General features: G+C 39.3%; 3 protein-coding genes and 1 pseudogene across 11 annotated transcripts; 3 read left to right on the top strand and 1 right to left on the bottom strand.

Annotated features, from left to right (window-relative positions):
- The first annotated feature begins 6,640 nt into the window (after positions 1-6,640).
- Positions 6,641-25,902, top strand: LOC101120999 (C-type lectin domain family 2 member B). Its single transcript, XM_042247558.2, has 5 exons — positions 6,641-6,809; positions 15,159-15,322; positions 18,477-18,580; positions 20,358-20,499; positions 21,637-25,902. The coding sequence occupies exons 1-4, from the start codon at positions 6,755-6,757 to the stop codon at positions 20,464-20,466; spliced, it is 432 nt and encodes a 143-aa protein (XP_042103492.1). The 5' UTR covers positions 6,641-6,754; the 3' UTR covers positions 20,467-20,499; positions 21,637-25,902.
- A 162-nt stretch (positions 25,903-26,064) lies between these two features.
- Positions 26,065-50,109, top strand: LOC101102973 (C-type lectin domain family 2 member D11-like). Of its 4 annotated transcripts, XM_060413431.1 has the most exons (7): positions 26,065-26,171; positions 35,334-35,924; positions 36,453-36,534; positions 41,015-41,176; positions 44,821-44,996; positions 45,567-45,673; positions 47,137-50,109. In XM_060413431.1, the coding sequence occupies exons 2-7, from the start codon at positions 35,922-35,924 to the stop codon at positions 47,255-47,257; spliced, it is 651 nt and encodes a 216-aa protein (XP_060269414.1). In that variant the 5' UTR covers positions 26,065-26,171; positions 35,334-35,921; the 3' UTR covers positions 47,258-50,109. The 4 variants fall into 4 exon arrangements, with proteins under 4 accessions (XP_060269414.1, XP_060269413.1, XP_027823684.2 ...); XM_060413430.1 differs by having other exon boundaries at positions 35,334-36,534; XM_027967883.3 differs by lacking the exon at positions 35,334-35,924 and having other exon boundaries at positions 36,359-36,534.
- A 31,631-nt stretch (positions 50,110-81,740) lies between these two features.
- On the top strand, positions 81,741-120,382 carry LOC101103227 (C-type lectin domain family 2 member H-like). 6 transcript variants are annotated; one of them, XM_060413433.1, is made up of 9 exons: positions 81,741-81,871; positions 90,396-91,152; positions 96,108-97,793; positions 97,930-98,040; positions 103,578-103,707; positions 112,422-112,550; positions 115,538-115,713; positions 116,306-116,412; positions 117,886-120,382. In XM_060413433.1, the coding sequence occupies exons 5-9, from the start codon at positions 103,656-103,658 to the stop codon at positions 118,016-118,018; spliced, it is 597 nt and encodes a 198-aa protein (XP_060269416.1). In that variant the 5' UTR covers positions 81,741-81,871; positions 90,396-91,152; positions 96,108-97,793; positions 97,930-98,040; positions 103,578-103,655; the 3' UTR covers positions 118,019-120,382. The 6 variants fall into 6 exon arrangements, with proteins under 6 accessions (XP_060269416.1, XP_060269417.1, XP_060269418.1 ...); XM_060413434.1 differs by lacking the exon at positions 97,930-98,040; XM_060413435.1 differs by lacking the exon at positions 96,108-97,793.
- LOC105614390 (casein kinase II subunit alpha'-like) lies at positions 100,562-101,754 on the bottom strand (annotated as a pseudogene).
- Positions 120,383-139,284: the final 18,902 nt, after the last annotated feature.

Here is a 139,284-nt window from a genome sequence, read left to right on the forward strand (position 1 = left end):
GGCCAAAAGTGTGGCCAGACAATCATTCCATAAAGAAACTATACATAATTTTAATTAGCCGTATCATCAGCTCACTAGGGGTTGCAGTGGTAGAGAATCTGCCTGCCAACGCAAGAGATGTGGGTTCGATCCTGGGTGGGTAGATCCCCTGGAGTAGGAAATATCAACCTGCCGCAACATTCTTGCCTGGGAAATTCCATGGACAGAGGAGACTTGTTGGGCTAGAGCCCCTGGGATCGAAAAGAGTCGAACACAACTGAATGACTGAGCATACACAAACACACATCACCATCATCAGAAGCCATGAATATACCAACAGAGACGTTGCAAGTTTGGAATAAATAGGACAGAGGTAAGCTAACATAAGGATGGTTTTCAGACTTCTGGAAATATCCAGCTGTGAACATGCCTTATCCTTCAAGAAGGATGGTCCTGAAGACCATTTGGGGATCATCAAGGTTACTACTCCCACCATAAACCTAGAGCATGCAGAAACAAATAGGGGTGAGGAATGGTGACAAGACTATTTCCTCCTGGATTTCTGAATGTGGGGCCACCTCCTCAGCTTCAGCAGGGACAAGGCCATCACATCACTCAGATCAGAGGAGGTAGGGCCTCCACCTAAGACCCTGGAGATGACACTGCTGCTCCAGTAGACCCAGAAAGCAGAAAATCCAGTCAAAGAGAATATTTCTTGAAACCTCAGGGCCAATGGAATTTGCCTCTCCAGGGTTTGGATTGGCATGGAACCCATGACTACTTTATTCTTTCTGATTTCTCCCTTTTGGAGAGGGAGTGTTTGCCTTGAGCCTGCCTGATCCTGTATTACAGAAGCACATAACTTGGATGGTTTCACAGCTCCAGAGGCATTTTGCCTTGGGATGAATCACACCTGGAGTCTCACCATCTCTAATTTAGATGAGACTGTGCACTTGGAATTGATGGATGGGTTGAGACTCTTGAGACTGTTAGGTTGAATGTATTTAACATGTGAGAAAGACATGCCTTAAGGGAGCCAGAAGATGGAAAATTATGGGCTAAGTTTTGTCCCTCAAAGTTCAGACATTGATGCCCTAACTTCAAATGTGACTGTATTTGGAAACAGGGCCTTGATCAAGATAATTAAGGTTGAGTGAAGACACTGGGTGGCGCCCTAATCTGATAAGATTGGTGCCCCAATTAAAAGGGATGAGACTCCAGAGAGTGCTCTCTCTTCTTCACACAGAAAAAAAAAAAAAAAAGGTAACATGAGGACACAGTGAAAAGACAGCCATCTGTAAACCAGGAAGAAAGATCTCAGGAGCCATCTACCTTCTGGCACCTTGATCTTGGATTTTCAGTCTCCAGAACTGTGAGAAAATAAATTTCTATTGTTTAAGCCACCACATATATATATATATGTGGTGGCTTAAACTATATATATATATATATATATATATATATATATATATATATATATATATATATATTTTATGGTGGCCTGAGAAGTTGCTATAACAAAAGTCACTTTGAGTGTGGACTCGGCATTTATTAAGATTTATACTAGTCATGGTATTGAAGAGATCTTCCTTCTGAGGACCTGCTTTCTCTTTCAGTAATTGAAGTCCAATCACTAAATATAATCATTATTGAAAATTACATTCTCTAAACTAAAATAACTCATATTAAATGCAAAGTATATACACTACTATGTGTAGAATAAATAACTAATGAGAACCTACTGTATAGCCCAGGGAACCCTACTCAGTGTTCTGTGGTGACCTAAATGGAAAGGAAATCCATAAAAGAGGGGTTATGTGTATATGTATAGCTGACTCACTTTGGTTTACAACAGGAATTAGCACAAAGTCGGAAACTAACTATACTCCAATAAGCTTTAAAAAAAAAAAAAGGTAATTAAAAACACACAAAAATTCAAAGCTGTGGTTTTTCTAGCAGTCATGTATGGATGTGAGATTTGGACCATGAAGAAAGCTGAGCACCAAAGAATTGATGCTTTAGAACTGTGGTGTTGGAGAAGACTCTTGAGAGTCCCTTGGACTGCAAGGAGATCAAACCTGTCAAGCATATAGGAAATCAGTCCTGAAGATTCTTTGGAAGGACTGATGCTGAAGCTGAAGCTCCAAATTTTGGCCACCTAATGCAAAGAACTGACTCACTGGAAAAGATCCTGATGCTGGGAAAGATTGAAGGCAGGAGGAGAAGGGGAAGGCAGAGGATGAGATGGTTGGATGGTATCATTGATTCAAAGGACATGAGTTTGAGCAAGCTCCAGGAGTTGGTGATTTACAGGGAAGCCTGGCAAGCTATAGTCCATGGGGTTGCAAACAGTCAGACACAACTGAGCGACTGAACTGAACTGAATAAAAAAAGCTAATTTATATCTATCATATCTATATAATAGAATTACTGTACATTTATACACAGATCTGCTTCTGCACATCTCTATTAAGTTCTGGTATTCAGTAATGTCACAAAGGTAGCTTGCAATCAGCCACACTGGGCATAATTGCATCATAGAAACCACTGAATTATTACAATAAAAAGACTGACCATATCAAAAGTTGCCATTGGTATGAAATCACTTGAACCATTCTACATTAATGATGGGCATAGTACAATTTCTTTGGAAAATGTTATATTTTATAAGCTGTTTTAAATATATTTTCATTATATTCAATATATTTCAATATATTTCAGGAAAATAGCTTGAGATAAAATTTATAACCAAAAGTTTTGTATTTAATGCATGCAATCTGAAGAGTGTGGACATAAGCCAATGAGAACTTCTGCACAACTGAGATGGTAAACATACCCATCACCTTCCAGATCACAACTGGAGTGTTCTTATCACAAAAGAGAGGGAAAAGACAAAAATACATATTTTGTATCTGACCTAGCATTTCTACTCCCAAGTATTTCCTCAAAAGATAAGAAAATAAATGTCCACAGCAAGACTTTAACAGAAATATTGATGCTAGTTTTATATACAGTAGCAAAAAGTCAGAAACAATTCAATGGGCTAATGATAAGCAAAACTTTATAAATCTATACAATCAAATACCATGTAGCAATAATAAAGAATGGACCATTTGTCTATGCAACCATATGGATGAAACTCAAAAGACTTATGCTGAGCAAAAGACACTAGACTTACAAAGAATGCATACTGCGTGTTTCCATTTATACAAAATTCTAAAATCAGCAAAATTTATCTCCATTAATAAGAGGTGAGTGGCTGCCTGCTTCCACAGGGTAGGGAAATGAATTGCAAACATACATCAGGGAACATTTTGAAGAAATGAAAATGTTTTATATTTTGAGTCAAATTTTATATCTTGACCTTCCTTTGGAACAAGTAGATTTCACTCAACCATGATATTGTGGTTTTGGTTTCAGACCGCCACAATAAAGTTAAGATTGTCATAAAGTAAGTCACACAAATGTTTTGGTTTTCCAGTGCATATAAACTTTATATTTATTTGATATTATAGCCTACTAAGTATGAAATATTTATGTTTAAAAAATACACATAGCTTAATTTTTAAATATTTTATTGCTGAAAAATGCTCACCATCTCTGACACACAGGGTTGGTACAAACCTTCAACCTGTAAAAAATGCAGTATTCGAAAAGCACAAAAATACAAAGTATGTCTGTATTTTCCTGTATGTGTTCCTATTAGTCATATGGATAGAATGCTTTGGTGATGGCATAAGTAGAATATGTTCATCTTCCCTCAAACTTAATGTCTTCTTTCTGTCCCCAAATGGAAACTGTGGAATCCTATACCAAGGTCACAAGTAAGAGGCCTTGTACTAAGGCCACAGACAAGGAGCCCAGCACCACGGTCATCTCCAGAACTCACTGAGCCCCATAGCAACTGTTGCCATAACCCCTCCCCCCTCTCCCCCCTCCCCCCTCTCCTCCCTTCCCCTCTCCCCTTCCCCCTCTCCCCTCCCCCTCTCCCCCCTCCCCTCCCCTCCCCCTCTCCCCCCCTCCCCTCCCCCTCCCCCCTCCCCCTCCCCCTCCCCCTCTCCCCCTCCCCCTCCCCCCTCCCCTCCCCCTCCCCCTCCCCTCCCCCTCCCCCTCCCCCTCCCCTCCCCTCCCCTCCCCCTCCCCTCCCCCTCTCCCCCTCCCCTCCCCTCCCCCTCTCCCCCCTCCCCCTCTCCCCCCCCCCAATCTAAACTGGCCAGCTCCTAGGTAAAAGTACTAACCAGTCACCTAACAACATCCTTCCACAGGAATTTTCTTTGTCTTGAGGCTATAAAAATTGGCTACTAGCGCAGGAGAGTGTCAGCTCTCCCTTGAGCCGGCCCTCTGTTCCAAGAGTGTCTACCATTCTAAAAAACTCTATTCTCCTCTCATTCTGTCTCGTGTCTGGAAATTTTTTTCCAACCCATGCAAAGAGCAGGGCAGAAACAGGTTTATCTGTCCTTCCTTCTGCATTTTACCTTGCATAATTTCACTTCAGATGGTGACAGAACTGACAAGCAGAATATCTTTGAGACCACCTGGAAGAGTTTAAGCTTTCACTTCTTATTTTCATCACGCTTTTTTACTCTACTTTCCTCTCTGTTCTAATTTCCTTCCCCTGCCTCGGTGTCCCTGTCTGACAAATGTAGTGTTGATCGCAAAGCAGTCACTGGGACACCAGCTGCTTTTTTTAGTTTTCTGCTTCCTCTTTAATTTTTTAATACATTGTATTTATTTATTTTGGTTGTGCTGTGTCTTTGTAGCTGTGCCGGCTTTTCTCTAGTTACAGCGAGAGGGGGCCTCTCTCTAGTTTCTGTGTGCGGGCTTTTCATTGTGGTGGCTTCTCTTGTTGCAGGGTATGAGTTCTAGGGCACTCAGGCTTATGTATTATGGATCCCGGGCTCTAGAGCACAGGCTCAACAATTGTGGTGCTCGGGCTTAGTTGCTCCCCTGTATGTGGGATCTTCCCAGATCAGGGATCAAACTATGTCTCCCGCATTGGCTGCTGCTGCTTAGTCGCTTCAATCGTGTCCAACCTTGTGCGACCCTAGGGACTAAGCCTGCCAGGCTCCTCTGTCCAGGGATTCTCCAGGCAAGAATACTTGAGTGGGTTGTCCTGCCTTCCTCCAGGAGATCTTCCCAATCCAGGGATCTAACCCAGGTCTCTTTCAGGCAGATTCTTTACCAGTGAGCCACCAGGGAAGCCCTAGTTTTCTTCTTAATTTAAATACATTTGATCCTTCATATTAGCAGCTTTTACACTCGGGAGTCAATCATGGATGGGGAACTCAGGGTACCCAGGGCATGTGGGAGAGCAGACTCAGGTAAGGAACCTGAGTGTGGTCAGATTCTGGTATCCGTGGCATCCATAGCAGGGGGGGTGAGGATCTGGACCAAATTCCCCAAATACCAAGAGTCGACTCTATTTAGATATATTGAGGGGAAACAGGAAATCACTTCAAAATTCTGAAGTGATTCAGAATTTTCTGGGGAAAGACATGAAAAGGAAACAAGAGTCCTGATAATATTGCAGCAAAAATAGAAGTGAGCCTTTTCTTAAACAAAAATAAGACTTTTCTGATAAGAAAAATAAGGAAACAATGAACAGGTGGGGAAATGACAGAAACAAGCCTGAGAGAGTTAAAGCAATCTTGATTACTCTTTAGCTGTTACTACTAACAAACACTTGTAGCTGTACTTGTCCTTCCCAAACCTAAACAAAGTGAATTACTCTCTGACTCTGTATGAATTATACTCTGCATCTGGCATTCTTTTCCTCTTGTAACATTTTTTATTTCAGAAAGAAGGCCACAGGCGATAACTTCAGAAAAGACCAGCCCCAGATATCCAGTTACCTGATGCCAGCTGTGGCTGTTTTGAAATTTTGCAAAAGAAAAAAAAAGGAAGACCTTCCTTAGGATACAAAACCTCTCCCTATTTCCTAGAGGCAGGGCACGGTTCCTGAGGTGCTAGCCTCCTGAGTTTAGCATTTTGCCTGCCAAAGAATAAAGCTCTTTTCTGTTTCTCCAAAACTCTGTCTCTGTAATTTTTTGGATATCAGTATACAGAGAGTCAAGATTTTTGGCTCTAATAACACTAGCATAATAACATTATCATCTTGAATATTCATGTAACATTCTGAGTACTTTTTAAACTTTCTTTTTCTCTTTTTCTGTATGTGTGAGTGTGCACGCATGCAAATATGCACATACATGCTTCTGCACACTTCTGCTCAGGATGTTTTGTTTGAAACAGAAAATGCTTTTTATTTCGGTTTCAATGCTTTTTATTTCAGTAGCCGCCTTAAAGCATAGCTCTCTCCTCTTTAATTTCATCCCCTTTGAGATGGCCTTCTTAACACTTGATAATGAAACCATAATGTCCTAAAGCATGCCTTTTAATGAATCAAAGCAAGTCTTGTGTGACTAGTCATGTGTCACTTTTGTGAGAATTTAAGTGCCACTTAAAGGTTTTTTTCTTTGTGGGTCAGATGATGATTCTTTGTTGAATGAAGAAGAACATGTGCTTTTCTCTACACTATTTAGCGTAACTCCCCTCCTTTCCTGTAATTGTTTTGTGTTTGTTTCCCAGGGAGCAAACTATATAGATGATAGTATGACTCAATCTTCATCACATGATTTCTTTCCTTTTGCGAGATCTGATTAAATACGCTGTGTTTTACTTCAGAGTAGCTTAACTCTAGTTTGGAGCTGTACACGTAAAACTTTTTTTTTTTTTTTTACAGTAAAATTAAAACTGAAGAGAGGAATCGTCAAGTATGCAGTCAGATCACAAAGATGCGAGCAAAGAAGAAGCTGATGAAAAGAAGCGAGGTAAGAACATTTTCAGTTGTTCAGAATGAAAGCTATTTATTGAAATTATGAATCATAACTTCATAACAAAAGTTTTGAAAGTCCTGAATAGGGTTTTGTAGTTTTTTTCCATCAAGGCAAAAAAAAAAAAAAATCCCTTTTTTATGTTAAATTAAAATTGGTAATTGATTATTTTTGTCCTTGTGATTCAGATTCACTTTATCTTAATTGATAATGAAGGAAGTTTATCCATACTGTAAACCTGTTCAAGATTAGGTTTCACTTTCACTAAATATTCAATCAAATCTGTACTTCAAGAGAGGTTAAATATGAACCATAGCCATTCAATGTCTAGAATACATATGTGATATGAAATAATTGGCAAATATTTGTAATATTTTAAAAGATTGTTTATGGGCCATGAGTAGAGTCAAGATAAACTACTCTTTAGTGGTACTTAATAGCAGAGTGGTTATCTGCCTCTTCTATTCTTATCTAAGCAATTGCTGGTTCCCTAATACTCTTGAGATGTCTCTGGCAATTTTTAAATGGAGAAGGAAAGAAAATGTACTCAAACGACAATAACAACAACACAAAACTTAGAAGACAAGTTGGTAGCATTGGCTGTTTTAAACAGAAAGTTCAGAGTAGGTAAGATCCAAATTCCAAATCTATTAGTAACAGGACAATTTTTCAAAGTTTTTTGAACAGGGGTCCTTAAATAGGTAGAAATAGAGTTCAGGAAATGAAGCTAAAGTGCATTAAAGAAAGCAATCTGTGATTTAGTGATGGTGGTGAGTTTTAAAATTTGCCATTTAATTTTGTTTTAGTCTACCAGTGTTATGGGCTTCCCAGAGGGTGCAGTGGTAAAGAATCTGCCTGCCGGTGCAGGAGATGCGAGAGACTTGGGTTCGATTTCTGGGTCAGCCAGATCCCGTGGAGGAGGAAATGGCAACCCACTCCAATATTTTTGGCTGGAAAATTCCACGAGCCTGGAGGGCTACAGTCCAGGAGCTCACAAAGAGTCAGACACAGCTGAACACAAAAACATGTACACAAGCATTATGCAACAGTCAAAAATATTGTTGCAGTTCATATTAGCATGTATAAATGCTTTGTTTCTCATTTTTTTCACAATTTAATAATTCTAAGGTTAGATCAAACAACAATGGGATCAAATATTAGATAACATGAAAATATCTAAAATAAAGTTTTAAGAGTATTTTCTACCCACTCATAAGACCAGTGTTAGTTTTTGCCTTATATATCAATAAACAGTATAAATTTATATATTTTATGTATAAATTTATATGTAACACATAAATTATAAATTAAATTTTATGTGGTATATATAATGTCATGTATATGTATTTGACATTTTAAACACCACTGAAATAGTAATAACTTAGTGTCATGTAATTCATTTCTAAACTTAATATTTTTAGACATTTTATTTTCTCTTATTCTTTCCACATATTGGTATTTTGTGATTTTTTTCTATAGCTGTGAACTCTGAAAAAGGGGATTTTATCTGGTTTTAAATTCATTGGTCACCCTGGATCTTTTCTCTTACCTCCTTGGAGAAGATCAGAGTCAGAAACAGAGAAATTAGTTGTCAGTGAAGCTTCCCTATGGGAAAAATAATTGGAACATTTAGCTATTTATATTATAACAGGGATGAATGTAGAACTATTTTAGTTACATTGTTAATTAAATATATTTTTATTAAGCTACCCTGGGATTTTTTTTTTTTTAATTATTCCTCCATTGTACACACTGGGCTTCCCCAATGGCTTTTTTTTTTAATTTTATTCATTTATTTGTTGGCTGTGCTGGATCTTCGTTGTTGCATGTAAGTTTTCTCTAGTTGCAGTGAGCAGGAGCTACTCTCTAGTTGCAGTGTGGGAGCTTCTTATTGTGGTGGCTTCTCTTCTGGCAAAGTACAGGCTCAGTTGTTGTGGTACACAGGCTTACTTGCCTCGAGGCATGTGAAATCTTCCTGGGTCAGGGATCAAACCCATGTTCCCTGCATTGGCAGGTGGATTCTTAACCACTGAATCACCAGGGAAGTCTCATTTTAGCTATTCCGATGAGTGTGTGTTGGTACGTTTGTTGGTACCTATTGCAACTTTAATTGACATTCTCTCTCTCTTTCTCTTTTTTTTAATCGACATTCTCTTGATGACCAATACTGTTAAGCTCCTTTTCACATTTTGTTTCTCAGTCACTCGGTTGTGTCCAATTCTTTGTGACCCCATGGACTACAGCATGCCAGGCTTCCTTGTCCTTTATCATCTCCCGGAGCTTGCTGAAACTCATCTCCATTGAGTCAGTGATGCCATCCAACCATCTTCATCCTCTGTTGTCCCCATCTCCTCCTGCCTTCAACCTTTCCCTGCATCAGGGTCATTTCCAATGAGTCAGCTCTTTGCATCAAGTGGCCAAAGTATTGGCTCTTCAGCCACAGCGTCAGTCCCTCCAGTGAATACTCAGGATTGTTTTCCTTTAGGAAATCCTTTTCACAGTTACTGCTTTTCACATTTACTGCTCATTTAACTGCAATATTTTGTGAAGGGGTATCCTTACCCTGATTCTAGAGGAAAAACCTCCAATTTTTCAACTATTAAATAAGAAATTAGCTGTAGGTTTTTTTTTTTGTTTGTTTGTTTGTTTGTTTGGTACATGGTCTATCAGGTTGGCATAGCTCCCCTCTATTCCTAGTTTACTGAGAATTTTTGCTGTGAATGAGTGTTAAATTTTTCAGATGCTCATATTGATATGATCATGTGATTTTTCTTTTATACCCTGTTGATAAGATGATTATATTAATGGATTTTCAAATGTTGAATCATCCTTGCAGACCTGGGATAAATCCTACTTTTTCATAGTGTATAATTCTCTTTGTACACTGTTAGATTTGTCTTTCTAGTATTTTGATAAGAATTTTTGGACCTATGCCAATGAGAGATATTGGTCTGTAATTTTCTCTTTTTTTTGAATGTCTTTGGTTTTGTGGTTAAGATAATGCTGGCCTAATGTAATGAGTTAAGATGCATTCCCTCTGATTTTATACTTTAAAAGAGGTTGTTGACAATTGCTGTTTTATTCCTCAGTTGTTTGGTAGTGAACACATCTGAGCCTGTTGGTTTCTATGTTTTAGGACATTCAGTTCAGTTCAGTCGCTCAGTTGTGTCCGACTCTTTGTGACCCCATGAATAGCAGCATGCCAGGCCTCCCTGTCCATCACCAACTCCTGGAGTTCACTTAGACTCACGTCCATCGAGTCAGTGATGCCATCCAACCATCTCATCCTCTGTTGTCCCCTTCTTCTCCTGACCCCAACCCCTCCCAGCATCAGTCTTTTCCAATGAGCCAACTCTTTGCGTGAGGTGGCCAAAGTACTGGAGTTTCAGCTTCAGCATCATTCCCTCCAAAGAAATCCCAGGGGTGATCTCCTTCAGAATGGACTGGTTGGATCTCCTTGCAGTCCAAGGGACTCCCAAGAGTCTTCTCCAACACCACAGTTCAAAAGCATCAATTCTTCGGCATTCACCTTTCTTCACATCCATACATGACCACTGGAAAAACCATAGCCTAGACTAGACGGACCTTAGTCGGCAAAGTAATGTCTCTGTTTTTCAATATACTGTGTAGGTTGGTCATAACTTTTCTTCCAAGGAGTAAGTGTCTTTTAATTTCATGGCTGCAATCACCATCTGCAGTGATTTCGAAGCCCCCCAAAATAAAATCTGACACTGTCTCCACTGTTTCCCCATCTATTTCCCATGAAGTGATGGGACCAGATGCCATGATCTTCATTTTCTGAATGTTGAGCTTTAAGTCAACTTTTTCACTCTCTTCTTTCACTTTCATCAAGAGACTTTTCAGTTCCTCTTCACTTTCTGCCATAAGGGTGGTGTCATCTGCATATCTGAGGTTATTGATATTTCTCCCAGCAATCTTGATTCCAGCTTGTGCTTCTTCCAGCCCAGCGTTTCTCATGATGTACTCTGCATATAAGTTAAATAAGCAGGGTGACAATATACAGCCTTGTCGTACTCCTTTTCCTTTTTGTAACCAGTCTGTTGTTCCATGTCCAGTTCTAACTGTTGCTTCCTGACCTGCATATAGGTTTCTCAAGAGGCAGGTCAGGTCGTCTGGTATTCCCATCTCTTTCAGAATTTTCCACAGTTGATTGTGATCCACATAGTCAAAGGGTTTGGCATAGTCAATAAAGCAGAAATAGATATTTTTCTGGAACTCTTGCTTTTTCCATGATCCAGTGGATGTTGGCAATTTGATCTCCGGTTCCTCTGACTTTATTTCTTCTTTTGTGAGTTTTGGAAGATTGCATCTTTCAAGGAATTGGTCCATTTTACATAAGTCATTAAGTCATTAAGTTTGTGGGTATTAACTTGTTCATAGTATTCCTTTATTATCTTTTGTGGCATGTGTAGTGATGTTGTCTCTTCTATTTCTGATATGATTAATTTATCTCTCCTGTATTTTCTAAGTTAACTTGGCTAGAGGCTTACTGATTTTATTGTTCTTTGCAAAGAAAGGGCTTTTTTGCTTTTGTTAACTTTCTCTATTAATTTCCTGTTTTCAGTTTAATTGTTTTTTGCTCTGTGATTCTTATTATTTTTTCTCTGTTTTTCTTGGGTTTAATTTTCACTTATTTTCCTAGTTGCCTAAGAAAGGAATGTAGATTGATTTTAAAACTTTCTTGTTTTCTAATATATGAATTCAGTGCTATTTTTTTTTTTTTTCTAAGAACTGGTTTTGCTTCTTCCCATCAATTTTGATGAGTTGTGTTTTCCTGTTTGTTTAATTAAAATTGCTTTTAAAATTCTCTAGATTTCTTTTTTGACCCATGTGTTATTTAATAGTGTATTCTTTCACCTCTACATATTTTAGGGATTTCCAATTATCTCTCTGGTCTTTATTTCTATTTTGATTTTACTGTTATCAGAAAACATAATTAATTTTTCTTTTGATTTTTTTAGTGTTAATAGTTATGTTAACTATTAATTTTAATATTTTATCTTCATTTTATTTGTATGTTTATGTAAGCATTCAGATTATCTGCAAATAATAGTGATTTTATTTATTCTATTGAAATCTATATATCTTTTTATATATTTATATTGCCTCGTTTCACCGGCTAATACTTCCAGTAAAAGGTTGAGAACTAGTGAGAACTTGCATCTTTACCTCATTCTTAATATACATAAAAAGTTTTAAATATTTCTCTACTAAGAATGATTATTTATGGATATTATTAATCAAATAAAGATTATTTGATTATTCTTAATTAAATAATTCCTAGATAGCCAAAGAGTTTTATTTTAAAAGGACATAGAATGTTATCAAGTACTACTGAGAAATGCTTAGTTTGTCTCTTATTTCTGTTAATGTGTTGAATTACACAGAGTTTTACAAAATGTTAAAGTAAACCTTCCTATCTGGAGTAAACTCAATTTGATCATAAAATATTAGCCTTTGTAACATTCTTGAATTAACCTGGCTAATATTTTGTTTATTATAATATGTACATATGCTCATGCAAGGCTGGACTATAATTTCCCATTTTGATAATAGTGTTGTCAGCAATACTGAAATTATGTGAAAGTGTTAGGTGCTCAATCATGTCAGATTCTTTCCAACCTCATGGACTGTAGCGCACCAGGCTACTCTGTCCTTGGGCTTCTCCAGGCCAGAATACTGGAGTGGGTTGCCATTCCCTTCTCCGGGGGATCTTCCCAACACAGGGATCAAATTCAGGTCTCCCACGTTGCAGGCAGATTCTTTACTATCTGAGCCACCAAGATTATGCTAGCCTCTCAAACTGAGCTGTTTTTACAGGAATCTTTTGATTTCTTCCTACTCTGTTTTCTGAAAAAGATTGGGTAGCATTGCTACATCTTACCTAAATGATGAGATGTGTTCACACCTGAAGCCAGCTGGACTGGGAGATTTCTTTGTGTGGAATTTTTTTCATTAAAAGTTTAATTTCTTCACTACACAGAGTATTTATTCACATTTACCTTTCCCTTGTCAGTTTTGCTGTGTTGTTTAGAAATTTCTCTTTTATTCCTAGTATTGCTAATTTGTCTACTTCCCTTTAAAAAGGTGTTTTTCTTTTTTCAGCTAATGTTCTATCTGCTTTAGATTATTCAAATAGCCAACAATGAGTTTCTTGACTCTTTTGCTTTATATTAGTTTCTATTCAATTGTTTTCTGGTCTTATTTTTTTAATGGAGTCTTTCTGCTTTTTACTTTTAATTTATCACTCTAATTGTTCGAGATAGCTAATTTTAAAAAAACATAAATTTAAACCAATAAATTTTCCTCTAGGATTAAAGGAAATGTACTGTGTGGTTCAGTGGTTAGGATGCCTTGCTTTCTTTGCTGAGAGTCTGGGTTCTATCCCTTGTCAGGGAACTAAGCTCCCACAAGCCACATGGCATGGCCAAAAATAAAAGAGAAAGACCCACAAGCTTAGTTATATTCATAATTTTTAATATGATATATATCACATATATAAAAAGATAAGTAATTACCTTTCATTTAAAACACATCTTATTTCTCAAGATTTCTTCTTTTTTTTTTTTCCTTTGATTCATGAACTATTTAGCATTGTTTCTTAGTCTACAGCCTTTGATGATTAAAAAAAATTTTATTGGTATATGGCTCAATTCTACTACAGTCAGGTGGCATACTGTTACTGTTTTCAACCTTTTAAAATCTGTTGTTAAAACTTTATTGTCCCACATTTTAGTAAATGTTTTGAGTGCTTTTTTGAGAATGTATATTCTGTAGTTGCTACTTTTAGCTCTTGGTGTATGTCAACTCAATTTTGTTACTTATGGTGTTCAAATGTTATTATTCTTAGATATTTAGACATGGGCTTCCCTGATAGCTCAGTTGATTAAGAATCCGCCTGCAATCCAAGAGGCCCTGGTTCAATTCCTGGATCAGGAAGATCCACTGGGGAAGGGAAAAGCTAACCACTGTAGAATTCTTGGTCTTCCCTTGTGGCTCAGATGGTTAAAAATCTGCCCGCAATGCAGGAGACCTGGGTTTGATCCGTGGGTTGGGAAGATTCCCCTGGAGAAGGGAATGGCGACCCACTCCAGTATTCTGGCCTAGAGAAATCCATGGCCTGTATCGTCCATGGGGTCGCAAAGAGTCAGACACAACTGAGTGACTTTCACTTTCACTTAGACGTTTGGACCGTTGTTTTATCAGTATTTAAGAGAAGGGTGCTAAAATGTTTACCATCTATAGGCACTTGGCATGAGGTGTTTAGGAGTGATAATTTAACTAATAGGTTTACCTTTATGCACCATAGACCACCAGCATCCCATTTACAACTGGTGACTGGGTCAATGCCTTTAATGCAGATCACTTTGGAAAACCAATAGCATATCTCATCCTTAAGGTTCTGTTCCCTTAGAACCACTTTTGATACCAAAAACTGACTCAGTCTGGGAGTGTTCAGAAAAATTGATGGCACAAATATTACAAGAATACAACTTTATTTTATTTTATTTCTACTATTTCTATATATTTCAAAATGATCACCACGATAAAACTAGTTTCCGTAGAAAAGATTTTAATATAAGAACTATGCATGACACAACTGGAAGGAACTGTGAAGAGATGATGTGGAAGGCTAAAGAGGAAATAGTTGCTAAAGATTTTGGCTTAAAGCACTAGTATGTTTAGAGAACCCCCAGGTGAGGAAAGTCTATAAACATCTAACTGCGGCGACTACAAAAGGAAACTCATGAAAAGGCTTGTGAACTTACTATGCACAGTGCCTCCAACAATAATGAATTCTGCTTTATTTTCACCTTCTAAATTTCACATGAGTTCTTTCTGTTGATTAACCTGGAACCACACAACGATGGTGGTATCTAGTTACAACTGGAAACCAAGTACATGTCTTGTTAGTTATATAGTGTTTTATTATTTTCATTGCTTTCTTAGAGATTAAAATCTGTCCTAGATTTGTAAGTCTAAAATAAATCAATATTTTTAGTACTACCTGATTTCGTTACATTTTATTTAGCTGGAAATGACAAAAGTGACTTAACATGTGTGAAATCACATTGACTGCTCTAGGAAGGCCTATGAATCACTGAATTTGGAATTGAAAGCAAAATGAGTGTCCTGTCACATTCTGGACTGTTCTCATTTAACCTAACATGAAGTCGGTTTTCAACTTGTTATGGGATAGACATGCAATTCTGGCCATGAGCGTCACCTTTTTTTGTCACAATCCCGTCCTTTTTCAATGGTCTCAAAACACAGTGGCATATTATTTCATCTGATTCTTAAAATATGTATTTGTCTCCACTCTAGTTAAAGAAGATAGGATTGCTCAGTATTTCTGCCCAGATAATTGGATCGGTTTCCAAGATAAATGCTATTATTTTTCTGAAGAAGAAGAAGATTGGAATTCAAGTAGATACAACTGTTTGTCTCAAAATGCTAGCCTAGTTATGATTGCCACAACAAAAGAAAAAGTAAGTAATATCCATTCCTTATCAATTGCATTAATTAAAGATACTGGAAGTATTCAAATTTCACTATGGTCTTTAAAGCATTTCAAACATGCCTGCTTATATATGCAAAATGTCACAGAAGTTTAGAACATGTCATAGAAGATAAACTTGAAAAAGCTAGTGATATTTTGTTTGGATAGTTTAACATTCTGATCAAATTGTAGACTTGAGAGCTAGCTTCTCCATTTTAAGGAATATGAATAGAAGAGCTTAACACTATTTGGAAAACTTTTAAAACCCTTGAACAGGAAGGATGGAATTCTCCTTTTCACTTCCTTGGTGGAAATTTCCTCTGGCTACTCAATCTTGCTTCCCTGTCTTTCTCTGAGATATCATGGCAGCCTCTGTCAGAGTGCTCATTATCAACAATGCAATAGGTGTAATTGAAAGTTTCCCTCTAGGCTGAAGTCATGAGTTTCCAGTGGCCAGATTGCCACCATATTTTATCTGAAATTATATCCATTGCTGTAGCATATAGGCAGGTACAAATTAAAAGGCTAATGAATCTTTGTTCACATTGATGGAAAAATGCAATAAATAAAGAGAATCTCCAAGAGCTTTAACAAGCATGAGACCCTGTACGTCTGCACTTATGAAATCTGTTCTTTCCCTGGGTGACTTACATGGTAAGTATATTTTTTACTTTTGTTTCATTTCTTTAAAAGTAAAGGGTCAATTTAAAAGGTAATTAACTTCATTAAAATTTGTGTGTGTTCTTCCCAGATGACTCAGTGGTAAAGAATCCGCCTGCCAATGTGGGAGAAGGAGAGGCGGGTTCCATCCCTGAGTCAGAACAATCCCCTGGAGAAGGAAATGGCAACCCACTTCAGTATTCTTGCCTGGGAAATTCCACAGATGGAGGAGCCTGGCGGGGCTGCAGTCCATGGTGCTGCAAAGACACGATTGAGCGATTAAAGCAGTGATAACAAGATTGTTTAAATGTACAGCAGCCCAGTGGTCAACATTGTTAAAAGAACTGTGTATCACTTTCAGGGTAAACAGTGTATAGTTATGCAATCTGCCTGATTGGTTCAAATTTAAATAGATACAGACTAGGCTGGGGCAATTTATAGATCAGCGTAAGGAAACTAAACCATTTTGGAAGCAAGAAAAGACAGAGAAACCTGAATAAAATGTGAAAAACTAGATATGTTAAGAGTAGACATACCAAGTCAAAAAGTAAGATGCAGGCTTAATTTAATACAAAGAACTTCTGTAGCCAATGGTTTCACTGCTGAATTTAACAAGACTCTTGATATGAACACTCTGAGAAATCCTTAAACAGTCCTTACAGTTCCTTTTGGGGAAAAAAGTCTAACTTAGCAGCAAGATTAAAAAAAAAAATTACAAGTGACGAACAGAATGAGGTTGTTACTACATATTGCATATACAATATTGCATATTGTATCTGTGAAGAAGTAATGAAAGTAACATATAAAAGAACTTTATACATCTGTGTCTCTTTTAGCCATACAACATTGTAAAGTAATTAACCTCCAATTAAAATAAATAAATTTATATTTAAAAAAACAAAACCAGAAAACAACAAAAAAGAATTTTAAAAGGCTATTTTTAAATAGTTTAATTAAAATATTACAAATGTTTATTTAGACTGCAAAGTATTTTCTTAGTTAAAATGAGATAAAGCTTCCTTCATGAAAATTTTCCCCTATTTATTTGCACCTATTTAGAATTACCTTGTCTTTTTAAAAAGCAGCTCCATGAGCTACTCTTTATTAAGCAAGTAATGTTCGATATTTTTCATATGACATTTCCTTGTACCTTGTCACTTCCCAGTTCCCAGTCATCAAAAGTGCAGCTCCACATCTTCATCCAATTTTTCCAGCGATTCAGTACAATATATCCTGTTGATTTCCAATACATACATCCTGTCTTGCTTTTCTGCCTTAAAACAAGCTCTTTCCTAAGTGTAGAAAATGAATTGTCCTTTTCTCCCTGGATTCTGTATTTGTTATGGAATCTTTTACTCTTTCCAGATACGCCTCTTACACTACATCCTATGTGATGGTCTCCTGTAAAGACTGGGACGCTTCTTCTATACACTAAAATTTCACTCTGTATTTATTATACTCATAATCTTCTCATTTAGTAGAATGTTTTCTAACTCTAAGTTTGCATGGATTTGCTCACTCTACAGGAAATTCTGTGAATTCAGGGACACTGTTTTCTTAATACATTCCTTTGTAAACCCATAGCTTGGCTCAGCAAATTGGATTTTTTTTTTTTCAAATAAATTCATGAAATGCTATAGAAAATGGTATATTAAAATGCCAAGGTTGTTGGCATCACTGTTACCAGGTAGGAATGGACCACATTGTTGTGATATGTCATAATTCCTTTGTATTTATATAAAACTGAAACGTGGAGTGATACAAAGTCAAGTTTATGGTTTTGCAACTATTTTGGGGCAGGCAGACTCAGTGACTTTCTGTGAACAACATAATTTTATGGCGTGAAAGGCTCTAAGGTAGGAAACATTTTCAACATCAAATGAATAAGGAGAAATATCAGAAAAAATAAAAATTGCCCCCCCCCAAATGATGTCTTTAGAAATGTAAATATTTGGTAAAAAAAAAAAATTTGAAATTTGGGAATTAACTTCTAAAGGAACTGGATACATGAAAGATGTGTATGTATGGGTGTGCAAACATATGATAATTGGAAGAAATGCTGAAGTAAAATATTACATTAAATTCAATGTACTAGTATTTACTGGAAAGTGAAAAAAACATTATAATACATATCTGATGATTAGGACGTCTGTGTAAGAACTCAGTTGAAAAGTCTAGCTTTCTAGGAGTTCACAGACTAAAAATCTTGGAGGAATAGAGTTTCATACTGAATGTTTATCAATTTGGAATCAAAAATGTCTTAAAGAAAATTTCTCTGATAAATTTCTCTCTTTGTTTCATAAATGAGAAAATTGAGAGTCAGAAGGTAAAATACTTTTTCACAATCACATAGCTATTTTCCAGTGAAACTAGGATTTGAAGTTTTGTCACCTTTTTCCTCACAACCTGCAAAGCAAGAGGGACACAATAAGTTGTAGTGGAAAATGACAAATAAAATTATGAATTTTATTTTATCTCTAAAGCGTTTTCTTATGCGATTCAAGTGCACTTCTGATCACTGGATTTGGCAAGACATGACAGAAAATCTAACAGGACAATGGGTGGATGAAAACATACATAACAAAGGGTGAGTGTCTTTTTTCTGGGATTATTTAAGTTTAGGTAGTTCAGCTTTCTGGGCTTCTCTGGTAGCTCAGGTGGTAAAGAATTCACCTGCAATGCAGGTAACCCAGGTTCAATTCCTGGGTTGGAAAGTTACCCTGGAGAAGGGATAAGCTACCCACTCCAGTGTTCTTGGGCTTCCCTGGCGGCTCAGTTGGTAAAGAATTCGCCTGCAATGCAGGAGACCTGGGTTTGATCCTTGGGTTGGGAAGATTGCCTGGAAGAGGGAATGGCAACCCAATCCAGTATTCTTGCCTGGAGAATTCCCATGGACGGAGGAGCCTAGGGGGCTACAGTCCATGGGGTCGCAGAGTCGGACGCGACTGAGTGACTAAGTGCACACACACGGTACAGCCATCTAGAATCTGTACATGAGGATATTTCTATACAGTCCTTGATTTGTCTGCATGTTGGAAAAGTGGACTAAGGATTAGTGTATCATGTATTAACACAGGTTTCAAGAGTCAACCAGAGAGGCTGGAAATCAAGATATAAGAGAAAAACAAATATTGTATGTTAACACATATATATGGAATCTAGATAAATGGTCCTGATGAATCTATCAGCAGGGCAGGAACAGAGACACAGATGTAGACAATGGACTTGTGAACATAGCAGTGGAAGAAAAGGGGGAGACAAATTGAGAGAGTGGCATTACGCTTTACCCTCTGAACCACAGTGGGCCTATATATACACTACCATGTGTGAAATAGCTAGCTAGTGGGAAACTGCTGTATAACATAGAGAGCTTAGCTCAGTCCTCTGTGATGACCTCGGTGGATAGAATAGGAGGTGGGAGGGTGGCTGAAGAGGGAGGGAATATATGTATACATATAGTTGATTCGTGATGCTGTAAAGTAAAAAATAACAGCTTTGCAAAGCAATTATATTTCAATTTAAAAATGAAAAAAAAAGATATAGGGGAAAAGACTTCTTAGTTGGTTACTTTGAAAGTAAAGACCTGAGATTCACATACAGTAAAAGTAGACTTTTTCATGATTTTACCCTATTTTCTGTAATCTTATATCTCTTTCACAAGCTTCATGCTATCTGTTTGCTGACAAGTTTCACAGTTCAAGGTAAATTTGTTTATTTTAAATGCTTTTATTTGCACTGATATTTGCAATTTAACCTGGGCTTCATACCTTCTATTTTACAACATGGAGTATTGGACCTAAAAAATAGAGTTCACTGCATATATGACCCATTATAATCACCCCAAATTGTGACTGCCAGCCACTTAGGCATTTAGTCTATGCTAGAATTTCTCAATAGCAGAAAAAATGGACCTTTTGGACCACATCGTTCTTTCCTATGTGGAGGGAGCACTTTCTTGTGCACAATAGGATGTTGGCAACATCTCTGGCCTCTACTCATGAGACAGTAGCAATTCCCCCTGCCCCACTCCTCTTGAGGCAACCAAAAATGTCTTTAGATATTTCCAAGTGTCCCTTGCAAGGGCTGGTGGAAGGCAAACTCACCCCAGGGTTAAGAACCATTGGTTTCTACAAATTGACGACTCTACCTATAACATGTAACTTAGTTTAACAAACACAGATTCTTGGAAGGGAGACTCCTTTTGTCCAATTTGGTACAGGCATCTTAACCCTAGCAAGAAAAGTCAGTGTAGCAGCATACTTTTCCAGAGCTCTAGACAGATAATATTTTTTAAAAAGGTGTCATTGACCAAGAGAGAAGTCATAGGACTCCCTAATGCATAGTGTTTGATTCCTTTATTGTAGGATTAATATGACAGAGAATGAAATATGTTTTTACCTTAATGAAGATGGTGTTGCAACAGCTAGATGCTACACAGAGAGGAAATGGATTTGCAGGAAAAAAGTGCACTAAATCAGTTTCTGACAGAGGACTTAACATCCAAGAGTAAGATGGTTTTAATATTTATCAACTTTTCCCCTTTCCTTTTGTTGAAAATTCAGCATTTCACTGCTTTAATATTATAGCCTGATGACACAGCCGGATGATTGTGAAAGCAATTTTCGTATTAGTTTTCTACTTTTTAAATGGTCTGGATCTTTGTTTATCTGTATCAATTTTAAAAGAATCATGCAATTTCACAGAATCTCTAGGTTAATTTGGGGAGTGTTGTATTTATATATTATTTCTTATTCATTTACAATATATGTCTTGTATTGATTTTTGTCTTATATAGCATAATTTTTCTAAACATTTATTACATAGTATTTATTATATGTGTCTCTTTTATGTATCTATTGCTTTTGCAATTATATACTTTTATTATCTTTTAAAATAGTTATTTTTCTTAGCAAGGTAACTTTTTTTAGGTATTCTTGTTCTGTTCAACATACTTTCTGACAATTCATAATTTTCTAATAATTTGTGGATTCATTTTAATACTGGAAAACACAGCATCTAGTAGTAAGAATTTTATTTTTCCTATGTTGTAAAAATTAGTTATTTCTTGTGTAATTAAAATGGGTGTAATTTCCAGGACAATATTGATGGTAAAAATTGTTCAACATTTTAAAGAAAACGTTTCTGATATAACATGAGTCATGTTGTATCTAGTTTTTTATATCTTTTTCTTAAAAGTTAGGTTGGTTCTTTTCTATTTCTATTTGCTAAGAGATTTGTTTTGTAAGAAGAGACTTCATTTTCTTGTTTGCTTTTGTTTGCTGCATCTGTTACGATGTTGTCATGGTTTCTATTCCTTAATCTTTTAATGTAGTGAATGACATTTTAAATTTTCTAATGTTAAGAGACTGTTTTACATTCCTAGATAAAATTCAATTTGGTCATGACATGATATCCTATTTATTTTAGGTATATTCATTTTGATATTTATTTTTTAACACTGCTTAGTGTAATTACCCTAAAATTTTCCTTAGGAAATCAGGGATTATAGTTTGAATAATTCAGTGATGACATGGTTGAAAAATGTGCTGCTTTACAATTATGCTATAAAATTATGAATGATAAATTTCATATGGCTTGAAAATTCATTCCTGATCACATTTTCTGCATATATATCTTTTTTAGATATGCACTTATGATTTTCAATGAAGAGCAGCAGCAGCCTTTGAGAGAGCTGCTAGAAAAGAGTACTCATGGACATCATGACATAATGATGTCACCAACGTTGAATGCTGGAGTCAGAGAGCTGCAGCCTCTAGAAGATTTCTATTGTTTCAACTAAAAAAAATCTCATTTTCTCCTGATATGAGAAACAAAATCAGAAAAGACACATTTGACAGTAACGAAGTCTGATATTATCCCTGGCTCTCAATAGGAAAGGGGCTTCCTAGGCGGCTCAGTGGAAAAAGAATCCACCTGACAATCCAAGATTTGCAGGAGACACAGGTTCAAACCCTGGGTCGGAATGATCCTCTGGAGAAGGAAATAGCAACTCACTCCTGTATTCTCTTTTTTTCTTTTGTTTATTTTATACAGTATTTTATTTTTTTTAATTTTTATTTAAATTTATTTATTTTAATTAGAGGCTAATTACAATATTTTTGTCATTTTTATCTTTATTATTTTATTTTGTAAATATACTATTAAACATTTACATAATATTCTATCATGTGGATGTGCTATAAATTACATTCCAATTTTACTGGCTATCTTTAGGTTTTCTCTTCCACCATTTTTCTCCATTATGAATGATGTCTGAGCGACCATCTCTATGTAAGCATTTCCTTTGTTTCAAATTCTTATATGAGTTAATAGAGAAATACCTTTGCAAGAGCACACTGGTCCTTTAATTTACCCAGATAATTTGTTATTAGGTTTCTTTCTTTTTTTTTAATGAGAAGATAATACCAGCAATAATTTATTAGGGGATCACTATTTATCAACATTGTGCCATTTTACATATATTATCTCATTTATTCTCCAAATATCCCAAAGGTTAGATATTATTATTCCCAATTTTTTTTTTCACTTTTGCCATACATTGGCGTGAATCTGCCATGTGTGTACCTGAGTTCCCAATCCTGAAGCCCCCTCCCACCACCCTCCCCATCTCATCTCTCTGGGTCATCCCAGTGCACCAGCCCAAAGCATCCTGTATCCTCTATTGAACCTAGCCTGGCAATTCGTTTCTTACATGATAGTATACATGTTTCAATGCCATTTTCACAAATCATCTTACCCTCTCCCTCTCCCACAAGGTCCAAAAGTCTGTTCTATACATCTGTGTCTCTTTTGCTGTCTCACATACAGGGTTATCATTACCATCTTTCTAAATTCCATATATATGTGTTAGTATACTGTATTGGTGTTTTCTTTCTGCCTTACTTTACTCTGTATAATCGGCTCTAGTTTCATCCACTTCATTAGAACTGATTTAAATGTATTCTTTTTAATGGCTGAGTAATATTCCATTGTATATATGTACTACAGCTTTCTTATCCATTCATCTGCTGATGGACATCTAGGTTGTTTCCATGTCCTGGCTATTATAAACAGTGCTGCAATGAACATTGGGGTACATGTGTCTCTTTCAATTCTGGTTTCCTTAGTATGTATACCCAGCAGTGGGATTGCTGGGTCATAAGGCAATTCTATTTCCAGTATTTTAAGGAATCTCCACACTGTTTACTTTACAATATTGTATTGGTTTTGCCATACTGGAGAATCCCATGGACAGAGGAACTTGGTGTGCTTCAGTCCACAGGGTTGCAAAGAGTCGGACATAACTGAGCAACTGAACACACGTGCCCTGAACAGGAAGAAATAACATCTGAACACTGTAAACAATCTGAATGCACCCTCACTGGATAAGCCAGTGCATAACCAATTCCCTTTTCCCACTATTCTGAAGATTTTTTGCTAAATAATAATGCTCTTCATGAGCTCATGAGTTCTGTGATGCGCAGAACTTTACACAAAGTGTTTGTTGAAAGAAAGACCCTACCATACATGTTTGCCCTGGATCTCAGACCCAGGGGGAACCTTTATAAGACCAAATAACCAGTAATCAATAATTACACAGGGTCTTTGCAGTTGAGGGTAACTTAATTTATGTAATATCTATGAATATTTAATATGAAAAACTGCACAATCTATCCCATGGGATAGAATTAATTTTGTAAACTTCTGAGAAGTGAAAATAAAGTCCTTCAGTTGTGTCTGACTCTTTGTGACCCCATGGACTATAGCCTACCAGGCTCATCGGTCCATGGGATTTTCAAGGCAAGAATACTGGAGTGCGTTGCCATTTCCTTCTCCAGGGGGTCTTCCTGACCCAGGGGTCAAATCCGGGTCTCCCACATTGCAGGCAGATGCTTTACCATCGGAGTTATGTATATTGTGTGTAGGCTCAAGAAATTTCCTCTTCGTGTATCTTATGAGGTTGAACTAGGAGCCTAAAATGTTGTGTTGACATTCTAATGCTCAGGACCTCAGACTGTGACCTTATTTGGAAATTAGGGCTGTGCTGAATGTAATAGTAAAGACGTCACTACCATAGGCCTCAAGATCTTTAGCACAAGTGGTGTTATAAGAAGAGGAAATTTGGAGTCGGACAAAACTCTTAACAAAGCGAAGACAACGTGAAGACAAAGGGAAAAGACAACCATGTGACTGAAGTGATGTACCTATAAGTCAAAGAGTGCTAGGTATGGCCAGCCGTTAGCAGAAGCAGGAAGAGGCCAGAAAGGACTGTCTCCTAGAGCAGTCTGAGAGAGCATGACCCAGAAGACATATTGATGTTGGGTCTTCCAGGCTGTAGTACTGTGAGACCGTCAGTTCCTGGTGATTTAAATCATGCAGTGCATGGGACTTTGTTATGGCAGCAGTAGCATTAGTACAATTCATTTCTGAAACTGTACAAACTCCTGGGTCCTTGTTTTTAAAGTAAAAGACTGACTCGAGAATCAATGATTGATTTTTTGTCGGTTGTTTCATGAGGGCTGTCTTTCCACCTTGCTTATAGTTTCCTTTGTTGTGCCAAAGCTTTTGAGTTTAATTAGGTCCCATTTGTTTATTTTTTGTTTTTATTTCCATTATTCTGGGAGGTGGGTCATAGAAGATCTTGCTGTGATTTATGTTGAAGAATGTTCTACCCATGTTTTCCTCTAAGAGTTTAATAGTTTTTTTGTCTTACATTTAGGTCTTTCATCCATTTTGAGTTTTTTTTGTGTGTGCAGTTAGAAAGTGTTCTAATTTCACTCTTTTACATGTAGTTGACCAGTTTTCCCAGCACCCCTAGTTGAGAGAAATGTGAAGATGTAGAAATAAAGACTAGCTATTGAGCTGGGGAACTGGTAACACTTTAGATTAGAATTCAACCACATAGCGGAATCACTGAACTCCTATTTCTCTGAGATATATTAAAGCATGACACTCATTGCTAAGTTATTTTTATAAGAAGCAGACCCGCTCCAAATGAAAACTGCTGATCATATTGCATAGACTCTAGACTGATTGAAACTGGAAAATTGATGATGCTTGAAACTTGACCTTGATGCCAACCAATCCAAGAATTGTCCATGAGTTGGTCACACATTGCTCCTTGAACACTGTAAAACTGCTCACTAGCCCACTCCCGGGTGGGTCACACAGTCTTGAGTGCATTAGCCCTCTGTGGCCCCCTTTTGCCTGGCAGCACAATAAAAGTTACTCTTTTCTACTTCTCCCAAAACCTGTCTCTATGTTTCTATATGGCACCAGAGAACACAGGCAGAGTTTTGGCACCATTATCAATACCAGCTTCTTCTCATTTCTATGTTTCATCTTTTTCAGATACAAGCATAACCTAGAATGTCCACTGCTTCTTTCAGGAAATGTATTTTAAGGAAAATACATTCTCTCAGCATTTCAGTCCAGTCGAGTCTAGTTTTCTCTATCACTCGACAAAAGTGAGTAAAAGCAGCCCTCACCATGTCACTCTTGTCTTTATTGCTGTATCCAGTGAGCTTGCTTCAGTAAATAACTCCCATGTCCTCTTGAGGACCATTTCCTTTTCTTCCTTACTAAAGAATAGTAGATTTACAAAATTAACTTCAAATGTTCAATATAGCAGTTCAACATTTTTATACTATGTATATATAGTTATAGATGCAAAGAACAAATATGTGTTTGCCAGGAAGGAGTGGGGGGAGCAGAGAGAAAGAAAGAGGAAGAGGGAGAAACCAAAACCTCCAGTTACAAAATAAATGAGTTGTAAGTATGAAACGTACAGTGCAGGGAATATGGTCAATAACTGTGTAATATATTTGCAAGCTGACATGTCGTAACTGGACTTATCATGGTGATTGGTTTGAAATCCATTATCTTGCAATTAAAGTATTATTCGTGAAATAGCTTCCTTGTCTTTTTAAACATTCATACAAAGCCCAATCATCTGTGTGTGTTTGTGGCAAGTGGCCTTCTGACTAAAAATGTATGGTTCATTGTGTGACTATTTCACTACCCAAATTAGCTTAGCTTGACTTTTTCAGTTACTCAGGAAGTTCCGACCTCAAACGGTTGCCTCTGGTCTTAGTTCTCTAATAAGAGCTGGAGGTAAAATGCATGATATAAATATGGTAGAGAAAGATGCTTTCCAACTGTGTGGACTGCGAAAAGAGGTAAGAATTTGGGCTGTAAGGAATGAGAGTGAGGACTGAGGTAATAAAATAATGCTACTGATAAGACTCTAGTATCTACACAGGGAAAGTGGTTCACAGGTACAGGTTTCAAGGATGAGAGACCTTGAAAGAGTGCTATAATTTATAAAATTTTAAATGTGTTTATAATTTGTATAAAAATAAGCAGATATGGAAATTCTTGTTCTCATAGGTAATGGAAAGGAAATATTAAGAGAAAGAGACGAGAATGGAAAAGGTAAAGCTTATGACTGACAATAGAATGATTAATTTCACTGGGAAAAATACATACTGTAAAGTGTTACACAGATGCAGCATATTATTATTATGAAATAAAGTATAAAACTTATCAGGGAGGCTCACAGGAGAGAAAATATTAAAAGGCAAGTAAAAAAAAATTACCAATTTAAAAAAGTGAACAATTCCAGATGAAAATTTAAGAGAACATTCAAATAAAATATCTTCCATTAGACGCCGTATAAAAAGAAAAATGTGTTTATATATATATGTGTGTGTATGTGAACATATACATATACATACATATATATGAGATTAAAATTAAAAATCATGTATTAAGATTTTGTTTGATAACTTATTAAGTGAAAAAAGTGACTTTTACCTGTTGGAGAAAATTGGGGTGTTATAATTTAGGATGGAAAATTTTCCTTATCCTTGATAAAAGTAGCAGTCAATTTAGAAGGCAATTCAGAGGAGGAAAAAGATGATTTCTAATTCCTGTTAAATGACTTCATTTATTTCTTCATTCCTTTGGTATATTGGGTATCTTTATAATAGCTGCTTGAAATATTTTCTAGGTAATTCCAACATCTGTGTCACGTCAGCACAGCTTCTGTTGATTGCCTTTCCCCATGCAAGTCCAAATTCTCATGGCTACTAATATGCTGAACAGTTTTGGATTGTCTTCTGGACATTTTTAATAAATATTGTGTTAGGAGACTCTTTGTTTAAATGTCTTGAATATATCCAAATTTTTGGTTTGAGCAGACAATCACTTTGGCTAGGTTCAGGCCTTCTGTTGGCTCTGGTTCCAGCTCAGTCTTCAGAGCCCTTGTAGTGTTATTTGGATATTTCTTGCAAGTGAATCAACCAAAGGCCAGTGTGGAATGTGGGCAATGTTCTGCTATGAAGAGTTTAGGTCTCAGTGTCTTTGGTACATTAGAGTCGGGTGTAGGCAGCACAGCTCATGTGTCTATGGACAGGGGAGGTGCAGGAATTTGCTACCCTCTAATCATATGGTGGCGGTTTCTCTGGTGGCCAGACACTCCCTTGAAACTATATAGAACCTTCACAATGAGTGATCACTAGCATAACAAAGTTATTTCTTCTATGACTTAAGAAATGGAAAAAATTATAATGATTTTTGAAGCTCTTTGCCAGGAATCAGAGGTTAAGATCAAATATATTTTTTATAACACAGTTTTCAGTCACCCAGGTGGTGCTAGTGGTAAAGAATCCCCCTGCCAGTGCAGGAGATGCAAAAGATGCAGGTTCAATCCCTGGGTGGGGAAGATCCCCTGAGGTAGGCAATGGCACCCTGCTCCAGTATTCTTGCCTGAAAACTTCTATGGGTACAGGAGCCTTGTAGGCTATAGCCCATGGCACTGTCATACATGATTAAGCACAGGAAACAAAAACAAAAAGTTAAGCACAGTTTGAAAAGTATCAGAGCTTAGATATGGCAGAAATACTGTAATCATCACACTGGAAACTTTTTTAAAACTATGACTGACATGCTAAGGACTCCAATGCAAAATATGGACACCATGAAGAATAAATCGGTAGTGTAAGGAGAACATAGAAATTATAAGAAAGGAAAAATAAACGTCATAGAATCAAAAACACTTACAAAGGTAAGGAGTGTCTGATGGTCTCATTAAAAGATGAGACTAAGGAGAGACTCTCTGAGTTTAGGAAAGAGAAACAGAAACATCCAAAACTGAAAAGTTAAAAGAAAACAACTGAAAAGAAAGAAAACCCAAAACAATCTCCAAGAATTGTGGGGTAACTACAAAAAGTACAACATATAATGGGGACACCAAAAGGAGAAGAAAGAAGTAGAAGCAATATTTTAAGAAACAGTGACTGAGAATTTACCCCAAATTAATATCAGACACTAAAGCACAGATCTAGGAAGCTCGGAGAAAACCAAGCAGCATAAATCTGTGCGCACACACACACACACACACACACACACACACACACCTCCATCAAATACATCTGGGTATATCATAGTCAAATTTCAGAAAGTCAAACAAAAATTGAGAAAAAGTTTGAAAAGAAGCAAGAAGAAAAAAAGTTACCTTGCCACCTTTTGTTATCTAAGAAGCCAGGTAAACAAGCAGAGTGTATTGAAATGTTCAAATTGTTGAGAGAGAAAAAAATTACCTAGAATTCTATATTCTCTGAAATCCCCTTCAAAGTGAAGGGGAAATAAAGATTTTTTCCAGAATAAAAACCTTCAGGGAATTTGTAGCCAGGAGACCTTCCTTGTAAGAATGTTAAAATAAGGAAAGAATAGGAAGAGGTAAGGAAAGTGATACAAGTCAGAAACTAGGATCTACTTTGAGGAATAAATGAGAAAATTTAAAATGTATCTTTCCTATTCTTAATTGATCACACTGGTAACAGCTTGTTCAAAATAATGACTGATTAGGTTCTTGTAGTTTATGCTTAAGTGGAATGAATGGCAGTAACGATGTAATGGACAAGAGTATAACTAGGATTATTTTGATATTGTAAAATATTGCACTACTCGTTTGAGGTTTACAGTATTAATTGAAAACATATTTGAGCTAGTTGTAATTTTGTGTTACAAGCATCAGGGCAATCACTAAAAATATTTTTTTTAAAGAAAGAAGTGCAATGGATACAAGATAGGAGAGAAAATGCAATAATCTAAGCTGCCCAGCTAAAACTACATAAGGCTGAAGAAGTAGAAGAGAAATGGAAACAAAGAACAATAGCAACAAATAGAAAACATTTACATACATGTCAGACATTAATTCATCTTTTTAAATAACCATCTGCATGTCAATGGTTTAAATATACCAGCTAAAAGAAATCGTCAGAGTGAAACGAAAACAAGATGCAATTTTGTATTTTCTGCAAAAAATCCACTTTAAAGATGAAGATATATGTAGAAAAAAAAAGGAAATGGATGGAGAAAGATATTCCTTGTGAATACTAATCAAAAGAAAGCTGGAGTAGCTACACTATATTAATTTCACACAGAGCAACTTCTAAACAAGAAAACTTATCAGAGAGAAAGAAGGACATTACATAACCATAAAACAATTAATTCTCCAAGAAGACAGTTCTTTTGTATATGAACCTAACAACAGTGTCAAGATGTAAGGTAGAACCTGATAGAACTGCTAGGAGAGACAGGTGAATTCACTATTATAGCTGAAGACTTCTGTAACCCTCTGTCAGAATTGGGCAGACCCATCTAGCAGAAAATCACAACACAGTTGTACTAACAGCACCATCAACCAACTGTATATAAAACAATTGACATGTATAAGCTACTTTATTTAATGACAGCAGAATATACATTTGTCTTGACGTTATGTTGAATATTTGCCATGTTAGACCACATTCAGAAAAATTATAGCTTAAAAAATGAAAAGAATAGAAATCAGATAATGTATGTGCTCAGGCCATAGTGGAATTAAACTAGAATCAGATGGCTACATAGAAATATAACTAGAAAATCCTAAATACAGGAGATTCAACAACATTTCTAAATGATATATGAGTCAAAGGGGACATTTCAAGAAACTTTTGAAAATATTTTTAACTAAATGAAAATATAACTTCAGAATTTGTGACATAGAGTAAAATAAGTGTTTAGAGGAAAGTTTACTACATTGAATGCATATATTCAAAAAGAATAAATATCTAAAAACAAATATTTAAGCTTTAACCATAGTAAACCAGAAAAAGAAGGGAAATGCAAAGTGAAAAGAAATGAAATTGAACAGTAGATGTCAATAGAGACGATCAATGAAATCGAAAGGTGGCTCCTTGAAAAAGATCAATAAAGTAGATAAGCCTCTATAAAGCAAAGCTGATACTTCAGAATAAATAAATAAAATTGATAAACCTCAAGTGAACTGAGGAAAACAGAGAGAAGACACAAATCAATAATATTAGAAATAAAAAAGGAGAAATACTACAGAATCTTTGGATATCAAAGATAGTGAAAGAAAATTCTGAAAATTCCTAATCCTACAAAGTCATTGTACAGTCTTGCTTCACTTGGATCTTAACAGTCTGTGGGACTGCAGAGTTGTCAGGACTGAGCGACTAACACACACACACACACACAGTACTACAGAGTCTTTGGACATCAAAAGATGGTGAAAGAAAACTATGAAAAATATTAATCCCACAGATTCATTGCACAGTCTTTCTTCACGTGGATCTTAACGTCTATACATTTCACAAGCACACATACTGAAGGCGGCTAATGTTTCTAATTACTATAAAATGTATTGAGCTATATATGGTTCATTGTTTAAAAGAAATTTAGCTGGAGTTCCTTTTGCTCAACATCTGGAAGAAAACTATTATTTTTATTCTAGGTCAGTAATCTGAATCAACTTTCTACAGTGGTGGAAATATTCCACATCAGTGCAGCCACAACTGTAGCCACTAGCCACCTGGAGCTGGTGAGCACCTGAAATATGGCTAGATTTTAAATTTTTATTTAATTATAATTGATTTAAATTTTAATACTCAAATGTGATTAATGACTATACTATTGCACAGCAGTTCTAAAGGCTTCCCTTGTGGCTCAGCTGCTAAAGAATCCGCCTGCAATGCAGGAGACCTGGATTGAATCCCTGGGTTGGGAAGAGCCCTGTAGACGGGAAAGCCAACCCACTACAGTATTCTGGCCTAGAGAATTCCATGGACTATATAGTCCATGGGGCCGCGAAGAGTAGGACATGATAGAGTGACTTTCACTTCACTCAGTGCAGGCGGTGGTGGCACACTCAGTGCAGCCGAGAGCCACCCCATGTTCGAGGTCAGAGACAGCGGCCTAGAGTGCCAGGCTGCAATGGCGCAGGAATGGCCGAGAGGAGATATCCTGCATCCAAGGTCAGGGGCGACAGCCGGGAGGAGATACCCTGCGCCCGAGGCCAGGGACGGCGGCTGGGAGGAACCACCCCACGTCCGAGGTCAGGGGCGACGGCCGAGAGGATCCACCCCGCATCCAAGGCCAGGGGTGGCCCCCGAGGCCAGAGCAGTGACCGGGAGGAGCAATCCCATGCCCAAGACCAGGGGCGGGGGCTGGGAGGAACAAACAACCCCGTGGCTGCCAGGCGCAGGAGGGCCTAGAGAAGCCATCCCATGATGAAGGTCAGGAAGGGCGTCGGGAGGAGATACCCCTCATCCAAGGTAAGGAGCAGCGGCTGTGCTTTGCTGGAGCAGCTGTGAAGAGATACCCCACACCCAAGGTAAGAGAAACCCAAGTAAGATGGTAGGTGTTGCAAGAGGGCATCAGAAGGCAGACACACTGAAGCCATACTCACAGAAATTAGATCTAGTCAATCTAGTCACACTAGGACGACAGCCTTGTCTAACTCAATGAAACTAAGCCATGCCCACGGGGCAACCCAAGATGGGTGGGTCAAGGTAGAGAGGTCTGACAGAATGTGGTGCACTGGAGAAGGGAATGGCAAGCCACTTCAGTATTCTTGCCTTGAGAACCCCGTGAACAGTATGAAAAGGCAAAATGAAAGGATACTGAAAGAAGTACACCCCAGGTCAGTAGGTGCCCAATATGCTACTGGAGGTCAGTGGAGAAATAACTCCAGAAAGAATGAAGAGATGGAGCCAGAGCAAAAACAATACCCCCTGTGGATGGGACTGGTGATAGAAGCAAGGTCCAATGCTGTAAAGAGCAATATTGCATGGCAACCTGGAATGTCAGGTCCATGAATCAAGGCAAATTGGAAGTGGTCAAACAGGAGATGACAAGAGTGAACATCGACATTCTAGGAATCAACAAACTAAAATGGACTGGAATGGGTGAATGTAACTCAGATGACCATTATATCTACTACAGGGGGCAGGAATCCCTCTGAAGAAATGGAGTAGCCATAATGGTCAACAAAAGAGTCTGAAATGCAGTACTTGGATGCAATCTCAAAAATGACAGAATGATCTCTGTTCATCTCCAAGGCAAACCATTCAATATCACAGTTATCCAAGTCTATGCCCCAACCAGTAAGGCTGAAGAAGCTGAAGTTGAACAGCTCTATGAAGACCTACAAGACCTTTTAGAACTAACACCCCAAAAAGATGTCCTTTTCATTATAGAGGACTGGAATGCAAAAGTAGGAAGTCAAGAAACACCTGGAGTAACAGGCAAATTTGGCCTTGGAATGCAGAATGAAGCAGGGCAAAGACTATTAGAGTTTTGCCAAGGTAATGCACTGGTCATAGCAAACACCTCTTCCAACAACACAAGAGAAGACTCTACACATGGACATCACCATATGGTCAACACCGAAATCAGATTGATTATATTCTCTGCAGCAAAAATGGAGAAGCTCTATACAGTCAGCAAAAACAAGACCAGGACCTGACTGTGGCTCAGATCATGAACTCCTTATTACCAAATTCAGACTGAAATTAAAGGAAGAAGGGAAAACTGCTAGACCATTCAGGTATGACCTAAATCAAATCCCTTATGATTATACAGTGGAAGTGAGAAATAGATTTAAGGGCCTAGATCTGATATATAGAGTGCCTGATGAACTATGGACTGAGGTTTGTGACATTGTACAGGAGACAGGGATGAAGACTATCCCCATGGAAAAGAAATGCAAAAAAGCAAAATGGCTGTCTGGGAAAGCCTTACAAATAGCTGTGAAAAGAAGAGAAATGAAAAGCCAAGGAGAAAAGGAAAGATATAAGCATCAGAAAGCAGTTCCAAAGACTCTCAAGAAGAGATAAGAAAGCCTTCTTCAATGACCAATGCAAAGAAATAGAGGAAAAGAACAGAATGGGAAAGACTAGAGATCTCTTCAAGAAAATTAGAGATATCAAGGGAGCATTTCATGCAAAGATGGGCTCCATAAGGACAGAAATGGTATGGACCTAACAGAAGCAGAAGAAATTAAGAAGAGATGGCCAGAATACACAGAAGAACTGTACAAAAAGGATCTTCATGACCCGGATAATCACAATGGTGTGATCACTCATCTAGAGCCAGACATCTTGGAATGTGAAGTCAAGTGGGCCTTAGAAAGCATCACTATGAACAAAGCTAGTGGAGCTGATGGAATTCCAGTAGAGCTATTTAAAATCCTGAAAGATGATGCTGTGAAAGTGCTGCACTCAATATGTCAGCAAATGTGGAAAACTCAGCAGTGGCCACAGGACAGGAAAAGTTCAGTTTTCATTCCAATCCCAAAGAAAGGCAATGACAAAGAATGCTCAAACTACCGCACAATTGCACTCATCTCACACGTTAGTAAAGTAATGTTCAAAATTCTCCAAGCTAGGCTTCAGCAATATGTGAACCGTGGACTTCCGATGTTCAAGCTGGTTTTAGAAAAGGCAGAGGAACCAGAGATCAAATTGCAAACATCCGCTGGATCATCAAAAAAGCAAGAGAGTTCCAGAAAAACATCTATTTCTGCTTTATTGACTATGCCAAAGCCTTTGACTGTGTGGATCACAATAAACTGTGGGAAATTTTGAGAAAGATGGGAATACCAGACCACCTGACCTGCCTCTTGAGAAACCTCTATGCAGGTCAGGAAGCAACAGTTAGAAGTGGACATGGAACAACAGACTGGTTCCAAATAGGAAAAGGAGTATGTCAAGGCTGTATATTGTCACCCTGCTTATTTAACTTCTATGAAGAGTACATCATGAGAAACGCTTGGCTGGAAGAAGCACAAGCTGGAATCAAGATTGCCAGGAGAAATATCAATAACCTCAGATATGCAGATGACACCACCCTTATGGCAGAAAGTGAAGAGGACCTAAAAAGCCTCTTGATGAAAGTGAAAGAGGAGAGTGAAAAAGTTGACTTAAAGCTCAACATTCAGAAAATGAAGATCATGGCATCTGGTCCCATCACTTCATGGGAAATAGATGGGGAAACAGTGTCAGACTTTATTTTAGGGGACTCCAAAATCATTACAGATGGTGATTGCAGCCATGAAACTAAAAGATGCTTACTCCTTGGAAGGAAAGTTGTGACCAACCTAGACAGCATATTGAAAAGCAGAGACATTACTTTGCCAACAAAGGTCCATCTAGCCAAGGCTATGGTTTTTCCAGTAGTCATGTAAGGATGTGAGAGTTGGACTGTGAAGAAAGCTGAGTGCCAAAGAATTGATGCTTTTGAACTGTCGTGTTGGAGAAGACTCTTGAGAGTCCCTTGGACTGCAAGGAGATCCAACCAGTCCATTCTGAAGGAGATCAGCCCTGCGATTTCTTTGGAAGGAATGATGCTAAAGCTGAAATCCAGTACTTTGGCCACCTCATGCGAAGAGGTGACTCATAGGAAAAGACTCTGATGCTGGGAGGGATTGGGGGCAGGAGAAGAAGGGGACGACAGAGGATAAGATGGTTGGATAGCATCACCAACTCGATATACGTGAGTCTGAGTGAACTCCGGGAGTTGGTGATGGGCAGGGAGGCCTGGCGTGGTGCAATTCATGGAGTCGCAAAGCGTTGGGCATGACTGAGTGACTGAACTGAACTGAACTGAGGATATAATGACTTGGACAACATATACACTATATACGTTAAATTTCATATAAGTAACTTATTGTGTGTCTTAAGCATAAAATTATACAGATTCAAAGAGATGTAAATATTAAAAAAAAGAGCATCCTTGGTATGCAGGAAAAATTACTTTGCTAGTAAACAAGTAAATAGATCTTCAGTATTTCCAAATGCATAAGAATGGAAATATGTAACTATTTATTTACAGGTGCCTGTGAATATAAGTTTATACCACTGGGAGGCAGTATAACTTTAGGTTAAAAAGGCCTGTAGCACAGAAACAAATTTGTGTACAAATCTCAGCTATTTTATTCAGTGATTCTGTGAACTCAACCAGATACTATAACCTTTTTTTTTTTTTTCCAGATATGGTAACCTTTTTAAAGCTCAACATTCAGATCATGGCATCCAGTCTCATCACTTCATGGCAAATAGATGGGAAAACAGTGGAAACAGTAGCTGACTTTATTTGGGGGGGGGGGGCGCTCCAAAATCACTGCAGATGGGGATTGCAGCCATGAAATTAAAAGACAGTTACTCCTTGGAAGGAAAGTTTTGACCAACCTAGACAGCATATTAAAAAGCAGAAACATTACTTTGTCAATAAAGGTCCATCTAGTCAAGGCTATGGTTTTTCCAGTGGTCATATATGGATGTGAGAGTTGGACTGTGAAGAAAGCTGAGCACTGAAGAATTGATGCTCTGAATTGAGCACTGAATTGATGCTTTTGAACTGTGGTGTTGGAGAAGACTCTTGAGAGTCCCTTGGACTACAAGGAGATCCAACCAGTGCATCCTAAAGGAGATCAGTCCTGGATGTTCATTGGAAGGACTGATGTTAAAGCTGAAACTCCAATATTTTGGCCACCTGATGTGAAGAACTGACTGTTTTGAAAAGACCCTGATGTTGGGAAAGATGGAAGGCAGGAGGAGAAGGGGACGACAGAGGATGAGATGGTTAGATGGCATCACCTACTCAATGGACATGAGTTTGGGTAAACTCTGGGAGTTAGTGATGACAGGGAGGCCTGGTGTGCTGGAGTTCATGGGGTCACAAACAGTCAGACATGACTAAGCATCTGAACTAACAAATCTGAACTAACTAAGCATCTGAGTGACTAACAAATCTATGTCTGTGAAGTAAACCGAAGCAACTGCAGTTCTCACCAAAGGATCACTACCTTTCATTTATTGGTACCCAGTGATAGAAAGGAATTTTTTCTGCACATTTTATTTAATCTTTTTAGTTGATTCAGGCAGGAAAATAAATCTGCTCCGTGTTATTCCATTTTGACAGGGAAAAGAAATTTGTGGAGTAGATTTTTTAAGTTAAAAGCACTTTGCATTTTATAAATCTAAAGCTCTTGTGAACTTGACTTATCTTGTTGCAGCTCACTTACTGGATGGGAGTTTACTGCTTTCACTTCTGACTTTCTATTTTTGCAACTACTTATGAAACAGTGTGATATGCTCTTGATTAAACAGAAACATTACTGTGATGGCGACAGAGAGAAAATGTTTCAGAGAGACCCTACCTCCGGAGAAAACGTGGAAGAGGGGCGATCTGGTAAGTGAAAATTGATAAACTTTGACAAAGTAAAATGGGGGCTGGGGAGGGAAATAATACTTATTCCACTGACTACTGACAAGATAGAAATTGCACTTCAGGAGTATCAGTACTTCACAATTCACTCTGTAGAAGGAGAGATGGTTTGAAGGTCTAGAAGTGGCTGAGAGGGCAGGTAAGTGTTATCTCAATTATTATGCTACTGTTTATGTTATTTAAATATTTCACATCAATTACGTTACAGGAGGTTAATAGAAAAATGCTCTTTGGGTTTATTTTATTAGTCTTTATATTTTCCCCAGGTTGCTGGCAATTTGCACTCTGGCAAGTCACATTACAATATTAAATAACCGATGATTATATCTCAGAGTAATGGTAAACAAACACCAACATTTGGTAATACATATACTAGTTGTAAAAGTTGCCCAAAACTACTGTATAGCACAGGGAGCTGTGTTCAATATTATGTAACAATCTAAATGAAAAAAGAATTTTTAAAAGAATAAATACATATATATGCTTTAAAAAATTAACCATGACACCTATGCTGTAGTGTGATTGAATCTAGTAATCACATGTTTAGAGCCTGTTATTTGTTAGGCATAGAGCTACAAAGACAAACTACATTTAGACCCTGATTTCAGGGCTTCATCATCTCAGGGACAGACAAATGAGTTACTATAACTTGATGTGATTAGTGTGAGAAGATATTTAGTGAAACTTAGGGAGTTGGTGGCCCACTCCAGTGTTCTTGCCTGGAGAATCCCAGGGACAGGGAAGCCTGGTGGGCTGCCATCTCTGGGGTCTCACAGAGACGGACACGACTGAAGTGACTTAGCAGCAGCAGCAGCAGCAGCAGCAGCAGCAGGGAGTTGGTGATGGCATTATTGTGAAGTTACTTTTCATCTGGGCCTTGAATGATACTGTCACTTTTTCTGAAAGAAATAGGAATAAAAGTCAATTTTATTCAAAAAAATTCCAAGTAAATACAAAAGTGTACTTTCCTTCCCTTGGTGGCAAAAATGCCCTGCAAAGTTTCCTTTTGGGGTAAAGGGTAAATGTGATTTTTCAGTGAGATCATTAAATGTTTCAGCTAAAATCTATTGAGGCCCATTTTGTGTCCAGATAATTTTCTCTTGTCTCTCCCTCTCTGTCTCTCTTCCCCTTTATGTCTCGGGGTCTGCTATACTTCTGTGTTTTCTCTCTCTCTCTTTCTCTATTTCTTTGATTCCAGTGGATCTTTATGGCCAAGCTTTATGTCATCCTGTTTAGAGTACGATACCAAAGTAGTTTATGCAATGTGTCTTACCAGAGATTTTCAGTAGTGAACATAAAATATATGAGCATCTTTTACACTTAACCATTTTAGTCAAACAATTTTTAAAAATTTATTTATTTTTCAAAGGATAATTGCTTTAAAATATTGTGTTGATTTCTGCCAAAAATCAACATGAATCAGCCATAAGTATAACAGTTTTGATTTAGTGAGAGCATCAGTAGTAATACAACATAGTGATTGATTATTAAAAGCATTTGTTGAAATATAATATTTATATGGTTAATGTTGTTATTATCAACATCCCTGCATTACAAAAAATAATTATAACCTCCTTCTACTCTCCCCAGTTAATATTAGCTGAGAATTAATTTCTTGCTGCTGCTGCTGCTGCTAAGTCACTTCAGTTGTGTCCAAACCTATGCGACCCCATAGACGGCAGCCCACCAGGCTCCCCCTTCCCTGGGATTCTCCAGGCAAGAACACTGGAGTGGGTTGCCATTTCCTTCTCCTGTTCCCTAAATAGACTTTTGTTTAATAAAACCATGAATAATTATTGACTAAAAAAAGCATTGCCCCCAAACTGGGAATATTGATATAAATATCCTACTTTATAATTTAGAAAACAAATGTGTGGGTTTGGAAATAGGATGCTAAAGCCATCCACCAGAAAATCCTTTAACATTTTTAGTTTATAAGAAATTTGATGAGAAAGAGAAAGAGTATAGCTCATGCATGTTTGTACTTCAGCCCAGCAGAAAGAATACCTTTTACTGAACATCTATTTCCTGGTAAAAACGTGCATTTCCATCTTTCTTTCCTTCTCCCTTTCTCTGAATTTTTTTTTTTAAATCAAGGACAAGATGATATTGAATTTCCTAAAACACAGGATTCATGCTTAATCAAAAAGAAAGTTCTTGAAGAGATTTAATGTTTACTAGCTAAGCCAAGGGCTTATGTAGCTGAAACTATTTGAGCAGTGCAAGTGTAAAAGCCATTTTTTTTTTAAATTTAAACTGTTCTTGTAAGTTAACTAGGTTTTCTAGAACATAAAACTAAAGTTAAAACCAATAGACCAGTATTATGATTCATTTCTCTGTTCTTCTGTGAGATAATCCCTAACACTATTTTTCAAATTAATAAATTGGTGGGTTTTTTTTTTTTTTTTCTTTTGGAGTATAATATAAGGCATTTAAATTTAGAGGGAGACAAGAAGAGACAAACCATAGGAGAGTGAGAAGAAATTTTCCTTTGCTTTTCTGGTTGGCTTAAGAATTCAATTGATTTGACATAGATAACAGGAGAAAATAAAAGAAAAGTTGGCTAACAAACATACACGGGATAGATTCAGGAAATCTGAGTAACTGATCAAAATGGCCAAAAACCTCACATGAAATACCGTCTCCAGCTAAAGACAAAAGATGTTGGGGGTGGTGGCTTGGGTTGCAGAGGGGCAGAATGTCATTGACACGGACATGAAAAAAGGGGAAGTTGGGTGAATAAACATTTGCAGGGCAATAAAGAGAAGGTAGACACAAAGCAAAGTCTGAGAGTCTGATCTCCAGGGCCTGCCCACTGTTCTACACCACATTCAGGGCCATATTCTTTGCCAGAAGTCCTTGGGGTGAAAGGAGGCCTGGGTTCCCAGGAGCCTGCCAGGAGCCTGGTGTCTCTTGGGTCATTGGAGCTGGCAAGCACTGCGGTGAGGGGTCCTGGGTTTGTGGGAGCCTGCAGGGAGTTACGTAAGGCTGCAGAGTCAAGCCTAATGTGATGCTGGGGAAAGCAGATCTGGGATGTGTAGTGAAGTCAGGTGCTGTTTTACCCTCCCCCTCCCTTTTCCCAAGAGGAATGGCTCTCTCTCTTTTCTGGACTGCCTAGTCCTGAGGGAAGGGTTTTGGGAGCCTGGTCCTAAAGAGTTCATCAGGAGCCAAGTGTCACAGGAGCCCCACCTGGAACTGCTGGAGTTGGCAGGTGCAGGGGGGAGACAGGCGCCTGGACTCCTAGGAGCCCACAGGAAGCCCTCGGTGGAAGCTCTCTGAGGCTGCATTATCTGCCTGGAATTGCTGGAGTACAAGGAGCTGGGATGAGGCAGGGAGTAGGTGTGCCTGGAATCCTTGGCTCTGGGGAAGGTATTTTTATGTGCCGATAATTTTCAAATTGATATTTCTACTTGGAGGTGAGTGGATGTGACTTCTAGAAACACTTTGACTTCTTTCTAATCTTTATGCCTTTTATTTACTTTTCTTGCCTCATTAGCACTAATAGAGTTCAGTTCAGTTCAGTCGCTCAGTCGTGTCCTACTCTTTGCGACCCCATGAATCGCAGCATGCCAGGCATCCTTGTCCATCACCATCTCCCGGAGTTCACTCAGACTCACGTCCATCGAGTCCGTGATGCCATCTAGCCATCTCATCCTCTGTCGTCCCCTTCTTCTCCTGCCCCCAATCCCTCCCAGCATCAGAGTCTTTTTCAATGAGTCAACACTTCGCATGAGGTGGCCAAAGTACTGGAGCTTCAGCTTTAGCATCATTCCTTCCAAAGAAATCCCAGGGTTGATCTCCTTCAGAATGGACTGGTTGGAACCTCTAGTAAAATGTTAAATTGGATTGGTGAGAGCAGACATCCTTTCCTTGTTCGTGACCTTTGGTGGAAGAGGTTCACTTTTTCACCATTAAATATCATATTAGCTGTACTATTTCTGCAAATGACAAGTATCGGTTTATGTCCTTCAATTCCTAATTTGTTGGGATTTGTTATCTTGGATGAATATTATGTTTTTCACATATTTTGTCTATACTTATTGAGATGATCATATCCTTTCTCTTCTCTTATTCTGTTAATATGATGAATTACATTGATTAATTTTCTAATGCTCTTCTCAGAACTTCTAACCAGATTTCTCATTTGAGGAGGTAAATCTGGATTTTTTTTCATCCTGATTTCTACTCTTTTTGTTTCTTGCTATTTCCCTAGCTCTTCTTCCAATTACTGGAAGATTCTCTAGGGGAAAAAACTCAGTTTCTCTTACCCTGGTCCCCTTTGGGTCATGGCCATCATTTGTGGACTTTGATCTCTTGTGAAGACAGTTGGCAATAGGAGAGGTGAGGTACAGCTGACTTTACAGGTTGATTCTTTGTTAAATCAAGTCAAGTTTTTCTTCCTAATATGTCCATGAGATTGAGATTCTGACATTTGCATTTACAGGTAAATTACTCCAAATTCTTTATCTGCTGAGCCAATCGGGACGAATACTCCAAAGGATATGCCTAGCAATTATATCTTTTGTAACTTCTGCCAAGTTTTATCGTTTCATCTTCATTGCATCTCTAGCTGCAAATCTAATGCTATTTTATCCTCTTTTCCCAGGTAAGTTGTGTGTTCTCTAAACTTTACAATGTTCTTTGCACTTTTATATAGTCAATAAATGTTTATTGAGCTCCATTATGAACCAGGCACTGTGTGAAGTGCTTGACGTATGGTATACCATGAACAAAACATGCACAAACACACACACACACAAATCCCCATGCCAGTGAACTCCTATTCTATCAGGAAGACACAGATACTATAATAAAAAGTAACAGGGTGAGGAGTACAAGGGGCTTTCCTGGAAGCTTAGGTGGTGAAGAATCCACCTGCAATGCAGGAGACCCCAGTTCAATTCCTGGGTCGGGAAGATCTGCTGGAAAAGGGAAAGGCTACCCACTCCAGTATTCTTGGGCTTCCCTGTGGCTCAGCTGGTAAAGAATCCGCCTTCAGGGTGGGAGACCTGGGTTTGATCCCTGGGTTGGGAAGATCGCCTGGAGAAGAGAACTGCTACCCTCTCCAGTATTCTGACCTGGAGAATTCCATGGACTGTATAGTTCTTGGGGTCGCAAAGAGTCGGACATAACTGAGCAACTTTCACTCATTCATTCAAGGAGTACAAGTGTCTAGGGCAAGCCTTCTTGAGAGGATGACTTTTCAGCAAACTATTGAAGGAGATGAAGGAGCCATTGGCTATGTGAGGAAAGCATTCCAGATGGTGGGGACAAGTAGAATGAAAGGAGGAATCTCCTGATAGGTTTGACGAACAGCAAGGAGGCTTCTTCAGCTGAAGCAAGGTGAGGAGGAAGAAGAGTAATGGGCTGGGGGGTCACAGCATTATGAGTCAGTTAAAGATTTTGGATTTTGTTCTGAGTGCAATGGGGAGGAACTAGAAAAGAAAACTTGTAGGAGAGGAATGTCATGATCTGAATTTCATTGTAGAATAATCATTTTGACTATTACATTGAGAACAGATTGTTAGAAGAAAATTTAGACATAGGAACAGCTACTAGGACAAAGCTGTTGAAATCCACACTGCCGGGGTCCAGCCCTGGTGGATCCAGGGAATTCGAAGATGGGGACGGAGTCGGCGTCCTTAGAAATAACTTATTTAATTACAGATAGAGAGGGATTAGAAAATTAGCAGAGAAAAAGAGCCTGAATAACTTGGTTCACATGGAATACCAATCTCCCCTTAAGATCTATTTAATCTTAAGATAGTGATAAAGTTACATTTTTACATAGCAAGGACACAATGATTTATAACAAAGTACAGCGATCTATCACAAAAGAGAAAATTCATTAACTCAAAAAGTCTAGTATTGCTAACCTTAAAAACTACTATATTTCCTTTTCTATATTCCAAATACATTGATTAATATATTCCCAGGTACCTAAGGATATGGAGGCCTGGCGGCAATCATTGACCCAACAATGAGAAAAGCCCTATGCTAATTAAGACTCTCAAAATACTCCAAAACTCTCTGTGCTGTTTATGGTTGAGAGGTAGTAAACAATCATGTGCGTAGTGGCAGGAATATGGATAATCCTGTCACACAAGCTAGTCTGTCAGCAGAGAGGTTTGACCTGAGACACCCTTGTCACGCCCAGGGCAGGGAATTAGCAGTAATTATTGGTACAACAAATGAAAAACCCTTCACCAATGTAATTCTTAACCAACCCACTATACTGACAATTTCCCCAAAGAATTTGCCTTTAGTAAGTCTAAAACATCTCGTGCCTCTCAGATTGGGAGGCTGTAAACAATCACATGTGGCCAGACGAACCTATACAGGTGAGCTAGATAACCTTCAGAGGAGTCCGTAAGCTGAAACACTCTTGTCTGCCCAGAATTTTTATTAACTTGGAGCTGCATGTTTACTCCTTCTCCAAGAGAACTGGTGGGAAACAGCCCCCTATAAAGACAGAGATGTAGGCGAGAGCATGAAACAGTACAGTAGATAGACTCTGGTTTTGGGGGTAGATGCTCAGGAACAGGGGGTTCCTGAGGCCTTTGCGTATGCCAAGCCTCCTTCCTCATGACCTTTGCCATGGGTGAAGTTCCTCACGCTGGCCTCTAGCACCACACCAGATAGGACAGTGGCTTGGCCCTGGTGATAACAGTGGAGGTGGGACAGGGTATCAGAATCTGTTTATTCTGAAAGTTGAGTCAACAGTATTTCCTATTAGGTTGGCTAAGGGAGGAAAAGCGAGATTATGAACCAAAAACATCTTGCTGGTTACAGAGTATCTAATCAGGGCCCATATATTTTTACATATATTTGACAGAAATTCACATGAAACAAAAAACTTCTGGAAACCCTATATCATATTTTTGGTACTAGAATCAGTATTTGAACTATGCTATATTTTGTCAACTAGAAGGTTTTATACCCTTAAGAAATGTAGCATAGTAAAATCTAGGAAAGGTAAGGAATTTACCTTTCTTTTGTCAAGAGTAAGAGGGACTGATATAAAGAGGCTGCGGGGAAAGGGAAATCCGTATGATGCTTGGAAAGAGTACTACAGAAATTAAATGCTACAGAAATTGATTTCTTTATAACAATTAGTGGCCATGGACCCCTGGGAAGTGAGGTACACAGATTCTCTTCTTGAAGATCAACTTTTGTACCTGAGATAAGACTATTTTTTTGTACTGATGGCTTTTGTACCTGAAATAAGACTGTTAGTGATGACTCCAGGAGGCAACAATTGAATGTACAATACATACTTCAAGACTGACCTTGGGTAAAAGTTCACCATATAAAATATATATGCATTTATTCATATATTAGTTTCTGTAGTACATTTTGTTCCAAGGCAATTCTCAATCTAATAAAATCATTTAGGGAAAGCAACTACTGCTAGCTTGCACTCAGCAAATGATCACATATCTCAATATTGCATTCTCCAAGAAACCAAAAGAAGAAAATGATCTTAGAAAAGACTGTTGTTTGGGGAAGCAGTGAAATGCAAACAAATTTCCAAATATTGACTAGCAGTTAGTGCTTTATAAATCATTATGGCTAGTAGCATCCTAAGAGGCATTAGTAATACTAGTTGGCAATGCATTATAGCTCAGCAGTTCTGCAAATAACCGAGAATTGGGCAGCATCCATAGAGGGTATTTATTACATAGCCAGGCATTTGAGAATGTCTTTCTGGAAGGAAAATATGATGATGAGGGAAATTATGTAATAAATGCTACTAAAATACATATAATGGAAAGCTATTTATTGGGAAAAGCAAACACATTTGGGCATGGAAGGCATTTCTAAAAATCTGTCTACCAATTGAAAATAGTTCCTGTTTGGATGTGAAGAAAAACAAAATGCTATTTCCAAAAATCATAAAAGCACAAGAGTCTAGTTGATATTAGATCATGTTTTTCTTCAAACCCCTCATTTTGGAATTTCCCTGGTGGCTCAGACGGTAAAGAATCTGCCTGCAGTGCAGCAGACCTGGCTTCTATCCCTGGGTTGGGAAGATCCAATGGCCTGGAGAATTCCATGGACTGCATATTCAGACATGACTGAGTGACTTTCACACATATATGCTGTACAACATATATGCATATGTGTGTATATATGTGTGTATACATACATATGTAAAGAGAAAAAGACTGACCTCGGGATGGAAAGTGGAAAAATAGAGGAAAGGGATGAGAAAATTTGTTATATTCACTGTGTTTGTCCAACTTCTAGTGAGAAGGAGAGAGCTGGACTCACATGTTCTGCATGTCCCCTGCTTAAAAGGATGGATAGGATTTGGAAGTAAATGTTTTTATTTTTCGGAAGACACAAGGAACTGGACATTCAGTCAGACATTCTGTACTTCATTGGAAGCTGTCCTTGCTCAGTTTGAAACTAAGGATGAGCTGGTAAGAAATATTTGGGGATCATGTTCTTTGTTAAATATTTAGCCTCTGAGAAGTCTATAGGCTGCATAGGGTGACAGCTGAAAGAAGAGGAAGGATCCCATTCCAGGCAGACTTGGGGATCTGGAGTGCATATTAGTGCCTGATATTTCTTGAGTATGTTCTCTGTCTGGAATGCTGTGAGACAATTTGGACACATTCTCTCTTGTATCCTCATAGTTAACCTTTAGATAAAAGTATTGTTCCCATTGTACAAAGAAATATGGTAACATGTAATTTATCATCCAAATCAGGACATTTGGGGGAGTGAAAATGACAATATTAATAATATGTTGGTGCCGCAGTTATAACCTGGAACTTTCTCAGTCAAGCTGGGATGTGTGGTCACTTTAATGTAATTTAGGATCAGAGATATTTGAGTGACTTAAGCTGAGAACTGGAGACTAGTCTCCCACCAGATTCTAAACTTATCAATTATTTAGGCTGCCATTTAAATAGAGAAGGTCAAGGGGAAGAGAACTCAAGGGTAAAATGAAGGAGACATATGTTTTCACTTTCTGTGTTTTATAATAGAACTTCCTGATAAGATACAAAGGCCCTTTTGACCATTGGATTGGCCTTCATAGAGAATCATCACATCATGTTTGGCAATGGACAGACAACTCTAAATATAATGCCTCGTAAGTTTATAGACTTTCTTCTATTGTATTTATGTGTGATTTTGGGTATGAATTGTGTTTATGAGAAAATAAATTTAATATCATAAAGGTTATGAATTAAAAAATAGAAATCCTTTGTATGCTCTTCCATTTATTAGTTGCACCTTTGGAAAAACTAATATGATTTCAGTTGAAACCTTTATCATGACGATAACTTTGGATGTAGTCCTTCCACTTTTACCCACTGACTTAAACTGTGCTAATTCCCTACTTAAAAGGCAGAGAGAAAAGCTGAGGCACACGAGGGTCCTACAGTCTTGGAAAGCCACTAAGGATTGATATCCATAGAGCCTCAGTCCACTCTTTCATTTGCTAAGTTCATTCTTAAAAGGAAGGTTGTCAGGGAACCAGTGGAAATCCTCCCTAAATGATCTCTGGGAGGAACTTAGTAACATTCCTTGGATTGTGAGCGCTTCAGTGGGGATGTTTTGAATGTAATCATTACATTGGAGCAGATAGAATATAAGGGCACAGTCACTTCCCTTAATCAAAACTAAACCCTTTTAAGATTTTACTAGTAAGTAAACACTTTATTTTCACACATGTATGAAACAGGTCAGGAGAGCACTGAAAATATTCTTCACTCAAGGCCACTGGAAATGAAAATAATCAATAATAGATCAATAAATGATCAATAATAATAATAGAAAATGTTTTTTCAACCAAGTTGAGGACTAAACTAGACCATTTCCTAGATTACTCAGAGAAACTGCTCCAGAGAAACAGGGTTTCTAGCCCAGTTTTACATCTTGTCAGAACAGAGAACATTAAACAAGTCGGGGTTACATTTCTTTGAGGTTTCCCCTAGGAAAAAAAAAAAAAAAAAGAATAGACCAGCACATACACAGTGGATCAGTATGGCCCTAGCTCCTGGGAAGGGAGTCTTAGCACCAAAGGAGACCAGCACTGATGTCTCAAGAAGAGGGACATTTAATCTTTATTTCCAACATGGACATTTTTACTTCTGGTCAATGTATCCTTTTCTTTAATAATTAAAGCAGAAGTATAACATATGCTTGATAGGCCACAAACAGGTTGTTTTAAATAGCATTAAATTGATATATAAACCAGAATGACATCCCTATATCTCAATATGTGAAATTTTTGTCTATCACCATCCATGGCAACAGTTCACTTGGCTACCACAGCAAGCACTAGTTAAATACCTAGTCAACAACATAGCTGGATTTGGGATGGATGGTGATAATCTTCTGATACTCCAGCAGAGACTTTGAGAATACAAAAGGAACTAAATACAGAAATGGTATATATTTACTCAGAAGACTTATGAACAACAGATTTTCACTTTTCTCTTGTTCACATTAACAGTAACTGAAGTGGGGGTGCTGAAGCATACAGAGGAGGAATGAATGTAGATGTCCAGCCTATGCTTTTTTTTTTAACATTTTTGTGCTTGGTTTTAGGTTTGCCATCACAGGAGATGCAACCTGTGGCTATCTGAATGACCTTGGAGTTAGCAGTGCCAGAAGTTATACAGATAGAAAATGGATTTGCAGCAAACAAATAATGTCTCCATGTCCTTAAATTCTTCAAGTCCTTTTTAGGGAATTTCACACACCATCTCCAAGAGATGCATTATAAATTATGAACAGTTGCTGCTCTATTGCTTGCTCTTCCAAAAATATCACCAACATTCATTTATAGTGTTGTTAACAGCAAGGAGACAAGCTATAATTGAATGATACAGGGATTTGGAAAAGCATGGTTCTAAATTAAATAGGTGTTATATAATATGAGTTGATATTTATGTTTTGAAGCCAGTCAATATGAATAAACGCCTCTTTTTATATACAGACAGTGCTTTCTTTGCACACATGGGACTATAAAAATAACTATAACTGAAGCCAGGCAAAGTCATTTTAATCACTGATGTTATTAATTGGTTAACATAGTTGAAATTCTCTTGGATCAGTTACAAATGTATGGGGAAAATTGTTTTGGACTTCCCTGGTGGCACGGTGGATAAGCATCTGCCTGCAAATTCAAGGAACATGGGTTCGATCACTGGTCCAGGAAGATTTCACATGCCACAGAACAGCTAAGCCCATGTGCCACAATACTGAGCCTGGATTCTAGAGTCCATGAGCTGCAACTATCGTAGCCCAAGTGTCCAAGAATCTGTCCTCTGCAACATGAGAAGGCACTGCAATGAGAAGCCACTGCAATGAGAAGACTATGCATTGCAGTGAAGAGTAGCCCTCACTCTCTGCAATTAGAGAAAGTGCAAAACAAGGAAGACCCAGTGCAGCCCTAAATTAACTAATTCATTAAATTAAAAAAAAAAAAGACACATACATAGAGTAATTTTTAAAACTCCCAAGACTAGGGACTTACCTGGTTGTCCAGTGGCTAAGACTCTGCTCCCAATGCAGGAGGCCTGGGTTCGATCCCTGATCAGGGAGCTGGATCCTGCATGCTTAAACTATAAGATTCCCCAGGCTTGTCTCAGCCAAAAGTTCCCACTTGCAGCAACTAAAAATTCCACATGCTCTATAACAAAGTGAATCAGCTGTACAGCATGTAGAATCTTTGGTTGATGCATGTGAGATTTTACTCCAATTAAAAAAAAAAAAATCTTACCACAAAAAGCAGGAAAGAAGAAAGAAAGACATCACAGAAACTGGCAAGGAAAAAAAAAAAAACAACAACAACAACAGGATTCCACATACCACAACCCATATAGATTCCTCATGCTGCCAGTAAGATCCAAGCAACCCCTCCCCCCCAAAATTAACTAAGAATAATATTTATTATAGACTCTATATTTTAAAACATTAGAAACACTGAAAAAATGCTTCGTACACTTCAATTCTCGGTGTTTATGTTATAAGTTAGAGTGTGCTAATTAAATGTTATCCCTATAAACCAATATTTTGGTTTTGGTATTTTATATACCAATCTTTTACCCTTTATTGGATTTTAAAATCCTGCTTCCCCTCTAATTAAATCACAAATAGTTAGTTACTTCTACCCATTAGCCATGTGATACCCAATCTCAGAATATATGATTGAGTTTGATAAACAAAATGTTTTAAATTTTTACAGCATTAACTACACTGTACTCATGAGTCTACAAAAGTAGAAAATACTAACTTATAACATATCCTGTCTATGTACTTCCATTTCTCCTGACTCCTTACACCCTGGTTTTAACTTGTTTTCGATATCTGTGACACTATTTCTGTTTTAAAAGTTCATTTGTAGCCTTTTTTTTAGATTTTACATGTAAGTGATATCATGATAAGTGATATCATATGATATTTGTCTTCCTTGTTAGTTTCTTAGTGTAATTTTATGCAATCTTGTATTATTAATTTTCCATATATGTATAAATATTATATGTTTATATGTTTAGGGGCTTCCCTGATGGCTCAGCAGTAAAGAGGTGCCTGTAATGTAGGAGAGATGAGTTGCATTTCTGGGCTGGGACGATCCCCTGAAGAAGGAAATGGCTACCCCTTCCAGTATTCTTGCCTGTGAAATCTCATGGACAGAAGAGACTGGCAGGCTACAGTCCATGGGGTCTCAAAGAGTCATTTACAACATAGTGGCTAAACAACAACATAATCAAATGAACCAATTCTTCAAAGTAAATCTTCCACACATTCTATTAGTTCTGTTTTCCTGGAGAACCCTGACTGTCATAAGAAATTAATTCCTTACAAAGCAAACTGACTTAAGGGGACAGGGGACAGGAAGAATGCAAAATGCATTCTATTTCCTTTGCTTCCTTGGCTGGACAATTTGGAATCACAGGTGTTTGACAGGCTCACAGGAGGCATCAAAAAGAATGAACAGTCTGCTCAGCTTTGTCTAAAGATGTAACATTAAACACCTTAACCTTTTAAAATGTATTTATTTATATACTTATTCATTTATTTATAAGATTTATTCATATTCACTAAAGATGTAAATTTATAGAGTTTATAACTACAAAAAACATAATATAAATCAATAGAAGTGCTGCTAAGCAAAATTGATATGACCATAAAGTGAAATAGTATGCAATAATAAAGTAAAACTATAATAGTGTGTGGAAGGAGCTATAAGATGTTGAGGAATTTGCTTGGTCATATGATAGTTCTATTTTAAATTTTTTCAGGAAATTCCATAATGTTTTCCATAGTGGCTTACCAATTTAAATCTTTACCAGCACTGCACAAGTGTTCCCTTTTCTACACATTCCTCCCAAAACTTGTCTCTTGTCTTTTTGATAATGTCCAATCTAACATTGTAGCTTTGATTTTTGTCTCTGATGATTAGTGATGTAGAACATCTTTTCATGTTCCTGCTTGCTGTCTGTATATCTTCTTTATAAAAATGTCTATTCATTTCCTCTCCTCATGTTTTAATTAAATTAGATGGTTTTTGTTGTTGTTCTTGCTGTCAGATTTTGGGACTGTGGGCTGGGACTCTAGTTCTGTTGTTGGTCAAGGCTTCTCTGGACCAGTACTTAACCCACACATACACTCAATCAACGTGTGTAGGGATGACACAGATGGGTTTATGGGAAGAAAGCAGGACTGAGAATTTGTGAGCTTTCCCAAGAAGATAGAAGTTAAGACTCTGAGTTTTGTCACTTCTCCCAATGTGGCTTTAGCAAGGTAGGGGGCCTACTAAGCTGAGACCCATCGTCCTGCCCAGAGTTCTACCAGGGCTTGGTATCATCATCCACCTTTGGTGGGAGAGGAGGTCTTTTCTGTGTTCAGAGGGAGCTATGGTAAAGAATCAGCTTGCAATGCAGGAGAGTAGGGCTCAATTCTTGGGTTGAAAGATCCCCCAGAGAAGGGAATACCAACCCACTCCAGAATTCTCACCTGGAGACTTCCATGGACAGAGGAGATTGGCAGGCTGCAGTCCATGGGGTTGCAATGAGTTGGCCATGACTGAGAGACTAACACTTATTTTTTTGCTGCTGAAAAGTGGAACGTTTTCATAACAAAAAATATGTAATTATTGATAGACACCAATTCATTAAATGCATTTTAATCTCATTGAAACAGGCTTATTTTGGTATTTATTCAGGTATTTGCATTTTCTCAACACATTCTTTTTTGTTTTGTTTGGCATCAACTTTCTGGTCACAAGATAAGGTGACCAGGTTACCTAGGTTACCTAATTTTTTTTTTTTTCCAGAGCAATCACTTATATCAAACATGGTCAAAGCAATCTAATTTTCCTATAGTCCCAGGGTAACAGTTCCTCAACATATTCTCTTTGTAAAAATATGTTTTTTTTCTTGAGCTCTGATGTTTCATACTCATGAGTCAACATTATCTTATTTTAACAAAGTTCTATTTTAGCTCTATTCTATTTGTAGGAAACTAATAAAAGAAGTACGTTCATTTTCGGTATCAGATCCTGGCCTCCTGAAGACGTTTTGAAATGTTTCTGATATGGTGGTCAGTTATACAACTGATGGACACAGATTGCTTTCACTTTCTACTTGTGTATACTCTACTCAACAAAATGGAGAGTGGCTGTCTCCAGTTCTTTCCAGGATGCCTCAGGTTACAGGAAACACCTATTTTCACCGATGATTTTAAGATGTGATGGAGTTTCAGTTCTTAAAGAAGCCAAATAAGTGTTTACATTAGTCTACAATTTACAGTTTTAGTTGAATGGTAGAGATCTATCAAGAAATCACACCACAGATGGGAGCCTAGAAGCCAAAGTCAAGCATCAGGAAGTGTGCTGGCCCCTAACTGAGCCTGTTCCATGGCAAAGACTCAGGCCATCCTGAAATTGCTTCTCCAGGAGGCCATCACATTCCAGGAAATGAGTTCATAGTCCAATATCACCAAATGTATAAGGAAGACCAACAACAGAAAATAAAACCTACAGTATCCATCAACAAAATAATTTTCACCTAAGAAAATAGAATTAGCAGAACAATTTATAAAAAATATGTAAATAAAAGAGCACGTATAAAACATGCAACTCACCACTGAGTTGAGGTGACAAGGAAGTCTAAATATCCTTAATCTTTTAGCTCATAATTAAAATTTATCCTCAGAGAGGCCTTCTTTCTGATGGAAGGCAGTCATTTTCAGCTTGTGCCAGCTATCAGTTTACCGTGTTTTATCTACAATCTTTGCTTTAATTGCTTGATCTGTATTAGTGGGCTGGACTCTAAGCTATTTACCCTGCAGTGAGCTGGTGGTAAACTTGTGACAAGAAGACATTGGAGGGATATTGAGGAGGAAGGGTCTTCTTTTCCTGATTCTGATATTTCTGTTCAGCTTTCTCTTTTTGCTCTTGCTACGCTATGGCATGAAACTGACATTAAAAATGGTGCTAAACCATCAATAAACCTGTGGTGATAAGAGGACAAATGAAAAATTATTATGAAGTTTGGATATTACTTAGCCATAACAAAGGCTGCAACATGGATGACCCTTAAAAATATTGTGCTAAGTGAAAGAAACCTGTCATCAAAGTTCACAGTCATATGATTCTATGTGTATAAACTATCCAGAATAGGCTAACCTGTAGACATAGACACAGACGGGGTTTTGATGGTGATTGGGTGTGCTGGTGTGTAATGGGAAAAATGAAATGAAGTGTTAGTTGCTCAGTTGTGTCCAACATTTTGTGATCCCATGGACTTTAACCCGCCAGGCTCCTCTGTCCATGGGATTTCCCAGGCAAGAATACCGGAATGGGTTGCTATTCCCTACTCCAGGGGGTCTTCCCGACCCAGAGGTAAAATTCTGGTCTCTCACACTGCAGCAGACTTTTTATCATACCATCTAAGCCACCAGGGAAGCCCAAAGCAACTACTTAATGGGTATGGGGTTTCTTCTTGGGCTGATTAAAATGTTGTGAATGTACTTAGTACCACTGAATTATTTATTTTAAAAGAGTTAAGTTTACAGGACAGGAACTCCCCTACACACAAGCCTTGAAGTTGCAAACTTTCAAAGATGTGAACACATGTTGAAGGCCTGATGGAATTGGAGGCCCAGAGAAAGGATGATGAGAGACAAGAAGAAGTAACTAAAACACTAAAGAGATTCACAACACAAAAAAATGGCACAGAGATTTTATTTCAAGAGGCACTGTTAGTTTTTGAGGCACAGGACCCGAACATAGAACAGGACACAAAGGTTGCACAGCCATTCAGAACTCAATCCAGTGTTACCTCATCAGCTATGATGAGGAAAAAAAGAGCCAGAACCCAGACATCACTGGATTGTTTTTTAAAGAGGGGAGGTAGAATTGAATCCAGCAAGGAACCAGAACCTGAGCCATCAACATCAGTTGTGAGTGAAGCTGCAGTTTGCCTTCGATCTCCTATTGCTGACAATCCTTCAGCTCTACCATCTTCCACCTCCTCTCCCTCCTCCAGTCAATAGCTCTTCTTGTCTGTTCACTAGATGCCAGCCCCTGTATGCCAGCTGTTGCACTGGACATCTGAACTTTACAAGGTAATGTGCTATAAGGTTACAATTATGTTCTCTACTTACTGTGTTTGTTTTTTGAATATTATTTCTCTGGAAAGTATTTTAAACCTATTGCTGCCAGTACAGTAATACATCGCCAATAGTGTTAGTTGGGCACCTAGGCTAACTTTGTTGGGGTTACAAACAAATTGGCCTTATGAACACACTCACAGAACAGAACTTGTTTGTAGGTACTGGATATATTGTATTTTATTTCAATATAAAAAAAAAAAAACTACTCTGCAATAACACTACTACAATGTGGAAAAAACATCACATTTAAGGGGATTTCACAATTTAAAAAAATGGGAGTGTCAAATGAAGGAAAAAATGGAGGATTAGAAACAGAAAAAGCCAATGTTATGTAATTAATGACCCCTCCCCCCAAATAATCTGAAACAGTGTATTATAAAATAAATGAAACAAAAGCAAAACTTTTTTTTTTTTTTTCCCAGCAAGGGGAATGCTTAGAATTTATTGCTGAACTAGCCTCTATCTTGCTGTGAGATCTTTAGCATCACTTTTTTAAAATAATTAAGTAGAACTTTTAGAATTGAACAATTTGTTAAATTTTTAATGAATCAAAGAAATAGCTGATTAAATTAGTGGGTAATTTATGGCTGGCTTTATTTTTGGGGGCTCCAAAATCACTGCAGATGGTGATTGCAACCATGAAATTAAAAGACACTTACTCCTTGGAAGGAAAGTTATAACAAACCTAGATAGCATATTCAAAAGCAGAGACATTACTTTGCCAAAAAATGTCCATCTAGTCAAGGCTATGGTTTTTCTGGTAGTCATGTATGGATGTGAGAGTTGGACTGTGAAGAAACCTGAGCACCAAAGAATTGATGCTTTTGAACTGTGGTGCTGGAGAAGACTCTTGAGAGTCCCTTGGACTGCAAGAAGATCCAACCAGTCCATTCTAAAGGAGATCAGCCCTTGGAAGGAATGATGCTAAAGCTGAAATGCCAGTACTTTGGCCACCTCTTGCAAAGAGTCGACTCATTGGAAAAGACCCTGATGCTGGGAGGGATTGGGGGCAGGAGGAAAAGGGGACAGCAGAATATGAGATGTCTGGATGGCATAACCAACTCGATGGACGTGAGTTTGAGTGAACTGCGGGAGATGGTGATGGACAGGGAGGGCCTGGCATGCTGCAATTCATGGGGTCGCAAAGAGTCAGACACGACTGAGCGACTGAACTGAACTGAACTGTTGTGTGTAACTTAAACCTGAGGAAAATAAAGAGATTAAAAGCTGTGAGAAGTTTGAAAATCTTGGATAATAGAATGATGACAGAAAATATTTAATAAGAACTCTAGAGAAATAAATGAAATAAAAAGATAAGAGAGGGGCAATATTTGAGGAGTCAATTACAAATAATTTTCCAGAACTCTTATTATTGGATAATGAAAATATAAATAGTTATAATTCCTTTTAAGAAACATTTGTCAGTATCTACTAAACCTTAAGAATGTCCATTTTCTATAAGCTTACAGTTTTGGGGAAACAGTGGAAACAGTGTCAGATTTTATTTTTGGGGGCTCCAAAATCACTGCAGATGGTGATTGCAGCCATGAAATTAAAAGACGCTTACTCCTTGGAAGAAAAGTTATGAGCAACCTAGATAGCATATTCAAAAGCAGAGACATTACTTTGCCAACTAAGGTCCATCTAGTCAAGGCTATGGTTATTCCAGTAGTCATGTATGGATGTGAGAGTTGGGCTGTGAAGAAAGCTGAGCACTGAAGAATTGATGCTTTTGAGCTGTGGTGTTGGAAAACACTCTTGAGAGTCCCTTGGACTGCAAGGAGATCCAACCAGTCCATTCTGAAGGAGATCAACCCTGGGATTTCTTTGGAAGGAATGATGCTAAAGCTGCAACTCCAGTCCTTTGGCCACCTCATGCGAAGAGTTGAGTCACTGGAGAAGACTTTGATGCTGGGAGGGATTGGGGGCAGGAGGAGAAGGGGACGACCGAGGATGAGATGGCTGGATGGCGTCACTGACTCGATGGACGCAACTCTGAGTGAACTCTGGAAGTTGGTGATGGGCAGGGAGGCCTGGCATGCTGCGATTCATGGGATAGCAAAGAGTCGGACATGACTGAGTGACTGAACTGAACTGAACTGTAGTTTTCTACTAGAGAGAAACTCTCAGAATAAGTACCTGTGCTGTAATACTTCGCAGCACTATTTTAATAAGGAAATAACAGAATCAAATTAGCTGAGTCTTTCACAGGGCAAGTCTCTTAAGATACTCTGTTTTCATATATTAGGAAATTTGCCTTTCACCATGGGGACAGAGTACTACTCAAAAATTAAGCATTATACAAGTTAAATTTAACTGAGGAAAAACTCATTAACAGAGTTTAAAATAAAATATATAAACAATACATAAGTTCACAAAGAGCTTACTAATTTTATGAAGATCTGATGAAATATCATGCTCAGAATAAAGCTAATGAGTACTATGCAGAAGCATGTCTCATTCTGACCCTGGTTCAAAATCAGTTGTGGAGTTACATTATGCACAATTCTGATGGGTTTGATTGTTTGAATAGTTCACACACTATACATAGCAGATTAAAAGTAAAGGATGAAAATATACCTAGAGGAGAGCATTAGGTTACACAGCAGAGAATGACAGCTGGAAGAAAAAGCAAATACTGAAGATGTATTTAACAAAAAGCTTGTCATTTTGTGCCCCTTAGTTTGGAGGTGTATACTAGTATTTCTACATATTCTAGACAAACAGTTATTTCTATTTATCTTTAGGTCTTCATTATATTACAATATAGTTTACAGTGGATTATTTGATTTTTTTCTTTTTCTTTCTTTCTTTTTTTTTTTTTTTTGGTCACAGAAAGGAACACCATAAAAATATAGCTGTGAAGAAAATTCCCTTTCCAATCAGTTAAACGAAAATCTTGAATTCAGCTTCTCACCATCTGGATCATGACCAAAGCAGTCTGTTTTGTCTGTTTGTTTGAACAGATTTTTCTGCTTTTTAGTCATGTTTCATTGTTCTTTGAAAATTCTTAGCATGTCTCTTGAGAAGGCTTCGTCTCTGGAAGACAAAGCTGACTCCAGAGACCTCTGGTTGTTCTTGTTCAATCGTTCAATCCCCATGGATTGCAGCATGCCAGGCTTCCCTCCCCTTCACTATCTCTCTGAACTTGCTCAAACTCAGGTCCATTAAGTCGATGACGCCATCCAACCATCTCATCTTCTGTCACCCCCGTCTCCTCCTGCTTTCAATCGTCCCCAGCATCAGGGTCTTTTCCAATGAATCAGCTCTTCACATCATATGGCCAAAGTACTGAAGCTTCAGCTTCAGCAACAGTCCTTCCAGTGAATATTCAGGATTTATTTCCTTTAGGGTTGACTGGTTTGATCCCCTTGCAGCCGAAGGGACTCGAGAATTTTCTCCAACACCACGGTTCAAAAGCATCAATTTTTTTTATGTTCAGCCTTCTTTATGGTCCAATTCTCATCCATCCATGACTACTAGAAAAACCATAGCTTTGACTATGCTAACCTTTGTCGGCAAAGTGAGGTCTGCTTTTTAACATGCTGTCTAGGTTTGTTATAGCTTTTCTTCCAGGGAGCAAGCGTCTTTTAATTCTGTGCCTGCAGTCATCGTCTGCCTTGATTTTGAAACCCAAGAAAATAAAATCTGTCACTGTTTCACTTTTTCTCCATCTATTTGCCATGACATGATGGGACTGGATGCCACGATCTTCATTTTTTTAATGTTGAGTTTTAAGCCAGCTTTCACTCTCCTCTTTCACCTTCATCAAGAGGCTTTTAGTTCCTCTTCACTTTGTGCCATTAAAGTGGTATCATCTGCCTATTTGAGGTTGTTGATATTTCTCCCAACAATCTTGATTCCAGCTTGTGAGTCATACAGTCCAGCATTTCACATGATGTACTCTGAGTATAAGTTAAGTAAGCATAGTGACAATATACAGCCTTGACATACTCATTTCCCAACCTTGAACCAGTCCATTGTTCCATGTCTGGTTCTAATGATTGCTTCTTGTCCTGCATGCAAGCTTCTCAGGATGCAGGTAAGGTGATCTGGTATTCCCAACTCGTTAAGAATTTTCCAGTTTGTTGTGATCCACACAGTCAAAGGCTTTAGTGTAGTCAATGAAGGAGAAGTAGATTTCTTTCGAATCCCTTTGCTTTTTCTATGTTGACACTTTGATCCCTTGTTCCTCTGCCTTTTCTAAATCCAGACTGTACATCTGGAAATTCTCAGTTCACGTACGGCTGAAGCCTAGTTTGAAGGATTTATCATACAGTATAGTTTTACTATGCTTCCCAGGTGGCGGTAGTGATTAAGAACCTGCCTGACAATGCAGGAGACATAAGAGACAGGGGTTAGATCCCTAGTCAGGAAGATCCCCTGGAGAAGGAAATTGCAACCCAGTATTCTTGCCTGGAGAATTCTATGGACAAAGGAGCCTGGAGGGTTACAGTCCATGGGGTTGCAAAGAGTCAGGACACAACTGAAGCAGTTTAGCACATAGTTTTACTGCTTTAATAATCCCCTGGGCTCTACCAGTTCATCCCTTCCAACTTCTCCACCTTGGTCCTTCAGACAGATCTTTTAACCATCTGCATGATTTTGCCTTTTCCTGAATATCAAATTGTTGGAATTTTACAGTATGTTGCCTTTCAGATTGCCTTCTTTCACTTCATAACCTACATTAAAAGTTATTTTATGTCTTTTCTTGACCTGAGAACTTTTTAAAGTCCTGGAATATTATGTCATTGCCTGGAAAGTCTAGAGTGTGTTTCGCCATTTATTTATTGACAGGAATCTTGGTTACTTCCAAGTCTTGGCAGTCATGAATGCAACACACCTGTGCAGGTTTGGCATAAGCATAAATTTTCAATTCATTTGTGTAAATGCCAAAAATGAGATTTTTGGAGCATATGATCAGTATATTATTATTATTATTATTATTTTTAAAACTGCCAAACTGTCTTCTAAATAATCATCTCCTCTTTATTATCAACAATTGGTGAAACTTCTAAATCATTTCAGGGATTAAAAGAATCCACTAGAAAAAACAATTTGTTGCTCAAAGATTGATTTCTGCAGTTGCTGTCTTGTTTTAAGAATATGTTCATAAACTCTGTTTCAGCTGGACCAATCACTGTGGGGCAGATCCTCGTCTTTGAAATCTGATCACCTCATGAAAGCCCAAGTAAGGGTGATGGAGACATGTGATGATATATTTAAGATCATTTAAAAATCAAAATGGAGTAGCTATGGTTCATATATCCAAAATGGAGCCAGGTAGCCGTCTGTGGATGTGGTTTTAGAAGCATTCTTGCATCACTGTGAACTTGAACTTTCTGGATTGCATCAAACTCAAGAACACCTCCAGTCTTTTTTGGGGGATGTGCCACAAAGCATGCTGATAGAATCTGTGCCCCTGCCCTGGAAATTCCAAGTCTTAACCATTGAACCAGAATGACAGGGAAGTCCCCAGCCTTTTCCTAAACAACATCTGCAAGCTACTGTCAACTGCAGACATTGTTACAAAGTGCACGCTTCCCCAACCTGGAACTTTATAACCATTTTGAACCCCTAACCATTCTTGTTTAAACAAGCACCTTTGAGTTCCGTTCAGTTCAGTTCAGTCTCTCAGTTGTGTCTGACTCTTTGTGACCCCATGAATCATGCCAGGCCTCCCTGTCCATCACCAACTCCTGGAATTCACTCAATCTCATGTCCATCGAGTTGGTGATGCCGTCCAGACATCTCATCCTCTGTCGTCCCCTTCTCCTCCTGCTCCTTTATTTCTTCCCAATTCCAATCCCAATTCTTGACAATTTATGTAAACTTGCAGTTAAACTCTCCCTATTTTTCAGTCTTAGAACACAATCCAAGCCTTTGATCTGTGTCCCCTGAGAGCTGTAGTGCTAACAAACCACAAATCAACGCCTTTAGAGTATGCGTGTGTGTGTGTGTGTGTGTGTTTACAGCCAGGGTTTCTGTTCCCAGAAGTCTTGGCTAACACAAGTTAAACTCCAAAGAGACAGAGCCTCATCCCCACCATGCTAGCCAGGGTGACTCCCAGGCTATGGAGATTTATGCAGACTTTCTCTTGCTCTGCCAGGATGGGATCCAGCATGGCAGACTGTCTGAGCAGAGGGCTGTCCTTTTAGATCCACCAGGCCCCCATCAGGTGTTTGGCAGCTTAGAAAGAAACCAAAGATCACTAACCTCAGGGTATTCTTTTTAAAATGGTTCTGAAGTAGGAGATAGCTGGACTGCTGATGTTTGTCAAGTGAAGTAAAATTGAGCCTTTGTTCTCACCCAGACAGTCCATGGACAAAGCTAGTGGCAGAAGTTGAGCCCTGCTAAAGTGAAGAGATAATGTACCCACTCCTAAGGTCAAGGAAGACTTCCCTGTCTGCACATGTGCAGGAAGGCTTCTTGGGAATCAAACCAGGAGGGGTCCCCACCCCATGATAAGTATGGATATGCACCAATAGGTCTCTGAAGTGGGATCCATCTTAGAAAAATGTTGCACACACAACTTGGGGAGGATCCAAGGACCAGTCAGGAGTGAAGAAAGAAACAAGATAATTGGCCAGAGGTTTAAATAGTGTGAAAAGGCAAAAAGATATGACACTGAAACATGAAATACCCAGGTCGGTAGGCACCCAACATACTACTGGAGAAGAGTGGAGAAATAATTCTAGAAAGAATGAAGAGATGGAGCCACAGCAAAAACAATACTCAATTGTGGATGGGACTGGTGATGGAAGTAAAGTCCGATGCTGCAAAGAGCATTATTGCATAGGACCCTGGAATGTGAGGTCCATGAATCAAGGTAAATTAGAAGTGCTCAAACAGATGACAAGAGTGAATATCAACATTTTAGAAATCAGTGAACTAACATGGATTAGAATGGGCAAATTTAATTCAGATGAACATTATATATACTACTGTGGGCAAAAATCCCTTAGATGAGATAGAGTAGGCCTCATATGACTATGAGTCCAAAATGCAATTCAATTCAGTTCAGTTCAGTCGCTCAGTCATTTCTGACTCTTTGCTACCCCATGGACTGCAGCACACCAGGCTTCCTTGTCTATCACCAACTCCTAGAACTTCTTAAATTCATGTCCATCGAGTCAGTGACATCATCCAACCACCTCATGCGCTGTCATCCCCTTCTCCTCCAGCATTCAATCTTTCCCAAATCAGGGTCTTTCCAATTAGTCATTTGTTCACATCAGATGGCCAAAGTATTGGAGTTTCAGCTTCAACGTCAATCCTTTCAATGAATATTCAGGACTGATTTCCTTTACGATCGACTGGTTGGATCTCTTTGCAGCCCAAGAGACTCTAAAGAGTCTTCTCCAACACTACAGTTCAAAACCATTAATTCTTTGGGGCTCAGCTTTCTTTAGAGTCCAACTCTCAAATCCAAACATGACTACTGGAAGAACCATAGCTTTGACTAGACAGACTTTGGATGGCAAAGTAACGCCTCTGCCTTTTAATATTCTGTCTATGTTGGTCATAGCTTTTCTTCCAAGGTGCAAGTGTCTTTTAACATCATGGCTGCACTCAATGTCTGCGGTGATATTGGAGACCAAAAAGATAAATAAAGTATCTTACTGATTCCATTGCTTCCCCATCTATTTACCATCAAGTGATGTAACAGGATGCCATGATCTTAGGTTTCTGAATGTTGAGTTTTAGGCCAACTTCTTCACTCTCCTCTTTCACTTTCATCAAGAGGCTCTTTAGTTCTTCTTCACTTTCTGTCATAAAGATGGTGTCATCTGTATATCTGAGGTTATTGATATTTCTCCTAGCAATCTTGATTTCAGCTTTTGCTTAATCAAGCCTAACATTTTGCATGATGTACTCTGCATAGAAGTTAAATAAGCAGGGTGACAATATATAGCCTTATCTTGACGTACTCCTTTCCCAATTTGAAACCAGTCTGTTGTTCCATGTCTGGTTCTAACTGTTGCTTCTTGACCTGCATACAGATTTCTCAGGAGGCAGGTCAGGTGGTCTGGTATTCCTATCTCTTGAAGAATTTTTCACAGTTTGTTGTGACATATACAGTCAAAGGCTTTGGTATAGTCAATAAAGAAGAAGGAGATGTTTTTCTGGAACTATGATCCAGCAGATGTTGCCCATTTGATCTCTGGTTCCTCTGCCTTTTCTAAATTCAGCTTGAACATCTGGAATTTCATGGTTCACATACTGCTGAAGCCTGGCTTGGAGAATTTGGAGCATTATTTTGCTAGTGTGTGAGATGGGTGAAATTGTGCAGTAGTTTGAATATTTGGCATTTCCTTTCTTTGGGCTTGGAATGAAAACTGACCTTTTCCAAGCCTGTGGCCACTGCTGAGTTTTCCAAATTTGCTGGCATATTGAATGAAGCGCTTTAACTGCATCATCTTTTAGGATTTGAAATAGCTCAACTAGAATTCCATCACCTCCATTAGCTTTATTCATAGTGATGCTTTCTAAGGCCCACTTGACTTTGCATTCCAGGTTGTCTGGCTCTAGGTGAGTGATCACACCATTGTGGTTATCCAAGTCATAAAGATCTTGCCATGAAGATGGCGAGAGTGAATATCGACAACTTAGGAATCAGTGAACTAAGATGGACTGGAATGGGTGAATTTAGCTCAGATGACCATTAAATCTACTACTAGGAGAAAGAATCCTTTAGAAGAAATGGAGTAGCCCTCACAGTCAACAAATGAGTGCAAAATGCAGTACTTGGATGCAGTCTCAAAAATGACAGAATGATCTCTGCTCATTTCCAAGGCAGACTATTCAGTATCATAGTAATCCAAGTCTATGCCCAGACTCGTAATGCTGAAGAAGCTGAAGTTGAATGATTCTATGAAAACCTACAAGACCTTCTGGAACTAACATCCCCCAAAAAGATGTCCTTTTCATTATATGGAACTGGAATGCCAAAGTAGGAAGTCAAGAGATACCTGGAGTAACAGGCAAATTTGGCCTTGGAGTACAATATGAAGCAGGGCAAAGGCTAATGGAGTATTGCCAGGAGAAAGCACTGGTCATAGCAAACACCCTCTTCCAACACAAGAGATAACTCTACACATGGACATCACAGTATGGTCAACACTGAAATCAGGTTGATTATATTCTTTGCAGCCAAAAAATGGAGAAGCTGTATACAGTCAGCAGAAAAAAGACCAGGAGCTGATTGTGGCTCAGATCATGAACTCCTTATTGCCAAATTCAGACTTAAATTGGAAAAAGTAGGGAAAACCACTAGACCATTCAGATATGACCTAAATAAAATCCCTTATGACTATACAATGGAAGTGACAAATAGATTCAAGGGATTAAATCTGATAGACAGAGTGCCTGAAAATCTATGGGCAGAGGTTCATGACATTGTACAGAAGGGAGTGATCAAGACCATCCCCAAGAATAAGAAATGCAAAAAGGCAAAGTGTTTGTCTGAGGAGGCCTTACAAATAGCTGAGAAAAGAAGAGAAAGAAAGGGCAAAGGAAAAAAGGAAAGTTATATGCATTTGAATGCAGCATCCCAAACAACAGCAAGGAGAGATAAGAAGCCTTCCTCAGGGATCAATATAAAAAATAAAGGAAAACAATCGAATAGGAAAGACTAGAGATCTCTTCAAGAAAATTAGAGATACCAAGGGAACATTTCATGCAAGGGGCACAATAAAGGTCAGAAATGGTATGGACCTAACAGAAGCAGAAGATATTAAGAAGAGGTGGCAACAATACACAGAAGAACTATTCAAAAAGATCTTCAGGCTTCCCTGTCTATCCATCACCAAATCCCAGAACTTGCTCAAACTCATGTCCATTGAGTTGATTATGCCTTCCTATCATCTCATCTTCTGTCATCCCCTTCACCTCCTGCCTTCAATCTTTCTCAGTATCAGGGTCTTTTCCAATGAGTCAGTTCTTTGCATCAGGTAGCCAAAGTATTGGAGCTTCAGCTTCAGCATCAGTCTGGGGATTAAGGGGTTGGAAAAGCTGGGAGAGGGTGACAGGTGTTCCTAGTGAGCTGGTTTAGGATTTTGCCCCCCCCTCCTTTTTCCTCAGACTGCCCTGCCCCCAGGAATGGCATCTTAATTGGAAACTAGAGATCCCTCTGGGACTGGCCTGAATCCCCCTCTTTTCCAAGAACACCAACTTCCAATGTTCTTGGGGAGACTTGTCTTTAAGCTTAATTAGAATGTCCTCAAGCTCTCTCTGGCAGAATAAATATGTTTTAAAAAGAAGTTCCTTTCTTGGGGTCATACAGGCTTAGTGTGTCACCGTTTTCATGACTTAGTGCTCTTATTAACTGACATTTCAGAAAGAGAGACCTGTCTGAGATAAAGAGGCATTTATTGTGAGAACTGTTAGAGCTGCAGCCTGCAGATACAGACTCAGGAATTCTCAAGTTGTGATCTGCCAGGCTAAAAATAGAGAAGTTTATTAAAGACAAAAATGCAAGAAGTCATGATTAGTACTCATTTCATTTGTCCAAAATTGTAATTGGAGCTGTTGAGAAGTGAGGATGCTTGTTAAGGCAGAATTGTTGCACAACCACAAGGTGGAGGAGGCAGGACCCTGAGACCAAAAGATTGCAATGTGGGAAGGGGTACTTTGAGGCTGTCAACTGCAATTGCCAAGAGCATTTGCCAGCGCCTGAGCAACAAGGGCATTTTCCATCTGCCTGTGCTACTGCACCTGCTGACTTTCGACACCTCCTGAAGGGAATTGAGCATGGAGAATGAGGTACTCTGTGTTCTTGTTCTTGTGGAACAAGTCTTTAGAGAGTTAGATATTTTCAGGAATTGATTTCATGATCCCAACCTTTGCATCTCCAAATATCTACAAAAGCATTAAATCCCTTCATGGTGACAGCTCCTCAGGACTAGTGGAAAATCTTTTATAAAGTAAGCACTTGATTGCATTGAACTCCCCCTTCACCAAAATCTTATATATTCACCTCCCCTCACTGCTGCTTTGGAGCAGCTTCTCGGAGCTATCTGAGGTGCTGTCTCCCAGGCTGCAGTCCTCATTTTGCCCCTAATAAAACATAATTCACAACTCTTCCATTGTGCATCTTTTTAGTCAACAAGGCCAAAGGAGCTGACAAAAGAAGATGCTTGTCTGTTCTTGGGTGAGGTACAATGCAAAGAAAGTTCTGGTTCTAAAGTTCTGAAATCAGAGGCCTCAGTGGCCTCCCAACTACATTTTTTTTTCCAACTCCATTTTTATTTGCTGAACTGTGATTACTCCATTATAATTTCAATTTGTCATTACTCTTAACTCTGTCAGGGTTTCTATAGTACTATAATCCATGATCTTTTAAAATCCATCTCTTGACTAGACACCAGAGAAGACACCTGTCTTTCTGGGCCATCCCAGGTGCCTGCTTCACCCTCTTCATCAGAATTTGCAGAGCTTTTGTTTCTAAGCACCTACAGCAGGAGTGAACATTCTGCAGCTGTTTGGTGATTGGATAAGAAATTATTGGGCATGCAAAAAAACATGAAAACATGTGGTTACCACTCTAACTAGGTATGTAACAGCTGCTACAATAAATAATCTCCTAAGTTTCATTGGTAGAACAGTATATATTTACTTATCTCTTATGTAGCTGTGGAATATAGGAGCTCCTGGTTAGAATGCAGCTTTTTCCACATGGAAATTCAAGGACATAAGTTTCTCCCTATGTCTAGGGCTTCCCAGGTGGTGCCAATGGTAAAGAATCTACCTGCCAATTCAGGAGACATAAGAGATGTGAGTTGGATCTTTGGTTTGGGAAGATGTCCTGGAGAAGGGCATGGCAACCCGCTCCATTCTTCTTGCCTGACGAATCCCCATGGATAGCAGAGACAGGCAGGCTACACTCCATGGGGTCGCAAAGAGTAGGACACAACTGAGCACCCACGCATGCACACACATTAAGAAATGGAGTATTGATTGCTAGAGTGAAACTTACATAGCTACTCCAAAACTCCAGTGTTTTTTGCTTTGTGGGTTTTTGTTGTTGTTGTCTGGTTGGCTGATTGGTTTTTGTTTTGGGGTTGCTTTCTGTTTTTGTTTTTTTTTTTTTTTTTTTTAAATCTGAGTTCATTTACTAACAGGGGGCACTGCTGACCTTTCTTTTTTATACCTTTAAAACTTCTGTATACTGAAATCAGAAAGCTCAGGTTATTGGTAGATGCTTCAATCCACATTGTTTCATTTGATACATTATCATCTGCCTTATCCAGGCATAAGATTTTTTTTGAATTTATGGATGAGTAAGGAGCAAGACTGACCATCTGTTTCCTACCTCAAAACTCAGGCTCCTTTTGCAATCTACCACACCACATTTTGATCCTGTAATACCTACAAAACCAAGTTATACAGAGGAAAAAAAAGCTAAAATAAAAAATTTTGCTCAAGGCTGACCATCGTACTGCAAACAGTAGCTCTGCTCCTGAGTAGGTAGTCTGTCTAAATTCAAGTGGATGAAAACAATATTGTGTTGCTTATTGTGCCAGGGTATCTCTGAACAAGATTGATGTATATGTATATGGTGACCTGGACAGCCTTGATATTTCCCTAACTTTGTGTACACTTTGTGCTTAGTCGTTTTATTATAATGACTCTTTTATAATCACTCTTTTGTGATACTATGGACTGCAGCCCACCAGGCTCTTCTGTCCATGAGGATTCTCCAGGCAAGAACACTGGAGTGGATTGCCATGGCCTCCTTCAGGGATCTTCCCAACCCAGGGATCTAACCCAAATCTCCTGCATTGAAAGAGGATTCTTTACTGTCTGAGCCACCAAGGAAGCCCATGGATAATGGAGTGGGTAGCCTATCCCTTCTCCAAGGGATCTTCCTAACCCAGAAATCGAACTGGGGTCTCATGCATTGCAGGCAAAGTCTTCACCAGCTCAGCTACCAGGGAAGCCCCTTGTTTAAGCTCTAGACAGGTGTTAGCCTAAGTCAAGAGATACCTTCTTCAGGAGATCTTCCCCACTCACAGGTTGAACCCACAATTCCTGCAGTGGCAGGTGGATTCTTTACCAAACTGCCACCTGGGAAGCCCAACTCTATAGATGGATACCACCATCAGACTAATTATATTATTTGCAGCCGAAGATGGAGAAGCTCTATGGTGGTGGTAGTTTAGTTGCTAAGTGGGTCTTAGTTGTGGCATTCAGGGTCTTTTTTTTTTTTTTTTTTGTGGCACAGCTATACTCTTAGTTGCAGCCTGAGGGTTTAGTTATCCCACAGCATGCGGGATCTTAGTTCCCTGAGCAGGAACTGAACATGCTTTCCTTGCACTGGTAGCTGAATTCTTAACCACTAAACCACCAGGGAAGTCCCAATTATATTTACCCTTCAGCAAGGATAGTTGGATGGATAACAATTCTGTTTCAAAAATTACTGTGGTCATAGCAAAGCAAAAGTAGATATTTCAACCTCTCTTTTTCTCTTGATGGCTTAGTGCTTTAATTTGCTCAGCATTGTCTCCAGTGGTTTCTAAGGTGCTTTTTTCAGATTTACACTTTAAGTTTAAAGGATTCTGACAGCAAATAATCTCTGACCCTTAACTCATGTCACACAGAACACACTAGAGCTCCGTATATGTCTCACCTTTAACTTCTAGTTCTAGTTTAAGGATGAGAGTATTTCCTAGGTCACCGAGCTAAAAACAATGATAATGCTGACTAAGGGTCAACTGCTCTTTTAAGTTAACAGACTCCATTTTAGGTTTATGGGAAAAAAAGGAAAAAAAGCAGTTTTAGGTTTGGGAAAATTTTAGCAGAAATGCAGAGTTTCCACAGGTAATTCTTCCTCACAGCTTTCCTTATTTTAAGCACACTGTATTAACTTGTTTTATTGGTTACAGCTGATGAACAAATTTTGCTCCAGTATTATGAACTGAAGTCCATAGACTACATTAGGGTTTGCTCTTTATGTTCTATATGCTATGGCAAGCTTGGGCTTTCCTGTTGGCTCAGACAGTAAAGAATCGGCCTGCGAGGCAGGAGGCTGGGGTTCAATCCTGGGTCAGGAAGAGCCTCTGGAAAAAGGAATGGCTATCCACTCCAATATTCTTGCCAGAATTCCTTGGACAGAGAAGCCTGGTGGGCTACTGTCCACGGGGTCGCAAAAAGTCAGACACGACTGAGCAACTAACACTTTCACTTTCATAATGACATGAATTTGATAGGGATAGAGTAAAGGGACAAAGTGGGTAATTAAATGATGAATCCCACTGGGGATTGTAAGTAAAAAGTATGAGAATGGGAAACCCCTGTATGTTAATGATTGCTTAAAAAAGCAGGTTTGCTTAACTACAAAACCAAGCAGGGTTGTTTAGCAAAAGAAACCTTGCAAAACAGAAGCATGAGACATCTCTCAAAACAACAGAAAAATGTCGGCATGAGACCCACATCCCACCTAGTGAGCTCAGTAAGTTAATAGCCCCCAGGACAAGCTCTCTGCACACATTAAAAAACAAAAAACAAACAAACAAACAAAAACAATAAAATGGAAAGGTGACATTCAAAGTGAAAGACCCTCATGGTGCTGAGACTTGAAACAATTTTCCCATAGTGCCATGACTGTCCTGGCTTAACCATGCAGGGGCAAGAAAACTCCTCAGCCTGACGTGAAGGCAGAGCTGACTATGGAAGCTTGACATCCGCTCAAGAATGAGGGAAAAAGTGGTATTTTCCCCTCCCCATTTTTCCTTTGATTATTAATATGAAACTATAGCCCACTAAGTTCTCAGGCACAGCACCCTCTCATCCATCCACTTGTTAACCTCACAAACCTCCTATTCTAACAAATCATTTCTTATCTATCACTTTGCCTCTCACTGGATTCTTTCTGTGTTGAGACATAAAGAACTTGAGATCTTGAAAATCCCCCCAAACACCACCTAGTAGTTTTAAATCCATCATTACAGAATCACAGAGTATAGTTTCATTGTCTTAAAAACCCCTTGGCCTCCCCCATTCATCCCTCCCGATCTCTCCACCTTGGCCCTTCAGACATGTCTTTTCAACATCTCCATAGTTTTGCCTTTACGTAAGTGTCAGATTGTTGCAATTTTACAGTACATAGATTTATCAGATTACCTTCTTTCACTTAATAACCTGCATAAAAGGTTCTTTTTATGTTTTTTTCTTCACTTGAGAACTTTTCTTAAAGTCCCTGAACATTATGCCATTGTTTGGAGAGTCTACAGTGTGTTTGGCCATTTATATATTAACAGGCATTCTAAGTTTTGGCAATCATAAATATAGCTGCTATAAACACACCTGCGTAAGTTTGCATAAACATCAGTTTTCAACTCATTTCTGTAAATGCTCAAAAGTGAGGCTGTTGGATCACCTGGCAAGTATACTAATTTCATAAGAAACTGACAAACTGTCTTCTAAAGAGTCAGCTTTTTATTGTCACCACTTGGTGAAACTTCTAAATCACTTCAAGGATCAAAATAATTCACCAGGAAAAAAAAAAATTTTGTTCATCAAAGTCCAATTTCTGCCATTACTGTCTTGCTTTAAGAATCTGTTTGTAAACTCTGTTCCAACTGGACCAATCTCACTGTAGCAGATCCTCAGGGTTTAAATCTTATCCCCCACAAAAGTCCAAAAAAGGACAATGTAGACAGGTGATGATATATTTGCTGCTGCTGTTGTTTAGTCACTAAGTCCTGTCCAATTCTTTTGCGACCCCATGGACTGTAGCCCACCAGGCTCCTCTCTCCATGGGATTTCCCCAGCAAGAATACTGGACTGGGTTGCCATTTTCTTCACCAAAAGATCTTCCTGGACTGGGGATTGAACCTGCCTCTCCTGCATTGTCAGGCAGGCTCTTCATCACAGAGCCACCAGGGAAGCCTGATTATGTATTTAAGATCTTTCAAAAATAAAAATGGAGTAACTATAGTTCACACACACAAAATGGAGCCAGATGGCCTTAGGTGGAGGTAGTTTCAGATGCAGTCTTGCATCTGAGAACTTGCAGAAGCATCACTGAGAACTTAAACTTTCTGAATTATATAAAACTCAAGACCATCACCAGACATTTTCAAAATAGTATCTGCAGGCAGTGCCAGGTGCAAACACAGTTTCAGAGTGCCTCCCTCCTACACCTGCAAATGTGTAACCATTTGAACCCCAAACAACTCCTGTTTAAACAAGCATTATTTCTTCCCAACTCTAGTCCTAATTCCTGACAATTTATATAACTTTGTAGTTTTTGGCCTTTATAACCTTTCCTCATTTTGTAGCCTCAGAATATATTAGCCTGGGATTTTGATTTGTGTATGATCTCCTGAGAACAGTGGTACCTACAAGCCACAAATCAACACCTTTTAGAGGAGGTTTATGTGTCGGGGTGGCTACACACAACAGGGTTTCTCTCCTCAGGGTCTTGGTTACCACAGGTTGAACCTCAGAGAGACAGACAGAGCCTTGTCCCCATCTCTGCGAGGCCAGGGAGACTCGCAGGCTGTGGAGAGTCATGCAGACTTTCTCCTGCTATGAAGGGACCCAGCCTGGCAGACAGCCTGAGCAGAGGGCTGTCCTCTTAGATCCACCGTTAGTCCACCAGGTCCCCATCAGGTGTTTGACAGGTTGGAAAGGAGCCAAAGACCCTTCAACGGCAGGCATCCTGTTTACAAGTGTGCTGACTTCCTTTTCTGCCTCAATATCCTGAACAATTAAATGCAGGAAGTGGGGCATAACATCTAGGGTGGAGGGCAGAAGGTGGAGGGTGGGGAGGGAGAGTTATTTGGTACCATCTGGGGTACCATCCGGTCCATGGGCCTATTTTCTAGACCCTGCATCCAGTGTCTTCCTCAGACCTTGGCAGACCATTGGGACCTGGATATGGGAGAAAGCTGTGAATGGAAAGGGATGTGGTCACCCTACAGGGAAGCTAGAGCTGCCGGGAGAGGGGGGTGGTAGCAGCCCCAAGACGCCACATCCTCCTTTTTGGCCAGCTCTGCTGCTGCTGCTGCTAAGTTGCTTCAGTTGTGTCTGACTCTGTGCGACCCTATGGACAGCAGCCCCCACCAGGTTCCTCTGTCCATAGGCATCTCCAGGCAAGAACAATGGAGTGGGTTGCCATTTCCTTCTTCATTGGCCACCTCTGGTCCAGAGCAAAGTCATAGTGAAAGAAGAACCACTACCGCCCAGAGGAGAAGAGAACGAAGAAACTGCCTTCTTGGTCTCAAGCAGTTGCAAACCCTCTAGGCCTGTTCCAATAGCGGGTGAACATCTGGCCTGGTTGGGTGATTTGAAAAATTTTGATAAAATTTGAATAACATGCAAAAAAAAAAAAAAAGAAGAGAGAGAGAGAAAGAAAAATTTTGACTTGATTTCTCCCCAGATGGCTGTGCGCCTAAGCTGCCCTCTTCATAGGAGTTTGCAGAACTTTAGTGGGTGACTGGGAGATTCCTTAGGGTAAGCTCTGTGGTCTAAGGATTAAAGGCTTTGAAAGGCTGAGAAGGTGGCAGGTATTCTTAGGGACATTGTTCAGGGTCTTTCCCCTTTTTTTCTCCATCTGCCTCACTCCCAGGATTGTATCTTTATTGAAAAGTTGAGATCCCTTTGGAAGTGGCCTGAATTCCACTCATTTCCAAAAACACAAAGGTCCCAGGTTCTTGGGGAGACTTATCTTTCAGCTTTGTCTGAAGAGACTTAAGCTCCCTTTGACTGAATAAGGGTGTGTTAAAAAAAAAAAAGTTCCCTTCCTGGTGTCAAGCAGGTTAAGTGTGTCACCGTTTTCATAATGTATTGCTTTTATTAACTGAAATTTCAGAAACAAAGACCTGATTGAGAAGAGGCATTTTTTGGCTGGATTGTTAGAGACCCAGCTTGGAGACACAGATGCAGGAAGCTCTGACTTGTGACTGATGTGCTTAAAAAAAAGGAGGAAGTTTATTTATTTTTTTAAATGCGAGAAGCCATGGGTTCATTACAGAGATTATTTCTCAAGCATTAAAACTTCACTTGATGAGAAGTGAAGTGTGTTAAGCAAGGACTTGTTGCACGAACACAGGAAAGGGAGGGAGGGAGATCTTTAGGGAGACAGCAAGTTTTCTCAGGGTACCATGAGGCCACAGAAATCGGCAGGTGTTGCTCTGTCCTTTTGTGCAGCACAATACAAAGATACAAAGAAGTTCTAGTTCTTGAATTCTGAAATCGGACCCTTGCCTTCCAACTCCATTTTTGTATGCTGACCACTTCATTATAATTATAATGATCACTATTATAATTTCAATTTGTCATTGCTCTTAGCTCTGTCAAGTTTTCAGTGGTGCTATAAACCGTGATCTTTTAAAATGTTCCTGTCTTCACTAGACACAAGAGAAGATATTAACCTTGCCTCAGCCATTCTGGAAAGTCCATCCAAACCTCTCCCACACAAGACCCAGGTGCCTGCTTCATCCTCTTCATCAGAATTTTCAGAGCTCTTGTTTCTCAGCACCTACCAAAATGGTAAACAATCTGCAGATATTTGGTGATTGGATAAGAAGTGATTAGTAATGCAAAAAATATGGAAAAAATGAAGCTGCCATTCTGACTAGATACATTACACAGCTACTGCAATAGATAACCTCCTAAATTTCATTGATAGCACAGTGTATATTTACTTATCACTTATGTAACTGTGAAATATAGGAGGTTCTAGTTAGAACGCAGCTTTCTTCCATGTGGAAATTCAGGGACAGAAGTTTCTTTTATCTTGAGGCTGTGCTACCTCTAAGGTCTCCTTGTTTTTTATTTTTTTTCACCTGAACAGAGAAAGAAAAAGATTTTTGTGAAGACATGTCTGAGCTTGGGTGGCCTCAACCTGCAGGGACTTGAAACAGAACTTTGGTTTCTGGCCAGAGATTGAAGTCAGGCTGAGTGCTGAATCCTGGCCATTAGGATTCATTTCCAGAAAAATGAATTTCCACACAGAAACCAAAACTAATGAAACAAGTGAAACATTTATTAGGAGGGAAAAGGAAAGGGGCTTCCCAGGTGGCTCAGTGGAAAAAGAATTCACCTGCCAATCCAAGAGTTGCAGGAGACATGGGTTCAAACCCTGGGTCGAGAAGATCCTCTGGAGAAGAAAATGGCAGCCCACTCCCATATTCTTGACTGGAGAATCCCCTGGACAGAGGAACTTGGCGTGCTCCAGTCCACAGGGTTGCAAAGAGTAGGACACAACGGAGCGACCAAGCACACATGCCCTGAACAGGGAGAAATCACATCTGAACACTGTAAACAATCTGAATGCACCCTCACTGGATAAACCAGTGCATAACCAATTCCCTTTCCCCACTATTCTGAAGATTTTTTTGCTAAATAATAATGCTTTTCATGAGCTTATGAGTTCTGTGATGCACTTTAAGTAGAGCATTGTTTGAAGAAAGACCCTACCATACATGTTTGCCCTGGATCTCAGACCCAGGCGGAAGCCTTTACAAGACCAAATACCCAGTAATCAGTGATTACACAGGGTCTTTGTAGTTGAGGGTAACTTAATTTATGTGATATATATGAATTTCAATATGAAAAACTACACAATCGATCCCATGGGATAGAATTATTTTTGTAAACTTCTGAGAAGTGACAGTGAAGTCCTTCAGTTGTGTCTGACTCTTTGTGACCCCATGGACTATAGCCTACCAGGCTCATCCGTCCATGGGATTTTCAAGACAAGAATACTGGAGTGGGTTGCCATTTCCTTCTCCAGGGGATCTTCCCGACCCAGGGATTGAACCCAGGTCTCCCACATTGTAGGCAGACGCTTTACTGTCTGAGTTATGTATATTGTGTGTAGACTCAAGAAATTTCCTCTTCCTATATCTTATGAGTACTCTTGCCTGGAAAATCCCATGGGTGAAGGAGCCTGGTAGGCAGCAGTCCATGGGGTCGCTAAGAGTCAGACATGACTGAGCGACTTCACTTTCACACATTGGAGAAGGAAATGGCAACCCACTCCAGTGTTCTTGCCTGGAGAATCCCAGGGACGGGGAAGCCTGGTGGGCTGCCGTCTATGGGATTGCACAGAGTCACACACGATTGAAGCGACTTAGCAGCAACAGCAGCATGTCTTATGAGGTTGAACTATGAGCCTAAAATGTTGTGTTGACATTCTAAAGCTCAGGACCTCAGACTGTGACCTTGTTTGGAAATTAGGGCTGGGCTGAATGTAATAGTGAAGGCGTCATTACCATAGGCCTCAAGATCTTTAGCACAAGTGGTGTTATAAGGAGAGGAAATTTGGAGTCAGACAAATCTCTTAACAAAGGGAAGACAACGTGAAGACAAAGGGAAAAGACAACCATGTGACTGAAGTGATGTGCCTATAAGTCAAAGAGCGCTAGGTATGGTCAGCCATTACCAGAAACAGGAAGAGGCAAGAAAGGACTGTCTCCTAGAGCAGTCTGAGAGAGCGTGACCCAGAGGACATATTGATGTTGGGCCTTCCAGGCTGTAGTACTGTGAGACAATCAGTTCCTGGTGTTTTAAATCATGCAGTGCATGGCACTTTGTTATGGCAGCAGTAGCATTAATACATTTTATTTCTGAAACTGTACAAACCCCTGCATCCTTGTTTTTAAAGTAAAAGACTGCCTCAAGAATCAATGATTGATTCATTTTTTGTCGGTTGTTTCATGAGGGCTGTCTTTCCACCTTGCTTATAGTTTCCTTTGTTGTGCCAAAGCTTTTAAGTTTAATTAGGTCCCATTAGTTTATTTTTTGTTTTTATCTCCATTACTCTGGGAGGTGGGTCATAGAGGATCTTGCTGTAATTTATGTTAAAGAATGTGCTACTCCTCATGTTTTCCTCTAAGAGTTTAATAGTTTTTTGTCTTACATTTAGGTCTTTCATCCATTTTGAGTTTTTGTGTGTGTGTGTGGTGTTAGAAAGTGTTCTAATTTCACTCTTTTACATGTAGTTGACCAGTTTTCCCAGCACCCCTCATTGAAGAGAGAAATGTGAAGATGTAGAAGCAAAGACTAGCTATTGGGCTGGAGAACTGGTAACACTTTAGATTAGAATTCAACCACATAGCAGAATCACTGAACTCTTATTTCTCTGAGATATATAAAGGCATGACACACATTGCTAAGTTATTTTTATAAGAAGCAGACCTGCTCCAAATGAAACCTGCTGACCATGGAAACATAGACTCTAGACTGATTGAAACCGGAAAACTGATGATGCTTGAAACTTCACCTTGATGCCAACCAATCCAAGAATTGTCCATGAGTTGGTCACACATTGCTCCTTGAACACTGTAAAACTCCTCACTATCCCACTCCCGGGCGGGTCACACAGTCTTGAGTGCATTAGCCCTCTGTGGCCCCCTTTGCCTGGCAGCACAATAAAAGTTACTCTTTTCTACTTCACCCAAAACCTGTCTCTATGTTTCTATTCAGCACCAGAGAACACAGGCAGAGTTTCGGCACCATTATCAATATCAGCTTCTTTTCATTACTATGTTTCATCTTATTCAGATACAAGCATAACCTAGAATGTCCACTGCTTCTTTCAGGAAATGTATTTTAAGGAAAATACATTCTCTCAGCATTTCAGTCCAGTCTAGTCTAGTTTTCTCTATCACTCGACAAAAGTGAATAAAAGCAGCCCTCACCACGTCAGTCCTGTCTTTATTGCTGTATCCAGTAAGCTTGCTTCAGTAAATAACTCCCATGTCCTCTTGAGGACCATTTCTTTTTCTTCCTTACTAAAGAATAATTGATTGACAAAATTAACTTCAAATGTACAATATAGCAGTTCAACATTTTTATACTGTGTATATATAGTTATAGATGCAAAGAACAAATATGTGTTTGCCAGGAAGGAGTGGGGGGAGCAGAGAGAAAGAAAGAGGAAGAGTGAGAAACCAAAACCTCCAGTTACAAAATAAATGAGTTGTAAGTATGAAACGTACAGTGCAGGGAATATGGTCAATAACTGTGTAATATATTTGCAAGCTGACATGTCGTAACTGGACTTATCATGGTGATTGGTTTGAAATACATTGTCTTGTAATTAAAGTATTATTCGTGAAAAAGATGGCGGAGGAATAGGACGGGAAGATCACGTTCTCCCTCACAAATTCCTCAAAAGAACATTTCAACGCCGAGCAAACTCCACAAAACAACTTCTGTAGGCTGGCAGAGGACATCAGGCAACCAGAAAAGCAGACCATTGTCTTCAAAATCAGATTTTTAATCTTTGTTGTCAATTTTGTACATTTAAAAACCCAAACTTCACTACCCAAGTTTACCTGAGAGCGAGATTACTGGCTTGTCCACTCTCTCCTCCTCTGGCCTCTCCTTTTTCTCCACCAGGTGGCCTCTGTCTCTTTTCTCCCCCATCTCTTCTCTATCCAACTCTGTGAATCTCTGTGTGTTCCAGACGGTGGAGAACACCTAAGGAACTGGTTACTGGCAGGATTTGTCTCTCTCCTACTCATTCCTCTCTCTTATCCTCCTGGTCACCTCTGTCTACTTCCTCCCTCTCCTCTTCCCCGTATAACTCCGTAAATACCTCTGAGCGGTCCAGACTATAGAGCGCACATAAGGAAGTGACTACTGGCTAGCTTGCTCTCTCCTCTCTTGATCTCACCACATCTCATTCCAGTTACCTCTAACTACTCCCTCCATCTTCTCTTCCTGTAACTCAGTGAACCTCTCTGAGTGTCCCTCAAGGTGGAGAAACTTTTCATCTTTAACCTAGATGTTTTATCATCGGTGCTGTATAGATGGAGAAGTCTAGAGGCTACTGTGAAAATAAAACTGAAAACCAGAAGCAGGAAGCTTAAATCCAAAGCCTGAAAACATTAGAGAACTCTTGAATTCAGGGAACATTAAGCAATAGGAGCTCATCAAAGCCTTCATACCTACACTGAAACCAAGCTCCACCCAAGGGCCAACAAGTTCCAAAACAAGACATACCACGCAAATTCTCCAGCAACACAGGAACACTCCCCTGAGCCTCAATATACAGGCAGCTCAAAATTATCCCAAAACCTTTGATGTCTCATAACCCATTACGGGTCACTCCACTGCACTCCAGAGAGAAGAAACCCAGCTCCACCCACCAAAACTCCAACACAAGCCTCCCTAACCAGGAAACCTTGACAAGCCACTGATAGAACCCCACCCAAAGTGAGGAAGCTCCATAATAAAGAGAACTCCACAAATTATCAGAATATAAAAAGGCCACCCCAAACGCAGCAATATAACCAAGATGAAGAGACAGAGGAATACTCAGCAGGTAAAGGAACAGGAGAGTTGCCCACCAAATCAAACAAAAGAGGAAGAAGTAGGAATCTACCGGAGAAGGAATTCCGAATATTGATAGTGAAAATGATCCAAAATCTTGAAATCAAAATGGAAACACAGATAAATAGCCTAGAGATAAGGATTGAGAAGATGCAAGAAAGGTTTAACAAGGACCTAGAAGAAATAAAAAGAGTCAAAATATAATGAATAACACAATAAATGAGATCAGAAACACTCTGGAGGCAACAAATAGTAGAATAACGGAGGCAGAAGATAGGATTAGTGAAATAGAAGATAGAATGGTAGAAATAAATGAATCAGAGAGGAAACAAGAAAAACGAATTAAAAGAAACGAGGACAATCTCAGAGACCTCCAGGACAATATGAAACGCTTCAACATTCGAATTATAGGAGTCCCAGAAGAAGAAGACAGAAAGAAAGATCACGAGAAAATCCTTGAGGAGATAATAGTTGAAAACTTCCCTAAAATAGGGAAGGAAATAATCACCCAAGTCCAAGAAACACAGAGAGTCCCAAATAGGATAAACCCAAAGCGAAACACCCCAAGACACATATTAATCAAATTAACAAAGATCAAACACAAAGAACAAATATTAAAAGCAGCAAGGGAAAAACAACAAATAACACACAAGGGGATTCCCATAAGGATAACAGCTGATCTGTCAATAGAAACTCTTCAGGCCAGGAGGGAATGGCAAGACATACTTAAAGTGATGAAAGACAATAACCTACAGCCCAGATTACTGTACCCAGCAAGGATCTCATTCAAATACGAAGGAGAAATCAAAGCTTTACAGACAAGCAAAAGCTGAGAGAATTCAGCACCACCAAACCAGCTCTCCAACAAATTCTAAAGGATATCCTCTAGACAGGAAACACGAAAGGGTGTATAAACCCGAACCCAAAACAATAAAGTAAATGGCAACGGGATCATACTTATCAATAATTACCTTAAACGTAAATGGGTTGAACGCCCCAACCAAAAGACAAAGACTGGCCGAATGGATACAAAACAAGACCCCACTATATGCTGCTTACAAGAGACCCACCTCAAAACAAGGGACACATACAGACTGAAAGTGAAGGGCTGGAAAAAGATATACCACGCGAATAGAGACCAAAAGAAAGCAGGAGTGGCAATACTCATATCCGATAAAATAGACTTTAAAACAAAGGCTGTGAAAAGAGACAAAGAAGGCCACTACATAATGATCAAAGGAACAATCCAAGAAGAAGATATAACAATTATAAATATATATGCACCCAATATAGGAGCACCACAATATGTAAGACAAATGCTAACAAGTATGAAAGGGGAAATCAACAATAACACAATAATAGTGGGAGACTTTAATACCCCACTCACACCTATGGACAGATCAACTAAACAGAAAATTAACAAAGAAACGCAAACTTTAAATGATACATTAGATCAGTTAGACCTAATTGATATCTATAGGACATTTCACCCCAAAACAACGAATTTCACCTTTTTTCAAGTGCTCATGGAACCTTCTCCAGGATAGATCACATCCTGGGCCATAAATCTAAACTTGATAAATTCAAAAAATCGAAATCATTCCAAGCATCTTTTCTGACCATAATGCATTAAGATTAGATCTCAATTACAGGAGAAAAACTATTAAAAATTCCAACATATGGAGGTTGAACAACACACTTCTGAATAACCAACAAATCACAGAAGAAATCAAAAAGAAATCAAAATATGCATAGAAACTAATGAAAATGAAAACACAACAACCCAAAACCTGTGGGACACTATAAAAGCAGTGCTAAGAGGAAAGTTCATAGCAATACAGGCATACCTCAAGAAACAAGAAAAAGTCAAATAAACAACCTAACTCTACAACTAAAGCAACTAGAAAAGGAAGAGTTGGAGAACCCCAGAGTGAGTAGAAGGAAAGAAATCTTAAAAATTAGGGCAGAAATAAATGCAAAAGAAACAAAAGAGACCATAGCAAAAATCAACAAAGCCAAAAGCTGGTTCTTTGAAAGGATAAATAAAATTGACAAACCATTAGCCAGACTCATCAAGAAGCAAAGAGAGAAAAATCAAATCAATAAAATTAGAAATGAAAATGGAGAGATCACAACAGACAACACAGAAATACAAAGGATCATAAGAGACTACTATCAGCAGTTGTATGCCAATAAAATGGACAACGTGGAAGAAATGGACAAATTCTTAGAAAAGTACAATTTTCCAAAACTGAACCAGGAAGAAATCGAAAATCTTAACAGACCCATCACAAGCACGGAAATTGATACTGTAATCAGAAATCTTCCAGCAAACAAAAGCCCAGGTCCAGATGGCTTCACAGCTGAATTCTACCAAAAATTTCGAGAAGAGCTAACACCTATCCTACTCAAACTCTTCCAGAAAATTGCAGAGGAAGGTAAACTTCCAAACTCATTCTATGAGGCCACCATCACCCTAATACCAAAACCTGACAAAGATGTCACAAAAAAGAAAACTACAGGCCAATATCTCTGATGAACATAGATGCAAAAATCCTCAACAAAATTCTAGCAATCAGAATCCAACAACACATTAAAAGATCATACACCATGACCAAGTGGGCTTTATCCCAGGGATGCAAGGATTCTTCAATATCCGCAAATCAATCAATGTAATTCACCACATTAACAAATTGAAAATAAAACCATATGATTATCTCAATAGATGCAGAGAAGGCCTTTGACAAAATTCAACATCCATTTATGATAAAAACTCTCCAGAAAGCAGGAATAGAAGGAACATATCTCAACATAATAAAAGCTATCTATGACAAACCCACAGCAAACATTATCCTCAATGGTGAAAATTGAAAGCATTTCCCTAAAGTCAGGAACAAGACAAGGGTGTCCACTTTCACCGCTACTATTCAACATAGTTCTGGAAGTTTTGGCCACAGCAATCAGAGCAGAAAAAGAAATAAAAGGAATCCAAATTGGAAAAGAAGAAGTAAAACTCTCACTGTTTGCAGATGACATGATCCTCTACATGGAAAACCCTAAAGACTCCACCAGAAAATTACTAGAGCTAATCAATGAATATAGTAAAGTTGCAGGATATAAAATCAACACACAGAAATCCCTTGCATTCCTATACACGAATAATGAGAAAGTAGAAAAGAAATTAAGGAAACAATTCCATTCACCATTGCAACGAAAAGAATAAAATACTTAGGAATATATCTACCTAAAGAAACTAAAGACCTATATATAGAAAACTATAAAACACTGATGAAAGAAATCAAAGAGGACACTAATAGATGGAGAAATATACCATGTTCATGGATTGGAAGAATCAATATAGTGAAAATGAGTATACTACCCAAAGCAATTTACAAATTCAATGCAATCCCTATCAAGCTACCAGGCACATTTTTCACAGAACTAGAACAAATAATTTCAAGATTTGTATGGAAATACAAAAACCTCGAATAGCCAAAGCAATCTTGAGAAAGAAGAATGGAACTGGAGGAATCAACTTGCCTGACTTCAGGCTCTACTACAAAGCCACAGTCATCAAGACAGTATGGTACTGGCACAAAGACAGACATATAGATCAATGGAACAAAATAGAAAGCCCAGAGATAAATCCACACACATATGGACACCTTATCTTTGACAAAGGAGGCAAGAATATACAATGGAGTAAAGACAATCTCTTTAACAAGTGGTGCTGGGAAAACTGGTCAACCACTTGTAAAAGAATGAAACTAGATCACTTTCTAACACCGCACACAAAAATAAACTCAAAATGGATTAAAGATCTAAATGTAAGATCAGAAACTATAAAACTCCTAGAGGAGAACATAGGCAAAACACTCTCAGACATAAATCACAGCAGGATCCTCTATGATCCACCTCCCAGAATGCTGGAAATAAAAGCAAAAATAAACAAATGGGATCTAATTAAAATTAAAAGCTTCTGCACAACAAAGGAAAATATAAGCAAGGTGAAAAGACAGCCTTCTGAATGGGAGAAAATAATAGCAAATGAAGCAACTGACAAACAACTAATCTCAAAATATACAAGCAACTTCTGCAGCTCAACTCCAGAAAAATAAACCACCCAATCAAAAAATGGGCCAAAGAACTAAATAGACATTTCTCCAAAGAAGACATACGGATGGCTAACAAACACATGAAAAGATGCTCAACATCACTCATTATTAGAGAAATGCAAATCAAAACCACAATGAGGTACCACTTCACACCAGTCAGAATGGCTGCGATCCAAAAATCTGCAAGCAATAAATGCTGGAGAGGGTGTGGAGAAAAGGGAACCCTCCTACACTGTTGGTGGGAATGCAAACTAGTACAGCCACTATGGAGAACAGTGTGGAGATTCCTTAAAAAATTGCAAATAGAACTACCTTATGACCCAGCAATCCCACTTCTGGGCATACACACCGAGGAAACCAGAATTGAAAGAGACACATGTACCCCAATGTTCATCGCAGCACTGTTTATAATAGCCAGGACATGGAAACAACCTAGATGTCCATCAGCAGATGAATGGATAAGAAAGCTGTGGTACATATACACAATGGAGTATTACTCAGCCGTCAAAAAGAATTCATTTGAATCAGTTCTGATGAGATGGATGAAACTGGAGCCGATTATACAGAGTGAAGTAAGCCAGAAAGAAAAACACCAATACAGTATACTAACACATATATATGGAATTTAGGAAGATGGCAATGACGACCCTGTATGCAAGACAGGGAAAGAGACACAGATGTGTATAACGGACTTTTGGACTCAGAGGGAGAGGGAGAGGGTGGGATGATTTGGGAGAATGCCATTCTAACATGTATACTATCATGTGAATTGAATCGCCACTCTATGTCTGACGCAGGATGCAGCATGCTTGGGGCTGGTGCATGGGGATGACCCAGAAAGATGTTATGGGGAGGGAGGTGGGAGGGGGGTTCATGTTTGGGAATGCATGTAAGAATTAAAGATTTTAAAATTTAAAAAATAAAAAAAAGTAACTTAAAAAAAAAATAAAAAAAAAAAAAAAAAATAAAGTATTATTCGTGAAATAGCTTCCTTGTCTTTTTAAACATTCATACAAAGCCCAGTCTTCTCTGTGTGTCTGTGGCAAGTGGCCTTCTGACTAAAAATATGTGGTTCACTGTGTGACTCTTTCACTACCCAAATTAGCTTAGCTTGACTTTTTCAGTTACTCAGGAAGTTCCGACCTCAAACGGTTGCCTCTGGTCTTAGTTCTCTAATAAGAGCTGGAGGTAAAATGCCTGACATAAATATGGTAGAGAAAGATGCTTTCCAACTGTGTAGATTGCGAAAAGAGGTAAGAATTTGGGCTGTAAGGAATGAGGTTGGGGATTGAGGTGATAAAATAATGCTACTGATAACACACAGGGAAAATGGTTCAGAGGTACAGAGTTTTCAAGGATGAGAGACCTTGAAAGAGTGCTCTAATTTATAAAATTATAAATGTGTTTGTAATTTGTATAAGAATAAGAAGATATGGAAATTCTTGTTCTCACAGGTAATGAAAGGGAAATATTAAGAGAAAGAGATAAGAGAATGGAAACAGGTAAAATTTATGACTGACAATGTAATGATTAATTTCACTGGGAAAATACTGTAAAGTGTTACACAGATGCAGCATGTTATTATTATGAAATAAAGTATAAAACATCAGGGAGGCTCACAGGTGAGAAAACATTAAAAGGCAAGTAAAAGATATTTACCAATTTAAAAAAATGAACAATTCCAGATAAAAATTTAGGAGAATATTCAAATAAAATATCTTATATTAGATGCTGTACAGAAAGAAAAATGTGTGTGTGTGCATATATATATATATATATATCTGTATATACATACACATATACATACATATATATGAGATTGAAATTAAAATCATTTATTAAGATTTTGTTTGATGACTTACTATGAAAAAAGTGACTTTTACCTGTTGGAGAAAATTGGGGTGTCATAATTTAGAATGGAAGTTTTTCTTTATCCTTGATAAAAGTAGCAATCAATTTAGATAGAAGGCAATTCAGAGGAGGAAATAGATGATTTCTAATTCCTGTTAAATGACTTCATTTATTTCTTCATTCCTTTGATATTTTGAGTATCTTTATAATAGCTGCTTGAAATATTTTCTAGGTAATTCCAACATCTGTGTCACATCAGCACAGCTTCTGTTGATTGCCTTTCCCCATGCAAGTCCAAATTCTCATGGCTATTAATATGCTGAATAATTTTGGGTTGTCTTCTGGACACTTTTAATAAATATTTTGTTAGGAGACACTTTGTTTAAATATCTGGAGCATATCCAAATTTTTGGTTTGAGCAGACAATCACTCTGGCTAGGTTCAGGCCTTCTGTGGGCTCTGGTTCCAGTTCAGTTTTTAGAGCCCTTGTAGTGTTGTTCAGATATTTCTTGCAAGTGAATCAACCAATGGCCAAGGTGGAATGTAGGCAATGTTCTGCTATGAAGAGTTTAGGTCTCAGTGTCTTTGGTACATTAGAATCGGGTGTAGGCATGCACAGCTTGTGTGTCTGTGAACAGAGGGAGGGCAGGAATTTGCTACCCTCTAAGTACTTTAGCCACATCATGCAAAGAGTTGACTCATTGGAAAAGACTCTGGTGCTGGGAGGGTTTGGGGGCAGGAGGAAGAGGGGACGACAGAGGATGAGATGGCTGGATGGCATCACTGACTAGATGGACGTGAGTCTGAGTGAACTCTGGGAGTTGGTGATGGACAGGGAGGCCTGGCATGCTGCGATTCATGTTGTCGCAAAGAGTCGGACAAGACTGAGCGACTGAACTGAACTGACTCACATGATGGTGGTTTTTTTCCGGTGACCAGACACTCCCTTGAAACTATAGAGAACCTTCACAATGAATGATCACTAGCATAACAAAATTACTTCTTCTATGACTCAAGAAATTGAAAAAATTATAATGATTTTTGAAGCTCCTTGCCAGGAATCAGAGGCAAAATTAAAATATATTTATTATAACACAGTTTTCAACCACCTAGGTGGTGCTGGTGGTAAAGAATCCCCCTGCCAATGTAGGAGATGCAAGGGACTCAGGTTCAATCCCTGGGTGGGGTAGATCCCCTGAGGTAGGCAATGGCACCCGGCTCCAGTATTCTTGCCTGAAAACTTCCATGGGTAGAGGAGCCTGGTAGGCTATAGCCCATGGCACTGCAGAGAGTCAGACATAACTAAGCACAGAAAACAAAAACAAAAAGTTAAGCACAGTTTGAAAAGTGTCAGAACTTAGGTATGGCAGAAATATTGGAATTATCACACTGGAAACTTTTTTAAACTATGACTGACATGCTAATGACCCCAATGCAAAATATAGACACAATGAAGAATAAATAGGTAGTGAAAGGAGAGACATAGAAATTATAAGAAAGGAAAAAAAGAAATGTCAGAGAATCAAAAACACTTACAAAATAAAGAGTGTCTGATGGCCTCATTAATAGATTAGACATGGCTGAGGATAGAATCTCTGAGTTTAGGACATAGCAACAGAAACATCCAAAACTGAAAAGTTAAAAGAAAAAAACTGAAAAGAAAAGAAAAGGAAACCCAAAACAATATCCAAGAGCTGTGGGATAACCACAAAAAGTGCAACATGTAATAGGTGAAAGGTTGTTGTTGAATTACAACGCCGGGATTCTTGGCCCCCAGAGGAGAAGAATTCAATCCGGGGCCAGAGATGATGCTTGATCACTCAGAGCTTTTGTGCAATAAAGTTTTATTAAAGTATAAAGGAGATAGAGAAAGCTTCTGACATAGGCATCAGAAGGGGGCAGAAAGAGTACCCCCTTGCTAGCCTTCAGCTGGATGTTATATAGTCACCAGCAGTCTGTTAATGAAAGAAAGGAATGTCTCAAAACTCGGAATGGCACCAGGCCCCTCACCCATAGGATGTATTTTGGGACAGTCTTGGCTCCAAATGCTTTATCTTGTGCCATAAAAGGATTAACTTGAATCTTGAAGAAGGGCAGAGCACCATACAAATAATGTCACTTACATAGATTAGAGGAACAATATCAGAGTATAACATACTGGTTATAGTAGGTTCTGAGCCCAAAAGGTGGAACCGACTTGAAGACTTAGTTTGGGGTAAATGCATAGTACATTAGCATAGCTTAAGATAAACATTTCCATAAGAAAAAGGCAATGGTTAACTTCAAGTGAAACCAGGTGTCAATATGGCAACACAGAATTTTAAGGGAAATTTCCTTTTAAATTTGTATAGAGAAGGAAAAAATATCACTAGTTTGGTTTCTTCCTGCCTCTTAAGAGAGATAAAAATGTCTGACACTTGCAGGCTATTTCCTCCGTTTGGAGACCCCTGGCCTTCCTGCCTGTTACCCTCTCATAGGGACACCAAAAGGAGAACAAAGAAGTAGAAGCAATATTTTAAGAAACGGTGACTGAGAATTTACCCCCAAATTAATATCAGACACTAAAGCACAGATCTAGGAAGCTTGGAGAAAACCAAGCAGCGTAAATCTGCACACACACACACACACACACACCTCCATCAAATACATCTGGGTATATCATAGTCAAATTGCAGAAAATCAAACAAAAATTGAGAAAAATTTGGAAAGAAGCAAGAAGAAAAAAATTACCTTGCCACCTTTTGTTACCTAAGAAGCCAGGTAAACAAGGAGAGTGGAGTGAAATGTTCAAATTGTTGAGAGGAAAAAAAATTACCAGCCTAGAATTCTATGTTCTATGAAATCCCCTTCAAAGTGAAGGGGAAATAAATATTTTTTCCAGAAAACAAAACAAAACAAAACAAAACATAAAACAACCTTCAGGGAATCTGTAGCCAGGAGACCTTCCTTGTAAGAATGTTAAAATAAGGAAAGAAAAGAAAGAGGTAAGGAAAACGATCCAAGTCAGAAACTAGGATCTACTTTGAGGAATAAAAGAGAAAATTTAAAATGTATCTTTCCTACTCTTAATTGATCACACTGGTAACAGCTTGTTCAAAATAATGACTGTATTAGTCTCTTGTAGTTTATGCATAAGTGGAATGAATGGCAGTAACGATGTAAGGGACAAGAGTATAATTAGGATTATTTTGTTATTATAAGATATTGCACTAGTCTTGTGAGGTTTACAATATTAATTGAAAGCATATTTGAGCTAGTTGTAATTTTGTGTTACAAGCATCAGGGCAATCACTAAAAAATGTATTTTTTTAAAAAAGAAAGAAGTGCAATGGATAGGAAAATGCAGTAATCTAAGCTGCCCAGCTAAAACTACATAAGGCTGAAGAAGTAGAAGACAAAATGGAAACAAAGAACAATAGCAACAAATAGAAAACATTTACATACATGTCAGATATTAATTCATCTGTTTAAATAATCATCTTCGTATCAATGGTTTAAATAGACCAGCTAAAGGAAATCGTCAGAGTGAAACAAGAACAAGATGCAATTTTGTATTTTCTATAAAAAATCCACTTTAAAGATGAATACATATGTAGTCAAAGAAAAAGGAAACCGGTGGAGAAAGATATTCCTTGTGAATACTAACCAAAAGAAATCTGGAGTAGCTGCTGCTGCTGCTGCTAAGCCGCGTCAGTCGTGTCCGACTCTGTGCGACTCCACAGACAGAAGCCTACCAGGCTCCTCTGTCCCTGGGATTCTCCAGGCAAGAACACTGGAGTGGGTTGCCATTTCCTTCTCCAATGCATGAAAGTGAAAGTGAAGTCACTCAGTCATGTCCAACTTTTAGCGACCCCATGGACTGTAGCCTACGAGGCTCCTCTGTCCATGGGATTTCCCAGGCAAGAGTACTGGAGTGGAGTATCATTGTATTAATTTCACGCAGAGCAACTTCTAAACAAGAAAAGTTATCAGGGTAAAAGAAGAATATTACATAACCATAAAACAATTAATTCTCCAAGAAGACAATTCTTTTGTATATGAACCTAACAGCAGTGTGAAGATGTAAGTTAGAAGCTGATAGAACTGCTAGGAGAGACAGGTGAATTCACTATTATAGCTGAAGACTTCTGTAACCCTCCGTTAGAAATGGGCAGACCCATCCAGCAGAAAATCACAACGCAGTTGTACTAACAGCACCATCAACCAACTGTATATAAAATAATTAACATTTATAAGCTACTTTATTTAACGACAGCAGAATATACATTTGTCTTGAGGTTATGTTGAATATTTGCCATGTTAGACCTCATTCTGAAAAATTATAGCTTAAAAAATTAAAAGAAACCATATAATGTACATGCTCAGGCCATAGTGAAATTAAACTAGAATCAGATGGCTACATAGAAATATAACTAGAAAATCCTAAATACAGGAGATTTAACAACATATTTTGCCGGAAGCCAGTGTGAGGAATCCCGCCCGTGACAAGGTCATGAGGAAGGAAGCTGACATACGCAAGGCGTGCTCAGACTTCAGGGACCCCTCTGGAAATTCCTAAGCATGTACCCCAACAAAAATCTGCCGGCTTTTGTGCTCTGCTTTTCCACTCTTCTGACATTTTCTGGAAAAAAGTCAATTCAGGGCTTTAGTCTTCTGCATTTGAAAGAGTGTTTCAATTAAAAAAAAAAAAAAAAAACCCTCTGATGGCTTTCTAGCCTGCCTGCAGGACTCGCACAGCTGCGCCTGTGATTGTTTGAGGCCTCCTGACCGCAGGAGGCACAGGAAGCTTAAAACATCCTAGGAATGTAGGGGCTTCCGAGGAGTCAAAATCTTTAGAATAGGACTGATTAAAGGTTTCATTTGTTGAGTCAATGCTTGCTGCCAAATTTTCACATCCTTTATTTGTAGATATAGTTGGTATACAGAAAAACAAGTAGTAGACCTTGTATTAGCAACATTAGATCTTTGAGTTAAGTATCTTCTTTGTTATATCCCACTGCACCTTTGTTCTATAGAGATGTAACTTTAATGCTTTAAGGAGATGTAGATTAAAGAAAAACACTTCAGGGGAAACAAAATTAACATTCATTAAGGAAGAGAGCCAAAAGTGTTAACAAGCCTCTTGGCCAGAAGATAATGTAAATCACCTGAGACCTTTTGTATACAAAATGATGTATAGAAAGAGTCTGAGCTGCGAACGCTACATAATTTTGTGTTACCCATTGATCTCCGTGTTTTATCAAAAGTATAAAAGGCCTTCTGAACAATAAAGGATGAGGCCAGTTTCTCAAACTAGTCTCTCGGCCTGGTTTCTTGGGACTCTGGCTCCCCCGTGTCTTTCTCTCTCTCTCTCTTTCTTCTTCTCTCCTTTTCCCTCTCTCTGCTCTTTACTTTAACTTCAGGCTGAATCTCCACCTGGGGCGCGGAGGCTCGCCAGGTCTACTTACTTGCCCTGGCTGTTAAGACCCGCACGAAAGGGAGCTTAAGGCGAGGCACCCTTAGATATTCAAGCAGGCATCGGTGGCCCAACGTAGATGGTGCAAATTCCTTGTCTGGAATTTTATTGGTCTTCCGCGTAAACCAAGCTATTCAGCCCTCTTCCTCCACTTAATCTTCCTACTACGCTACAGTTTCTCAATCTAATCTTATATTAATAAATAAACAAGTCTTTCCACGCCAACGTCGTCCACCCTTAGAATTCCCTGGATCCACCGGGGCTGGACCCCGGCAATATTTCTAAACAATACATGAGTCAAAGAGGACATTTCAATAAACACTTTAAAATATTTTTAACTAAATGAAAATATAACTTCAGAATTTGTGACATAGAGTAAAATAAATGTTTAGAGGAAAGTTTACTACATTGAATGCATATATTCAAAAAGAATAAATATCTAAAAACAAACATTTAAGCTTTAGCCATAGCAAACTAGAAAAAGAAGGGAAATGCAAAGTGAAAAGAAATGAACAGTAGATATCAATAGGGATGATCAATGAAATCAAAAGGTGGCTCCTTCAAAATGATCAATAAAGTTGATAAGCCTCCATAAAACAAAGCTGGTTCTTTAGAAGAAATAAATAAAATTGATAAACCTCAAGCGAACTGAGGAAAACAGAGAGAAGACACAAATCAATAATATTAGAAATAAAAAAGGGGAAATACTACAGAATCTTTGGATATCAAAGATAGTGAAAGAAAATTCTGAAAATTCCTAATCCTACAAGGTCACTGTACAGTTTTGCTTCACTTGCATCTTAACGTCTATATATTTCACAAGCACACATACTGAAGAAGGCTAATGTTTCTAATTACTATAAAATGGATTGAGCTATATATGGTTCATTGTTTAAAAGCAAGTTAGCTGGAGTTCCTTTCGTTCAACATCTGGAAGAAAACAATTATTTTTATTCTAGGTCAGCACTTTTAAATCAACTTTCTACAGTGGTGGAAATATTCCACATCAGTGCAACCACAATTGTAGCCACTAGCTACATGGAGCTGGTGAGCACTTGAAATATGGCTAGATTTTAAATTTTTATTTAATTATAACTGATTTAAATTTCAATACACTAGTGTGATTACTGACTATCCTATTGCACAGCAGTTCTAAAGGCTTCCCTTGTGGCTCAGCTGGTAAAGAATCCGCCTGCAATGAGGGAGACCTGTATTCAACCCCTGGGTTGGGAAGAGCCCTGAAGAAGGGAAAGCCAACCCATTGCAGTATTCTGGCCTAGAGAATTCCATGGACTAGTCCATGGGGCCGCGAAGAGTAGGACATGATAGAGTGACTTTCACTTCACTTCACTTCTAAAGGTATGGTTTGGATTTAGACCTTAAAGCACTTAGAGAAGAATTTTTTCACCACCGGTTTTTTTTTTTGTTTTTTTTTTTAATTGGAGGCGAAATACTTTACAATATTGTACCACCGTTTTTTTACCGCCAATGTCAGGAGTGGAGTAGCAAAATCAACACATATTTGAATGCAAATTCTTCTTTACGTCTTGTGAAAAAGTGTACAGTTATAGATGGTAGACAATGATCAGATATTTAGTTGTGTTTACACAAATGAGTACCTGAACAAGGTATTACTCAAGGATTGATTCCAAAAGATCTGATGCTTGTGGTCATGGAGAAGATATTATGTTGGAAAAGCTGTAAACATGCAGTGCAAGATTAAAGCCTTGACAAAAATTCTAACTGGGAAAAAACTATGGTGGAAGTGTAATTCATGGTTACAAGGATGGGCTTTGAGAATGAACAAGAGAATAAGAGTACTGGTTGGGCACTGGTAGCTGTGTGATACTGGCAAGTTACATGGACTCTGTGAGATTCATTCATTTTATTACTAAAGTAAAATGAATAATAGTAATAGTTTAATAACTTAAGATACAATGACTTGGACAATATATATGCTATATATGCTATATATGTTAAATTTCGTATAATTAACTGCTTGTTGTGTGTCTTAAGCATAGAATTATACAGATTCAAGAGATGTAAATATTTAAGAAAGAGCATCCTTGGTATGCAGGAAAAATTACTCTGCTAGTAAACAAGTAAATAGATCTCCAGTATTTCCAAAGGCATAAGAATGGAAATATATAACTATTGATTTACAGGTGCCTGTGAATATAAGTTTATACCACTGGGAGGCAGTATAACATTAGATTAAACAACACTTTAGCACAGAAACAGTATTCTTGCCTGAAGAATCCCATGGACGGAGGAGCCCGGTGGGCTACAGTTCATGGGGTTGCAAAGAGTCAGACATGACTGAGCGACTTTACTTTCACTTTCTTTCACTTTTTAGCACAGAAACAAATTTGTGTACCAATCTCAGCTATTTTATTCAGTGATTTTGTGAATTCAACCAGATACGGTAATGTGTGTGTGTGTGTTTTTTTGTTTTTTTTTTTTTCTTCCAGATATGGTAAACTTTTTAAAGCTCAACATTCAGAAAACAAAGATCATGGCATCTGGTCCCATCACTTCATGGCAAATAGACTGGGAAACAGTGGCTGACTTTATTTTGGGGGGATCCAAAATCACTGCAGATGGTGATTTCAGCCATGAAATTAAAAGATACTTACTCCTTGGAAGGAAAGTTATGACCAACCTAGATAGCATATTCAAAAGCAGAGACATTACTTTGTCAACAAAGGCCCGTCTAGTCAAGGCTATGGTTTTTCCAGTAGTCATCTGTGGGTGTGAGAGTTGGACTATAAAGAAAGCTGAGCACAGAAGAATTGATGCTTTTGAACTGTGGTGTTGGAGAAGACTCTTGAGAGTCCCTTGGACTGCAAGGAGATCCAACAAGTCCATCCTAAAGGAGATCAGTCCTGGATGTTTATTGGAAGGACTGAGGTTGAAGCTGAAACTCCAATATTTTGGCCACCTGATGTGAAGAGATGACTCATTTGAAAAGACTGTGATGCTGGAAAAGACTGAAGGCAGGAGGAGAAGGAGATGACAGAGGATGAGATGGCATCACCGACTCAATGGATATGGGTTTGGGTGGACTCTGTGAGTTGGTGATGGACAGGGAGGCCTGGCGTGCTGCGGTTCGTGAGGCCTCAAAGAATTGGACACGACTGAGTGATTGAACTGAACTGAACCTTTTGAAGTCAAATATAAAGTGGAAATAACGATGTCTGTCTTGACTGCATCACAGTAGAGCTTGTGGTAAGGCATCTTCAATTTTATTAAAAACATATTATATGTATGTATCCATCCAGCCCATTGTTTTGCATGATGTACTCTGCATGTAAGTTAAAAAGCTCATGTCAACATACAGCCTTGACATATTCCTTTTCCAGTTTTGAACCAGTCCATTATTTCATGTCCAGTTCTAATTGTTCCTTCTTGACCAATTTCTCAGGAGGCAGATAAGGTGGTCTGGTACTCCCATCTCTTTAAGAATTTTCCATAGTTTGTTGTGATTCAAACAGTCAAAGGCTTTAGCATAGGCAATGAAGCAGAAGTAGACGTTTTCCTGGAACTCCCTTGCTTTCTTCATGATCTGATAGATACTGGAAATTTCATGTCTTCCTCTGCCTCTTCAAAACCTAGTTTGAACATCTGGCAGTTTTCTGTTCATGTACTGCTGAAGCCTAGCTTGAAAAATTTTGAGCATTACCTTGCTAGCATGTGAAATGAGCTCTATTGTACAGTAGTTTGAGCATTCTTTGACACTGCCCTTCTTTGGGAGTGGAATGAAAACTGACCTTTTCCAGTCCTGTCTGTGGCCACTACTGAGTTTTCTGCTGACAGTGAGTGAAGCAGTTTAACAGCATCATCTTTTAGGATCTGAAATAACTCAACTGGAATTCTGTCACCTTCACTACCTTTGTTTTGGGCTTCCTAAGGCCTGCTTCACTTCACACTCCAGAATGCCTGGCTTTAGGTGACTGACCACATCATTGTGGTTATCCAGGTCATTAAGACTTTTTTGTACAGTTCTTCTGTGTATTCTTGCCACTTCTTCTTAATCTCTTCTGTTTCTGTGAGGTCCTTGCCATTTGTGTCCTTTATCATGCCCATTCTTACATGCAATGTTCCCCTGATAGCTCCAATCTTCTTGAAGAGATTTTTAGTCTTTCCCATTCTACTGCTTTCCTCTATTTCAGTATAGGTATGCATTTTATTAATATAGAAACCTTTTTAATAATATTTCAAAATCTTTAATGTATCAAGAAATTTTGGACCAAGGAAATCTCCTTCAAAGAATTTATCATGAGGAAATAAATGGATTCCTATATGATACTTATTTCAAAAATATTTAAAATAGTAAAATTATTATAAACAACTTTAATGTCTATAAATATGAGCTAGGTTAAATTATGGTACATTTATACTGTACACTTAGGGAAGGAAACAGCAACCCAGTCCAGTATTCTTACCTGAAAAATCCCATGGACAGAGGAGCCTGGGGGGGCTACTAAACAATACTACAGAAAACAATACAGATATTAAAAACAATAATGTAGTGCTACAAATATTGCTATAAAGATCTACAATTTTTTTTTTAAATTTTATATTGGAGTATAACCAACTGATCATGTTTTGATAGTTTCAGATGCACAGCAAAGGGACTCAGCCATATACATACATGTATCCATATCCCTCCAAGCTCCCCTCCCTTCCAGGCTACCATATAACTTTGAACAAAGTTTACTGTGCTATACAGTAAGTCCTTGTCAGTTATCCATTTTAAAAATAACAGTGTGTACATGTCTATCCCAGACTCCCTAACTATCCTTCCCCACATCCTTCCCCATGGCAACCATATATTTATTCTCTAGGTCTGTGGGTCTGTTTTGTAAATAAGTACATTCATATCATTTCTTTTTAGATTCTGTGTATAAGGGATGCCAAACAATATTTCTCCTTCTCTGTCTGACTTACTTCCCTCAGTATGACAATCTCTAGGTCCATCCATTTTGCTGCAAATGGTGTCTTGTTCTTTTTAACAGTAAGTAACATTCCGCTGTGTATATGCGCTGCATCCTCCTTATCCATCCCTCTGTCAGTGTACATTTGTGTTGCTTCTTTGTCTTGGCTATTGTTAACAGTGCTGCAGTGAACATTGGGATCCATGCATCTTTTAAGATCATGGTTTTCTCAGGATACATGCCCAGGACTGGAATTGCAGAATCATGTGGTAGTTCTACTTTTAGTTTTTAAGGCCTCTCCATACTGTTCTCCTTAATGGCTATACCAACTTACATTTTCACCAACAGTGTAGGTGGATTCCCTTCTCTCCAAACACTCTCTAGTGTTTATTGTTTGGAGTTTTTGATGATAGCCATTTTCACTGGTATGAGGTGATATCTCATTATAGTTTGCTTTACATTTCTCTTGTAATTAGAGATGTTGAACATCTTTTCATGTGTCTCTTGGCTATCTGTGTGTCTTTTTGGAGAAATATCTATTTAGGTCTTCTGCTGATTTTTTTATTAGGTTGTTTTGATGAAATTAAGCTGTTTGCAATTTTTGGAGACTTCATTCCTTGTCAGGCATATCACTGGGAATATTTTCTCCCAATCTGTGTGTTCTCTTAGTCTTTCTAAATTTTGTCTATGGTTTCCTTTGCTGCGCAAAAGCATTTGAGCTTAATGAGGTATTATTTGTTTATTTTGGTTTTAGCTTCCATTATTCTGCAAGATGGGTTGAAAGAGATTGCTGCAACTTATGTCAGAGAATGCTCTGCCTATGTTTTCCTGTAGGAGTTTTATTGCTTCCCATTTCACAATTAGGTCTTTGACTCACTTTGAGGTTATTTTTGTGTATGGTATTAGAGCAAAATGTACTTTCTTTTTTTACATGTTGCTGCCCAATGTTTTCAACAGTTGCAGATACTGTCTTTCCATCATTGTGTAGGCTTGCCTCTTTTGTCATAGATAAATTGACCATAGGTGAGCGGGTTTATCTGTGGGCTTTCTATCCTCTTCAGTTAATCTGTAGGTCTATTTTTGTGCCACTATCACACTGTTTTGAAGACTATAACTTTGCCCTATTGTCTGTGGTTAAGGAGACTGATTCTTCCAGCTCTGTTTTTTTTTTTTTTTTTTCCCCCTCAAGATTGACTATTCAGGGTCTTTTGTGTTTCCATGCAAATTGTAAAAATTTTTGTTCTAATTCTGTGAAAAATGCTCTTGGTAATTTGATAATGATTACATGAAATCTGTAGTCTGTTTAGGGTAGTATTGTCATTTGCACAATATTGATTCTTCCAATCCAAGGACATGTTATATCTCTTCATCTGTTTGTGTCATCTTTGATTACTTTCATTAGTATCTTTTAGTTTTCTGAGGACAGGCCTTTTGCCTCTTAGGTAGATTTATTCCTAGGTATTTTATTCTTTTTGCTGCAATGGTAAATGGAATTATTTCTTGGATTCTTCTTTCATAATCTTATGTTGTTAGTGTAAATGAATGCAAGAGATTTCTGTGTATTAATTATGTATCCTGAAACATTACTAAATTCATTGATTACCGCTAGTGGGTTTCTGGTGGCATCTTTAGGATTTTCTATCATGTCATCTGCAAACAGTGACTGTTGTCTTTCTCTTTCAGTTAGGATACCTTGTCTTGTTCCTGATCTTACAGGAAAGGCTTCAGTTTTTCACTATTGAAAATGACGTTTGCTGTCGGTTTGTTGCATATGACCTTTATTATATTGAGGTAGGTTTCCTCTGCCCATCTTCTGGAGAGTTTCTTTAATCATAAATGGGTATTAAATTTTGTCAAAAGCTTGTCCTGCATCTTTTGAGATGATCATAAGGTTTTTATCCTTCCATTTGTTAGTATGATGTATCACATTAATTGATTTGCATATATTGAAGAATCCTTGCCTCCCTGAGCTAACTCTTACTTGATCATGGTGTATTATCCTTTTAGTGCATTGCTGGATTCAGTTTGCTAGTATTTTGTGGAGGATTTTAGCATCTATGTTCATCAGTGTTATTGGCCTATAATTTTCTTTTTTGAAATACCTTTGTCTGGTTTTGGCATCATGATGATGGTGGTTTCTTAGCATGAGCTTGAGAGTGTTCCTCCCTCTGCAATTTTTTGGAAGAGTTTGAGAGGGATGGATGTTAGCTCTTTGCTACATTATTATTATCTGAAGTCTATAGTCTAGGGTTCACTCTTTGTGTTGTGTATGCTACAGATCTTGAAAAATGTATAATGACTTGAATCCATCATTGCAGTATCATATAGCATAGTTTCACTGCCTTAACAGTCCCCTGGACTCCACCTTTTCATCCCTCTCAACCTCTCCACTTTGGCCCTTCAGACAGATCTTTTCACTGTCTCCATAGTTTTGCCTTTTCCTGAATTTGGAAAGATAAGTTGTTGAAATTTACAGTATGTAGCCTTTTCAGATTGACTTCTTTCACCTAGTAACCTGCATTAAATGTTCTTTCATGTTTCTCTTCCTTAATTGCTTCTTTGTTAAGTCCTAGAATATTGTGCCGTTGTTTGGAGAGTCTAAAGTGTGTTTAGTCATTTACATATTGACAGGCATCTTGGCTGCTTCCAAGTTTTGGCAATCATGAATACAACTGCTATAAACATACCTGTGCATATTTTGCAAAAACATTAGTTTTCAAATTATTTGTGTAGTTTTTGGATCATATGATGAGTATATGATCAAAAAGTGAGATTTTTGGATGATGAGTAGAGTAATGCCTTAAGAAACTGTCAAACTGTCTTCTAGAGTCATCTGCTTTTTATTATCACTACTTGGTGTGATCCTAAATCATTTCAAAGACTAAAGTAATTCACTAGAAAAAAAAAATTGTTCAAAGACCACTTTCTGCAGTTACTGTCTTGTTTTAAGAATATGTTCGTAAACTCTATTCCAACTGAACCAATCTCACTGTGGACAGATCCTTAGCTTTGGTATTTGATCACCCAAAAAAGGGTGATGAAAACAGGTGATGACATATTCGAGATCATTTAAAAATAAAATGAAATATCTATGGCTCACACATTCAAAATGGAGCTGGGTAGCCATCCATGGATGTGGTGTCACATATGTTCTTATATCTCTGAGAACTTAAACTTTAGGGACTATATCAAACTCAAGAATACCACCAGCATTTTTTTTTTTTTTTTTTTGGACATGCCCTGCAGCATGCAGACGGAGGTGTGCCCCATGAAGTAGAAGCTTTGAATCTTAACCACTGGACTACCAGGAAAGATCCCAACCATTCTCAGAACAAAATCTGCAAGCTGCCGGCCAGCTGCAAACATAGTTTCAAAGTACCCTCTTCCTCTACCTGCAACTATGTAACCATTTTGACCTCCAATCAATTCTTTCTTAAAGAAGCACCTTTATTTCTTGCCAACTCCAATCCTAATTCTTGACAATTTATATAACATTGTAGTTTGGGTTTTTATAAATTTCCCCTATTTTGTAATCCAGGGGTAGTTTCAGTGATTTTGATCTGTGGCTCCTGAGAGATAACACTCCTAACAAGCCAGAAATCAAGGCCTTCTGAGTATGGATGTGTGTCCTCAACCAGAGTTTCCGCCCTGGTCACCTCAGGACAGAAAAACCAAGAAGTCTTGGCTACCTCAGATTGAACCTCCAAGAGACAAAGCCTTGTCCGCATCTCTGCTAGGCCAAGCCGATTTCCAGGCTGTGACACCTTCTGCAGACTTTCTTTTGCTCTGCCAAGAAGGCACCCAGAGTCGCAGACAGCCTCAGCAGAGGTTTGTTCTCTTAGATCCACCATTAGTCCACCAGCCCCCATCAGGCATTTGGCAGTTTGAAGAGGAGCCAAAGACCAGCAACCTTCAGGCGTCCTCTTTACTCCTGTTCTGACTTCCTCTTCTGCCTTGAAGCCCTGAGAAACAAATCACAGGAAGCGTAACTTGGTTAAAACAAAGCCAGTAAAAAAAAAATCAAGAAATAAAATAAAGCCAGTATGTGACATCCAGACTGAGGGGTACCTAGTGTCATCTGGTCTACTGTCAATGCTTGATTTCTGGCCCCTGCATCTTGTGCCCCCCCCCATCCCACCCCCCCAAGTCTGGGAGGAAGACTGAGGCCTGGAAGTGAGAGACCATCCAGCAGAGGCCGTGGGTGGCGGGTGTGTATGAGGACCCAGGAAACAGGAGGGCGTGGCAGTAGCAGCAGTGTTTGTGGTCCTGAGACCAGACAACCCCTTTTGCCAGTGGCAGCTCACAGTGAAGAGGAACTGCCACCGGGAGAGCCAAGGAGAGGATGAAGAAACTGCCTTCCCTGGTTTCACTCGGCCATGACTGAACCCACGTACAAGTGCCTGTGTTCTTGTCTTTTGAAGTAGAATGCCAGCTCAAGAGTCGGTCATCAGGAAATATGAAGATGCAGAAACAGAGACGAGCTGTTGGGCTGGGGAATCAGTAGTAGTTTAGATTATAATTCTGCCATATGGCTGAATCACTGAACTCCAAGCTCCCTGAAAGAGATAGACAAAGACCTGACACACATTCCTAAGCTGTTTTTACAGAAAGTGGACCCTCTCCAGATGAAAACTGCTGACCATCAGAACATTGATCCTAGACTGGTTGAGACCAGAAGAATGAAGATACTTGAAATTTCATCTTGATGCCACCCAATCTGAGAACTGTCCTCGCCCTGCTCCTTGAACACTGTCAAACTCCTTGTGACCACAGTCTTGAGGGCATTAGCCTGCTCTGGCCCCCTTTGCCTGGAAAAGAAATTAACGGCTATTCTTTTGTACTTCACCCAACACGGTCTCCATGTTTCTACTTGGCATCAGTGAACAGAGGCCAAGTTTTGGCAACATGACCTCCTAGGGCTTTGTTTTCAATGTGAGTATCTGAACTAGTAACTAGTATCTGAACTCGTTACCTAGTAACTAACTAGGTATGTAACACAGCTACTGCAATAAATAACCTCCTAAATTCCATTGATAGCACACTATGTATTTACTTATCTCTTATGCAGGTATGAGTATCTGGCCTGGAGAGGAGATGTGGAAAAATATAACCTGATTTCTCCCCAGATAACTGTGCCCCTAAGCTGCCCTCTTCATGGGAGTTTGCAGAACATTAGCAGGTGACTGGGAGATTCCTTAGGACAGGCTGTGTGGTCTGGGGATTAAGGGCTTTGGAAAGCTGGGAGAGGGTGGCCAGTGTTCCTAGTGAGCTGGTTCAGAATATTGCCCCCCCCCTTTTTTCTCAATATACCCTGCCCCCCAGGAATGGCATCTTAATTGGAAACTAGAGATCTCTCTGGAACTGGCCTGAATCCCCCTCTTTTTCAGGAGCACAAATGTCCAATGTTCTCAGGGAGACTTCTCTTTAAGCTTGGTTTGAATGTCCTCAAGGTTTCTCTGGCAAAATAATTGTGTTTTAAAAGAAGTTCCCTTCTTGGTGTCATACAGCTTAAGTGAGCTTGGTTAAGTGTTATGTGTTGTGAGCCTGGTTCTGTTAAACTGGCCTGAGGTGATCTTCTAGAGGAGTTTCTCTGGTTCCTTTAATTTGGAATGAAGAATCTTCATTCTGTTGGGGATCTTCCATCTGTTGGGGATTTAGTTCTATAAAGAACTTAATGATATTGTGTCATGTATGTATGTATGTATGTGTATATATATATATATATATATCTCGAGGTAGAACCAGGATCCTGCCCCAAGCCTGCTCTATTGTTTCTTGGCTGCTCCTCCCTTGTCTTGTGTCCCTTTTCTTCCCTGATTAGCACCTGTTCTAATCTGCTCTTTAGAACTCAAGGGAAAAATTTAGAAAGTAACATGTAAAATAGATAGCTAGTGGGAATCTGCTATATAAAACAGGGAGACTAGCTTCTTGCTCTGTAATGACCTAGAGGGGTGTAATGTGGGGAGGCGAGGAGAGATGCTCAAGAGAGAGTGGATATGTATATATATAGTTATGTCTGATTCCCATTCTTGTATGGCAGAAACCAACACAACATGGTAAAAGAAGTATCCTCCAATTAAAAATAAATAATAAAAAGAAATACCATAGGAAAATGTAAAAAACTATTAAAAAAAAAAGAACACAAGGAAGATCTTAGGACTGGAGTCTACAACCTACAAACAAGAAATGGGGGACAGAAAGACTTCCCTACCCAGGAGCCCTACAGGGTCCTGCTCGGTTTCATTCCTGGGTCTGGTTTTGTTTTTTGTTTTTTTTTTGGCTCATTTTCTCTACATCAGGGGCCATACTTCTCTGCTTCTGTGCAATCTTTGCACTCCAGAGATTGTGAGTTTTTACCTTTGGATGCTGGATATTTTTGCCTTTCTCTAAATATTCTTGAGTTTGTTCCAAATGATGTTAAATTATTTGAAAGCAGTTCTATCCTTTTCAGTCTTCCTTTTAAGATTTGTGTAAAGGAAAAATCCACAGTTCTTCCTCACTGGTTTTTCTTTCCTGTGAATCTCTGTTATTGTGCACACAGGCCTCTTCACTTCTGACATTGGTGGACACCAAGTGCACAAGACATTCCTACTAAACAAATGACTCTCTGTGACACTAGCCTGGCGTCCCATAGTTGAGCTCACTTCTCACACTACCAACCTGGGGATAGCATCAGATCCCACAGGCTAAGAGCTCAGCTCCACAAAACTGCCCCCCACCCCTACTTCAAGATGCCAATGCAAATGACAGGACCCAGGTTACAACAACCTCTGTTCAATTTGACTACAAATCAAAGAGAGTATGACCCCTCCTCCATTTTGATTAATTTGCCAGAGTGGCTCATAGAGCCCAGGGAAACACTTTGTGCTTACCAGTTTATAAAAGGGTGTGATAAAGGATACAGACAAACCACCAGATGTATAGATTATACAGAGTAAGTTCTAGGAGGGTCTTGAAGGTAGGAGTCCACACAATGCCAGTCCCTGCACACAAGAAAGACTTTTCTTTGCCAACACATTCATGTATATCTCTGCTGTGTATACTTCACAGTCTTTCTTTCTGCTGTGTGCTGTGCTTAGTCACTCAGTGTTATCTGACTCTTTGCGACCCCATGGACTGAACCCTGCTAGGCTCCTCAGTCCATGGGGATTTTCCAGGCAAGAATACTGGAGTCAGTTTCCATGCCCTCCTCCAGAGGGTCTTCTCTATCCTGGGATTGAACCAAGGTCTCCTGCATTGCAGGTTGATTCTTTACCAGCTGAGCTGCCAGGGAAGCCCAAGAATACTGGAGTGGGTAGACTATCCCTTCTCCAGGAATCTTTCCAACCCAGGAATCGAACTGGGGTCTCCTGCATTGCAGGCAGATTCTTTACCAGCTGAGCTACTGGGAAAGCCCCCATGTATACCTATCAGATCTCAAAAATGTAGATTACCCTAATAGAGAGAAATTGTTTCTCATGGGGATGACAAGAGGTAAAGGGTGGGAGGGAAGAACTTTCTTTCCCCTCCATCCAATTTGTCCTTCCTGAATAAATTCTAATATTACATCCTTTTTTTTCCCCCCGCTCTCTCTGAAAACTAACTTTCCACCTTTAGTTATGGTTGTGAATAAAATGTTTTTGATCCAGAGATGTGCATTAAAATACATGTGCACAGAGAGATGTGCTGGGAAATTAAGCTTTCTTTGAGAGGCCATCATTTGCCAATCTTCATCTGGCTGCCATGAGACCGCTGGGAAGCACAGCATTATCTGCACAAGGCTGGGACTGCTTCTTCACCACGGGGTAGAAGTGTGGGTGCTCCATGGCCTCTTTGTCAGTCAGTCTCTGTTGTTGGTCATATCACAGAAGTTTGTTCAGAAGATCTAGGGCCTCAGGGCTGATAAAGCATCTGTTCTCACTATGGGTAAAATTTTTCCAGCGTTTCCATGAATGTTGTCCACAATATTGTTGAAGTGTAGATCTAGGTCTTTGTGATACTTATTCAGACTCCCATGTAGCTCCTCTGTACCCAGAACCTTGGCAATGCGAACAAGCTGGTCATAGTCATCCTGTCCATGAAAGAAGTGCATGCATGCTAAGTCACTTCAGTCATGTCTCACTCTTTGCAGCCCCATGGACAGCAGTCCACCAGGCTCCTCTGTCCATGGGATTCTCCCTGGCAAGAATACTGGTGCAGGTTGCCATGCGCTCCTCCAGGGGACCTTCCTGACCCAGAGATCAAACCTGAGTCTCATATCTCTTACATTGGCAGGCAGGTTCTTTACCACTAGCGCCACCTGAAAGAAGGGCTCCTTTCAAAAGATCATGCTTGCTAACATACAGCCCAAACTCTACATATCCAAGCTATACTCATACATCTGCTAGTCCACAAAGTGCTCTGGTTCCATGAAGTACCTGGAGGTCACCTGGACATTGTAGTCCTGGGCAGGATGGTAAAGTTCCCCTCCAGACCCCAGTATATCAGTCACAGTTTTCTGTGGTGCTCTTTCATGACATCATGAGGTTTCACATTCCTGTGCATATTCCCTTGATGTGGCAAGTAATTCAGAGCTTTAAGTAGTTATAAAATAAGGATATTTTTAAATTAAGGACATATAAAACCGGATATCAAAATCTGTCAGGATATGAGATGGATCTTAAAATCTGTATTATTGATATATTCAAATACCAGAGCTGGTCTCTCCAACACAGAGTCCTTCACTGTGTTAATCAGCTAAATGATAGTTGTTCCACCAGGAGAGTCCTCCAGAATGATTGCCTTCTCATTTTATCATTTTTTTCTTCCCTGGCTTGAGAATTTTTACAACCACTCTGTCACTGTTGGTGATGTTAACAGCCTCAAATACTTCACTATAATTTCCCCGACCCAAGTTTTCCAACCAGTTGGTTTTTGTTGATTAGATGCTTGGTCGTGTCGGACTCTTTGAGACCCCCATGAACTGCAGCACGCCAGGCTTCCCTGCCCTTCACCATCTGCCAGTTTGCTCACACTCCTGTCCGTCCAGTCAATGATGCCATCCAACCATCTCATCCTCTGCCACTCCCTTCTCCTCCTGCCTTCAGTCTTATCAGGGAGTGAGTCAGTTCTTTCCATCTGGTGGCCAAATTATTGGAGCTTCAGCTTCAGCATCAGTCCTTCCTATGAATATTCAGGATCAATTTCCTAAGTTTAGGATTGACTGGTTAGGTCTCCTTGCTGTCCAAGGGAACCAGCTGGTAATCATCTTGATTATCTGGGCACACTAAGTGCTGCTGTACTTCCTAGCCCCTGCAGGAAGGCCGTCTACGTCATAGCCCCCGTGCTCGCTGCTGCTCAGGCTGTTTCAACTTAGATTCGCCAGCCCAGGCAGGCGGAGATGGGGACAGGGAGGGGATGAGTGGGGTGCCAAGGGTGGCTGGGGCCAGGCGGGCGGAGGCGGAGGCCGGTGGGCGGAGGCAGCCTGGCGGAAGCGGCCTGGCGGAAGCGGCCTGGCGGAAGCTGAGGCCTAGGCAGCGGCGGAGTGAGCGGAGAGGCAGTTCGACTTCGCCGCCAGAAGAGGAGGAGCGCAGCTGGCCCAGGAGCAGGCAGCCACACCAGGCTAGGTTTGCGGGGGTCAGGCGGGCGGGGGGCTCCCAGGGTCGCTGGCCTAGCTGCCCAGTCTTTGGAGCAGCCTGAAGCCAGGCGTGGCAGGCTGTCCTAGGTCTTCAAGCAGCCTCCCTGGCTTGGCTCTCAGCTCCGAGTCTGCCCTGGGGTCATGGGCACCAGCAGAGGCAGCTGCGCCTGAAAGGCGGGGCACAGGATTTAATCCTTGTAGAAGTGAAGTTGCTCAGTCCTGTCCGACTCTTTGCGACCCCATAGACTGTAGCCTACGAGGCTCCTCCGTCCATGGAATTTTCCAGGCAAGAATATTGGAGTGGGTTGCCATTGGCAAATGCCCATGGCGAGTGCCAATTTGTAGTTGACAGAGTTTTTTGGTTTTGGTTTTTGTTTGTTTGTGTGTTTTTCCCTCCATCCTTGTATACAAGTGATCAGTAAGCTGCTGGATACCCAAAGGGAACACTGTACCTCCCTCCAGTTCTCTCCCTGTGCATCTCTCTCTCTCTCTTCTGATACTCTGTAGTCTTACCCCTTCACTTCTCCTGTTCACCTCAGCGAATCTCTTGGCATTTTGTTGGTTTCCCTCTGCTTTGGAAAAGACCCTGATACTGGGAAGGATTGAGGACAACAGGAGAAGGTAAGGACACAGGGTGAAATGGTTGGATGGCATCACCAATTCAGTGGACTTGAGTTTGAGCAAATTCCAGGAGATAGTGAAGGACAGGGAAGTCTGGTGCGCTGCTATTATGGGGTTGCAAAACGTCTGACAACTTAGCATCTGAACAACAAAAACCCACCCCTACAAAGTTGTCTATGGGCTATAAGCTGGGGCAAGTGTAAGGCTCACTGTCCTTCATTGAAAGGTGCCCAGTGATTGAAAAGGATGTTTTGTAACATTTTTCTTATTTCTAGTTTTTTTTTTTTTTTTTTAGTTGATTCAGACAGGGAAGTAAATCTGGTCCCTGTTACTCCATTGTGATAGGGAACAAAAGTCTGTGGAGTAGATCTTTCTAAGTTAAAAGCACTTTGCATTTTAAATTTAAGGTCTGGTCAACAATAAATTTAAAGGTCTTGTCAATTTCACTAATCTTGTTGCTGCTTACTCATTGAATGAAAGTTTCCTGCTTTACTTCTCAGTTCCTGTTTTGGCAACCTGGTGAAAAACAGTGTCGGATACCCTTAAGTAGAAACATAACTCTGACAGAGACGTTGGAAATGTTGCAGGGAAACTCTACCTCGGAAGAAAGTGTGGAAGAGGGGAGATCTGGTAAGTGAAAATTGATCAACTTTGACAAAACAAAATGAGGGTTGAGGGAGGGGAAACTCTTATACCACCAGCCACTGACAGGATAGAAATTGCACCTTAGGACTATCAGTACTCACAGTTAACTTTGATAGAAGGAGATATGTTTTGAGGGTCTAGAGGTGGATGAGAGGACAGGTGTGTAATTGTCACATCAGGTGTTTTGTTACTGGCATGTTACTTAAATATTTCTGCACAGATTTAGGTTACAGAATTTTAAGAGAAAAATGTTCTCTGGATTTATTTTATTAGTTCTCATATTTTCCCCAGGTTGCAGGTGATTTTCACTCTGGCAAGTCACATTATGATATTAAATAACAGAGGATTATATTCCAGAGGTGATGGCAAACAGATACCAACAATTTTGTAATACATATCCTAATAAAAGTTGCCCATACCTACTGTGTAGCACAGGGTACTCTGCTCAATCTTATGTAACCAACTAAATAGGAGAAGAATTTGAATAAGAATAGATTCATTTATATGTTTAAAAAATTAACCATGACACGTATTCTATAGTCTGATTGAATGTAGTAGTGAGATATTTAGAACCTGTTATTTGTTATTTGCTACAAAGACAGATTGTATTTAGACCCTGCCTTTAGGACTTCATCGTCTCAGGGACAGACAAATTGATTTACTATCATTTGATGTGATCTGTGCTACAATGCATTTAATGAAACCTAGCGAGTTGGTGATGGCTGCTGCTTCTGAAATTACTTTTGACTTGGGCCTTGAATGATGGCATCACATTTTCTGGAGGAATAGGAGTAAAAATCACAATTTCTTTCTTTTGTTTTTTAATTTTTAGTAAGTGCAAAACTGTTTTTATTCCATTGGGCACAAAAGTGCCCTGCAACATTTCCTTTTGGAATTAAGGGTAAATGTGATTTTCAGTAATATCATTATGTGTTTCAGCTAAAATCCACTGAGGCTCATTTATGTGAACAAATAATTCTCTTTGTCTTTCCCTCTGTCTCTTTCCCTCTTTATGTCTCTTTCTCTCTCTCACGAGGTCTGGTATACTTCTATATTTATATATTGTGTTATTTCTATATATCAGTTCAGTTCAGCCACCCAGTTGTGTCTGACTCTTTGAGACCCCATGAACCGCACCTCACCAGGCCTCCCTGTCCGTGACCAACTCCCCGAGTTTACCCAAACTCATGTCCATTGAGTTGGTGATGCCACCCAGCCATCTCATCCTCTGTTGTCCCCTTCTCCTCCTGCCCCCAATCTTTCCCACTGTCAGGGTCTTTTCAGATGAGTCAGCTCTTCGCATGAGGAGGCCAAAGTATTGGAGTTTCAGCTTCAGCATCAGTCCTTCCAGTGCACACCCAGGACTGATCTCCTTTAGGATGGACTGGTTGGATCTCCTTGCAGTACAAGGGATTCTCAAGAGTCTTCTCCAACACCACAGTTCAAAAGCAACAAGAACTCGTGAGAGAGAGAAAGAGACATAAAGAGGGAAAGAGACAGAGGGAAAGACAAAGAAAACTATTTGGACACATAAATGAGCCTCAGTAGATTTCAGCTGAAACACTTAATATTACTGAAAATCACATTTACCCTTAATTCCAAAGGGAAACTTCTGTGCTCAGCTCTTCTTATAGTCCAGCTCTCACATCCATACAAGACTACTAGAAAAAAGCATTAGCCATTTAAGGTCCACTATGATCAAAGGACCAGAGAATGAAAATAAGAGAGAGATATAATAACAGAAGTACACTATATATGTACACATATATATAGTATATATACTAATATATATACTATAATAGTATATATACTGTAAAATATGCTATATTCTATACTATAATTTATACAATAGTTTATATATTATACTTTTCTATATATACTATATATGGTACATATATAGATATATAGGTATGTTTACATATGTATGTATATATACTATACATATTTGTATACATATATATGTATACATACATGTATATATGTATATACATATGTATGTGTATATATGTATACATACTATATACATACTATGTATACATACTATACGTATATGTACTATATATGCATACTAAATAGTATATATAGTATAGTATGCTATGTACATATATGTATATATACATGCATATATATGCATATGCATAGATACATGTATCTGTGCATGTATATACATACATTCATATACGTACATGTACATGTATACAGAAAGACATACACACATGTACACATGTACATGTATTACACGTGTGCGCAACATACATATATGTATACATGTGTGTACAGTCATACATATGTAGTATATATGCTATATAGGCTGCTCATGCTGTTGCTGCTAAATCACTTCAGTAATGTCTGACTCTGTGCGACCCCATAGGCTCTGCCGTCCCTAGGATTCTATAGATTATATATACTATCATAGTTTACATACTATAATTTACTGCAATTTTGTCCTCTGGTCCTTTGATCATAATGGATCTTAAATGGCTAAGCTTTATATCATCCTTTTTAGAGTACATGACAAAGTAGTCTATATAATATCTTAACAGACATTGTCACTAGTGATATAAAAATATGAGCATCTTTTAAATATAACCATTTTAGTTAAACAAATTTGATTCAATGAGAGTGTCAGAGTGTTAATGTAACATAGTGATTGATTATTAAAAGAATTTGTTGAAATATAGTACCTGTCTGGCTAATGTTGTTATCAATAAAACTGCATTAAAAAAAAATTGTAACCTCTTGTCACTTTCCCCTGATGTCAGCTGAGAATTAATATCTTACTGTTCTCTAAGAACTTTTGTTTAATAAAGCCATGACTAATTATTGACAAAAAAAGGTTAACTGCAAAAACTAGGGCTATTGGTGAAAGGGTTTGGTGTCGTTACAGGAGCTCCGAAGAGCTCCGGTACCACAGTTCTTTATCTGTGAGCGCAGAAAGAATTCATTGAGAGGCAAAGTGATGAATAAGTGAAAGTGAAAGTCGCTCAGTTGTGTCCGACTCTTTGCGACCCCATGGACAGTAACCTGCCAGGCTCCTCTGTCCATAGAGTTCTCCAGACCGGAATACTGGAGTAGGTAGCCTATCTCTTCTCCAGAAGATCTTCCCAAACCAGGAATCAAACCCAAGTCTTCCATACTGCATGCAGATTCTTTACCATCTTAGTCACTTGGGAAGCCCTGGTGATAGATAAGAAGTGATTTATTAGAATAGAACACTTGTGAGGCTTTCGAGTGGGTGGGCAGTGTCCTCCTGCACTGCAGAACGTACTGGGCTACAGTCAAAGGAAAAGTAGGTGGTGGAGAAGACCTTCTTTGTTTTTCCTGACTACATGTCATACTTCCATCATCAGCTCCTCTCTGTTCTTCTGTGAGATAATTTCTAACACCATTTTTTCACACTAGAAATTTGAAGGTTATTGTGTTCAGAGTGTAATATAAAAGCCATATGAATTTAAAGGGAAACAGGAAGAGGACATGACACACCACAGGAGAGTGTAAGAGCAGTTCCTCTGCTCTTCTGGTTTAAGGATTAAATTGACATGAGATAGATGTCCAAAATCACAAAGAGTTTGCAGACTGATAAAATATATGCACCTTAATGTTGAGAGTTACCTTTTATTCAATGAGAATTTTTAGGTCTTCAAGCCTGGAAGACAATGTCTCATGTAACCCCATAAAAACTGCTCGGAGGAGAGTGGGGAGAAGTCAGGTTATGTAGAAGTTTGGAACAAGGGGCAGGTAATCTGAACATCCAAAGATCGTTGTGATTTAGAGAAAACCAGATATCCCAAGTTAAGGAATGTAGTGATTTCTTTGTACTAGAAGATGCAAGAGTGTGGGGTCACTGAAATCATTCCCTTGAGATGCACCTCAGCTGTCTAGGGCTGGTCTCCTCCACTTTTCCTTAGTGCTCACGGCAGGGAGTGGCTGCAGCTTAATGACTGCCAAATAGCAAGCATCATTCTCCTTCCTAAGCACACTCAAGGCTCAGAATTTCACATTTGGAGGGTCAAAACTGCTGATGGCTGTGACATCCTTGTTTATTGATATGGCAAGAAATTCCACATCTCAAGTTGAATCATATGTATACATGAGACAGACCCAAGAAAACTGGAGAACATTTTGGGGGTGGCAAATTTTATTTCCATATGAAAAAATAGAACAGAAGTAAATAAGCAAGAAAGAGAAATGAAACAGTAAGCAAAGGAGGGTGTTAGGAGAAAGATATAGAGAAATGAAGAAGAAAAAGGGAGGACTTTTAGAATACTGTACTTAGTCACTCAGTCACGTCTGCCTCTTTGCGACCCCATGGACTGTAGCCCACCAGGCTCCTGTGTCCATGTGGATTCGCCAGGCAAGAATACCATGACCTCCTCCAGGGGATCTTCCCAACCCGGGGATCAAACCCAGGTCTCTTACATTGCAGGCACATTCTTTACCAGGTGAGCTACCAGGGAAGCCCCTTTTAGAAATTAGTAGTGAGCAAATAGGAGATTCTTTGGAGAGAGGTAAGAGGAGATTCACATCTTACTCTTCTAAAATGAACAAAAATTGTAGAAGTGTAACTTAAAAAAGTGTTCACAACCTAAAAGTTGAGTATTACCCAAGTTCACTCTGCTCACCCCTGACAATAGGCTAATGAATCTGAGAGATAAGGTGTTAAGGCAAGGAATAGGACTTTATTCAGAGAGCTGGCTGACCAAGAAGATGGCTGACTAACATCTCGAATTAACCATCATGTCGGGGTCTGGATGCCTGGTTATTTTATGGATCAGGTGGGAGGAGGTGAGAAATCAAAGTACAAAGAAAATAACTGTTTTTTTGTCAGCATCTCTTAGAATAGCAAGCCTCATTCCTAGGGATGTGTTAGTTTCAGTTTACGGTCAATCATGGGTGGTGTACATGAAATATTTGCTGTGATGTCAATAAACAAAGATGAAACAGCTCTCTGCAGTTCTGGCCGCCAAATATGAATTTCTGTAAGGCTGGTAATCAGCAGAGGAGGGGTGCCATTTCCCACACAAAGAACAGGAATGTCATAGCCCTTCACAGGTGAGAGGAGTCAGGCTCTCTCCCTGTGAGCCAAACAAAGGCACCCTAGCCCAAGAGGCAGGCAGAAGTGTGGCAGACAGGGCTCCCTGAGTCAGGCCATTATGTATGCCTGTAATAACAAAAGCCGTGAAATGAGAATTAAAGTCACAGAAACAGATCCTGTATGGAGTCAAAATTAACCCTTCCTGGTTACAAGAGTTATGTTTTATTCAGTGGGAACTTTAGAACTCAAGCCAGGGAGACAGCATCTCAAATAACCCTGAGAGAACTGCTCCAAGGAGGCAAGAGGGGAGCCAGGTAGTACAGAAACTGCAACATGTAGCCTTTGAATATCAAAAGATTTTTTTGTAAATTAAAGAAAACCAGATATCCCAGGTTAAGGAATTTAGCACTTTTCTGTGTATGGGAAGATGCAAGAGTCTGGTCTCACTGAAATCATTCTTTTGATATGCACCTCAACTATCCGGGGCCATTATCCTGAGTTTTCATATCCTGAGTTCCTTCAGGGCTCAGCATAGGGAGTGGCTGCAGTCTGAGGGCTACTAGAAGGAGGGATTTCTCCCCTTCCTGAGTTCCCTCAGGGCTCACCAGCTCACGCTTCTGTGCTGGCTGCGATTGCTGATTACTGTGGCATCCTTTGCTTACTGTTATGGCCGGAAATCTTCCATTTCTCAGAAGTCATAACATATGGAATTTCTGAGACAAGTTTGCTTTAATGCAGAACCAGAAAGCATGAAGATGGAAAGTTTTATATGTAGCCAAAATCCAAATGCCATTGTATAGCATTTAAAGAAGTCATTCCTATATTTTTCCCCCCTGCCTAGCATTTAAACTGACGTTCCTGAACATTCTGGGAGATACAGTTGCAATGAGTGAAATGTAGCAGTTAAAGTTAGCAGGAACTTTTAAAAATTATAATTAACATTCAGTAAAATTCACCTTTTGCTGTACATTTCTATGAGTTTTGACAAATACATATAATCATGTGGCCACAACACACTAAGAGTACCCCCCAACACCCCCCAACACACACACACATGCTCTCTGTATATATTTCTTTCCTCTCTCCTCATCATTTGACAACCAATGATTTGTTTTCTATTTTAATACTCTTGCTTTATAAGAATGCCTACAGAGTCAGGCTTTTTTCACCAGCATGATGCATTTGAAATTCATTTATATTGTACTGTATATCAATAGTGTAGACTTAATAAAGAGAGACATTATTCACAAGGACATTCACAAGGACTTTCACAATAGGAAACACTCTCTGAAAAAGGTTCTCACTTTTAAGTAGGCAAGAAGGGGAACAGAACACTTTGTTGGGAAGGGAGAGCGAGGTGGAAGAGCAGGTGGCATTTCCAAAGTCACACTTCTCACGTGTTCTAGGGACACGCGGTCATGATCACACTTGAGTTGGGAAGCATCTCACTGCTTTCTTTATTGCCTTTTTACATTTTCAGGCAATCCAGAGTTTTCGGAGGCTTTGGGGAGGAGAGTCTCAGTAAAATTTACTGACTCAAAGCAAAATAATAAATGAGCAATTGTGAGCATGGGGTCAAGCTTTTCTTTTTTCTTAGTACAAAGTGGTCTTTTTTTACCTTTTTCCCAGCTGAAGGATATTTGAATTGTTGCCAGTTTTTGGTGACAATAAATAAAGTTATTATAAATGTTCAAGTATGGGTTTTGTGTGTAAATGGAAATTTTCATTCCTCTTGCATAGATACCTAGGGATGGCATTGCTAGGGCATGTGGTGGGCTTATGTTTGCCACACCTCACTGCCAAGCTGTTCTCCAAAGTGGCTGACTGTTGCATTTTCAATAGTTTATGAGAATTTCTTTTCTATCATTTCTTCACCATCATTTAGTTTTGTTATTTTATTTGCCACTCTGATACACATCTTGTGACAGCTCACTGTATTTTATGTTTCCCTAGTGACTGGTTGGAGCTTTCCAGGTGGCTCAGTGGTATAAAGAATCCCCCTGCCAAGCAGGAGACATAGGTTTGATCCCTGGATTGGGAAGATGCCCTAAAGAAGGAAATGGCAAACCATTCCAGAATTCTTGCTTGGGAAATCCCATGGACATAGGAGCCAAATTCTATAGACAGAGGAGCCTGGCAGGCTACAGTCTATGGGGTCGCAAAACAGTCACACAAGGTTTAGAAACTAAACAACAATGACTGGTTATGTTGGTTTCTTGATTCATGGGAGCCAGCAGGAGTGATAGGAGCTGCCAGTGGCCACGGGAGTCCACAGTCCCGAGGGTGAAAGGTGGCCTGGGTTACCAGGAGCCTACCAGGAGCCTAATGTCACAGGAGTCACTTGGCTCACTGTAGTTGGCAGGCACTGGGGAGAGGGTGGCCTGCAGGGTGTCACCCAGGGCTGCAGAAGTCAGACTGATGTGATGCTAGAGCAGGTAGACCGGAAATCCGTAGGGAAGTCAAGCACTGCTTTACTCTCCTTTTCCCACAGGGAGAGGGTCTCTCTCTCTGCTGGACTGCTGAGTCCTGAGGGAAGGGTTTGGGGGGCCTGGTCCCCAGGAGTTCACCAGGAGCCAAGCGTCACAGGAGCCCCACCTGGAGCTGCTGGAATTGGCAGGTGCAGTGGGAAGCACGGCTCCTAGGAGCCCACAGGAAGCCCAGGGTGGAAGCTGTCTGAGACTGCATTATCTGCCAGAATTGCTGGAGTGCAAGGAACTGGGATGAGGCAGGTTGTGGCTGTGCCTGGAATCCTTGACTCTTGGGAAGGGATTTTCATGTGCAGATAATTTTCAAATTAATATTTCTAGTGGGAGGTGAGTGGATACCACGTCTAGAAACACTTTCACTTCTTCCGAATCTCTATATGTCTTTTACTTACTTTTCTTTCCTTTTTGGCACTGATAGAACCTCTAGTAAAATGTTAAATTGGTTTGGTGAGAACAGGCATCCTTGCCTTGTTCCTGACCTTTAGAGGAAGGCATTCACTTTTTCACCATTAAGTATCATGTTAGCTGTACTATTTCTATGAAAAGTGAAAGTTCAGTTCATAATTTGTTGGACTTTGTTATTTGGGATGACTCTTACGTTTTCCACATTTTATGTCTATGCATGCATGCATGCATGCTAAGTCACTTCAGTCGTGTCCGACTGTGGGTGACCTTATGGACAGCAGCCCAGAGGCTCCTCTGTCCATGGGATTCTTTAAGCAAGAATACTGGAGTGGATTGCCATTTCCTTCTCCTTTTATGTCTATATCGATGGTCATATCCTTTCTCTTCTCTTATTCTGTGAATGTGATGAATTATATTAATTAGTTTTCTAAAGCTCCTCTTAGAACTTCTAACCAAATTCGTTATTTGTGGAGGTAAATCTGGATTGTTTGCATGTTTTGTTTTCATTCTGATTTCTAGTCTGTCTGTCTCTTACTCCCTTATTAGCTCTTCTTACAATAACTGGAGGACTCTTCAGGGGAAACATACTGTTTCTCTTATGTCTGGGTCGCTTTTGGGCCGTGGCCATCTCTCTTGGACTTGGACCTTTTGTGAGAGAGTTTGGCAATAGGGAAGGTGAGGTAGAGCTGACTTTACATGTTGATTCTGTGATAAATTCAAGTTTTTCTTGAAATGCTTCCATGAGATTGAGATTATGACATTTCTATTTATAGGTAAAGATCTCCGAAAGAAATGCCTAGCAATTATATCTCCTGTTACACCTGCCAAGCTTTGCTCCTGCATCCTGATTATCTTTATACTTGTGGCTCTAAATGTGGTGGTGCTTTCCGCTCTTGTGGCAGGTGAGTTACCTGTTCTCCAAACCGTACCATGTTCTTTGCACATTCACATTGTCAATAAATATTTATTGAGCTCCATATGTGCCAGGGTGTGTGAAATGTTTGAGGTATACCAGTGAACAAAACACAAAAAATTCCCAGGGAACTCCTATTCTATTAGTAACAGAAAGACGCAGATATTATAACATAGGATAACATTGAGATGAATATAAGTGTCCAGGGCAAGCCTCCTTGAGAAGATGACTTTTCTGCAAACTTGAAGGAGATGAAGGAGCCATGTGGCTATGTGGGGAAAGCACTCCAGATGGCAGGAACAAGTAGAATGAAAGGAAGAATCTCCTGGTAGGTTTGGGGAACAGCATGGAGGCTTCTACAGCTGAAGCAAGGTGAGAATGAGGAAAAGTAACAGGCTGGGGGTCAGGGAGGTCACATCCTAATGAGTCAGGTAAAGACTTCAGCTTTTCAATCTGAGCGCAGTGGGGGGTATAGGAAAAGGGAAATTGTAGAAGAATGCCATGATCTAAATTTCATTAGAATAAAACCATTTTGACTGTTGGAAGAAAAGTTAGACTTCGGAAACACCTACTAGGGTAACCTTATAGAAATCCACACCAGAGGGGACCATGGCTTGGTCCTGGTGATAACAGTGGAGGTGGGACCTGGTGTCAGAATCTATCCTGAAAGTTGAACCAACAGTATTTCCTATCAGATTGGATAAGGGAGAAAAAAGTGAGGTTATGAAGGAAAAACATTTATTCTTCCCATTGCCTATACTCTGATATCTTGCTGGTTCAGAGCATCTAACAAGGGCCCAAATATTTTTATACATATTTAACAGAAATACATATAGAATAGCATTTCCAGAAACACTGAAAATACTACATTGTATTTTTGGTACTAAAATCAATAATTGAACTATGCCACGTTTTGTCTACTAGAAGGTTTTATACCCCTAAGAAATGTAGCATAGTAAAATCTAGGAAAGGTAAGGAGTTTGCATTTCTTTTGTCAAGAGTAAGAAGGACTGATACTAAAGAAGATGTGGGGAAAGGGAAATCCATATGATGCTAGGAAAGAGTACTACAGGAATTAAATGCTACAGAAATTGATTTCCTTAAAACCGTTAGTGTCCATGGACCCCTGAGAAGTGAGATGCACAGATTCTCTGGTTGAAATTCAGTGGATTGATGGCTTTTGTGCCTGAGATAAGACTGTTAGTGATAACTCTGGGAGGCAACATCAAATGTACAATGTGTACTTCAAGACTGACCTCAGGGGAAAAAGTCACCAGATAAAATATATATATATATGTATATTCATATGTTAGTTTTCAGAGAACATTCTTTCCAAGGCAAATTCTCAATCTAATAAAATCATTTAGGAGAAACAACTATCACTAGCTTGCACTCAGCAAGTGACCACAGATCTCGATATTACATTTTCCAAGAACCAAAAAAAGGACATAGATCTTGGAGAAGTCTACTGTTTTGGCAAGCAGCAAAGTACAATCACTTTTCCACACACTAAGTAGCAGTTGGTGTTTTATGAATGGTTAAAGCTGGTAGCATTTCACAAGGCATTAGAAATATTAGTTGGAAGTTCATTCAGTTCAGTTCAGTCACTCAGTTGTGTCCAACTCTTGTGACTCCATGAATTGCAGCACGCCAGGCCTCCCTGTCCATCACCAACTCTCAGAGTTCACTCAAACTCATGTCCATTGAGTCGGTGATGCCATCCAGCCATCTCATCCTCTGCTGTCCCCTTCTCCCCCTGCCCCCAATCCTTCCCAGCATCAGAGTCTTTACCAATGAGTCAACTCTTCTCATGAGGTGGCCAAACTACTGGAGTTTCTGCTTTAGCATCATTTCTTCCAAAGAACACCCAAGAATGATCTCCTTTAGAATGGACTGGTTGGATCTCCTTGCAGTCCAAGGGACTCTCAAGAGTCTTCTCCAACACCACAGTTCGAAAGCATCAATTCTTTGGCACTCAGCTTTCTTCACAGTGCAACTCTCACATCCATACATGACCACTGGAAAAATCATAGCCTTGACTAGATGGACCTTTGTTGGCAAAGTAATGTTCATTACAGCTCGGCAATTCTGCATATAACCCAAAGTTGGGTGGCATCCATAGAGAGTGTTTAGTACATAGACAAGCACCTGAGAATATGACTCTGGAAGCAAAATAATATGAAATTATGTAGAATGGTGCCAAAATACATATAAAGTAAAACTGTGCATTCTGATAAACAAACGCATTGGGCATGGAAGATGTTTCTAACAATCTGTCTGCCTATGAAAAGTAGGTCTTGGTCAGATTTTAAGAAAAACAAAATGCTGTTTGCACAGCCATAAAAGTCTAGTTTAGTTTATATTTGGCCATGTTTTTCTTCAAACTCCTCATTTTGGAATTTAGTTTTGCTGTATTTACATATATGAATACATGTGTATATATGTACATACATACATATGTGAGATATATATATATATATAAAGATCAACCTCAAGATGGTAAGTGGAGTAATAGGTAAAAGGGATGAGAAAATTTCTTTGTTATGCTTCACTGTGTCTGTCCAACTTTTAGTGAGAACAGAGAGCTGGTTCCACAAATCTATATATAAAAAATGGTGCCAACATACATATAAAGAAAAACTATTCTTTGGGAAAACAGTGGAGTTTGGACTGGGAAGACATTTCTAAGAATCTGTCTGCCTATAGAAAGTAGCCCATGTTCAGATTTTGAGGAAAACAAAACGCTATTAGCCAAGGCCATAAAAATACAAGACTCTAGCTGTTCTTTGGCATGCTTTTCTTCAAAGCTCTCATTTTGGAATTTAGTTATACTATACCTACATATACATGTACACACATGTATATATGTATAACTAGACCTGTATATATGTATAACTCAGAATGTTAAGTGGAAAAATAGATAACATGAATGGGAAATTTGTTTGTTATGCTTCTCTGTGTCTGTCCAACTTTTAGCGAGAAGCAGAAAGCCAGAGTTAAAAGTTCTGTATGTCACCTGCCCAGAAGGATGGATTGGATTTGGGAGTAAGTGTTTTTATTTTTCTGAAGAATCGAAGAATTGGACATTCAGTCAGACATCCTGTACTAAAATGGAAGCTGTTCTTGCTCAGTTTGAAATGGAGGAGGAGCTGGTAAGGAATATTTTTGGATCATGTTCTTTGTTAAATACTTAGCCCCTGAGAAGGCTATAGGCCGCACAGGGTGACAGCTGAAAGAAGAGGAAGGCTCCCATTCCAGGCAGACTTGGGGGCTTGGAGAGCATATTAGTGCCTGGCATTTCTTGGTTATGTTCTCTGCCTGGAACCCATGTGAGACAATTTGGACACATTCTCTCATGTAATCCTCATAGTTAATCTTCAAATTAGATATATTGTTCCCATTGTAAAAAGAAGTATGCTAATCATGTAATTTATCATCCAAGTTGGGACATTTTGGGGAGTGAAAGTGACCATAGTATATTGGAAGTGACAATATTATGTTGGAACCATAGGCATAACCTGGGACTTTCCTGGTCAAATTGATATGTGTGATCACTTTAACGTAATTTAGGATCAAAGACATTTGAGTAACTTAAGCTGAGAACTGGGGACTAGTCTTCTCCCTTCAATGTCTAAGCTTCTCAACCTTACCAGGCTGTCATGCAAAGAGAGAAGGCTGGGGGGAAGAGGACTCAAAGGTAAAATGAAGGAGACATGTGTTTTTGCTTTTGGTGTTTTATAATAGAACTTTCTGAAAAGATACAAAGGCCCTTCTGACCATTGGATTGGCCTTAGCAGAGAATCATCACATCATGCTTGGAAGTGGACAGACAACTCTAAATATAATGCCTCGTAAGTTTTCAGACTGTCTTCTATTCTATTTATGTGTAGTTTGGGTGTGAATTGTATTTTGGGGAATGTAAATTTAATATCATGGAAAGTTTGCTGCACTATGAGGTATAAAATAGAAATCCTTTGTACGCTCTTCTGTTTATTATCTGTGCCTTTGAGAAAACTTCACGTATCATGTTTTTAATTGAAATCTTCAGCATGATGATGACATTGGACATATTCATCCACTTTCACCCACTGACTTAAACTGTGCTGAAATCCATATTTAGAATGTAGAGAGAACAGCTGAGGTACTCTGGGATCCTACCGTCTTGGAAAGGCACTGAAGAATTGGTATCCACAGACCCTCAGTCCACTCTGCTCGCTGCCCTGTCCATTCCTAAAGGGAAGGTCATCAGAGAACCAGTGGGAATCCCTCCTGTGATAATTTATCCCTGGAAGGAACTTAGTAACACATCTTCGGTTGTGAACACTTCAGTGGGAATGTTTTAAATGTAACCATTTTGGAGCATATAGAATATAAGGGGCAATCACTTCCCTCAATCAAAGCTAAGCCCATTTAAGAATTTTCTAGTAAGCACATATGTTTATTTTCACACATGTATGAAACAGGTCAGGAGAACACTGAAAATCATGTTCCCTGAAAGCTAATTAAAATAATCAGTAAACGATCAAAAATAAGAATAGAAAAGAGTTTTATTTGAGCCAAGTTGAGGACTAGCCCAGAAGCCTACTTTGCAGATTTACTCTGAGAAACTGCTTTAGAGAAACAGGGTTTCTGGCCCTGTTTTACATCTTGTCAGAAAAGAGAACATTAAACAAGTCAGAGTTACATTCCTTCAAGGTTTTGCTTTAATAAAAAAATAAAAAAGAATAGACCAGCAAGCACACGGTGGGTCAATATGGCATTGGCACCTGGGAAGGGTCTTATCATCGAAGCAGGACCAGAGTTGGTGTCTCAAGAAGAGGGACATTTCAACTTTATTTTTAATTTGGACATTCTTCACTTCTGCTCAGTGTGCCCTTTTGTTTAATAATTAAAGCAGATGTACAGTGGATGTTTATTATGGCACAGAGAGAGTATTTTATAGCATAAAAGTCAAGTTAAGACATGTATAAGCCAGAATGACTTACCGATATTTCAGTATGTGACAATTTCTTTTATCACCACCCATGGCAGCAGTTCACTTGGCTACATCAGCGAGCCCTAGTTAAATACCTAGTCAACAACATAACTGACTTTGGGATGGATGATGATAATCTTCCAATATTCCAGCAGGGACTTTGAGAATACAAAAGGAACTGAATACAGAAATGGTGTATACTTACTCAGAAGCCTTATGAACAACAGATTTTCATTTTTTTCTTGTCCGCATTAAAAATACCTGGAGTGGAGGTGCTGAAGATTATAGAGGAGGAACAAATGTAATTGTCCAGCCTATGCTTTTTTAACATTTTCATGTTTGGTTTTAGGTTCGTCATCACAGGCGATGGGGAACGTGGCTACCTGAATGACCTTGGAGTTAGCAGTGCCAGAAGTTATACAGATAGAAAATGGATTTGCAGCAAACAAATCATGTCCTTAAATTCTTCAAGGCCTTTTTAGGGAATTTAACACACCATCCCTAAGGGATGCATTAAAAATTGTTTTTATATAAACATTTTATAAATGTTTATATATACATTGTAAACAGCTGCTCTATTGCTTGCTCTGCCAAAAATATCAATATTTATTTATAGTGTTTGTTAACCGCATAGAAGCAAGCTATACTTGAATGAGATAGGGATTTGGAAGTGAGATTCTAAATTAAGTAGGTGTTAAATAATATGAGTTTATGTTTATGTTTTGCACCCATAAATATGAAAGAATTCCCTTTTTTCCATACAAACAGCACTTTATTTGCACACATGAGACCATAAAAATGACTATGATAGCTAAAACCATGCACAATTATTTTAATAACCAATGAGAAATGTTACAACTGGTTAACACATTCAAAATTCCCTTACTGTCAGTTCCAAATGTACATGGTCACTGTTTTTGGACTTCCCTGGTGGCACAGTGGATAAAAATCTGCCTGCCAATGCAGCGGACATGGGTTCCATTCCTGGTCCAGAGATATTCTATTCCCCACACAGCAGCTAGGCTTTTGTGCCACAACTACTGAGCCCAGAGCCCATGAGCCACAACTAGGAGCCCGAGGGCTGCAACTACTGAAGCCTCAGCCTAGAGCCTGTGCTCCACTGCAGGGGACATCACCACAATGAGAAACCCACACACTGCAGCGACAGCCCAGTGCAGCCAAAAATAGTAATTAATTGGAAACAAATCTATAGAGAAGTTTCTAACACTACTGAGACTAGGGACTTCCCTGGTGGTCCAGTGGCTGAGACTCTGCTGCCAGTACAAAGGGACTATTGGATCCCTGGCCAGGGAACCAAAACTTGCATCCCGCAAACAAGAGGTCCCACTTCCAGCAATTAAAGATTCCACATGCTGTACAACAAAGTGAATCAGATGTACCTCATGTGAAATCTTTAGTTGTGGCATGTGAGATTTTGCTCCAATAATAATAAATTATCCATTTACCACAATAAGTAGGAAACGAAAGAAATCATAAAATTGAAAAACAAACAACCAAACTAGGTTTTACATGCCAAAATGAATACCAAAGATCCCACATGCTGCAACTAAGATCTGGGGCAGCCAAAAAATTTTAAAAATTACTAAGACTAATCTTTATTTTAGATTCTGTATTTTAAGGCATTAGGAAAAATGTAAAGGTGCCTTTTACACTTTAATTCTCAGTGTTTCTGTTTTAAATTACAGTGTGCTAAGTAAACATTATATCTATAAACACATACCAATCTGTTTTCTACACTTTATTGGATTTTAAAAATCCTGCTTTTATCCCATTTAAATCACAAATAGTGAATTACCACCACACATTACCCGTGTGATACCCAGTCTCACATATGTTTATGTATGATTGAGTTTTAGAAACAGAATATTTTAGATTTTTACAGTATTAGCTGCGCTGTACTGATGAGTCCAAAAATGGACTAAATAGCAATTTATAATGCATCTTCTGTCTTTATGTATTGGGTTGTCCAGTGAATAAGATCTCACAGAATAGACAATCCAAATGACATTTTGGGCCAAACCAGTGCTTCCATTTCTCTCATCTTAGTGGTGTGCTTCTCATCTTCTTTCTTTAAAATTTTATCTACAACTATATTCCAATGAAAATTATGTTAATTTCAGGTGCACAGCAGAGTGAATCAACTGGGCATGTACATGTACATGTGTGCACTCTTTTAGATTCTTTCCCCATAGGAATTAACACAGTGTAGAGTTTCCCTGGTCAATGCATTATTCCTTACCAATTATTTATTTTATAGAGAGTGGTGTATATGTCAGTTTTAGTCTCCCGTTTTGTCCCCCTACTCCTTTTTACACCCTTTTACTACCTGGTAAGCATAAGTTTGATTTCTACATCTATGACTCTATTTCCGTTTTGTAGACAAGTTCATTTGTACCTCTTTTTTTTAAGATTTCATGTATAAGTGATATCATATGTTTGTCACCAATTTCTCCTTGTAATTTTATATAAATATATATAGATATTAATATAAATATATAATGCTATATATAAATATATATTTATATTATATAATATATAAAATTTTATATACTTGAAATTATGTATACTTGATGATTTTTGTCTTAAAGTCCTTTTACCTCAGGTTTTATAACATGCATGGACTATGTCTAGTTCACTTTTGTGTCCTCAGAGACTAGTATACCATCTCAAGTACAGAATGTTCTAAACATACTTGTGAATATACAATATCTTCCTGACTATTATGTGCTGCCCTGTTTGCTTGGTTTGCTGCTGCTAATTTTCTCAAAGAAAGCTAAATTTTCACAGAAATCTGGAAAGTAAAATAAATCAATCAGTAAAATCTATATTGGTAAACTTGGCGTGATTAACTTACAAATGATGTTTGAGTCAAACTGTGACCCTAACTGACTTAGTATCCTTTTACAAGCTGGTTTCATTAACAAAGATTAGGACAACAATGTATGGGTAAAACATACTGGTTTGTCAAGTCTCTTCTGAGTCTTAGGCAGAACCCACTTGAAGACAGAGTCTATGGTAAATACACAGTATATTAACATAGCTTAAGACAAACATTTCCATAAGAAAAATGCATTGCTTAGCTCAAGGTTTGAGAAAAGTTAAATTCAGGTGAATGACAGAATGATCTCTGTTCATTTCCAAGGGAAACCATTCAGTATCATAGTAATCCAAGCCTAAGCCACAACCAGAAATGCAGAGGAAGCTGAAGTTGAACAGTTCTATGAAGACCTCCAAGACCTTTCAGAATGAACACCCAAAAAAGATGTCCTTTTCATTATACGGGACTGAAATGCAAAAGTAAACACCTGGGGTAACAGACAAATTTGGCCTTGGAATACAGAATGAAGCAGGGCAAAGGCAAATAGAGTTTTTCCAAGAGAATGCACTGGTCATAGCAAACACCCTCTTCCAACAGCACAAGAGAAGACTCTACACATGGACATCACAAGATGGACAACACTGAAATCAGATTGATTATATTCTTTGCAGCCAAAGAAGAAGAAGTTCTATACAGTCAGCAAAAACAAGACCAGGAGCTGATTGTGGCTCAGATCATGAACTCCTTATTGCCAAATTCAGACTTGAAGAAAGTAGGGAAAACCACTAGACCATTCAGGTATGACCTAAATCGAATCCCTTATGATTATACAGTGGAAGTGAGAAATAGACTTAAGGGCCTAGATCTGATAGAGAGAGTGCCCAGTGTACTATGGATGGAGGTTTGTGACATTGTACAAGTGACAGGGATGAAGACCATCCCCATGGAAAAGCAAAAAAGCAAAATAGCTGTCTGGGGAGGCCTTACAAATAACTGTGAAAAGAAGAGAAGTGAAAAGCAAAGTAGAAAAAGAAAGATATGAGCATCTGAATGCAGAATTCCAAAGAATAGCAAGGAGAGGTAAGAAAGCCTTCTTCAGCGATCAATGCAAAGAAATAGAGGAAAACAACAGAATGGTTAAACTAGAGATCGCTTCAAGAACGTTAGATTTACCAAGGGAACATTTCATGCAAAGATGGGCTCAATAAAGGACAGAAACTGGATGGACCTAACAGAAGCAGAAGATATTAAAAAGAAGTGGGAAGAAAACACAAGAACTATACAGAAAAGATCTTCACAACCAAGATAATCATGATGGTGTGATCACTCACCTAGAGCCAGACTTTCTAGAATATGAAGACAGCTGGGCCTTAGAAAGCATCACTACGAACAAAGCTAGTGGAGGTGATGGAATTCCAGTTGAGCTATTTAAAATCCTGAAAGATGATGCTGTGAAAGTGCTGCACTCAATATGTCAGCAAATTTGGAAAACTCAGCAGTGGCCACAGGACTGGAAAAGGTCAGTTTTCATTCCAATTCCAAAGAAAGGCAGTGCCAAAAAATGCTCAAACTACCGCGTATTGCACTCATCTCACATGCTATTAAAGTAATGCTCAAAATTCTCCAAGCCAGGCTTCAGCAATACGTGAACCATGAACTTCCAGATGTTCAAGCTGGTTTTAGAAAAGGCAGAGGAATCAGAGATCAAAATGCCAACATCCGCTGGATCATCAAAAAAGCAAAAGAGTTCCAGGAAAACATCTATTTCTGCTTTATTGAGTATGCCAAAGCCTTTAGCTGTGTGGATCACAATAAACTGTGGAAACTTCTGAAAGAGATGGGAATACCAGACGACCTGATCTGCCTCTTGAGAAACCTATATGCAGGTCAGAAAGCAACAGTTAGAACTGGACATGGAACAACAGATTGGTTCCAAATAGGAAAAGGAGTGCATCAAGGCTGTATATTGTCACCCTGCTTATTTAACTTCTATGCAGAGTACATCATGAGAAACGCTGGACTGGAAGAAACACAAGCTGGAATCAAGATTGCTGGGAGAAATAACAATAACTTCAGATATGCAGATGACCCTTATGGCAGAAAGAGAAGAGGACCTAAAAAGCCTCTTGATGAAAATGAAAGAAGAGAGTGAAAAAATTGGCTTAAAGCTCAACATTCAGAAAATGAAGATCATGGCATCTGGTCCCATCACTTCGTGGGAAATAGATGGGGAAACAGTGGAGACAGTGTCAGACTTTATTTTTGGGGGCTCCAAAATCACTGCAGATGGTGATTGCAGCCATGAAATTAAAAGACGCTTACTCCTTGGAAGGAAAGTTATGACCAACCTAGATAGTATATTGATAACCAGAGACATTACTTTGCCGACAAAGGTCCACCTAGTCAAGGCTATGGTTTTTCATGTGGTCATGTATGAATGTGAGAGTTGGACTGTGAAGAAAGCTGAGTGCCGTAGAATTGATGCTTTTGAACTATGGTGTTGGAGAAGACTCTTGAGAGTCCCTTAGACTGCAAGGACATCCAACCAGTCCATTCTAAAGGAGATCAGTCCTGGGTGTTCATTGGAAGAACTGATGCTAAAGCTGAAACTCCAGTACTTGGGCCACCTCATGTGAAGAGTTGACTCATTGGAAAAGACTCTGATGCTGGGAGGGATTGGGTGTTGGAGGAGAAGGGGCCGACAGAGGATGATATGGCCAGACGGGATCATTGACTTTATGGGCGTGAGTTTGAGTGAACTCCTGGAGTTGGTGACAGACAGGAAGGCCTGGCGTGCTGCAATTCATGGGGTTTCAGACTCGGACACAACTGTGCAACTGAACTGAAATTCAGGTGGAGCCAGATGTCGTCATGACAACACAGAATTTTAAGAGGAACCTCCTTTTAAATTTATATAGAGAATGGGAAATAATCTAACAGTTGCTTGTTTCCTCCTGCTTCTGCTTAAGAGAAAGATTAAAAAATGTCTGACACTTACAGCCTATTTCCTTTGTTTGGAGACCCCTGGCTTCCTGCCTGTTACCCTCTCATTGTGACCTTTATAAATTACTTCAAAGCAGAGATACTTCACTTGAAAAATAAATAGCTCACCCATTTCACTGGCTAGTTTAAAGATTCAAATCAGGTAAAGGATGAAAATCTCTTGTTACTGTATTTGACTCCATAAGTATTTAATACATAGTTTTTCTTCCATCATTGCTCTATGGAAATGAAAGTAAAAATAACAGCAATAGCATTTTGTTATATTTTTGTGATGGGTATTAGATCAGCATCTAATTTGGGTATGTGGGTGTGCATGTTTAACTGTTCAAGTATCATTTGTTGAAAAGACTTTTTCTCCATTGAATTTGTTGTAGCTATGCATTCTGGGAAACAAATTGACTCAGAAGTACAATGCAGATAGTGGAGTGCAGTTTATATACAGTGGCAGGCCCAAGGCAGAGTCTCCTCTTAGCCAAGGACCCTGACCAGTTTTTGTGAAAACCTTATATACCCTAAGTGTATGTGCTCAAACCCACCTCCTCAAATTCCTTGAAACTAGTCTGGACAAGGTAAAAGAGAGATAAGATCAAAGTTAACCCAAGATTCATGTGTCATAGCCTGGATAGTTAAATAGTGGACATTTATCAATAGGCCTGTGGTCATACGCCGATAAGCATAATGGGATTTACGACTTTGCTCTGTTACAGAGATAATTAGTATATTCTTTTAGGCTACAGAGAGTCTAGGTACAAGTCCTGAGGCTCCTTCATCCAAGGGGTCTGGTTTTCCATTAATATGTCATTTCCATAGATACTGGGCATATGGCTCAAAGTCCACATTCAGGCCCAAGATAGAGTCCTGCTTTCAAGATGAACTCCTTATTGCCAAATTCAGACTTAAATTGAAAAAAGTGGGGAAAACCACTAGACCATTCAGGTATGACCTAAATTAAATCCTTTATGATTATACAGTGGAAGTAATGCTGGGAACCAGCATGAGGAATCCTGCCCGTGGCAATGGTCATGAGGAAGGAAGCCAGACAAAATGCAAAGGTGTGATCTAGCTTCAGGGGTTCCCCCTGAGTTTTCCTGAACATCTACCCCCAAAAACCAGATTTGGCCTGATTTTATTGTACTGTGTTTCCACTCTTCTGCCTCTAAAAGGAATTAACTTAGGGCTCCAGTTAACAGTCTCCTGCATGTAAAAAGAATGTCTTGGTCTGAACCCCCTTTGATGGCTCTCTAACTTGCCTGACAGTTGGGGACTTTTACAACTTGTGAATTGCTTACAGCCCCCCAACCAGGAGAGGCACAAAGCTTAAAGCATGTTAAAGATACAGAGCCTTTTCTAAAGAGCTAACAATATTGGTGACAGGTGTTCACTGTTGACTCAATGACTGCTGCCAGGCCTCCATATTCTTTATCTTTTAGGCACCTGAAAGATATTAATCAATGTAATTGGGATATAGGAATAGGAATATAGTAGTTTTAATGTTAGCAACACTAGACTTTTGAGTTAATTACTTTTCTTTGTTGTATATCACTGCACTCCTCTTGTGTCTTTGCTATGTAAGAATGTAACTTTATTTAGTGCTTTCTGAGAGTGGCACCAGACTTTGGCAAGAACAACACAAATAAGCCTTCTGGTCGACAAACCCTTATCAGAAAAGGGCCGTAAAATGTTAATTGGCCCTCTGGCCAGAAGATGGTGTAAATCACCTAAGTGCCGGGAGCCAGCGTGAGGATTTCCACCCGTGACAAGGTCATGCGACAGAGCTCTGATGGCAAGGCTAATCAGACCTCAGGTTTTCCCCCTGGAATTTCCTGAGCATCCACCCCCCAAAAATAAGAATCTGCCTGCTTTTCCACTCTTCTGACATTCTATGGATAAAGTCAATCCAGGGCTTTAGTCTTCTGCCTTTGAAAGAGTGTTTCAATCCAAAATCCCCTCTTGATGGCTTTTTAGCCTGCCTGCAGGACTCGCACAGCTGCGCCTGTGATTGTTTGAGGCCTCCTGACCGCAGGAGGCACAGGAAGCTTAAAACATCCTAGGAATGTAGGGGCTTCCGAGGAGTCAAAGTCACTAGAATAGGACTGATTAAAAGTTTCATTTGTTGAGCCAATACTTGCTGCCAAATTTTCATATCCTTTATTTTTAGATATAGTTGGTATATAGAAAAACAAGTAGTAGACCTGGTATTAGCAACATTAGATCTTTGAGTTAAGTACCTTCTTTGTTATAACCCACTGCACCTTTGTTCTATAGAGATGTAACTTTAGCGCTTTAAGGAGATGCAGATTAAAGAAAAACACTTAGGGGAAATGAAATTAACATTCATTAAGGAAGAGAGCCAAAAAGTGTTAACAAGCCTCTTGGCCAGAAGATAATGTAAATCACCTGAGACCTTTTGTATACAAAAAGATATACAGAAAGAGTCTGGGCTGCTAAAGCTACATAATTTTGTATTACCCATTGATCTCTATGTATTATCAAAAGTATAAAAGGCCTTGAAGGACAATAGAAGGAGAGCCAGTCCCTGGAATGGTTTCCCCCGTGTCTCCTCTTTACTCTAATTTCAGGCTGAATTCCCATCTGGGGCGTGAAGGCTCACTATGTCTACTTACTTGTCCTGGCTTTTAAGATCCGTAAGAGAGAGAGCCCAAGGCGGAGCACTCTCCGATATTCAAACGGGCACCGGCGGCCTAACGTAGATGGTGCAAGCTCCTTGTCTGGAACTTTATTGGTTTTCCATGTAACCCAAGTTAATCAGCCTCTTCTCTCCACTTAATCTTCCTACTACACTATTTCTTCCTAATCGAATCTTATATTAATAAATAAATGTTTTCCTCGCCAACTCCGTCCACCCTTCGAATTCCCTGGATCCACTGGGGCTGGACCCCGGCACCTAAGACTTGTGTATACAATTAGGTATGCAGAGAGAAAGCCTGGTTTTGATAAGAGTCAGGGCTGCTGATGCTGCATAATTTTGTATTACCCATTGATCTCTATGTACAATCAAAAAGGTATAAAAGCCCTTTCTAGACAATAGAGGCTGGGCCAGTCACTGGACTGATCTCCCTGTGTCTTCTCTTTACTCTAATTTCTGGCTGAATTCACATCTGGGGCTGCCGGGAGCCAGCGTGAGGAACTCCGCCCATGGCAAAAGTCATGAGGAAGGAGGCTTCGGCATACACAAAGGCATGATCAAGCCTCAGGAAACCCCCTGTTCCCGAGCATCTAACCCCAAAACCAGAGTCTGTTTCATGCTCTCACCCACACCTCTGACTTTACGGGGGGCTCTCCCACATAACCATTTCTCTCGGAGAAGGAGTTAACTTGCAGCTCCAGTTAATAAAAATTCCTGGGCGTGACAAGAGTGTTTCAACTTAGAAATTCCTCTGGAGTTCCTCTAGCCTCCCTGATCAGGTTCGTCCAGCCACATGAGATTGTTTACAGCCTCCCAACCTTGAGAGGCACGAGATGCTTTAAAACTTTCTAAATACAGACTCTTTTGAGAAGTTAGAAAATTATTAGTATAGTATAGTGGGTTGATTAGAAATTATATCGGTAAAGGGTTTTTTCATTTGTCCTGCCAATAATCACTGCTAATTCCCTGCCCTGGGTATGACAAGGGTGTCTCAGGTCAAACCTCTCTGCTGACAGACTAGCTTGTGTGACAACCTCTCAACCATAAACAGCACAGAGAGTTTGGAGTATTAGCATAGGGCTTTTCTCATTGTTGAGTCAATGATTGCCGCCAGGCCTCCATATCCTTAGGCACCTGGGAATATATTAATCAATGTATTTGGAATATAGAAAAGGAAATATAGTAGTTTTTGATGTTAGCAATACTAGACTTTTTGAGTTAATGAATTTTCTCTTTTGTTATAGATCACTGTACTTTGTTATAAATCACTGTGTCCTTGCTATGCAAAAATGTAACTTTATCACTATCTCAAGACTAAATAGACCATAAAGGGAACATTGGTGAAGGGTTTTCATTTGTGGGGCTGATGTTTGCTGCTAAATCTCCATATTCCTTGCCCTTATAATGAAAATAACTAGCATATAGAAGAAATAAGTATTAGCCTTTAAGATTAATCATGTTAAACCTTAGGTTAAGTAAATTCCTTTCTTGATTGTAACTCACTACACCCTCACCCTATAGGAATGCAACTTTATTTGGAGGGTGGTGCCTGATTTAAGAAAAAAATCACCCCTGGAAAAATAAGTTTTCTGGTTAACTGACCGGTATCAGAAAGGGCTATAAAATGTCTGCAGACCTCATGGCCAGAAGATGATGTAAAAACCCATAAGACCTTTGTGTAATTTTATATGAAGCACCTGATTGTGACAAGGGTCAGGTCTGCTGACCCCCACGTGACTCTGTATTCATCCCTATCCATAACAAAAGGTATATAAACAAACCTGAAAAATAAAGAAATCGGATCAGTTTCTGGAAAGACTGATTCCCCCGTGTCGTTTCTTTCTTGCTCCCCGCTTTCCTGGCTGAATTCCCATCTGAAATGTGGGTACTCACCAAGCCTGCTAATTCTGCCTGGGCTTCTGAGATTGGACCGGGGAGGCCTCAGTGCCTCGTCTCCTTCGGGAGAATGGAAAGACGCCTGTGGCCTACGTAGGTGGTGATTGGTATTCCACGAAAACCAGTTATTCAGCCTCTTTTTCTCCACTAGTTTTCCTACTACACTATCCGTTTCTAATCTCTCTCTATATCTGTACTTAAATAGCTTTTTCCTAGGATGCCTACAACGTTCCCCACCTTTGAATTACCCTGGATCCACCAGGGCTGGACCCCGGCATGGGGCGTGGAGGCTCGCCATGTCTACTTACTTGCCCTGGCTTCTAAGATCCGTAAGAGAGGGAGCTGAAGGTGGGGCACCCTCCGATATTCAAACGGACACCAGTGGCCTAACGTAGATGGTGCAAACTTCTTGTCTCGAAGTTTTATTGGCTTTCCAGGTAAACCAAGTTATTCAGCCTCTTTTCCCCACTTAATTTTCCTACTACATTATTTCTTCCTAATCTAATCTTATATTAATAAATGAGTAAGTTTTTCCTCGCCCACGCCGTCCCCGCTTCGAATTACCCTGGATCCACCGGGGCTGGACCCCGGCAAGTAACAAATAGATTTAAGGGACTAGATCTGGTAGACAGAGTGCCTGATGAACTATGGACAGAGGTTCATGATACTCTACAGGAGACAGGCATCAAGAAGGTCCCCAAGAAAAAGAAATGCAAAAAAGCAAAATGGCTGTCTGAGGAGGCCTTACAAATAGCTGTGAAAGGAAGAGAAGTGAAAAGAAAAGGAGAAAAGGAAAGAAATACCTGTTTGAATTCAGAGTTCCAAAGAATAGCAAGGAGAGAAAAGAAAGCCTTCCTCAGCAATCAAGGCAAAGAAATAGAGGAAAACAGAGGTAGTCCTAAGATGGCAGAAGAATAGGATGGAGAGACCACTTTCTCCCCCACAAATTCATGGAAAGAACATTTGAACGCTGAGCAAATTCCACAAAACAACTTCTAAATGCTGGCAGAAGACATCAGGCACCCAGAAAGGCAGCCCATTGTGTTCGAAAGGAGGTAGGACAAAAGATAAAAAGAGAAACAAAAGGTCCCATGGAGATCTGTCCTGGGAAGGGAGTCTTTAAAAAGAGAGAAGTTTTCAAACACCAGGAAACAGTCTTACCAGTGCGTCTGTGGGGAATCTTGGAATCTCAGAGGGCAACATAACTGGGAAGAACAAAAATAAATAAATAAAACTCACAGATTATGTGCCTAACGGCAACTCCCAGCAGAGAAGCAGCCCAGACGCTGGCATCTGCCACGAGCAATTGGGGGCTGGACAGGGAGGCATGGGCTGCGTTGCTTAGGGTAAGGACCGAGCCTGAATGCCTCAAGGGCAATCTGAGGGAACTGTCACGTGAGTGTATGCTCCTCAGTTTTTGTCTCATCACAACAAAGATTTGGAGTGATGGACATTAAAGCCCCCTTGGCATGCCATTATGACCAACCTAGATAGCACATTCAAAAGCAGAGACATTACTTTGCCAACTAAGGTCCGTCTAGTCAAGGCTATGGTGTTTCCTGTAGTCATGTATGGATGTGAGAGTTGGACTATAAAGAAGGCTGAGAGCCGAAGAACTGATGCGTTTGAACTGTGGTGTTGGAGAAGACTCTTGAGAGTCCCTTGGACTGCAAGGAGATCCAACCAGTCCATTCTGAAGGAGATCAACCCTGGGATTTCTTTGGAGGGAATGATGCTGAAGCTGAAACTCCAGTACTTTGGGCACCTCATGGGAAGAGTTGACTCATTGGAAAAGACTCTGATGCTGGGAGGGATTGGGGGCAGGAGGAGAAGGGGACGATCAAGGATGAGATGGCTGGATGGCATCACGGACTCGATGGACATGAGTCTGAGTGAACTCCGGGAGATGGTGATGAACAGGGAGGCCTGGCGTGCTGTGATTCATGGGGTCGCAAAGAGTCAGACACGACTGAGCGACTGAACTGAACTGAACTGGCGTGTCACAGCTCTTGCGTCTTGGACAGATCGTGTTATAGTTAGGTCTCGAATGGACCATGTCATAGCTCTTAGACAAATCAGTGTTACAGCACAATGTTACAACTTTATTTTATTTAGAAGATAGCAGTAAAATCCATCTTCCAGATGTGAGGGCTGCTGCTGCTAAGGCATATTGATCCAAAGACATGAAAAGAAGAGTGCCACAGCACACGGGACAGAGAGAGAGAGAGCCCTTTGGCTCCTCTTTTTATATGTTTTTTCTTCCCCCCTGGGCCTGCCCTATGCAAATTGGGCTTAGTCAGGAATGCTGTTCTACCTGAAGTCCTCACTCTGGTCCTGGGACCTTTGACCTTCTGTTCTATTTTCGTGGGCTTTTCTCTTCCTTGTCTTTTAGCCACCACCATTTTGGACTCATTTTCCCTATTCTAACTACCTAACAGAACTAACTTGAGATAACAACCCAGAGGTGGGATAGCTACCCTGCAAAAAGCCTTAACCTAAGACACTGCCAGGCCTGCTCACAGAACAATGACTGAGCAGAGCTAGTCGAGTGTGGACCAGTCCATTCCTCACCAGAGACAGGCAGGTGAGGGCAGTCAGAGCCGCAAGGGGGCAATTGCAGCCCCAGAGGGGCATCCTCTACCAAACTGCAAGCAGGCTTCATTGCTAACCAAGACTTCTTGGGATTCAGGATGGTTGACATCCACCGGGAGGGTTGCAGCCAGAGATCAACTCCCCAGAAGAGACACACGGCACCCCTGAGAAGGCACGCCCATAGTACACCCAGAAAACCCAGCAGCTGGGACGGTGGAGGTGATAAGACACAGCGTCCAACTGAGGACGGCTGCACTTGCCAAGCACCTGGTCATCTGAGTGCTGGGACCTGGGAAGGGCACAAAATGCAGGCCCAACCAAGTCTGCACCTTGTGGAGTACCCAAGAACCTGAACCTGAGCGTCTTAGACCTGGGAAGTGCATCCAACCCAGGGCTGGCATCAGACAGTTCCCGGCAGAGCAACCTACAGCCTGAGCAGTGTAGACTGGGAAAGCACACACGCCGTGCAGGGGCAAATTCAGTGTGCCTGAGACACTGCAAGCACTCCCCACACATGCCAGTGATATTTGTTTGCAGAGTTCCTCCCTCCCCACAGCACGACTGAACAAGTGAGCCTAAAAAAAGTGACCAACACCGCCCCTTTGTGTCAGGGCAGAAATTAAACACTGAAGAGACCAGCAAACAGAAGAAGCTAAAATAAAGAGAGGGAACTGCTTTGGAAGTGACAGGTGTAATAGATTAAAACCCTGTAGTTAACACTGACTACATAGAAAGGGGCCTATAGATCTTGAGAAGTATGAGCTGGATCAAGGAACTATCTGAAAACGAACTGACCCCACACTGCCTGCAACAGCTCTAGAGAATGCCCTAGATATATTTTTACTGTTATCATTTTTTTAACTTTTTTTTAATTTTTAAGTCCTCAAGGCTACGGTTTTTCCATTAATCATTTATGGATGTGAGAGTTGGACTGTGAAGAAGGCTGAGCACCAAAAAATTGATGCCTTTGAACAGTGGTGTTGGAGAAGACTCTTGAGAGTCCCTTGGACTGCAAGGATATCCAAACAGTCCATTCTGAAGAAGATCAGCCCTGGGATTTCTTTGGACGGAATGATGCTAAAGCTGAAACTCCAGTCCTTTGGCCACCTCATGCGAAGAGTTGACTCATTGGAAAAGACTCTAATGCTGGGAGGGATTGGGGGCAGGAGGAGAAGGGTACAACAGAGTGTGAGATGGCTGGATGGCATCACTGACTCGATGACATGAGTCTGAGTGAACTCCAGGAGTTGGTGATGGACAGGGAGGCCTGGCGTGCTGCGATTCATGGGGTCGCAAAGAGTCGGGCACGACTGAGCAACTGAACTGAACTGAACTGATTACTCCTTTAATTTTCATTTTTATAACCTACTGCAGAGAAATACTCAGCAGGTAAAGGAACAGGATAAATGCCCACCAAACCAAACAAAAGAGGAAGAGATAGGGGATCTACCTGATAAACAATTCTGAATAATGATAGTGAAAATGATCCAGAATCTTGAAAACAAAATGGAGTTACAGATAAATAGCCTGGAGACAAGGATTGAGAAGATGCAAGAAATGTTTAACAAGGAACTAAAAGAAATAAAAAAGAATCAATATAGAATGAATAATGCAACAAATGAGATCAAAAACACTCTGGAGGGAACCAACAGAATAACGGAGGCAGAAGATAGGATAAATGAGGTAGAAGAGAGAATGGTAGAACTAAATGAAACAGAGAGGAAAAAAACAAAAAAGAATCAAAAGAAATGAGGACAACCTCAGAGACCTCTGGGACAATATTAAATGCCCCAACATTCGAATCATAGAAGTCCTAGAAGAAGAAGACAAAAAGAAAAACCATGAGAAAATACTTGAGGAGATAATAGTTGAAAAATTCCCTAAAATGGGGAAGGAAATAGTCATCCAAGTGCAAGAAATCCAGAGAGTCCCAAACAGGATAAACCCAAGGCAAAACACCCCAAGACACATGTTAATCAAATTAACAAAGATCAAACACAAAGAACAAATATTAAAAGAAGTAAGGGAAAAACAACAAATAACACACAAGGGGATTCCCATAAGGATAACAGCTGATCTTTCAATAGAAACGCTTCAGGCCACAAGGGAATGGCAGGACATACTTAAAGTGATGAAAGGAAAAAAAAAAAAAAAAAAACCTACCGCCCAGATTACTGTACCTAGCAAGGATCTCATTCAAATATGAAGGAGAAATCAAAAGCTTTACAGACAAGCAAAAGCTGAGAGAATTCAGCACCACCAAACCAGCTCTCCAACAAATGCTAAAGGATCTTCTCTAGACAGGAAACACAGAAAGGGTGTATAAACTCGAATCCAAAACAACAAAGTAAATGCCAATGGAATCATACTTATCAATAATTACCTTAAATGTAAATAAGTTGAATGCCCCAACCAAAAGACAAAGACTGGCTGAATGGATACAAAAACAAGACCCCTATATATGTTGTCTACAAGAGACCCACCTCAAAACAAGGGACACATGCAGACTGAAAGTGAAGGGCTGGAAAAGAATATTCCATGCAAATAGAGACCAAAAGAAAGCAGGAGTAGCAATACTCCTATCAGATAAAATAGACTTTAAAACAAAGGCTGTGAAAAGAGACAAAGAAGGACACTACATAATAATCAAAGGATCAATCCAAGAAGAAGATATAATAATTAAAATATATATGCACCCAACATAGGAGCAACGCAACATGGAAGACAAATGCTAACAAGTATGAAAGGGGAAATTAACAATAACACAATAATAGTGGGAGACTTTAATACCCCACTCACACCTATGGGTAGATCAACTAAACAGAAAATTAACAAGAAAACACAAACTTTAAACAACACAATAGACCAGTTAGACCTAATTGATATCTATATGACATTTTACCCCAAAACAATGAATTTCACCTTTTTCTCAAGTGCACATGGAACCTTCTCTAGGATAAATCACACCCTGGGCCATAAATCTAGCCCATAAATTAAAAAAATTGAAATCATTCTATGCTTCTTTTCTGACCATAGTGCCTTAAGTTTAGATCTCAATTACATGAGAAAAACTATTAAAAATTCCAACATATGGAGGCTGAACAGCATGCTGCTGAATAACGGACAAATCACAGAAGAAATCAAAAAAGAAATCAAAATATGCATAGAAACGAATGAAAATGAAAACACAAAAACCCGAAACCTATGGGACACTGTAAAAGCAGTGCTAAGGGGAAGTTCATAGCAATATAGGCCTACGTCAAGAAACAAGAAAAAAGTCAAATAAATAACCTAACTCTACACCTAAAGCAATAGAAAAGGAAGAAATGAAGAACCCCAGGGTTAGTAGAAGGAAAGAAATCTTAAAAATTAGGGCAGAAATAAAGGCAAAAATAAATAAATAAATAATAAAAAAGAGACCATAGCAATAATCAACAAAAGCAAAAGCTGTTTCTTTGAGAAGATAAATAAAATTGACAAACCATTAGCCAGACACATCAAGAAACATAGGGAAAAGAACCAAATCAACAAAATTAGAAATGAAATTGGAGAGATCACAACAGAAAACACAGAAATACAAAGGATCATAAGAGACTACTATCAGCAAGTATATGCCAATAACATGGACAATTTGGAAGAAATGGACAAATTCTTAGAAATGTAAAACTTTCCAAAATGGAACGAGGAAGAAATAGAAAATCTTAACAGACCCATCACAAGCACAGAAATTGAAACTGTAATCAGAAGTCTTCCAGCAAACAAAAGCCAAGGAGCAGAGGACTTCACAGATGAATTCTACCAAAAATTTAGAGAAGAGCTAACACCTATCTTACTCAAACTCTTCCAGAATATTTCAGAGGAAGGTAAACTTCCAAACTCATTCTATGAGGCCACCATCATCTTAATACCAAAATCAGAAAAAGATGCCACAAAAAAGAAAACTACAGGCCAATATCACTGATGAACATAGATGCAAAAATCCTTAACAAAATTCTAGCAAACAGAATCCAACAACACATTTAAAAGATCATACATCAGACCAAGTAGGCTTTATCTCAGGGATGCAAGGATTCTTCAATATCTGCAGATCAAACAACGTAATGCACCACATTAACAAATTGAAATAGAAAAACCATATTATTATCTCAATAGATGCAGAGAAAGCCTTTGACAAAATTCAACATCCATTTATGATAAAAAGTCTCCAGAAAACAGAAACAGAAGGAACATATCTCAGCATAATAAAAGCTATATATGACAAACCCACAGCAAACATTATCCTCAATGGTGAACAATTGAAAGCATTTCCCCTAAAATCAGGAACAAGACAAGGGTGCCCACTCTCACCACTATTATTCAAGATAGTTTTAGAAGTTTTGGCCACAGCAATCAGAGCAGAAAACGAAATAAAAGGGATGTAAATAGGAAAAAAAGAAGTAAAATTCTCACTGTTTGTAGATGACATTGAAAACCCTAAAGACCCCACCAGAAAATTGCTAGAGCTAATCAATGAATATAATAAAGTTTCAGGATATAAAATTAACACACAGAAATCCCTTGCATTCCTATACACTAACAATGAGAAAACAGTAACAGAAATTAAGGAAGCAATTCGATTCACCATTACAATGAAAAGAATAAACTACATAGGAATATATTTATTACAGTGAGAAATACCAATAACCTCAGATATGCAGATGACACCACCATTAAGGCAGAAAGTGAAGAAGAACTAAAGAGCTTCTTGATGAAAGTAAAAGAGGAGAGTGAAAAAGTTGACTTAAAGCTCAACATTCAGAAAACGAAGATCATGGCATCCAGTCCCATCGCTTCATGGTAAATAGACAGGGCAACAGTGGAAACAGTGGCCGAGTTTTTTTCTGGGTTCCAAAATCACTGCAGATGGTGATTGCAGCCATGAAATTAAAAGTCGCTTTCTCCTTGGAAGGACAGTTATGACCAACTTAGACAGCATATTCAAAAGCAGAGACATTATTTTGCCGACTAAGGTCTGTCTAGTCAAGGCTATCGTTTTCCCTGTGGTCATGTATGGATTTGAGAGTTGGACTGTGAAGAAGGCTGAGCACTGAAGAATTGATGGTTTTGAACTGTTGTGTTGGAGAAGACTCTTGAGAGTCCCTTGGACTGAAAGGAGATTCAACCAGTCCATTCTGAAGGAGATTAACCCTGGGATTTCTTTGGAAGGAATGATGCTAAATCTGAAGCTCCAGTGTGTCGGACACCTCATGAGAAGAGTCGACTCATTGGAAAAGACTCTGATGCTGGGAGGGATTGGGGGCAGGAGGAGAAGGGGACAACTGAGGATGATATGGCTGGATGGCATCACAGACTCAATTGACGTGAGTCTGAGTGAACTCCGGGAGATGGTGATGGACAGGGAGGCCTGGCGTGCTGCGATTCATGGGGTTGCAAAGAGTTGTACATGACTGAGCCACTGCACTGAACTGAACTGAATGTTAAGAAACTGCTTTACATTCCTAGATAAAATTCAATTTGGTCATGATGTGATATCATATTTATTTTAGATATATTCATTTTATATTTATTTTGTAACAGTCTTTGAGTGTGACTATCCTAAAATTTTCCTTAGGAAATAGGGATTATAGTTTGAATAATTCAGTGATGGCACGGTTGAAAAATGTGCTACTTTACAATTAAGCTATAAAATTGTGAATGATCAATTTCATATGTCTTGAAAATTCATTCCTGATCACATTTTCTGCATTTTTTTTTTAAGGTACAGACTTGTGATCTTAAATGAGGAGCAGTAGCAGCCTTTGAGAGAGCTGCTAGAAAAGAGTACTCATGGACATCATGACATAATGATGTCACCGTTACTAGAGATCTGCAGCCTCTAGAAGATTTCTTTTGTTTCAATGAAAAAAAATCTCATTTTCTCCTATAGGAGAAACAAAATTAGAAAAGACACTTTTGACAATAACAAATCTGATGTTATCCCTGGCTCTCAACAGGAAAGTGGCTTCCCAGGTGGCTCAGTGGAAGAAGAATCCACCTGCTAATCTAAGAGTTGCAGAAGACATGGGTTCAAACCCTGGGTCGGGAAGATCCTCTGGAGAAGGAAATGGCAACCCACTCCCGTATTCTTGACTGGAGAACCCCATGGACAGAGGAACTTGGTGTGCTCCAGTCCACAGGGTTGCAAAAAGTGGGACACAACTGAGCGACTGAGCACACATGCCCTGAACAGGGAGAAATCACATCTGAACAGTGTAAACAATCTGAATGCACCCTCACTGGATAAGCCAGTGCATAACCAATTCCCTTTTCCCACTATTCTGAAGTTTTTGGTGAATAATAATGCTTTTCATGAGCTTATGTGTTCTGTGATGCACTTTAAGCAAAGTGTTGTTTGAAGAAAGACCCCACCATACATGTTTGCCCTGGATCTCAGACCCAGGCGGAAGCCTTTACAAGACCAAATACCCAGTAATCAATGATTACACAGGGTCTTTGTAGTTGAGGGTAACTTAATTTATGTGATATCTATGAATTTTAATATGAAAAACTTCACAATCTATCCCATGGTATAGAATTATTTTTGTAAACTTCTGAGAAGTGACAGTGAAGTCCTTCAATTGTGTCTGACTCTTTGTGACCCCATGGACTATAGCCTACCAGGCTCATCAGTCCATGGGATTTTCAAGACAAGAATACTGGAGTGAGTTGCCATTTCCTTCTCCAGGGGATCTTCCCGACCCAGGGATTGAACCCAGGTCTCCCACATTGTAGGCAGACGCTTTACCTCCTGAGTTACACATATTGTGTGTAGACTCAAGAAATTTCTTCTTCCTATATTTTATGAGTACTCTTGCCTGGAAAATCCCATGGGTGGAGGAGCCTGGTAGGCAGCAGTCCTTAGCTGCCCTCCTTACCATGGGGTTGCTAAAAGTCAGACACAACTGAGTGGCTTCACTTTCAGTTTTCACTTTCATGCATTGGAGAAGGAAATGGCAACCCACTCCAGTATTCTTGCCTGGAGAATCCCAGGGACGGGAGAGCCTGGTGGGCTGCCGGCTATGGGGTTGCACAGAGTCAGACACAACTGAAGCGACTTATTAGCAACAGCAGCATATCTTATGAGGTTGAACTATGAGCCTAAAATGTTGTGTTGACATTCTAATGCTCAGGACCTCAGACTGTGACCTTATTTGGAAATTAGGGCTGGGCTGAATGTAATAGTGAAGACGTCATTACCATAGGCCTCAAGCTCTTTACACCAGTGGTGTTATAAGGAGAGGAAATCTGGAGTCAGACAAAACTCTTAAGAAAGCGAAGACAACATGAAGACAAAGGGAAAAGACAGCCATGTGACTGAAGTGATGTGCTTATAAGTCAAGGAGTGGTAGGTATGGTCAGCCGTTAGCAGAAGCAGGAAGAGGCAAGAAAGGACTGTCTTCTAGAGCAGTCTGAGAGAGCATGACCCAGAGGACATATTGATGTTGGGCCTTCCAGTCTGTAATACAGTGAGACAATCAGTTCCTGGTGTTTTAAATCATGCAGTGCATGGCACTTTGTTATGGCAGCAGTAGCATTAATACATTTTATTTTTGAAACTGTACAAACCCCTGCGTTCTTGATTTTAAAGTAAAAGACTGACTCAAGAATCAATGATTGATTCATTTTTTGTCGGTTGTTTCATGAGGGCTGTCTTTCCACCTTGCTTATAGTTTCCTTTGTTGTACCAAAGCTTTTAAGTTTAATTAGGTCCCATTAGTTTATTTTTTGTTTTTATTTCCACTACTCTAGGAGGTGGGTCATAGAGGATCTTGCTGTAATTTATGTTGAAGAATGTTCTACCCATGTTTTCCTCTAAGATTTTTATAGTTTTTTGTCTTACATTTAGGTCTTTCATCCATTTTGAGTTTATTTTTGTGTGTGCAGTTAGAAAGTGTTCTAGTTTCACTCTTTTACATGTAGTTGACCAGTTTTCCCAGCACCCCTCACTGAAGAGAGAAATGTGAAGATGTAGAAACAAAGACTAGCTATTGGGCTGGGGAACTGGTAACAATTTAGATTAGAATTCAACCCCATAGCAGATTCACTGAACTCCTATTTCTCTGAGATATATGAAGGCATGACACACATTGCTAAGTTATTTTTACAAGAAGCAGACCAGCTCCAAATGAAACCTGCTGACCATGGGAACGTAGACTCTAGACTGATTGAAACCGGAAAACTGATGATGCTTGAAACTTCACCTTGATGCCAACCAATCCAAGAACTGTCCATGAGTTGGTCACACATTGCTCTTTGAACACTGTAAAACTCCTCACTATCCCACTCCTGGGTGGGTCACACAGTCTTGAGTGCATTAGCCCTCTGTGGCCCTCTTTGCCTGACAGCACAATAAAAGTTACTCTTTTCTACTTCGCCCAAAACCCGTCTCTATGTTTCTATTTGGCATCAGAGAACACAGGCAGAGTTTCAGCACCATTATCAATATCAGCTTCTTTTCATTTCTATGTTCCATCTTTTTCAGATACAAGCATAACCTAGAATGTCCACTTCTTCTTTCAGGAAATGTATTTTAAGGAAAATATATTCTCTCAGCATTTCAGTCCAGTCAAATCTAGTTTTGTCTATCACTTGACAAAAGAGAATAAAAGCAGCCTCAACACGTCACTCCTATCTTCATTGCTGTATCCTTGAACTTGCTTTCGTAAATAACTCACATGTCCTCTTGAGCACCATTTCTTTTTTTTCCTTACTAAAAAGTAGTAGATTTACAA

Source organism: Ovis aries, chromosome 3 (assembly GCF_016772045.2).
Source record: "Ovis aries strain OAR_USU_Benz2616 breed Rambouillet chromosome 3, ARS-UI_Ramb_v3.0, whole genome shotgun sequence".
Classification (NCBI taxonomy): Eukaryota; Metazoa; Chordata; class Mammalia; order Artiodactyla; family Bovidae; genus Ovis; species Ovis aries.

Bases quoted from the DNA above. Each gene is read 5' to 3' on its own strand.
- LOC101103227 (XM_042247560.1), top strand. From the start codon at position 81,812: ATGCCTGACATAAATATGGTAGAGAAAGATGCTTTCCAACTGTGTAGA. The intron at 81,872-103,577 runs GTAAGAATTTGG...TTTACTTCTCAG, and splicing joins TGTGTAGATTGCGAAAAGAG to TTCCTGTTTTGGCAACCTGG. The intron at 115,714-116,305 runs GTAAGGAATATT...GTTTTATAATAG, and splicing joins TTGAAATGGAGGAGGAGCTG to AACTTTCTGAAAAGATACAA.
- LOC101102973 (XM_027967883.3), top strand. From the start codon at position 26,140: ATGCTTTCCAACTGTGTGGACTGCGAAAAGAG. The intron at 41,177-44,820 runs GTAAGTTGTGTG...TCCAACTTCTAG, and splicing joins ATTTTATCCTCTTTTCCCAG to TGAGAAGGAGAGAGCTGGAC. The intron at 44,997-45,566 runs GTAAGAAATATT...GTTTTATAATAG, and splicing joins TTGAAACTAAGGATGAGCTG to AACTTCCTGATAAGATACAA.
- LOC101120999 (XM_042247558.2), top strand. From the start codon at position 6,755: ATGCAGTCAGATCACAAAGATGCGAGCAAAGAAGAAGCTGATGAAAAG. The intron at 15,323-18,476 runs GTAAGTAATATC...TTATCTCTAAAG, and splicing joins TTGCCACAACAAAAGAAAAA to CGTTTTCTTATGCGATTCAA. The intron at 18,581-20,357 runs GTGAGTGTCTTT...CCTTTATTGTAG, and splicing joins GAAAACATACATAACAAAGG to GATTAATATGACAGAGAATG.